The following is a 111,313-nucleotide window of genomic DNA, read 5'->3' on the forward strand; positions in this document are numbered from 1 at the left end:
CACCGAGCGTGGGACGCGGCCGCCCCGCCGGGAGGGCTCCGTGCCGGCCCCGCCTCCGGGGCCGCGTGGGGAGCCGGGCGCGCCGCCGGGAATGCGGGCAGCGGGATGTGCCGCCCGGCCGGGCCCCGAGCGCGGACCCCGGCTGGGCACCAGAGGCCAAGGGGGAGCCACAGAGTTACTTGAGGGGACCTGGGGCGGCGCCCGGGGCGAGGGCGGCTCCTGGGTACCGTGCGAGACCCGCGGGGGGCGGCTCTGCCCCGGGGGCAGCTGGCAGCGCCCTGCTGACGGGGCCGCAGCACGGACCCGCCCGTGCGGTGCCGCTCCCCGGCCGGCTGCTGCCTCTGCCCCGGCTCTCTCCGAGCCCGGCGCTGTCCCGCACTCTCGGCGCCGCTTCGGTCGGGCCGACCCCCTGCTCTCCTCAGGCCACTCCTGGCCTGGGACCCCAATCCCCTGGCAGGACTCTCGCCGCTGCTGCCGGTGGGAGTCGTCCCGAACGAACCAAGCACGGACCCCCGACCCTGCCGGGCTCAGCTTCTCCCGGACAACTGAGCTTTGTATGGAATCCCATTCAAACCACGCCGTAACCTTCCGCCACGGGGGAGGCGGGGGGGGGGGGGGGCAAAGTAGTCCCTCGCCACGATCCTCCCGGGTCCGAGTTCCCGGCGGGGCGGCGGAACCGGGGCCGAGCCGGGGGAGAGGCCGGGGAGGGGCTCCCCGGCGGGGGGTGCGGCCCCGCCTCCCGCCCGCTCGGCTCGGAGCAGAGGAGCTCGGAGCAGAGGTATCGCTGGGCGGAGAGATCGCGGAGCCCGCACACACACGGCCCGCGGTCCGCCTCCACCGCGCCCAGCGAACGGAAGCGCCGGGCCGCCGCGATGGACAGGCGGCGCCGGCCAATGGGCGGGCGGGATGGCCTCCCAAAATGTAGGTTTGGCCAATGGGAAGGGGCAGGAGCGGGGGGAGGCGGGGCTGGCCGCGGGCAGCAGCGCAGGTTGAGCGGAGTCCCAGCGCAGGGCTGGGATGAGCCTCAAAGTTCGGGGCGATCGCGGTGGGGGATGTAGCAGCGCCGCCACCGCCGCGCACCGGCCCGGCCCGCCCCGGCTCCCGCCCGCCCTTGGCGCCTCCCACAGCCCTCCCCCCCCCCCCCCCGCAGTTTTTAAACTCTGATCTTTCCCCCCCCCCCTTCCCTTCTTCTCCACACCCCCCCCTCCCCTTCTTCCCCTAAATGCCAGCCATGATCGAGAAGGGCCCGGAGGTCTCGGGGAAACGGCGGGGCAGGAACCAGAACGCCGCCGGGGCGAATAATAACAACAACGGCGGCAGCAAAAGTTTATCCGCCGCCCCCAACGGCAACAGCAGCGTGAACTCCTGGGAGGAGGGGAGCTCGGGGTCGTCCAGCGATGAGGAGCACGGTGAGGAGCGGGTGCGGGGTGCGTTTTTTGGGGGGGGTTGGGGGTTATAGGGGCCGCTCGGGCCCACGCGGGTAACGCTTCTCCCTCTGCCTCCCTCAGCTGGCGGCGGAATGAGGGTCGGGCCGCAGTACCAGGCGGTGGTCCCCGATTTCGACCCCGGTAAGTCTTAATTATGTTTTAAGGGGGGCAACTCCTCCCCCTCATCCTGTGCTTTGGACCCCCCCCCCCCCCCATCCCCGATGAGCAGGGGTACTTCCCCCCCCACCCCCCCAGGTTCCGCTCATCGGGTCCAAAAATAATCTCCCCTTAATTCCACTCTCAAGCACCCAGAGCAAGAACAAGGACCCCCCCTTCCTCCCCCTCCCCAGCGCACACGGTTGATAAAAGAAGTCTCGATGCTTTCCAGAGGGCGCTTTGCAGGCAGGGAGGAACAGGGAAGCTGGGAGGGCTGGAGGAGGCAGGAGATGGCAGTTGGGTGGGTTTTTTTTCTTCTTCTTCTTCTTCTTCTTTCTTTCTTTCTTTCTTTCTTTTTCCTTTTTTTCCCTTTTGTTCGTTTTTTTTGTTTGTGTTTCTTTCTTTTTTTGTTTGTTCCATCCTCTCATGAACTCGTGTTTCTGTGATCTCAGTAATAGGGGTGGAACTAGAAGACATCAAGTTATAATTATAATTTTTTTCGAAGGTATTTAGAAGTGACTTAGGTCTGTATTTTAATTTTTTCTCTTCCTAAGAAGCTCGCTGCTTCTGTCCTCAAAAAAAAAAAAAAACGTTCCAGCTATTCTGCTGCGGTTCTTTGTAAGCTAATTTAAAGTGGTATGGAAGCAAATTTTGAGCAAACAAAGGAATTGGGGCTGTGCTGAAAGGCAGGTGCTGGAAGCACGGTAGTACTGATGTATCTCGGTGTATAGAAAGACAGGCTGTTAACCTCTTTAGTTTTAAATCTAAGCTTTTTTTTTTTTTTTTTTTTTTTTTTGGTATTGTTCCTTTGTAAGTGGAGGTTGTAGCTAGTGAAAACCCTCCTTCTGTCTGGAGATCCTAGCGTTTGGAGTTGTTCCTTTGCCCAGCCCAAACTTAATTGAATCCTCTGCACCTCTCACACTAAAACAAAAAGAATGGTGTGGAAAGACACAGTGTCTCCTTATCGAATAATCCTGAGAGTTACTATTGTGTGGACTCAGGAAAAGGATTTATCTTGGGTCATCCTCAGACTGTGCACTAACGTTGGATGCCTTTTTTATTATTAAATATATATGTCCGTTCCTAACTGTTAAGATCTCAGGAGGGAGGGAGGGCGGGCAGAGGTTTTTTTTTCCATTAAGTTCAGTTACTTGTATTCATTTACAGAAGAATTTTTCCCCACTCCTTCCCCTGTTCGTTTTCTTGACAAAATAAGATACAAGGGAGGTCTATTTCTTGGTTGACCAGGAGGAAAAAGAGGGTGGACGGTGGGGGGGGGAGGAGGAGGAGGGGGAGGAAGGGGGAGCTGTTAGCTAGGCAGCAGTTGACACTGGTTTTCAATCTGTAGGTCAAACGCAGCATTTCTGTAGCACACAGCGTGCATCACACTGACTTATCAACCACGTATCACAACAATACTTGGGCTTTATGGTCACCCTGGTGAATTATGCTCTTTTGAGCAATTCATTTCTCTAACATAATAGGTGGAGGGGGGAAGAATACTGTGAGCTGCTTCCTCACTGTTGTGTACTCAGATGTACATTGTTCTGGTTTAAACTTACAGACATACAGTGACCTATACAAAGGTTATTACTTTCTGTGCTGTGGAGTGGAAGGGAGGGGGAAGTGTGTGGTATGAAGAAACAAATTTTTTTCTGAGTAATCTGTACCCTAAGATGGGATCATCAGGTGATTGTGTTTGAGTACACAGTGTAATACAGCTAGCTCATAGTAGGTTCACCCAAAGTAAATGATCAGTCTTCTGATGACCTGAATGGACATCAGATCCTCCTTTACTGGCCTCTGGGTTTTTTTTCCTGTTTCTGAAAAGTAAACCTTCTGGTTAAGAAGTTTGGGGTAAAGTTTTATCTCCCTGTGTATGGAAGAGTTTGTTTCCTGTCTTGTGGAATTACCTAGGAATCATTTTACAATGCCATGTTTTTCCCTCAATTTTGTCATCTCTTCTTAGTCCTAAAGGCTAAAAGCTACATTAAGTTAATTTGTTAAGTCTCTTTTGTTTCCCTCTTAAAGAAAGAAAACCCTAAATAAGCCTAACATGCTGCACTAATACCTTTTGACTAAAACTGTTAGTCTGGTAACTGTCTTGCTGGTAATGTCAAAAGTTAAATTTATGAAGTAGTGTTATCAGACTGTGCAGATGCTGTGTCTGTTTTTCACTAAAATTTTTAGTAACTGGTTAAACAAAAGATCCTAAAGCTTGAAAATTGCTCATTGTGGGGGCTTTCACCTTCAGGTTAACTGGCTGGGAAAATGCAAAGTGGTTGTGCTGCTTTGTCTGAGGGGAAAATAATCCAGACCAGGCCTTGTGTATATTTCTTTTCTTTAAACTTAATGTTCAATTATACCTGGGGTTTGGCTGAAGTATATCTATAACTGCTTATTCTTACATCAGCATTTTACGTGGCAGTTCCTCTGTCCCCATGCAGAGGGGCAGAGAAAGCATTTCATTTTGTTTCACTTCTCAGCCACATGTGAGCTGCTGCAAAGAGCAGTGAAATTAGGAAAGCTTTGAAAGATCTGAAATCCTTTTCTGTGCAGCTGTAGGAGAAAAGAGAGGTAGAACAAGGGAGTGGTGGGATGTTAATCTGGGTATCATGAGTTAAATAGTCAGAGAAGAGCAAAAAACTATTGCATGGTATGGCCTGTAAGTGAAGATAGTGTTCTTAGTGGTTAAGTTTAGGAAGTGAAGGGACTTAATTTCTTTTTGTTAGCATGGAGAAGGATAGAAAGTTCTTGTCCCTCTATTGCTTTACCCGGAGTATGAGGAAAAGGGTTGAGGGTTGTGCTGCTTTGTTTTTCCTTCATCCTTGAAAGAAAATGACAATTCCAGAAAACAGAAAACAACAAGTTCACATTCTGAATTAAAATATCTGGGTATAAGTTTATAATATTTGTTGTGGCTAAAACTTGCTGTGGCAGTGGCCAAGGAAGGGCCACTGATGTGATTCTTTGACTGTAAAAATGCTTGTGGCTGGAATCCTCTGTAGGAGGTTCTTACTCACAGCCCCTTTAGTAAGTCTCTTTACAGTGGCAAGGCCTATTCCATGAGCTAGCAGAGCCTGTAGGTTCTTTGCTCAAGTTAATGTTGCCATCCTTTTTACTTGTCCCAATTTCATGTTTTGGGAAAGTGTGTTCTAACTACATTGATCCCACTTCTTTTATTATCTCAAAAACTTAAAGCTCTATTGTTATTGTTATGGTACTTACACCTTTATTGTTATTTGTATAATAAGAGCAGCTTTACAGTAAAGGCAAGGCTTTTGCAGAGGCAATGTGTGTATTAAACAAGCCAACTCAACTTGGGAAAAGAGTAGGCAAAACTTCCTTGGGCTGAAAATCCCATGCCAGTGCCCACTAGACTCAGTAAAACTTGCACTTCAGTTATACTTCACTGTTTGGCCTTGAATTTACAGATGTGGTGTGAAAAACTGCTATTGTGTCTGCTATTTCTTCTCTTGTTAGAGCTCAGAATCAATTATTTGCCAGCCCAAAATTCTGTGTGTTAAACAAAGTCAGCATTCTTGTGAGTTCTGAAACAGACACGGAAGATTTCGAAGAGGCAAACTATTATGGTTCTTTTAATCCATACAAATGAAACCCACATGTCCTGTTAATGGAAAAACTCAGTGGAAGGAAACATTGCATATCCTAAAGCTAAATAAAAGTCTTTCGTATCGGGAAGCACTGATATTGTATTTGACTGTTTTATTTGTTGCTTATTAATTTATGCTATTGGAACACTGGAAATAGGAGGAAGAAAACATTAGTGAGTACTTTAACACAGCCAGTGAATTTCACTGATGATTAAAGCTTCCATAATTTTGAGGAGTGTTAAATAACTCCCTGAAGAGAGCAGTTGCTCCCAAATTTGTACTTGTATTGAAGGCAGATGAACTTTTTTTTTTGTCCTTTGTTGCATTGCAATTTTAGATTTCCCTATTTAAGTTGTAATGGCAGTAAAAATACAAGCCACATCTTGCATCTTTGGACATAGGTTGTGTTGGTCATCTTTGGAAAGCAGCTTCTGGGACTCTTTCCTGAAGAAATAGATGAGGAAAAGCAGGTTTCTTCATCACTGCATCCAGTGAGATGCTGACTCAACAGCATCTTGTGGAAATGGAAATTTGGGATATGTGTCAGCTGTGAGACTTCAATCCCTTGCTTGCAGTGTTGCTGTCTTCCCAGTTTTTTTGGTTTTGTTCTGTAAAAGTATAAATGGTTGAAGGAAATCCACCTGTAGTGCTTTCACCCTTGGTTCAGAAAAGCCTGCTGGAAGGTGCTCCCTGCCAGAATGTCACTAATCCTTGAGGAGCCTGTTCTCTGGTCCACACTGTTAGCTGCACTCCGTGTGCTCCTGCACAAACAGTTGGTATTCCCAGGCCTTCTTTCGTGACCAAGACTTGTTTCAGCACTGCCAAAAAATGAGGGGGGAAAAAAAAGGAAACCAGCAACTCTTTTCACTACAGTGAGAAACCTTGTCAGTGTAGTTGTGTCTAAGAGGAGTTTAAAAAAAAAACAACCAAGATAATCACTGCTGTTTCTTATCTGGAGTGCCTGATCACTGTGTGGAAGCGGTGGCATGGCCATGTCCTAGGGGAGGAAGCTAATACATCCATCCAATTCTGGCTGTTAAAATGTGCCTACTCTCTGCCTATTTAGGTTCAAAGGTTGAAAGTATAGTATTGGGACAGCCCCTGGGTGTCTGATTCTCCTAGAAGTGTTGTATTTCTCTGATTGTTGTAAAGGCCATATTTTATTAGGTTGTATCATCAGCTACTTCATGGGGTTCTGGGCAGAGGCACTTACTGACCTACACAATCAGGGCTGTAACCTTTTAACAAGAGGTTATTATGAGCCCCCTTATGACTTACACTTGACAAGTCCAACTCCCAGCCTGCTTTTTCTGGTTCTTTGCAGCTAGTCCTGTGCCTCACAGTCTTATGAGTACCCAATGGGTGTAGAGAAAATGGTGTTTTGCTGAACGGACTCATCAGAAAAGGGATGACCAAAAAAAAGTAAAAAAAAAAGTGCTTTTTAGGTGAGACTTTGGGATCTCCATCTAAGCAAGTGGAAAATTCAAAACCAAACTCCTGGAACTGGAAATACTGGTACCCTGGAAAGCTATCTCATCTCTTCAAATGACTATGCCTTAAACTCAACAGGCAGGAACTCACTCAGTGCAACAGTCCCTTTGGAAAAGAAGGAAGAGTTAATGGTGTTTGATCTAATCAGAAATACCAAACCATAATGTACTAATGCCCAGGGAGTTTGGATTGACAGAGGCTGCCTGGTGTCTTGGTAAACCACACATGCCTTGGGTCTTTCACTGTTGTTTGAGGAGATGTACATCATCGCCAATATGAGTGTGTCAGAATTAGGTGGTGGAAAATTTAGGTACTGCAGGTTTTCTCTTAAACTCTGGTGGAAGAAGAGTTTTTCCCCCTAGCTGTAGTCTGCTCAGTGCCATACTTCCTCACGGGATGTATTTGTCTTGCCCTCCTTCTCAGAGGTCACAGCCTCTGTGAATGTGCTGTAGTGCAGAGCAGATGAGAAGGTCCTCGACCTCCAGCTGCTCCACCAGAAACTGTTGCCGAACCCTTGGCTTTTCCTTTCAGCAATGTAGGAATTTAGCTACAGTTAAAGGGTCAGGCTGGTGTCCAACAGCCCTGGGGAAGAAGGGGGAAGGTGACTCCTGCCATCTTCTTACTGGGCTGGCAGCTCTGCTGGTGTGTGGGTGAGTCTCTCATCTTTTTCTGTCAGTGGTACATACTGCTGGTCCAATCTCCAGGGCAGGAAAGGCTATAGTCCTGCTACTACAGAGTGAAGCTGACTTGTAGATGCTGGCACTTCAGCTTATCCTCTGTTTTTAAAATCCACCCTGGAGAAAAAGATGAGTAGTTCTCAGGTTGGAAACTTTATTATCCATACCTCTGGCACCTCAGCAGGAGTGCAGCTGTTGATTTGGTGCTGTATTTTTTTTGCCTGTGGGCTGCTCACCTGAGGGGAGACTGTTTTTGAGTCTATCTACATTGCTCAATAGTCAGCTTTCACCCAGCCTGTTCATTCGTCCTGTGAGGGGGTGCAGAGGCTCCAGTGGTGAGCACAGCTCCCACTCACACATATTTCAAGGCATGGCTTTGGAGCTTTCTCATTATTCAAACATCACCGAGAACATCCTTCTCAAACCTTAATGCTGTTGTAAACAAACAAATCTCCATGTAGCCAAAGCCTGTGGCTTCCTTCCCTGACTGGCACATGCAGTGTTTGTATGTGGAGGTAATAGCTGTCTCATGTACTGACAAATGTATTAATGGCTGGACTGGAATTAATACTAGGTAGAGTGACTGCTTTGTTCTTCATAGCTGGTTCCTGCTGCTTAATGAGGTGCTCTTAAAACTCTTGTTTTCAGTCCTAGTTAGGTCTGTGACTTGGCCAAGTGAAGGCTTAGAGCTCCCTGTGATTAGTCATTATAATTAGCTCGGAAATCTTTGCCTCTGTGAGCAAGGCGCACTGTATAATGCGGCTTATAGTGGGCTCTAGCCCTGTCACATACCTTCAGAGTAGTATGGATGACAATGCTCTGCTGGACATATGTATGTATTTAACTGTGTTGTAACTTTAATATGCAATTCCTTAATAAGTGCCAGGAAGGTAAATCTGAAGTAACTGCCTCCTCAGAAGCTTCTGCTTCCCTTGGACAGGCACTTTCTGGTTGTGGCCAAGGCTTGCCTTACCCATACCAAGTGTAAGGTAAGATTGATACATGGTGACTAGAAGCTGAGTATAGAGAGCAAATAAAAAAAGAAAACTTTGGGGTAGTTAGAGTGTGCCCCTTTTCCTAGGAAGTCTGTACTTCTTTCTGCACTGGGTGACCTTGTGTTTTGAGGCTTAGACTTGGTGGTATTACAGGATGAGCAATCCCACATTAGGTGTTTAAACTTGAAAGAGCAGTTTGAAATTCAGTTCTTGAAAATACAAAGTTGATTTGTAAGCTAAACTTGATCTTAAAAAGCACTTTTTAAGGAATGTTTGATTAGGTGCCTCTTTCTTGAAAATTTCAAGCCTTGAATTTATCGTTCCATGTGCAAGTTTTGATAACTTTGTGCTTTCTGAAAGTGCAAGAGGATGTGTTCAGCCTTAGTGAAGGCAGTGAAAGTTTCTCCAGTATACTGGAGAATTGGGGTGCTTTTGTGCTCCTCACATTGTTTTGAAATGCAACTGGTTGTGATGAGCACTGGCTTCAAGTACTGTAGGTCAAACTCAGTAAATTTTCTGTACTTCTTATATAAGGTTTTGAGATAAAACCAGAGAGTTTAACCTACCTTTCCAAGTATCTTCAAAAATACAGCTTTATACAGCAGCTTGTTCTTTGAACTTCATAAAGGAAGTATTGGTAAATGTTGCCTCTCCTGAGGGTAGGAGGCTGCAGTAGTGTGATAAAATTGCAAAAATCCCCTCTCATGAGGCAGTTCTAGTCTATTCCTCCCCCTTCAGCCCTGTCCCTCTATTGTGCAGGTATGTCTAGGGGACATCAGTAGGGTCTCACAGGTACTCTGTGTGTGTGACTACATGTGTCTCTGGAAAAATATCCCTCTGCCCTCTTAGGGGCAGGAGTTTAAGGTTGTGAGTTTTCGTCCTTAAAGTTATTTAATCTTTCTTGCCCCCTCCCCTAACTCAGTGCTCTTCACCTGGACGGATTTTACAGATACTAACCTGAGAGAGTTTGCTTTTGCCATACAGTTGTCTAATGAGGGGAGTCTAACCACGTGGCAGTGTATTGCAGCTTTTCAGTTCTGTTCTCTGTTCGTATCAGGGATAACCTGCCATGATATCTTGTACGTGTACTTTCAGATGACTGGATGTTTTATCAGGTTGGGCTTTAGTTCATAGATGTTGATTTGAGAGCTTTTTATTGAAAATAATTAATTATTAGTGTACATGACCTTGAATTGGTGTCCTTCTAGACTTTGTAACCCTAATGTGAAAGCCCAGCATAACAAATGTGTAATTGTAGTTGTGGCTTCTGGGTTTAGAAATCCCTAAGGAATTGGTATAAACAAGGCTTGCATGCAGGGGTACAATGCCTGCTCGTCCCTGGAGAGGGTACAGGGAGATTCTAGTTCTACATGGGGCTTGGGGATGGATAAAGACTAAGAGGAACCTCTCTTGAGTAGGAAATCACCTTCTGTTCTGGAAGAACTGAATTGACAGGACTGGGAAAATCTGGTCTACATAACAACATTATTTTTGTAGCAATTCTTTATATGCAGCTTGCATTGAAATGCAAGGCATTTTTTCTCTTTCCTCTGACTTCCCACCTTTGGGTGTCTAAACTCATCCCCTGTTCTCATCAGTAACTGGTTTGTGTTGTGGCCTTGTGTAAATGATAATGGGGGGGATTTTTCTTCTCCCACCCTGTGTTAAGAGCCCACTGCCCCATGTAGCAGGTGCTGTTGGCTGGAGTTGTGCATAGTTCTGCATTTAGGTTGCTAACAGCTGTGTGAGAAGCTAAAAGTGTTGCATCTGTAACCCAAGCTTTTTTGTTCTAAAGAATGTAAAATGATCAGCGATACCAGTGTGCACATCTATTCCTTTGGCTGACGTCTCTCTATCCCTAGGAGGGAGCCTGGTGTAGGTGCTTCTGGGAGGAGTAAAGGACTGTGAAGGCAGGCAGGCATACCAGGTGTAGCATTTGTACTTTCTCAGTATTGTTTTCTGTCTGGGAATCTTAAAGATGTCCCTCCTGGGACCCTTGTGCTGATTTGTGCAGCTGCTGCCACACTGTTCATGACAGTAGCCATGGGAACACAAGTAGGATGATACAAGTTTAAAACTCTAACTTGTTGCTAGGCAGACCCAGCTCAATGTGTGGATTAAGTAGTCTTAACAACAACAAAAAAACCCACTCCAGATATTCTGCCACTTCTGTGGGGGAAGACAACTGGGCTCACCCCTAACTCTGGGTCTTTCTTTAGGCTGGCAGAAGGAAACCAGCCCCAGAAGAGTCTCCTGACACCAGGCAACCTTGGGGGAAACCCCTCTTGTACATCTGAATCAGGAGTAGGTGGTGGCTGGGGGGGCGGCAGTTTCGGCAGGTAGGTTTTGACACAACCTTTTGTGAAAAACCAAGTGCTGTGACGTAAAGCCATGTGCCTCCCAGTGCAAAATTCTTGTGCCACTCAGTCTAAAAGTTTTAGCTTTAAAATAGGTACTGCTACAAGTGACATACACTCTAAACAAAGGTCATGGGCTTAGAATATCACAAGATCACTTTTAAACTCTATTTGTAAAAGTTAAAATTATTACTAAGGCAAGGTAAATACCTTCAAAAAATTGCACTGCTTTTGCACACTGTTAGCATAGGTGTTCTATGTGCTGCATGAACTGGTGTAGACCTTTTAACTTGTTGATAAGTTTTTCTGTCCCAAGCTTGTGTTTTGGCATTTTATGTTCAAGAAACAAGGGCAGCCTGTTCCCTCGTGTTATTTTTGTTGTCAACGTCTGAAAAAGGATGTCTGGGATATTATGGGGACCCAAAGGGAACTGGAGACCCAAACTTTGAGGGAGCGATGGCCCCTGTATGCTGCTTGAGGGCTGAGCTCCAGCATGTCTTTGTCCCTGCAGCTGTTGGCTTCCTGTATCACAGCAGTAATTAGTAATGCTCTGGCCACTGGTTTAAATGGATCTTTTTTATTTTATAAACATTTGCTCTGCAGTAACTGTCATTCCTGTTGGAATAAGGCCATTTATAGAGATGCTCCCAATTACCACCTGCTCTTTTTCTTTCTTAGCAGAATACACTCTTACCTAATTTAACCTCCCACAGCAATTGCTTTGAAGTTGTTTTCTCTTTGCATCTTGGCTCACTGCTTTACCTTTTCCCTCTGACCACCCTAAAAAACTGCAGTTGTCCTTGTTTGTCCTTCCATAAATTACCTGCTTCTGGGGAGAAAGCCTACTTACTTGGTTTGCCCCAGACATTTTTGTAGTCAGCTCTTATAAGAAAAGTTTTCTTTCCTTTAGTGTGTCTTATCCCCTTTTTTTTTTTTTTTTTTGTTTCCTAAGTGCTATTTGTGGTTCTCCAGCTTTGATTAAAGTTTTAGTACAGTTTATAGATTCTGTCCACCCTCTTACTCTAACACAGCCTTGCTTGGATTTTTGTGCTCTTCTCTGTGCTCCTGAGTCCTCTTCCTTGGTACTTTGTTCATCCAGGAGAGACACCCATTTCTGAGCATCATTGTAGTTGTGTTGTTCCAAGTTCCCTCTCAGGCTGGAACAAAGTGGTCATATTTTTACTTTCTTAAAATTTTGCTCTCTAAGAGGGGAAAATATATCAGAAGTCTGTCCCTTAACCTCTTTTACAACTTGCATGCCTCTCTGGACATGATTTCTGCCTGCTTTTCAAGCATTTGTGCAGTAGTGATGTTTTTGCCTTTTCAGGCTCCTTAAGGCTTTTGTTTCATCACAGAAGAATTTCTGCCTCAGCTTCTCCTGTGGAAGGCAGTTGTTCTTGTCAGAGCGAATGCTCCCTCCCACTTTAGCTGGTGGAGTATCTGTCTCTGGCCAGTCATGTCAGTCTTGTGAACTGTTGCTGCTGTGAGCAAACAGGTGTGTGAGAAAGGTGAGAGAGCTGATCTTTCCTTCAGCCAGGGCTGCTCTGGGAACTGGCTGAGTGCTTGTCTGGAACCTTTAGCTGGCCCCTGCCTGCTGGGCACTGAGGCAGAATTGCTGAGAGTAGTTCTGAAGCCTGCCCTATGAACTTGGAGAGAGAGGGGACGTTTCCCTACCTGTTTTGTGAATAAAGCAAACCTTGAGGTTGCTGGCTGACTCAAATCTGCAAACACTGAGGACATGCAAGAGCTTTTCTCTTGACGTAGTCTTGGCCTCGTTCTCATCATTGCTTGTGTGAGGGGAGGCTCGGAGGGTACAGCTGGATCTCATCTGAAGTTCTCATCGCCTCTCTTCTCCTGTTTGGCTTTATGCAAGTATCGAATAACTTGGGAGAGAGACTTGCTGGTGGGAACTTGGTGATGGAAGGATGGTTTTTCAGAGCTGTCCTCTGGATTTCAGCCCAAGAGCTGAGTTGCTTGGCAAAGCATTTCTTCCTGTGTGTATTGGACCACTCTGAGAAGTGGGTCTGCTCTCTGGAAAACTGCTGCATTGTGCTCTAGCTCTTTCTATATTTTGGGTGGGTTTTTAGTTCTCTTGATTTGGTTTTTAAGATGATTCTCCTCCAAGATTTACCTGGGATTGTGCGTGCATGGGATCAGTTTATTTTCTTGGGTAGTTTCAGGTGAAACAGCAAGATATCCTCCACACAAGTCAGGTGCAGTTCTTGTGGTGCAAACAGGGCAGGCACAAATCCAGCCATTCTGCCAGTAGACTAAATATTGGCAAGGGTTTAGGAGTGTATTTGTAGATTTGGGTGAAAAATTGCTTTTTCTACTTGAGTAGATACAAAGATGATTTGAATTGGGAGGTCTTGCAGTTTTGGAGGTCTGGTGCAGCTGGTGACTGGGGAACATCCATGTGCTGGTACAGAGTGGAGATGGCAATCTGACTGACCACCACTGATTTGAAAGGATAGATGCAGACTGAGAAGACATTTGTAAATGCTAAAGCTGTATAAAGTGTGCTTGGAAGTAGTCATGTTAGCCAGATACATGTTGTTTATTGTACTCATCTTGCTGAAGTTATTTTGAAGGATGGAGGAAAAATAAAGACGGAACTTCTTGAACTGCTAATAATATTTTTAAAGAACATAAAAGCAAACAAATGAGCTTTTGGAGAGTTAGATGCAGTCCTTGTTGCTCAGACACTTGCTGGGAAGGGGACTGTTTGATGCCCTCTTACCTGAGCCCTTGTGAAAGAGGCTCTGGGAACCTACACTGGGCTCCTTTTGGAACCAGCCATCTCCAGCTCAGTTTGGTGGAATGCTGTTCTGTCTGGTTATCCAGCTCCCCACACTGTGGCCCCTGTGTTGCCCACAGAAATACCTCTGTAGCAGCAACCATGTCCTTTTGTTTCAGCTAGAGTGAAGGAAACCACTGGGTGCGGTAGCGTTGCTTGCAATATGATTTCAGTGTCTGCTGGGCAAGGGGGTAGGAGGAGATGTGATGGGGTTTCTGAGAGAGATGGATAGGAAAAATCATTTGTATATTATTATGGGCATGGGCTTAATTCATGCAGCCAGGGCTGGGACAAAGCTTGGATCAGGTGCATACCCAGGGGTTGCTGAAGTTGGATAGATGCCTGCTGAAATGTTTATCAAACATGAGAATAAAAGGAAAAAGGTTGTATTTAACATTTTTTTGATGATGCATTTTAAAAATAGCTTATGTTTCTACAGTCAGCAGCAGTTACAACCAGGGTTTGAAAAATGGACTTGGCACTTGCAAGCCACAGTGGGAAACACCTGTGCTGCAATATGCCCTGCAGCAGGAAGGGCTACCAGGGTCGGGTGCTGCTTGCTTACCCTGGTGCTTGTTGGCTCTTGCAGCAGGGCTCTCTTGTGTGCTAGGATTGTCTTGCACTCTTACTGCTGCTCTGTTCTTAGTCATTCATCAGTAGACATAATTTGGCTTGATATCTGTATTTCACTGCTGTAAAAGTGATTCTTAGCCTCTGGAGTAGAAAAGAATGAATCTAGTTACTCTTAGCTCAGTTTTATCCTGGTAAAACTATGGCATGCAGTTGAGGCAATGAAGCTGCATCCAAACTAAGGAAGACACTACTGCACTAATGTGCTAATTTTATACTCTTACTTGGCAGGTTGCCTTTGTAATCAAAGGGCTGGAAATTTTTCAGTTTGAACAAAATGTTCTAAGTAGCTGTGCTCTAGGTGGAAACAGATTTGATATGGGATACTGCCTTCAAAAGAAATCCACCTTTCCGTATCTTTCTGGACATAATCGTTCTAACTAAAATCCACTTTTGTGACTAAGTGAAGCCGTAGCCAAGATTTGAGCAAGGCTTACCTGTGGAGCTTTCTTTGCAGAGGTGTATTTCATCAATCTCTGCGTCTCATGGGAATGGAGGAAAGGGGATGTTTTCAGGAAGTACCTGGAAACTTTAGGAATGACAGTTGTAATGAATTTCAGCAAAACAATTCTATTCTGTGTGATTTTCTCCCTGTTTGAGTAACAACTATTGTATGGGCTTGGTGGGGAACTTGGTTAAAACAGAAGCATTTGTAAACAAGTTTGAAAGAGAACATCCTGGTGAGTTATACAGTACCTGACAGATAGAGATGGTGCAGTAGAGAGCAAATACCTGATTCTCATCAATAGTGTAAAAGTAATTAAAAGCATTTTTTGATGCCCTTGGGTTTTTTGCCCTTTGTTTTAGGGAATCGGTGACCACTGACTAGAGAACATATGTATCCAGATCTACTTTTTCCAATGAAAATGTCCACAGGAACAGAACAATCACAGCAGTCACAAATTCTAAAGTGGTTTGAAATGAAATGCTAACTCAAAAGCTATGTTTATGTTGCTGGAAAGCTTAAAACAAATGGCAGAATTGCTTTCAGGCTGTATGAAACATGTCTTTCTGTTGCCTTTGATATTTTTTTTTAAAGTAACTTTCAGTGTTTATGACTCTAATACAGAAATTTCAATACACTATTTTCTAATGAGCCTAAAATTTCTCCTCCTGCAATACTGTAATGAGAGCTGACTGCTAAACTTCACTGCTTTGAGTTTGAGATGAAACAAAACTCTGTGTGCCATATGTTAAAAGGACAAGATGACTTGACAACAACAATGTGTTTTATCTTTTGCATTTTGGCAAGATTTTGTAGTCCTGGAGGGCAACTGTAGGGAGAGAGAAATCGGTGGAGATTGAAGAATGATGCGAGAAGGACTTGTGAGGTCAGCAGAGCTGGAAGCTTAAGTGTCTAAGATGGGAGGTGGGTAATAGGAAGAAGGAAGAAAACTGAAATCAGCTGAAAAGTGACACTGGGCAAGATGTTAATTAAAAAAATCTTATGTTTTTAGTGTCCTTTTCTGAAGATACTTGTCTATTCTTTCTGTTGTTTTGTGATATGATAGGTTAAACACACAGTTTTCAGTTCAGGTTGAGGACAAATCCACTCTCCTAAACTTTGGAGAATGTGGTCTTGAATTGAATTCCTGACATTGGAAGAAAGCCAGGGCTAGGCTAGTGGGGAGGTGCTAGAAGGGGAGCTACATTCATGACAGTCTTAAATGAGCTGAAGGCCTGATGGCCTGACACCTCCACTCTGAGCTGAGCTGCTGCTTCTGCCTGCTGCCACTCTTCTTGTCTGTGTTAGAGGCTTATGTACGTGGCTGGGTACTGCTCTGGCATCCTGAGCAGATAGGCATCTTGCCTGGTGATGAGAGAGCCAGAGCAGGCCTGTCCTTCCTTTCTCTCCTTCCAGACAAGGAGACCTGTGGCTTTCTGTGCTCATGTGCCCTCTGCCAGACCTGCAGCTGCTCAGGCCATTCAGCTGGATGTCTTCTGTTTTACCCTTTCCAGAAGCAGTGTGCTTAGAAGTTGGGGACTTACATAGTGGGGTGTATGTTGTGTTTGGCACCTGCTGTTCTTGCTGTCACTTGTGATTTCCTGTGACCATCAGCAAAGTGTGATGTCCTCCACAGCACTATTTATGTGGCCCTGCTGTGCTGGGCTTGGTCACAGTGGAGCTCATGACTTGCCATAACCTGTGATAAAAGTGTGGGGGGGATTGCAACTGTGTGTTTATGCTGTCCTGCCAATATGTTTTACTCTGCTGTTGGTTGTCCTGCCTGTCCTTTGGAGCCAGGCAGCATCCCTTAGTACTGCTGTATGATTACCTGGATTGTGGCAGACTGCTGGAAGTGTGAGTGAGCCAAATGAACTGCTGGCTCTGGGGAATGTGCCCAATCCAGAGACAGGAAGAGCCAAACACTGTAAGTCACCATGCAAGCCAGCTCTTGGCACAACATTCAGCTGAGTAAAGTTGCAGGACATGTGCTTTAGAGTCTGGATTCAGCTCTGGCTGGATCTTCTAAAGTCTTGTAAACTTCTGTTAAGGCTTGAGTTTTACAGTAGAGGTCCTTTTCTTCCACCTCTGTGTTTTATTCCATGTAAGTTCTTGGCTAAATACTTGTTTGGATTAAGGAGCCCTTACAGCTTTCTCTCTTTCCACCTCTAACCTCCCGTCTTTACAGACATCTTGCTTCATCCCTGAGCAGCACAAAGCATCCTATCTTTTTTGGAGGTGGAAATCCACACTTCTGGACCTCTAAGAGTCTGGGACAGGCCTTGTCTAACTCAGATCTTGAGTCATGTCAGTTCATGTTCCTTGTGCTATTTAACTACTGCTGGAAAACAATCAGTCACTCATGCACTGTTCCCATGGCACATGTTCAGACCAGGACCCTCCTTTGCCGTTGGGGTGTCCCTGATGCAGCAAGTGGTCACTCTGGTGTTGAATTTCATCATGTGTGTTCAGTAAGAGCAGGCACTTAGTGCCATTGTTATACATGAGGTATACTTGTGTTGTACTTGGATCACAGTACAGTTACACCCTGTTGTTTCACAGGTGTGTTTGTGTCACAGCTGTAGGATGACAAAGCTTTCCTTGTTGAAACAGATGTTTAAGTGGCTGTTTAGCTTACATTGTAGTGAGCTACCTCCATGCAACTACAACTGAGTGGAGTAGAACTATGGACTAGCACTGAGGGAAGTAGTGGGAAGTAGTGGAAGCTGCCTCCAGAGGGCCATAAATAGTCTGGTCGTGGCCGAGCACAGCTAGAGTGTTAGTGAAGCGAGGGAGAGAATGAAGTAATGATCATGGACAGACCCTGGAATGAATTGGACAGGGGAAGCTGTCAGCACACCCAAAATGGCCCTTCTGTATAGACTTCTGACTAATTGGCAGTGATGGGGGGAAGCGCATGTAGGATGCTGGGATTTGACACAAGCCTCTGAAGGGCTCTTGGGCATATCTGACCACTGCCAGTAGCTTGACTGATAAGTGAAGCTGACTGATTGGTTCCTTCCAGGGTTTAGATGTGTAGGAACAAGAGGTGGGCAGTGGCAAGGGAAGAAAAATAACCTGTTCCCCTCTTTCAGTCATTTGGATTGTCAGAGTATGAGCTTTCGCAGGGATTGGGGAAAGTAAATACTCTTGCCTGCAGCATTTATATCTCTTGGTACTTACTTCAGTCCACACAGAGGAGCTTGGGACATTCGTGTGCCACAGGAAAAGTAGAAAATGTTCCCTTTCAGGACAGAACTTTCAGAGTACAGTTAATCTGGGTAGTTAGATGGGTAATTAGCACCTCTACTCTGCATGTGTATTCTCCACAGCTAAGCATTCATGAAGTTCTTAAGTTTTGCATTCTCTTAGCACCCAGCTGGGTCACCTTTCTTTGTACAATGGAGGCTGGACTTGAATGAATGAGAAATCAGTTGGGAGGTGAGCCAGTTTGGTATACAAGATAATGTGATGATGTTTCTTCCCCTTCCTTCTCCTTTTGGCCCAGTGGCTTCAAACCTTCTTCTGAAAAAATACCCTCATGTTGATTCTTCAAATGGGGCAACAGACAAGTTTCCCTTAATAAAAGAAGGTAAACTTTGTTTAGAGTACTCTGCCCTGCAGTAAAGAACACTGACATTTGAAGGTAAGAGGTGGTAGCAGGGAGAACACTCCAAAAAGAGCTTGGTTTCATTAAGCAAAGTCACCTGAAATCCTGACATGTGAGAATCATTGCCACTTGGTGGAAGTGATGACAGGTGTTTCACCATAGGAAACTCATTTCTTGACTTCAAGTGTGACCTTGGACAGAAAGCTGAACCTTTCATAGTTTTCTCCATTTTGTGGTAAATCTACCTGTATTGTTCAGTATGGGATAAGAGTGGAGTGGACAAATGTGTGTGAATGTAGAAACATCAGGGAAGAAAACAGCAGCCTGAGAAGAGTTTGCGCTTTATGAGGCAGGGCTGGAATTGCCCGTCTGATTTGGTGACAAGAAGATGGGAAGAGATGTCAGTGTTTGTGGTCTGTTGTATGAACACAACTGATGCATCTGAAGTCTGGTCCGACCACAACAGACTAATTCACGTTCTGGAGGTAGAACAGGAAGAAATGTAATCTGTCTTCCAAAAGTCAGAAGTGTTTCTGGCTGCAGGCTAACTAAGGTGCATTAACTATTCCACTGTGAATTCCTTGTGGAGACAGTGTGCTTCGTCTGGCTTTATTGCAAAGCAAAGCAGGTGCAGGCAGTGCTTGGCTTGCCTGGCTACCTTGGGGAGGAGCCTGCATTTGTGCACTGGGCAAGAGGGAGAGGTGTTTCTAACAGGGAAGGAAGAGGCTAAATTTACAGATTTCCCCTTCTTGGAAGGAAGAGAAATACATACGAAGTTAATGTGTGTTGGGCTTAGACTCTGTTGTGCCAGACCTGTTCTGTGCCTTATGAGCAGCATTGACACGTCTCAAAGTTTAACTCCTTCCCTCCTCCTGTAAGGGAATTATGTGGGATCAGATTCCCTGCACTGTCCAGTGCTGTTCGTGTATGGGCACATTTCTCTGGGCTACCTGAGCTTTGTCATTCATGGTGCTGCGTTTCTTGCTTTCTCATGAAAGAAAAACTGCTCCCAGGGACCACTGAAGTCCTGGGAATTCTGACTGCTTTGGTGTTGCCCCTCTTTTTGAATGTCGTTTCTGTGGGTGAAGCCTGGCATCATAGAGTAGCCATAGCCCTGGGGCCAGTGGGTTTCAATGATTCAGGAGAAACCCTCTTACCCCTTACACAAAGGTTTTGGAGGGTGTTTCTTGACAATTTGTGTTCTATGCTTTCTGTTTGTGAAATAGTCACAGAAAAGGGTTTCTGAAAATCTGGAGACTTGTACTCTGAAAATCTGTGAGGGGAATACAAGGTACCAGAGAAGGCAGGGAAACTCTGCAGGTAAGTGTTCTGGCAGGCTGGATTTTCAAGCAAGTGCGTGAAGCCTAGAATTTCCAGCACTCAAAGGCCTCATCTACTGCAAAAGCTGGAGAACGGAATGTCAAGTGATGCTAATAGAGGCATGTTCAGTTCTTCCAGATTTGTCTCTAGCTGCTTGCCTAAATAAACACCCTCTGCATCAGTCACACCATTCATTGTCTTACGCCTCTGAGCTATGCTGATTTTCCTCATGATGGTGTAGAATAGGAAATTAATTCAAAATTGTCATTGAGTAACAACTACAGAACTATCCCCTGTGAAGTGATGAGAGGACAGCTGGTCTACAGAGACACCACAGCATTTGTCACTTGGCCACGTGCACAGGGTGCTGAATGCCTGTCACATTCATCAGAAGTCCTTGGTAGTGGATCTCAGGTTTGTTCCAGCCCACTCTGCAAGGTGTGTCTGTTCAACACGCCTATTATTTGGAGACTTTAACAGAACTCGTGTTCAGTTGGCTCTTGGAAGGGAGAGATTAAAAGCAGGTCTTAAATGTGTCTGCTGTGGTCTGTGAAAACCGCGGTGTATTGGATAGTGAAATTATCTTCCCGGGTTCAGTTATAATGGAGCCTTAGGGCATCCTGAGGGGAATAAGCTCTTGTTACTCTGATGCAGAAGCATAATTTAAGGAGGCCCCTCTCAGGGTTCAAGGCCTCCTGATGACCTGCTTTACCATGAAGCGATTCTGTCGTGACATGGACAAGCAGGAGCTTCTCCAAGGCTATGACCAATTACACCAGGCTGTAGTTTGACGTGTGTTCTGACAGATGGGCACACAGGTGAGCCAAGAAGAGGGCAAGAGGTCAGAGTAGCTAGAACAGCCTCTCCTAGATCTTGCAGCCAAACAGACACTGTCCTAATCAGTACCTTGTGGGAATAGCTTGCAGAGAGAAGAGTGAAACAAACGCTAGCTCATCAACCTGCTTGCTAGTATGCACCCAAGGGTTCTGGCAAATGTATTTCTGTAGGGTGTATTGCCAGCTATGCAGGGCATTTCGTGTATCAGACAAATCGGTCTGTAGCTGTTCCTTGGTTATCATAAGACTTTTTGCAGGGTGTGTTTATCATGCTAACAAAAGTTATCCATCCATCTAGTAACAAAAAATCCCTGCTTCTTATTCCTGGAAACTTGCTTTTGAATTGTCAGAGTGTGAACACTGGTGGGCTAAGCAGCAAGTCTGAAGTGTGTTGTGCTGGCTTGGTCCCTGATTGGCACAGTATGTGCAAAGGATCCCGGATGGAGCCTCCGAGTGCAGGAGCAGTTGCTGGAAGTCTGGCTGCCTGCTGCTTGTGTCTTCTCAGCTCTGTGAAATTTTATGCTTTTAAGAGAATGATCTTTCTCTGTAATTGGTCTAGGGCCTTGGAAGAGAGAGGTTTGCAGCACCATGTTCTGCAGTAGAGATGGTTGCAGGGGAGCAGAGAGCAATGTTGCTGGTATTTTGAGAGCAATCCTTGAGGCACATCATTCTTATGAATACTGTGACTAATTCTATCATCATGCAAAAGTCTTTCCTCATGGATTTATCAATTACAGCTTTAAAAATGTTTGGAGTTACTGGCTGCGTGCAGGCTTGTGATGGTGGGATGCACTGTTAGTTTATATTTGAGGTAGAGGTATGGGTCATCTGCTGGCAATCAGAAATCTCTCCTGTAGGTTCTGTGTGACCAGCAAACCACACCCTTCTAAAGCAGAACCTGCTGGGAGGTGATTCAGTATAGCTGTACAAAGCACAGCTCTGCCAATATTGCAGGGTACATACTGGGAACACTCCAGGGATGCTTTTGTACTTTACTGCTATGGAGTGAATCCATGAACTTCAGAGTGTAAATGCCGTGACCCAGAGCCCAGCTAGGTCAGTGGAACAAGTCCCTGTGGGTTGGAGGACTGTAGGCTGGGCCTTGTATTGCCATTTATCATCTTTTCCAATTTATGATGTGAAAGAATTGTGTGTTTTTTTTCTTGTCCTATCACTTAAATGTAGCTAGTTTTAATCCATGGTATTGTCTTACCCTGTCACCTGTGATTCTCCACAATTCTAAGTTGGCAAGAGACTTGATTAAAGCTTAGTGATATGTTAAAATGATTTTTAGTAGTCTTAAGAGGTTTTATAAGAACAAAAAGATTCCTAGAACCCAAATGTCATGTCTTCATTTGTTTAGTTTTTTGCTTCAATAGCTGTCTCCAGTGATCTTTTTCAAGCAGTTCACCTGGTGTGGAGGTAAGATTGTTCTGAACTTTTTGGAATTGCTTCTGCCCAGTTGCCTCCCAAAGGTATTCTGCACTTGGAACCGGAGTGGCAGTGCCCAGTTGGAATAAACTGATGTGGCACATACAGAAGGATGGACTGGGGAGGAGAATTCTACGTGCAATTCCAAAGGCAGAGAGAGTCTCCTTTGTTATGACTGGTACCTTGCTCTTCTTTCTAGTTCATTACTTTATTACTTTTTTTGTCTGCATTAGTTTTTGAAATAGTGCTAGAAAAGGAGAGGTATAGATGCAGTTTCCTCTGTTTGGAAGTCTTAACAGAGATAGATCATTAGCTTCTCTGTAACTAACTTATCACCCTTAACTACTGCTCTTTGTTCCTGGGTTTTCTAGAAAATCTTGCTGACTTGCATCAAACCAGGAAGTTGGTAATGCTGTAAATAACTCGGTGGTTTAGTCTGATTTTTTTCCATCCAACACTTTACCAGAAAGAGTTAAAATTCCTTTTTATTGGCATCAGTCATCCTGAGCTAGGGCTAGACTTTCTCTTGGCATGTAATAATTTATCAAGTTTCATTATGGAGAAATATGGGATTTGAGGGAGAGTGGGATTGGTCCTGCCTTGTCCTTCTGTTGTATTTTGGCAGTATTTCCTCCAAAGATACCATATGTAAAGCCATTACAAAATGTCAGAGCATCCTTGGACTCAGTCTGAAGGTTGCTGTCTGTTTTAACCTGACTGTAGGAAAGGAAGGTTTAGTTCAGCAGCCCCTGAGGAGCACACCTGAAGGACACAGAGGATTTTGGCTTCTGGTGAAGTTCTGCTGCTGAATTGATAAAATCATACCAGTATAACCATGGAGCAACCTCCCTGCAGTGCAAGAGTGGGCATAATGTGATGTGACTCCTTTTTCACCAGTAACTGCTCAGTTTAACTTGCTCTCATCTCCTGTATCTGTACAGAGATTTGAGTTATGTCATAACTGTCCTAGCTTGGCTTAGCAGCTATAGGTAAGTTAACTGTACTCTGTCATGAGATTCCTGGGTGTAAGAACTTCATGAACTCCTGTTGGTAACTCAAAAGTATATGGGAATCATTGTCCTGCTATGTTCTTTTAGTAGTTTAGGTAAAGCTTGAGCTGTGTAGCACATCTCTGGCTACAGATCTGCACATGGTTCTAACCCTTTGTCTATACTAGAAAGCTTTTCTTGTGTGAGCTGAACTAGGCTGTGAATTCAATCTGTTTTAGTTAAGGCTTTATAACCCTTACAGAGGAAGCCCAGTCACTTTTGAATAGATTGTTTTTGCCTTCCTTCCTTTTCCTTTGGGGTCTCCTATTTAGAAGGGAGTTTTGTGAAACCTTAAATAATATTTGGGAAGCTGCAGACTTTCCTAGGTAGTCAAGGCTTCTCATTTCCTACCAGACTCCATTCTGGGGCTGTTAGCCCAAGGACACCTTTCTTTTGTCCAGCTGGAGTGAATGGTTTTTGGCTTTGCTTTGCCCCCTCTGGACAGGAGCCAATTTATGGTATCTGGGTTCCTGGAAAAGCCTTTGTCTGAAGCAAAAAGGACAAAGCTACCAAGAGACTTGCCCAGTTAACTGGTCTGGCACTGGTGTCTGTTCTTACTAGCACTGGAACCAGGTATGCAACTGCTGGTGGTGTCTGTATTGGAAAAATTAGACATAATTGGGGGTGTGACTGCAAAGCACAGTAGCTCTCCTGCAGGACTCCACCTTTTTGTTTTTTTCTTTCAAAATGTCAGAAAAGACATTTCTGTAGTAGAATTTACTGTGGAAGTTGTTCTTCAGCAGGCACAGTGATCTGCCTATGTCGGTGAGCTGTTAGCAGTGGGTGATTCATTCTTTGGATGTGATGGGTGCTATGGCCACGAGGAGGTAACAGGAATTGACTTCTGTGGTCTTCTCACTTTGAACTGCATTGTGATAAATTCCCCCAAGTTCAGTCTCTGCCTGGCTCATGGAAGTGCAGCAGTTCTTTTTGCCCTGGAATGTGGACTGCTGTCCTGATCATGGCCCTTAGGCTTTCTAGACCTCTGCATATACATCTGCAAAGTGCTGAGTACCCCAACCACGTTGACAGCAGGAGCAAATGGAGGCACTGAGGTAAAATGACTTACTTCTGCTTCGGGGAGCAAAACATGGTTTTCCAATTGCATCCTAGTTCCATGCTCAGTTACTTTCTGTGGTAGTCAGAAATAAATCCATTTTTATACAGCTTTTTCTTCAGAACTGAACTGCATAAGCATTCTAGCAGGTGATCTAAGCTTTTGTTGTAGTGCTACTTCAGAGGAGAAAACATGGGGCTTCTGGCCACAAAGAAACTTAGCAGGGTAGGTCTTCATGAATCAGTAATGAAATGCAGGGAGTCCCATTCCAAGGATCAGATCTTTTAGGTCTACAAGAATAAAATAATACCCTTGGGTTCATTGTTTATTTTAATAAATGAATAAAATGGTTTTATGGGTGTCCTGCGAACTCTGGGCTCAAAGTCAGAAGTTAGACTAACTCATATCTTCATAACTGGAAGCAAATGACACCTAGGACTGATTCATGAATGCTGGCATTGTGTTTCATGAAGGCCGGATAGTTCTCTAGGCAAGATTCAGTACATGAAACAACTCTTAATCTCAGTAGAAAAGTCAGGGATGTCATGTACTTGATGTGAGGACTTGACAGGGAAAAAGAGTAATTTATAAGCTCTTAGAGTCCGTTTTCCTCTCACCATGTCCGTTGTGGAAAAATCAGAAGAGATACTCTTGAGATATATTTAGGATTAAAAGTGAAAAGCTTTAAATGGAAATGACTGCTGCAATTAAGTTATTCAGAATGTTTTCTGTCACTAATGAATTTGAATGTATGTTTCATTTAAAAAAAGAAAATTGGTACGTATGAATTTAATTAGTGATAACATGGGATCAGATTTACTTTTTGTCTTTGATGTTTTCATGTCACAATGAAGGACACTTCCATGCAGACTGGGATGTTTTACATGTTTCTTTATGTTTGCATTATGACACTAGGTCTTTATTTATGTACCATTTCAGAGCCCCCAGGGTATTTAACCTTCTGTTTGAGTTAACAATATTGATACTTCCTATTTCTGACACTTTTCGTCCCTCCTTTGTCTCATTTTACAGATTCACTAACTGGCAACAAATACATTTATTCTTGCAGTGTGCTGTGATGTTCTAGTCTCACCTTTGAACAGTGACGAATGTACACTGTATTAAAGAGCTTTATTTGAAAGCATACCTAGTGGAAATTTATGTGCTAACTCAAATAAGCATGGCATGTTTCTCATTCCTAAATGAGACAATGAAGTTCCAAGTTCCTACAGCTGACTTCTTTGATAATTTCTAGGAAAGGTGGAAAGAAAAAAGTAGTTGTCACTCCCCATGTTTCCAAACTTGCAGAAATACTACACCTCTAGATGATGCATGAGGGGAACAGGACCGATTGTCTTTACATTATGACGTAAGGAGACAGCACATGTACAAACCAGTCCTTCTATCCTCTACATGTGTACATTGTTCTACCAGAATTTAGGTGGCTAGAGAAGTTCCCCTTTCAGTTCATGAGTGCTACTTTAGTGGCGGTGCTGAGAATGACACTGAAATCACCCAAACAAAAGAAATGGGCAGAACAAGAGAATCTCACAACGTTTTTTAACAGCAGCAGAAGTGGTAGGGATGCATGATAATTTCAAGAGTTTTATGCAGGAGAGCCAAGAAGCCTGGAAGATGGTTAGGATAACTAAATGGCAAAACCAAGGAGGATAATTGCTGCTTCTATTTAAATAAAAAAAAAAAAAGGTATTTCTTCCCCTTGTGGCAAGGTTTTTAGTGGTCAAAATTGATGGTTCTGTAGAAACAGCAGCGGAATTGCTTCTGAAAGCACAAAAAATCTGCTTTCCTAGTGGTATTGGTAGCATGTCCTTGGCTGATACAATTGAACTGAGTTCAGGAAGGTGCCAGCATCACAGGACAAAGTTGGACATGACTGATCATAAACTTGATGAGGGAGTAACTACTGACCACCCAACATGTGTGCACTCAGCAGTATTCTGTCAGGAGATGGCTGTAAGGGACAAATGCTTACATTTTGTTTCTACATACCATGCCTGGTGTGTTTCCTGTGCCTTTTGTGTATCCCCTGCTCCTGCAGGGACAATGTTTCCTTGCAGGGAGGTGAGCAGCAGAGCAAAGGCATAGTGCCCTTGCCTTACACAGTGTGAGCTGCAGGGCACTCGCTGATCCTGCTGCCACGTGACGTTCAGTTTTAGGGATTGAGAAGCAATGTGGAAGCTTGTTGTGAAAGCCTTCTTTTCAGTAGCATCAAACCAGCAAAGTGGGGCTTGGTAAAAAAACGTGTAGTTCCTCTGTTCCTGTAGACACTGGGGCTTCAGCAGGGCTCTGCTCTTGGTTAGGCTGCGAGGGAGGGGAGACTGCATCGTGAGTCAGTGTCAGACGGAAATAAGTTTTCAGCCTTACTGACTGCACAGAAAGAACTGTCCAAGGGCAGTAAGCCAGGGATGTGGAAACTGGTGCTCTGGTGTCATCTTTCCTAGAAATTGCTACAGAGTTCTCTAGTGGAACTAGCACTGATAGTTAAACAAACTGTGTAAAAGGGAATGTAGTTTTCTTGGTGTACTGCTCTAGTCAAGGGAGGAAGGACTCTCAAACAGAGTCCAGGAATCTTACTAGACATTGCTTAATTAACACCATTTTTTCTTGTGCAGGAATAACTTAAAACCTGCTCTCCCAGGATCTGTGCTAGTCTCATGTGACTCTTCTGCATACTGACTGGGTAGTTGCATAAGGAGCTGCTGAGGTTGTCAGGGGACATGCCAGGGTTCTGGGACTTGTTGAACTGTTCTTAGACTGATCATGTCTTTTGATGAACCTGTTCATACATATAGTTGAACTGTTGTGTCTAGGGGCGGGGGAGTGAGGTGTGGGGGGAAGAAGGAGAAACAGAGGCTTTTGGAGGGGACTCTGTTGGCAGATTTAGACCAAACTCAGCAGCAACAGACATCTAAACTCTCCTGCATGTAAGTTGATGCCTCTGGTTCAGGACAGCATCAGATGCAATGGGATTGTCCTGTTCTGTAAGTCTGGAACAGCTGGCAGTGGACTTGGAACACCTCTATGAGAAAGTGTTTTTTTTATGGAGTATTGTAAGCAGCTTTCTTCTGTCTTTCTCTGTGGGGGCAGGGAAACAAGCAAGGCCCAGCTGTCAGCAGTTTGGCAGTCTGAGGTACTGTGCTGAAGGTGGTTACAGGTCTAAGACTTGTTTGGACTGTTTTTCCAGAGGCTGTGTGAGTTGATCAAGCATGTGCCTTACCAGCTTGGATACCTGTGCTGGTACCTGTGATAATCATGACCTGGAGAAAAATATCCTGAATTCTTCTTTGTAAAGAAATGGGGGTTTTATGTCTCCCTGCCTTGTGCCAACAATCTTGCAAGCATTGCTGGTGTTCAGGCCTTGCTGGAGCAGAAACACTTGTGTTTGAGTCTTATGCTGGATATAGCAGAAAAAATATCTGGGTGCAAAGATCTAGCATTCAGCTGCTGAGAAAACTTAGACCATGTTCCTGCTGAATGATGGTGAAGACAGTATATGTCTTGGCCTTCAAGGAATCCCGTTTCCCTGCTGCTTCTGTGTCATGCACAGCAGCACCTGTTGTGTCTTCTGCAGGGAGCTCCCACAGCTATTGCAGGATAGTGGAGAGCTGTCTGTGGAGGTGTGGGAGGGTAAACATGTCAGTGTTGCAGCTGGATGCCCTCATGCAGGAGTGGAGGTGTAGGAAGTCTTAACAAGAGCACATTTGGAGTCTTGCATTTGGGCCCAGTACAACCAGCCAGTGCCTTCTGCAGGCATCACTTGGGTGGGATCTTAGGAACGAGTAAGATGTTCTTGTTGCTCTGCTCAGTAAATGTATGCTGCAGAAATCAGGCATAGGAAAAGAGCTTTAGTTGTTTTGCTTGGTGAAGCCGATTTACTCTTGTGTATTTTTGAGTGAAGCTTTGTATCTTTTACAGGCTGTGGGCTCTTCTTCCTTTGCTATTGTAAGTTCAGGCTAGGTATTAGTAATTATACCAAGAATCACTGCCAGAATCACGAATATCTGACTACAAATAGCTGTGTTGTTAGAAAGCCAGACCAATCGGAGCACGTCTTAAGGGAGCTGAGGGTCTCAGCAGGGTCCCTGGCCATGCTAACAAGTATTGGTTTAATGTGTGCAAAGCTCTTGCCGAGGGACTGTGTGTGTGCAAGGGGGGAGGTGGGACTGAAGGATTTTCTGAGGTAGAAGGAGGAGTAGAAGAGAGAAGTATGTGGAACTAACATACCCTGAATTATTTTGACACTTGTTCTTGCCTTTCAACATAGATATAACTGGACTTGTAGCAATTTGTATTTGAGTGGTGACACAGAGCAGAAGACTGAAGGCTTTAAAATGTGCAGGGTTGCAGCAGTACCTGCAGCTCCCGGTCACAGATCAGAGCTCAGTTGCACTAAGAATAGAGGTTGCTACAACCTGTTTCATGGTATCTGTCTTACAGTCTATTCTTTAAAGTATTTTATTGAAATAGCAGCCTGTGAAAATCCAGATGTCAGGGAAAATGGTCATCTTTCAGTAAAAGCAATAAATAGTGCTGGGAAAGTTACAGAGAAAATGCAGGCCAGAACAGAAGTGGACACAACTTTTCTGCTGAGGAAGATACAAGTGTCTCAAAAAGCTTGGCAGAGCCCCTTACTGCAGGTAAATGATATGTATTTGCTGGCCTGTCTTGTCTTGTAGTTTTGACCGTCTGTTTTCTTCTCTGGTGCCAGTATGTCTCAGCTTTTCTGTGCTCTGGCCTGCATATGCACCTGTATGACTGTTGTGTTCTCAAAGATGCTCAGCAGACTTTTTTTCCCTCATTTGAAGGCCCAGCAACCTTAGCATGGTTTAGCTTCTCAGTCTCTAGTAACTCTAAATACTGTCCCTCCCCTGAGGCTCTCTGTCCTCTTTATGTCCCTGCATGTTTTGTTTCGCTTGCTGCCTTGTTCTTGTTGCTGCGCTTTTTTTTTTTTTAACTTCTGCATTCATGTGTACAAGCCCCATTAAGCACTTCTGTACAAGCTGGGGGGAGCTGAGGTTGGGGTTTGAAGCAATCTGGTGTCAGAACGAGGAACTGCTTTGGGTTACTGATGCTCAGGAGGTGATAATACGGAGTTCCAGAGTGGCCAGGGTGGTAGCACTGGAGGTAGGAGGACAGGGACAATTGGTCAATGCCTCTTTAGGTGTCTGGAGCTCAGTGTGATGCCATGTGGATAGTCACTGGTTGCTTTTGTGGAGCTATCCAGTAGTCACTGTGTGAAGTTAATGAACTGGGAACCCACACTTGGAATTTGTTGAGAACAGTGTGGAGCAGCATAACTGATGTGCAGGGGGGCACATATTCCATCAAACAGCTGCTAGGGGATGGCCACTACTTTTTTGTTGTTTTTTCCGTTCTCTAATTTGTGGAAGGGTAAAACAAGACCTCTGGGCTCTTAGCACATGCAGGGACAATCGGGTTGCTTTTACAGTGATGATGGTTTTTGGAAGAACAGGAGAGAGGGGATATTTTGCCCTGGGCATAAATTATGCCTAAAAGATACTCCCCCATCCCACAAATTGGAGAAAACGAGAATTTTCAGCCTCAGTAAAGAGGCATTTATGTGCTGAATAGGATCCTACTTTTGGGATTGGAAAGACTAATGGCCCCGAACGCAGTAAAGATGAAGTTAATTTTGTAGCTGTGTGAGTGGAGGGCCGTGCCGCAGCGTGCGCCGTGCGAGGGACGTGCTCCGGCGCAGGTAAAGCCTTCCTCTGCCTCCTTCCCCTCCCGGGCCGGTGCCAAGCCGGGTTCCTCCCTCAGCTCTCCACCAAACCACACTCTGCTCCTTCCAGCAGCGTCCTGGCTCCTCGGTTTATCTGCACTGCCAGCCTGGCATTCGGCGAGCTTCTCCTTATCTGCTTAGCCTCACTGTCCCCTTTGTGCTTGCTTCCTCCTGGCGATGGCTGGGGAAAAGGGCAGGCTCTCCCCCTGTCTCCTGGCTGCCGAGGCTTTGCCAGCCCTCTCCCCTGTCTGCTGCTGCTTCTCGGCTCTTTGTGTGAGCTCTGCTCCTGATGCTCACTCACCACGTGGTGCTTGCGTTTGAGAGCCTGTAGGGCCCTGCGCCTGCAAACTTCTGTCCCCTTTGTTAAACAGGGTGGGGAAGGGGATCGTGCCGGATCGCTTTTCTCTGAAGCGGCTGAGCAGAAAGCCACGAGCTTTTCTGCAGGCTGCCCCGAGTGCTGTGGGCTTCTTCTCCGTGTTCACCTCCGGGCTTGTGTCCCGATTGATTTCTTTGTAAATATGCTGTGGTATGCAAATGCTGGCACTGCAGAAGGAGCGTTTGTAATCCTAAAGCAGAGGCGGCTCAGGAAAATCCAACGTCTTTGCAGAGCTCTGCCCCTGTTTTGTTCCTCTGGGCTGCAAGTGTACTTGCTGCTACTTAATGCCGTGAGCCTGTGTCTCCAGGGCTTGCTTCGATGTTTCCTGGCACCTTTTAGGATCAGCTAGGTTCAGCGTGAAGCAGGAATCTGCAGAGCGAGTGCAAGGCAGTGCTTGGTGTGCAGCAGTGATGAATTGCTTAGCCTCTCCTGTTATCATATGGTGTTCTTGTTCTGATTATTAATGTAGATGCAGGACAAACTAGTTCTGAGATTCTTTGAAGGTGGGAGAAGGAGAGAAACCAGATAAGTTGTTTTGGATAGTCTTTTAGTAAAAGTTGAATGTTAAAACCAGAATGCCATGATTGTTAACTACATTTTAAATATAGTCCTTACTGCGCCTCTGAGTTTGGCAGAAATGGGGGAAAAAACAAACTAACCTGTGAAATCTGTTGGAAAATTGTGATCCAGGAGCTGCCTGCATTTCAAGGGCATGTTAAATCTGACTTTGTGTTTTTGGGTATGAATATTATCCTTACAGCACCCTGTGGAGGTGGGCCCCATGCAGACAGAAGGAGAGGGACTGTCTGTACCTTGGGGAGCTTGTGGGCTAATGAATGCACCAGTCATCTCCAAGGAGAGCTGGAAGCAGACTGAGTTTTCAAGATCTGATTTGAAATATCACAAATGTGTTATTTGTGGGTTCCTATTTGATTTCAGCATTTCTGAGAGTGGGGTGATGAGGGAGGATGATCCACAGTTAGGGCTCTTACATGGGGCTGGGGAAACCTCACTCAGCCTCTGCGAGCCTGGCAGTCAGCGCTTCGTGTGCGTGTGTCGATAAAAGCTCTCATCTGCTGGTAGGGGTACTGTGAGGATAAGGACCTGGAAGAGTGTCATGGCTGGGGGTGAGAGGAGGATATGCAACTGTCACAGACGTTTAGAAGTCGGATTTGTGTGGGTTAAACTGGGCATGCTCGCAGCCTGTTGATTGCAGTTGCACACCACATCGTGCATGACTCAGTGCTGGGTGGGATTTGATATATAAGCTTCTTGTATGCTCGCGTTGGCCTAAGGACAGGTATCTGTGTCTGGAGGTGGCTGTGTTGGGAGAGGAAGCTGTGTCCCCTTTTTGAAGGCTGCGTTCTCCACAGCTCTGCCAGGCAGGCCACCTCTATAAAGTGGGCTTTGGGTGGAAATGGGTTGGTTTAGGTGACTTCAGCACAGAGGTGAGGCCTCTCCTGGACATGCTGGCAGGGTCTGATTCTGCTGCTCTTGGAGGGCACTACCCTCCATCAGGGAGGTGCCATTGGTAGTGCTTTCCTTGGATGTCGAGCCTATTCAAAGCACTCGGCTGAGTTTGGAAGATGTGTTTGCCACTGTTGTGTGATGTCTGTGATGGGCTTTTCTGCTTGTGGCCTTGAAAAGTGTTGGTGTTTGAACCAGGTTTTAAAGAATAATAATGTGACAAACCTTTACTGTCTTTGAGAGCTGACTGTGCTTGATTAACTCATTTGACTATGTAAAATTATTTGGTACTGCAAGAGCAAAGTAACATGGAATTTCTCAGTTGTCCTTTTGGGTGGACTCTTGTCTGGATGCAGATGTGTTTCCTTGCCCTTCACAGTACTGTCTTGCCAAGCAGTAACAAGTTTTCCCAGCAGCCTTAGTTCATAAGCCACTGAGCATAGCGGGTCATTAGTTTTTTAAAATTTATCTGATCTCTTGAGATGTGGAGTGAGAGGTGCCCACATCTCATTCTCTTTGGAGACTGGGTTCTAGTTAGTCAGATCTGTTCCTGACTGTCATCCTGGCAAGGTTTTTTGAAATGGAAAAAAATAAACCAGTCACTCTGTTCACCAGGAATCTACATTTTATGTCGGTGGTACTTTCTAGGCACTTGTTACTTCCACTTATCAGTTTAAGCTATCTCAGAAGAAGGCTGTTGTGAACTTTTGGTGGGTGGGAAGGGAAGAGGTATTGCTAAAAATACCAAAAAGTAATTTCTGCTTAGTGAACACACTTGAGACTGACTTTTAAAGTTTCTTCTTGCATTGCATTGGGCAATAGAAGCAGGCCAGCTGGTCCTTAATGTGTGGGAAACATGAGTAAAATGCTGCTTGTTTGGGTTGCCAGGGAATGGAAAAGGGTAGCTTGAGCTGAGGAGTGGGGACTTCTTGAATGGGTGATCTTAGCAGCATTGCTGTTTAACAGGAAAGGGAAGAGGGGGGAAATGCGAGGTCTGAGAAACCCTTCTGTTGGCTTCTTGCTCCTTGTGTCACTTTTCCCAAGGGAAGAAGCCTTGGGAAGCCAAGGGTGTCCTGTACCTGGGGGTTGGAGAAGAGTCACTCTGCACTTGTCACTCTCCAAATAAAACAACACTTGTGTATTCCCCATTTCAAATTATGCATCTTGTTATTTCTGTTTTTCACCTTATTTTTACTACTAACAGCTGGATTGTCCTTTTGTCAGAAAACAGTATGTGAATGGGAGGGAGTGTGGGCATCTGCTGAATGGAGGGAATGGGCAACGTGTTCAGTCTTGTGACAGGTGGCACTTGTTATGTGCTAATATTGAGGGGGAGAGTAGGGTGGAACAGCCCTTAAGTGTATCTGTACAGTAGTGGTCTCTAAACTGCCCTTACTGTTTGTACAGCAGTTGTCTTTGAATTTGGTATTGCCTTTCCAGATAAAGATCTTGATAGACAGAGTATTTTACATCAACTCAATGGTAATAATGAAAGGGCAAGTGTATTGTTAAAAGCTGTTTTGAAAGTATCTGAGAACAAAACACAGCACCTCATTATGGCATATTTTATAAATCCTGTGTTGTACCCTGCCTTTGAACACTGTGTACACTTCTGGTTGTGCCCCATTCCCTTCCCTCCCCCATGGGTACGTGCTGCTTAGAGCTGTAAGATAACTAAAGTACAGGATTTATTCTTGTTTCCCATCTCCATACAAGGGAGAAGCAGAAAAGGCTGGACTGTCTAGCTTGGAAAGCAGATAACTGAGAGTAGTTTAGTAGAAGATCTGTAAAACAACAAGAAACATGGAGGAGGTGAACAGGGCTCAGTTATTCTCTGCTTCTCATAAGGCAGGAAATGGGGCCACCAAATGAAATGACTGGGTAGCAGCTTCAGAGTAGAGAAGAGGGAGTGTGTGCATGGGCTTTCTTTGTTCTCCTTCAGACAACAAACATATAATTAAATTGAAGCACTCTGCCACAGGATGTTGTAGATGCCAAAATTACAAATGGGTTCAAAAAGGATTAGTCTATTTGATGGATTTTTTTTCTCTTCCCTCCTCCCATGAAGGGCCATTAAATCCAGTGATGCAGATACAGTACTAGGCTCAGGAAGTCTCTCTGCTGGTCCTGGTCTTGTTATTCCTAAGTGCTGCCTGTGAATAATGGGCAGGACTGGCCCAAGCAGCTGCTCTGTTCTTAAGGGAACACAGCAGAGGACCCTGTTCAGTGGGTGGGAAGAGCTGAGGGCAGGATTAGTAAAGAAAGGGGAGGCTGTGTGAATGTGGAGCTGTGCATGTAGGAATTGCTGATTGTCAAAGATCAGGGGGGGCAGCAGAATCAAGATCTGTGATGGAAAGAGAGGATGTGTTTGCCTTATCTTTGCTTCCTCATCAGTAGGTTGTTTGGCTTCAAATAGATTTAGCAGTGTCTAGATGTTTGTCAGCAGCACAAGACCTAGCACTTGAGGAAACTGCTGTGTTATTGTTCCTTTTCTGTACATTAAATTCTTAACTTGTGTGCATGTAGGCATTCCTGTGTAACTTTTTGGTTACCTGAATGAAACCAGAAGGGAAATAGCATGGAAGGGAAAAAAGGAAGGAAGGAAAGAAGCGTCGTCTTGTTGGGTCAGTGTTTGGGGAGAGCAGAAGCTAGCAGTAGTTTGCTTATTGTAGCTTGGTTCTCGGATCTGATTGTTTGCATACATTTACCTATTTTTAACAAACTTAAAATAATTCACTGTGTGGCTCTGTGGAGGTGCTTAATTTGTTTTTGTTTGTTTTTTGTTTTTTTTTTTTTTGGTAGGGTTTTGAGTGTGCAGGGATTCCCAAGGTTACTGGCAGGATATGGGTTCATGTGGCAGCTATGGGTTGTGGGGTGCTAGCCATAGAGTGTATGGGGCCAGTGAGGCCCCATGTGTGGTGCTTGCTTTTGTTGGAACTGATTGGTGGGATGGACTGGATCCAGTCCCATTCTGGTCCTGAAGGAGCTTTGGAGCTGCTCTGGCACTGAACTGCAGTGTGGGGAGGTGGGGGATGCTCCCTGGGATGTGGAGCAGGGAGAAGTGTGCTTGGGAGGGCAGGTGAGCCTCATCAGTTCAATGTGACACGTATGCTGCAGGCTTTGGCTTTGTTCTGGTTGCTGCTTTCTGGCTGTGCAGTCAGGATTGCTGTGGTATAGTTAGCAGCTGTCCTCCTTAAAAAAAAAAAAAAAAAAAAGTGGATGGTGTTTTAAAAAGGCTTGCAAGAGATCACTGATAAAATCTTGATCAAATGTGCATTTTCTCTTTCCTCTTAATTTTATACTTAACTCTCTCTTTAAACAAACCCCAGCCCTTTCACATTTCAGTACAAAACCCCAGCCATGTCTAGACAAAAGCCTGTTGTGATTAGCAGAGGTGTGCTGCTCAATGCTTAGCATGTGCAGGGGTATATTCATGTTCCTGATGGGGTAATGTGCTTCCTGCTTGTGTATGGATTGCAGGGCTTCTATCTGCAGAACTCTTTTAAGAGCTCAGGTTGGAATTGTATGGGTGTAGAAAATTTTACACACTTAAAGTGTGTATTGAAAGGCTGTTTGCCTGTATAGTTATTCAGACTTCATCTATGGCTGCACATTGGTGCCACCTGCTTGTGGGAGAGAATGAGCGGACTCCTATTATTCAAGGAAAAAAAATACAAGGCGAGGCCTCAACATCTGTTCTGGCTTTATTGTTCGGTCTGGCCTAGGCTGTGGGCAGAATGTAGGCCACAGCTTTTGCTTTACTGCTGGCTCTTAAACTGGAAAGGAATCTTCAATGTGTTCTTAAAAGGTTTAAAAATAATAATACAAAGATGCAAAGTTCAAACTTAGGATCAGTTGAACTTGATTCCTTTAGAGAAAAGGCAACTATTGCTATCTATGCTTTTTCTCATTTTCTCCTTCAATTCTTCTAATGGTAATAATTTTTATCACTGCAAAGTGACCTTTGTAATCATTGCTGGGTGATTAATCTTTAACTGGGTAATTTTTAAAGCAATATTTTGCACACAGTTGTAACATGTGATACTGTGGGGTTTTGTAGCACAGCACATGCAGTCATTTTGAGGCAATAAGGCCCTTCACCCTATGTTTCCAGTGCTGCTGCTCTGTACAGAAACCCAAATAGTCACTTTTGTTTCCCTAGGCAGATACAAAAATGCCCTCAGAACTTTATTTGCATATAGATTATAGTGCCAGCCGGGTGTAGTCATGTAGAGGAAGAGCTAACTGCTGCTTCATTTATAGCTTTTTAATTAAAAAAATGTTTCTCAGTTTTCAGGATTCCAGTTCTGTTTCATTTAATGCTGCTATAGTGTGTATAGTGATGGTATTTCTATGAGGTACCAGCTGCTGTGACTAGGCAGTCCTTGGAAAACACAAATGAAAGGGGATCACAAGCATTATCTGCTGACTCAGGGAGAAGTCACATGCAGAAGGAAGTGGAGATGAGAAGCAAAGTTCTTGAAATGTCTTTGAGTTGCTGCTTGGGACACCAGTGCCAGTAGTGGGGAAGGAAGGTGGAAAAAGCTTTCTTTCTGACTCTTTTGTTTGAATTCTCTTGAGTCACATAGGTGTTGTGCTATTGTATCACAGCTGTGCATTTACAATTACACTGTGAGCCTGAGTAATACCAATGAATCCTTAAGAGAGAAGATTTTTGTATTATGGGAGCCTGTGCCTCCCTTGTCTTATTTTGTTTAACAGCCATCATGGGTACTGTAAACTGGGAATTTTATACTATGCAATAAATTTAAATTCTGCATTGATAAAGAAAATGCAGGGTTGGGAATGGAAGCACTTGTTTAATCTCCCTTCACTAGAAGTAAATACATTAGACTTGATCCAAAACTGCTTTAAGAAGCACTTGGCAGCTAAGTTATATTATATGGCAGCTCCAGCTCTTCCAAACAATAAAAGCATCTATTCACCTTTAGATATTATACAATGCATGTTTTATATGTAATGCTCAGGGTTGCATATTAAAAGGAAGAGAAATTTCTTATACTTTTCTTAAAAATCTGCAATATGTGATATAAAAATGAGTTAGTACCAGTTGGGGAGGGGATCAGTAAGTGCTGTTAGTAAAGCAGTAGGTTTGGTAGGTGGGAATCTTGCCATCCTGTACCTTGGATATTTCAGTTGCTGTATAAACTTTATTAACTTAATGAAAGACATTGCTCAGATCTAGAAGTATTTTCTTACCTGTTGTTTTGCAAAAAATCAGTACCTGAAGAATTCCCTGTAATTTTATGGCAAGTGATTTTAAACTTTGGTTTAAGGTTCATGTTTGCTTTCCAGAGAAGCATGCATTTGTATCAAGCACCTGACTGTGGACCTACTATTCTGAGTTAGCTTTTGCCGTTTCTAAATAACAGAAGCAGCTGACTAGAGTGGGGTCCTACTCTTTATGGTGTGTGTTGCAGTGCTCTCACAGTCATGTTTTAGTGTGCTTTGCCTTGAAATCCAGAGGGTTTCAACAGCTCTGAAATGCCTTGTGCAAACAGCTACAGCAAAAACATCAGAGACTACTGAAAGGGTTATGGAGAAGGAAAAATGCTGGAGGCATCCTGCCCAAGCTTCACTTTGACTTGGGCAGGATGCAACTGGAAGCTAAATATGTCTTGACATCTGCAAGAGGTGAGTATAATTTCTCCAAGGGGTCAGTACAGGTGTCAAAAGGAAATGTAAAGCTCCTTAATGGCTCACAGCTGTGGCTGGATCATGCAGCATCCTTAGGGAGAGCTGTGAGGTGGAGCAGGTCCCTCAAGTGCAGGAACTCAAGTGGGAGCTTGCGCTGCTGCCTTGCACAGAGGCAAAATAACAGATGACAGAGTGATTGGTGGCTCTTTGAGAGGCCTCTGTTCCCACTGAGTTTATTCTGGCATGTTTCTTTTCTGACTTGGAGAAGAAAAATAAAGTATGATGTGTCAGGCTGGAGCTGCACAGTACTGCTGGGTTCCTGCTCACAGGCAGTGTTTTACCTTCCTGCATGCTCCTTGTGTATAAGGCCTATTCCACCCATGGTCCTTAAGACAGTTTAAACAGGAGCTCTGTTTGAGGGAGGTGTCCTGGCTGTCCCTGTTTCCTTACTCTTCCTTGTCTCTAAAGATATGTGGTAGAAAACCAGGAACTGGTATTCAGTTAAATCTAACAGCTTTTTTCTTGAATTACTTTTATTTTTTTTAAAGCTCAGGCAGATCCCCTGCTTTGGTTAGTCAAGGGGATGGTGGAAAGGGAAACAATGCTCTCTTTTGCAGTGGTGCTGTTGAAGCATTGTATTTCCTTCTGATGCAAATTACTCCATGGCTAACTTGAAATTGGGGAGGGGTCAGAAGGACAGGGAAGGTACTCTCTGACCTGTAGGGGGGACTTGATGAATGTACATTCATACAGTGACCTTTGGTAGTTCCTGTTTGGAGACATCCTTGTCTCCCTTTCCCTCTCAGGTGTCCTGGCTTGACAGCTCCTGGAGAGAGGTGAGGAGAGCCTTGGCTGCTGTAGATCAGGGTTTGAAGTCTTGCAGTGTGCTGCTCTTGCGTGTGGCAGGCCTGTGCATTAGCTCAGGGAGCCCCCAGGGATGGAGAGCCTCAGTCTGTGGGTAGAAGTGATAGGCAATTAAGTGGCTGTGTTATTTCTCTCCTGTGCAAATCAAGGTATTTCTATACAGTGGTTTTGAGATGTGTCCTGACAGCTTCAGAGGCGGAAAAAGCCCCCACAACATTTTATAATAATATTGATATATATATATATGTGTGTTCTGCCTGACTTCGTCTCCTCCCTTGCACAGTAGAACTTTTTGGGCTTGTGCAGTAAACCATATCTGTAAAATGGGACAAAATTTAAAAATAACATTTTCCTCTCTAAGTGAATTTTAAGCTGGATTCTCTCCTGAGTTTTAATGTATAGTTCATGGAGTAGGGGTATGTTCTAGTGGTAAGAAAAGAGAGAGATATGGTAGCTGCTGTGGAAAAAGCAACTGTGGCTAGTTGGGGCTGCACTTCTCTGCCTGGGTAGAAGCAATGGAAGTTTACATTCCCTGTGAATTCTGATAGTGGAACAAAATTTAGGGGGTGCTGCTTGTAGTAGGTCTTCCTCTTGGAGGAAGCATGATTCCTGACAGACTTGGGACAAATGGGAAAGCTAAGAGTGAGAAAGTGATTACAGAGTGTGTGTTCCTACAACAACTGTGATGCGGAACTAATGGCTGTGGCAGAGACTTTACAAATATCTGGTGGGTAGCTAGATGAAAGCGCAGGATTACCTGAAGTGTCAGATCTTCTTGTCTGCCACTCTACAGCTGCTCTAAACACAGGTTGCACTGGTTTAACTGCAGTTGCTTAAACAAGCAAACCTCATTGATCCTAAATTGATCGGTTCTCCTAAAAAAAGAGTAACCCTTGCCCTTCTTACGTGGCTATTTTTATATGAAATACGCAACAGATTAAATTGCATTATCTTTATAGCTTTAGCACTGAAGTGCAGAGTGTCAGAATTCATCCTGGTAGTCCTTGTTCAGAAGCATGGGACGGTGTTGGGTGAGCACTGCAGCTGTGCATGAAATGGTGCTGTAAAGGGATGTAACCTCTGCTCTGAGGTCCCTCTTGTGCTCTCGTGGCTGTTCTCTCAAGCAGTCATTTCAATTTCAATGTGCTTCCAAATTCTGAGCAGGCTCTTAAGCTTTTTGTTGGTACATCATGCAGTAAGAGTACTTACGCTGTGTATATTTGTGGTGGGGTCAGCACCGTACTTGGAAGAATGCCTGTCATGTCTGCCTTACATATGAGGGACAGTAAATGTGGGCTTGAGAAGGGGTGCTGGGGAGGATGTGGTGCTGGAAGGTGAAGGACCTGGCAAGCATATTTGAATGTAGGGAGGGAGTATCAGCCTTTATGGATGTTTGAGGAATTCCCCACCCCCATCTTTCTATGTGTGTTGGCCTTTATATACTTCTGCCCTTTGCAGAAAAGCATGAGTTTCAGCATAACTCTACTGTGTGCCTTGGACTGGCCTCTACAGCTGTCAAGCAATGAGGTCTGAGGGTGGATAGGTGTGGGCTTGAGTAGAGAGGTGGAATGGGGAATAAGTTGTGGGAGCACTGGAGGTGCTGTTTCACACATATATCACAAGCCCAGTGTAACTTGGCTGGTTGGTGCTACAGAGGGGCTGGAGAGAGAAAGACACTGGGCTGTGGGAACTGAGCAGAAGAGGGTCCTGAGGGTGGCATGAAGCCCAGCATCTGCAGGCACCTCTGCATGATGCCCAGGGAGGGCATGCATGGCTGGAAGGAGGCAGCTCCTAACCCAAGGCATTTTGTTGACCAGGGGAGTTCCTGGGTACCTGTTATGGAGCTGCAATGGAGCATGAGGTGCACATTTCATTACCCTGCTTTTGGGTGCCATGAGGTCCTGCAGTACCTTCCTGCACAGGTTATCACCTCCTAGGGCTGGCTCAGGAAGGGAGCCAGGGATTCCTGGAAGGGCTGTGGGGCTCCCTCTGCAATGCCCCAAAGCCTAGCTTGGGGTTTAACCATGGGACGTGAAACTTCACCCAGCTTACTGTGGGTGAGCTGAGCTAGTGGTGCACTGCTCCTGACAGGGGCAGCTGGGCTGGGATGTGCACCTGATGTGTCCCAGAGTGGAGGGTGTTCAGGCTGCTAAACTGGGAGAAAACTTTTTCCTTTTCCTGATTTAGGTGGGTTTTGCCAGTTCAGTAAGTGAGACTGTGCTAAAGGCAGGCTGTGACATTGCCTGTTGTTACACCTCACTTGGTTTTGGCAGTGTTTGGGCATCAGGCTCCTGAGCTGCGTTTGTATTCGGGGTGTGTTGGCATTTGGGTGGAAATGTTTAAATTCATGGAGACTGGACTGGTGATTTCTGTCTTTGAGTATTTTTATGGGATAAGAATGTGCTTTTCAGTGTAGGCTAAAGAGGAGAGAGACTTCTTACTTCTCTGTTCTTTGAACCCCATGTTAGACTTTAGTAGAACAGGCCATCCTGGATAAGGAGGGTGAAGGGAAACATTTGATAAAGGGAAGGTTTAGGGTTGACTCTTCCTTTGCCTTCTTTGCATTGCAGCTTAGACTTGAAATGAGGAAGAAGGTAAAATGTAATGCTAAATGTTTCAGGACCTGTAATTTTAATTTCAGACACTCTTTGTGTTCTGTGTCTGGTCTTCACCTCCCATCTCTTGCCAACAGTGGATGTTGTCTCTTATCACTCCTTTTTTTTGCCAAGTGTAGAAAGTAATGAACGTGCAGAGTGTGCAAAATACCTTGTATGCACAGTTGCTAACCTCCCTGAAACAATATAAAACCTTCCCAAAAACCCGAGTGAAAGATAATCATGGTGTCTATAATGAAAAAAACTTGCTAGTTCAGTGTAAATATGTTGCTGACAGGTGGTTATTTTTAATACATGCTGTGCTTTAAATTTAAGGTTAAAATACTTTTGTTATAAAATGACTGTTCTTAGCTGAGCAGATTTCAGGCTAAAAACAGTGGTGAAACAATGAGTGTTCATAGTACTGTAATGTAATTTTGTGTTACTAGATCTTTTCTGACCTGTTTTAATTGCATCATGAAGTGGCAGTAATATGTCTAATTGCACAGCACAGAGAAAATAGCATTGTGTTGAAATATTGCATAAAATTTGAGCGTTATGTGGCATTTTGTAGTGGAAATAGTACTGTAGGTACTCATTCATAACAAGATTTGCAAGTTTCTGTCTGCTAGGGCTGGTGGCTGGGCTGGCTGTGTGTGTGCTGACTCAAAGGAGGGAGTTTCTTTCTCTTCTTGTCCTCTTCCTCCTCCTTCTCTTTTGACTGCTTGTGACCGAACATCATCAGAATTGACAAGAGCTTGCTCTTGAAACATACCTTAGTTTGAAGTTGCTTTTTTGAACTATGTGCAGCTGTCGATCTTCACTTGAGACTTGCAGAGCTTTCCTGCCTGCCAGGTGTTAGTTAAGCTGGTTGAAAACAGACTTGTTTTCTGAGTGTGGGTGTGTGTCTCAGTGTGGGTGTGAATGCATTTGGATTTCCCTGGAGCAGTTGAGACTGGGACCTGATTGTAACCTGAGGGACCCAGTGTCACCTGGGTGGGCATTCTGACTGTGTGGGGGATGGAGGCACAGAAGGGCTGCTGGGATGGTGCAGGAGGCACTCAGAAGTGGTGTGGGAGGTTTTATGCATGTGCCTACCCTGAAGGGTTAATCTGTCTGCACAATGCAGTTTCATGATGTCCAGGGCTTGGAGCCTGCTGCCAGAGCCTAGCTCCTCCCTTTTTCATTTAATGATGGCTGGAAGAAAAATAATCAAGTGTGCTGGAAGAGAAACATTAATTAACTTTTAATTTAGATCTAACGTATGCTGCTTAGTGTACTGCAGGAGAGTGTGCAGTATCTGCCATGTTACATAGAGGGTGATGCATTGAAGAAACAAGGAAAAGCCTCGGGTCTGAATGGGAAGATGGGGTTTTTAACTCTGTGGCTGGGTTTTATATCTTGATTAAAAGTTGCAGATGTGTGATAAGTCACTTTTGTATCCATTTTGCATCTGAAATTACTTTCTCTGTAACTTGGTTTGTATCTGTTTTCTCTTAAGCCAAACTTGCAAGGCGAAGTCAGGAGAGAGAGAATCTCGGTATGCTGGTCTGGTCACCTAACCAGAATCTGTCTGAAGCAAAATGTAAGTCCCTTCAACTGCTTTTATTCCATTCTTTCCTTACATGTATCACTTCAAGAATGCAAAGTTACCACTTTTGGTAGAGAGGTTATGTCTGTGACCTTTTCATTATGAATTGAAATTAATTTGAAAAAAGAAAAGCCTACAAAGCAATCCCCAGATAATCTTTGTTCTCCACTGGGCAGCTGCTCAGTGTCAAATCCACAGGGGCCCTGAAAGCAAGAGAAATGTGACAAACATTATTCCGTGGTATGAATTCTTCAAGATACTCATCTGCAGGCCTACACAATTGGCTTTTTTTTGCTGTTGGTGCTGTAGAAGGTGACAGAAAGAACTGGGGAGAGCGAAATGAAAAGTGTTGGGGGGTGGGGAGGGGCAGGAAGTATTTGGTAATTAGTAGTACCTTTTCCTCCACAAAGACAAATCCACATCTGGAGCCCATGGAGGTTTTAAATGCCAGAACAATTGCAGTGCCTTGCAATTCCACGTGAGGGCAATTAACAGCGCTCTGTGTGTGTCTGGGAACAAGTCTCAGTGCTGCTGCCAGATGGCAGAACTAGTGTTTGAAAGGCTTGTCTAGCTACAGTTCTCCTCATGAATAAGTAGGACTCCTTGATTAAAGGGCTGCTGTTTGAATGCAGTAACTAAACCTAAGCGCTTTTGGGGGAGGGAGCTGAAAGGAGCTAATTTTGACTTTGTGCTTATACCTTGATTTTTTTATTTTTTTTTCTTTTTTTATCCTTTCTGATTCGGGGACCAAGAATGAGAATCATGCATTCCTGATCCTCTGCAGTTTTTGTGGTGGCACTGTTAAGTGAATAACTGATTTTCCAGTAGGCTCAAGGCCTGGGATGCATCATAAGGCACATGTGAAGATGTAGTGCCATTTGCAAATAAAGGCAGCAGAGATTGTGCACCAACTGGCTCTGTCACGAAAGGCCTGTGCTCTGCCCTGGGGCATTTGTTCCACTGAGCAAGTTGCCCCTTAAATTACAGAAGGATGATGGTACTGATCTGCAGATAAAAAGGGCTTTGCAAGGATCATGTTTGCCTTCTCTCCTTGTCTGCTCCCTGCTTGCTATTGGATGCTGAAATAAATAAAACTGATGAAGAGAAGAATGTATTTGAGTTATTTACAGCTAGAAACCTCTTAAAAGGTATAACAGCAAGAAATAGTTGCCACCACCAAAAGGAGTGACTGTTCATGAGCTGTCTGTGACACAGGATTCCTGTAGCTGCTGCTTAAGTCTGAATGTCTTTTGAGTCTCATCTCAAGTTTGGAACCTTTAACTCCTGCCTGATAGAAAACTGGTTTCTTGAAGAGGGAAGACAGAATGGAGGAGGAAAAGGAGGGAAGATATGTGGGATTGAGTAAAATAATCCTTAACTGAGTATTCTGTGGTAATTGGCATAAAAATATACTAATAAAGCATAGAGAAGATATAATATCTGCTAAGAAGATGACATGAACATAAGAGGTAATTAAAAAATAGTATGATATTGAGAAATAAAAACTAGGTGGCAGTTGTCTGTTAGTACACTAAAAAAGTTGGGGAAAATATACCTGAATATAACAGCAGGGCTAGAATGAATTTTTCAAAATGCTGAACATTTTAGTAAGTATATAAGACTCACCAGTGAGTTCACCTTCCAAAAGAGGCACAGCAAAAAACCAGTAAAATTCACGTGGAGTTTGGGGAAGTAAAGTATGAGGCTGTTGTACATGTTGTGCATGGCACCAAAAATACCTCCCAGGTGCCTGTTTGATACAGAGGGGTGGAGTTAAGAAATTAGGTATCTAGTAGTAGTAAAAAGCTGAAGGAGCATTGTTAGAGGTGGCTGAGGGGACCTTGGGGTGGCAGATGGGAAGAAGGCAGCTGTGCAGGGAATGAGAGAACAGGGTGGGGGCTGGTTGGTCATAGCTTTGTTTTGTGTCAATCTGAGCTGATAGTTTTGAACAGAATCAGATATTCCTGTCTCTGTCTTTCATTTCTTAAAAATGAACTGTGAAAAACAAATGCTGATGGAGGTAGGAGCTTTTAGGTAGAAACTAAAAATGGATTGATTGGTAGAAATAAGTTTATTGCTCTAATGTATTCAAGAGAGCTGTTAGGCACTGATTGCATGAGAGCCTGATTCAATCCTACTTCCTTGCAAAAGGGGGGAACTTCCTCCAAAACACCAGTGCTCCGCAATGGCTGTGGAGCACTTACTAAATGTATCACAAGCAGAGTTCCCTAATCTGCTTTATGGTTTATGATGAGGGAACATCAGGGGACAGGAGGTGTCTCCAGCTACTCTCAAGTTCACTGACAAGTCTTGGCATCGTTGATAGTGAATCCTAATTAAATGGCATCCATGGGGATGTGTGAGAGGACTGATGATGATCAGCATTTCCATCAGTGATGTGGGAGTTGATAGGGAATTGTGGATGAGCCGTAGACTGACAGGATGGTAAATAAAATTAATGCTACTGACAGTCTTGTAGAGTGCTTTGGGTCTTTTCCTTACTTGGACTGCTGCCAATGCAATGGGCTCTTAATGACCCAACTGCAGGGTTATGAATCTCCGTACTGAAATCTCTGGCTTTCTACATCAAGCCTGATGTTTGGAAAGAAATGGCTTAGAGAGCAATCTTGGGGAAACAGTGGGCAGGTAATTCAGCAAAGCTTCCCAGTGTCGTGCTTGACCCAGAAGATGATGTGGGTGTAAAGAGTGAGGTAGTCACTGGAACAGTTTGCTCCCTCTCCACCCAGCAGCATTCAGGGGAATGAACCTTGGCTTTAGTGTTTAAAAACTGAGAAAAGGATGGAGACAGGAGCTGCTGAAACAATTTGGAAACAGAAGCTGAAGCAAACCCCATCTGTTTAGCTTACTGAAAAGAGACTGAAAGGGGAACTATTGTCAATTATTCTCTCAAAGAGAAATTTTGACATAATAAGAGACACACATAATACAAATAGATGGCTACAAAATAAGCCCACACAGACTGAAGTGAAATGTCCAAGTATGTGGAGGCTTTTTTTTGAGATTGACTGCTGGAAGTTCTTCAGGGAAGCGATAGATTCTTGTATTTCTTGATGCCCTTTTAAATCATGGGTTTTTGTGATGTATTTTCCTTGGTGGGGAAGATCATTAATTGGCAATGTGAAATTGGAAGTGGAAGGAGCTGTGGTCTCCAGGAGGTTGGTGTAGTCCCTTGGGCTGTTCATCTGTGAGTCCCAGCTAACGCATCCATTTCAGTACTGCTCTTCAGGCTGAAGTGTGGGTGAATAAATCTTTCCAATCAGCAGCACATTGGTACCTGTGATTACTTTTGTTTGTACTCCAAAGCCTTTAATCCATCCTGTGCCTGAAAGTTACAGAACTCTTCTCTCTTCCTGTGGCTGGGGCTCAGCATGAACATGGAAGTAGCACATGTTAGCTCTTCCTCAGAGTGAACTGTAGCTCTCATGAGTGGGAGAGTTCTGTGCAATCAGTGGAACTTGTGCAACCTGCCCTTGTTAAAGGGGAATCTGTGCTACAAAACACTGAGCAGATCTGTGACAAGAGCAGTGCAGTGCACCTGAGGGGTTTGGCAGAGGGCTGGCCAAACTGTTGGAGGTTATGGGAAGGTCTCCTGTAAGCTGTTGAAATGAATCCCAGAAAGGCCAATGTGTCAGCCAAGACCTGGTGGATATCTGTGTACCTGATGCTCCAGGCTCACACAGTTAGTTAAAAGCTTGTTTGGGTCCCGTGCACTCTGTGTGCTAAAGAAATGTTTTAGTCACACTGGAGAAACCTTTTACCTGGATGTCATGAAGTGATGGATGTAACAGAGAGGATGAAAGCAAAAGTATGTGTTGCCACATTGCTGATTTCTTTTATCCTCTGCCTTGTTAACCATTAATTCTGGATACAAACCACTTACTGCCTTGCCCATATTAATACCAAAGTTGAAAGCTGCCAGCACGGTCCATATCTACTTCCATACTTCTTCCTTTTTAGGGGTCACTTGCATAGCAGTGCCACCATAGTAGTCACAAAGTTAGCCCAGAACTAGAGGTTTGTCCTATCTCTTTTGAAGATGAAATAAATGTCACTATGCAGTAACTGAACATTTGGACTTAAAATAACTGCTCCCTTCTAGTTCTGCTCCAAATTCCCTGTGCTGTGGCCGGGTCACACCTCACACAAAGAGCTTGCTCTCGAAGTGAGACTCCTGAGAGGCTCTGTGGACTTGGAGCCATGGAGGGCAGCTGTTCTGGCTGTGCTGGCTCTGTCACAGAGGGTGGGGAAGGACACAGGAAGAATGATGCCTTGAGCAAGGTGACATTGAGGAGCAGGAACAGCTAGGTGGAAGACAGGCATCTGCTCTCTCGGAGTGGCACGTGGTGAAGGAGGAGGGGAGATAGTGAAAAATGCATTGTAATGATGCTGTGGAAACCCTGCACAGGATTGAGCTGGGCCAGCATGAAGCTATTAATAAAACAGCAGTGTCTCTCTCTGTGCCAAGTGCGCCAGTGAGTGGAACCAAAAAAATGACTTTGGGTTGGTTTAGAAATGAGCAAGTGTTGGCATGCAGCAGCTGCCCAGGAGCGAGGCACAGACACCAGGCGAGAGGGTAGGATGTGATTATTGCTTTTATGCATCTGCAGTTCAGAGGTGAACTGCAAGAAGGAAAGATGTATTATTTTGCTAGTGATAAGCTCTGCTTTGAAAGTAATTTTTGGTCTTTCTTCTTGACAGAATGTGTGTGCTGCTAGATGGGAGTTTTGTTTTCTCGCTGGTATCTTGATGGATGTCTCCAGTGGATTTACAGTTTATGGGGTGTCACTGAGCAGGCAAATACTGTTTCTAATACCTGTGAGACACTGGATCATGGAGGGCAACTGAATCTTCTGGTCTTGCAGTGCTGCTTCTGTTTGACCTGATGGCTGATTGGCATTGCCAACTTCAACATCCACCAGTCCCTTCCTATGTTATCCTGTGGCATCTCTTTAGAGGCTGCAGCTGGCTCCCTGCTTTACATTTTTGCCTGCCTCGGTGCACATGGGGGGGAATTCAGACATCCTCCTTCTCTCTGTGGAGGGGAAACAGAAAGACTCAGGGGACATGGGGACAGAGAAATGCCAGAACTAGGTGAAACAGCTGAGTGCTCCAACATCTTCCTAATGTGTCTGGCCACACCCTGTGGCTGGGGGGAAAGGGAGCAGTCCCTAAATGTGCTGCAAAAACCTGATGCTGGGAAGGCAGTAATGTGCCAGCTGATGCTCTGATGGAGGAAGAAGTGCTGGTTGCTATGGTTACTAAAGATATTAACCCTGTGGTGTTTGGATGGGTAAGGTTTAGTTAACTGTGCTACAGGCTGGGTAACTGGGAGTGTGTGGTACTCCACCCTAAGAAGTTATGAGTTGGCATTCAGGATTTGAAAAGCCCATGTCCCAACCACATTTTAAAGTGTGCCCTGTTCCTTAGTGTGTAAGCAGCCTTCTTAGGGTGGAAGTGAGTTTTGGTAGCTCTTCTCTGTTGTGATGGTGAATGCCAGAATTTCTGAGGGCAGGTTGGAGGTTAAAGTGGCCAGAGTCTGTCTCTACTTTTAGTTCAAGGGTATACTAAAGATATATATATATATATATCTTTAAAGGTATATTTATCTTTGCATTAAATGGACTCTGGATTACTCTTTAGTTTTTCTTCTAAAGAGAATGATGAGAAAGCTTGGAAATTTATTTTGTCAAATATTCTCTAATTTAAAATGTCTATCAGAATAAAGAACATGAAAATGTCTTCTAAGGTTTCTTGCATGTGTCTGATCGTGATTTGTGTGGCTGGTCTCTGTTTTCAGCGTGTATATGAGCCATAGCTGTTTTAAGAAGAGCTTCTGCTTGGACATAGCCTTTTCCCATTGCCTTACTTACTTTGTCCTGTGTATTCTGTGAACATATGACTCTGTCAGTTATTGTCATTAGCTCTCATTTTATTTTCCATGGGGTGTAGTGTGCCCTAGCAATAAATAAATATGAGAAGAAAACCACAAATGGGAGAGTGTAGACTGGGGAAAGTGCTGATCTTAAAATCTTCCCTTTAGAAAATAAAGTCCCTATTTACAGGATGCATGTAAAATGGAAGGGAATATTGCTTCAGAGATATTTGAGAGCCACATCCTCCCCAGCACACAGGCACTCTTCCTCAGGCAGCAGCAGTAAGGCAGAGGATATAGTCTTGTATGTATCAGAAAAGCTGTTTTTAAGACCCTTCTCTCCTTCATGCCCTAAACAGGGTCCTGGAAACAGTGTTGTTTTATTGAAAAAATGTTGTTTTATTTTGGATCCACTCTCCCCCCATCTTCTATTGTGACCTGGTTTGTGACCCCATAAAAGATGTGTTGATGCTTAGTAAAAGTGCAGCCACTTTGGCCAGGCATGGGAGAGTAGGAACTGCTTAGGCTTTGCTACCAGAGGGAAAAAAAGTATTGTTGAACTCTTAGCTGAGCTTATACTTGGGGTTTTTTTTGTGGTTGGTTAAATGCTGTAGGAGGTTGTGAAGGAAGGTGCATATGTATTGTGCTTCTCCTGTTAGGGATTTTTTTGCTTGTTTGTGTCCAAGATTTTACTTGTTGAAGTGCTGGTTTCCTTTTTTTTTTCATAGTGGTAAAAGTATGAGCAGTGAAAAAAGAGCTGCTAGGTCTCTAAGGGAGGGACTTCAGGAATTGTGATTGTCTCCTGGAGGTACATGCTGACCTTTTGTTGCTGAAGTGAAGATAGCAAAAAAATCCAAACTTAGGTTTGTGCTGTTGGTGTATGCTCCTTACCTAGAAAGATCAGTTTGTTGTCTGTCCCAGTGGCAGCAAAAAGGATTAATGTTAAAGCAGAATTTGGTTTATGTTTATCCCTAATCCAAATTTCATATTATGCAGCGAACCTGGCAGCTGTGAAGCTTGGATGTAAATACAGTAGCTGAAGAATGTGTCTCCATGAATTCTGAAATGAAAGAATTAGTGTTTAATTTAAGATTCTGCTTAAATTTAGCTGTAGAAATAATAGTCATGGCCACTTTTGCCAGCAGCTGCAGTCGCTGCACTTCAGAAAATGCTCAAAAGACAGTGAAAGAATGCAATATATTGTTTTAATTAAGGAAACTTTTGATGCTTATAGTAGTGATATTATGAATAGCAAAAATAAGCTAACCAGCATTTAAAGGCTATGGGTATCCCTGAAATGGCTGAGTTGCCTCAAACTTAGCTGCAGTTTCCCCTTTGTTTGTCATCTGCTGTGCTAGTTGCTGTTGCAGCGCTGTGTGGAAGTCTCAGAGCAGTTCTTTCATCATTATTGCTGCAGGTTGATATTTCTGGATCCTGAATGCATATTTAAATTAAGATGATTTTTTAACCCTTTCACAGTAGTGGAGTAAGGAAAGCAATTTAGTTCGAGAGAACTAGGCTGTGTATTTGGATGGATTGTAACAAAGGTACACTGGATTGTGTTGGTGTGTTTTGTTATTTGGTTTGTTGTTTGTTTTTTTTTTCCCAAAGCCTGGGGGCGGGAAAAAAAAAAAAAAGCCTGAAGAAGAGAATGTGTTGGACAGGATCCAGGAAAAGGATGTCTTATCTAAAGTAGCTTTGCTATCCTGGAGGAATTTTTGCTGCTGGGAGGGGGGAGGTAGTCACCAGTTTCTTCATGTGCCTTGTTCTCTCCTGCCACCTGTTTGTTCCTCCTTTTCACTGCAGCGTGATCCAGGCCTTCTCCAAACGTGTCAAGATGACCCACTTTGAAAATGCTGGCTGCCTCTACTGTGGGACTGAACCCATGCTGGCGCTCAGAGAAGTTTCCTAAGAGAAGTTTAGAGACAGGATGACGTGGATGTAATGGAGTGATGATAGCTGTGTTAAGAGTTACCCTGGCAGTGAGCCTTGATCTGAAATACGTTTGGGAGCAGCCTTAGCCAGCCTGATTGGCGCTGTGCGAGTTGTAGGACCAGTATGACGAGAACTAGGAGGCTGCAGCTGCTTCACGCTGCTTGGCCCAGCCCTGGGACGGGCTGAGTGTGCTCCAGTCTTGCTGGGAATGCTAGGCTTGGGGCATTTCAGAGGACTAGATTGTTTTTTCTGGTCTCTTAGCTGTGAGCAAAAAATAGGAAGGGTCAGGGAACTGAGGGTAACTTTCTAAGTTCTTTTTCTTAAAATTTTTTCCTCAGAGCAAAGTTGGTCAGCAGGTATGTGTTTATAGGTATGTGATGGAAGCTGTGCACAGGCAGGGAGGAACTCTTGTGGGAGATGTTTCCGTGGAGGAATGCTTGAGGAGGTTGTAGCTGTAACAGCTTGCCATGATGAGTTTGTGTGCTGCCAAATGTGACCTTTACAGATCTGCTACTGCAGGAGGCAAAGCAGCCTGGTTTTCTCCAGGACATGTGCCAGAGCTTCCCTCATCATTGTGTTTGCTGTGGCATTATTTGCTCTAATTAGGAACCACTCCTACTGCTTAATTTTGCTGTACTCTTACTTTTGCACTCTGCATTAAGTTACTTCCCTGTTCATGTGCTTCTTGTGCAGGTTCAAATTGTGGTAGGGTTGTAGTGAATTTTCTAGCACTGCAAGGATTAGTGGTAATATGTGTATACATAATAACTTCTCAGTAAGGACTGGGTTTATAACTCCTGGCTAAAAGCCATGATAACCCACCACTGATATCCCAGGGTCTGTTTAGTAACATTGGTTTATCATAAGCTTTTCCATAGAGTGTCTTAGGGTTAGCCTTGAGGGCTGAGAGTCTGCATATAATCCAAGTTTCAGCATGTGCTGTGTGAATCTGTAACTTCATTTTTTTCTAAATTGACTTAATTTGACAGGATTTTAGTACCTTAATATCTGTCGACATGACACTGCTACTTTGGTTAGAGGGTGCTAATCCAAAATCTGGCTGTGGAACCTTGCTGTCTTTCTGCATGGACTTCTTGGAGAGGTCAGACACATCTTTGCAACTCTTCTGCTTCTAAGCCTATAGGAAGTAGATAAGTGCAAGAATGGATGCACTGAGTGTTAGTATCCCCCAAAGGCTGACCTGTCTGTAGTAGGGTGATCCACATCTGCTGAGGGCAGCCACTGTGTGACTCAGAATTATCTCCTTCCTCTTGCTGACTGCTGGCTTGCCTGATGCTTCCCTTCTGCCCAAGTGACATCTCTCAAGGAGGTACCCAGGGGACAAATCGATCATTTCTTTTGCTTTTGTGTCCAATATAAAGGGAGTCAGCGTGGCTTCTCCTTTCTTGTCACAGGCCTTATTATCAGTAACAATAATAATGAGCTATAATTGAACCTGATGGCTATTCTGCTCCCTCATACCCCTTGTGCGTGTGCCCTCATACTGCACAAAGACTCTGTGTTGTGAGGAAGTGGAGTTACACATGCTGTTTAGGAAGCCTGGCTCTGATACAGGGCTTTCATTACTCTGCATTCTTACAGCAACAGAGAGTATAATAGCACTGGTTTTTAGGAGCTTTCAAAATCTCTTTGAGGCTGGAAAATGGACCTTGTGGAAGGTTTCACTGTCTTTAGTGTTTTCAATCTGGATAGTCCTTGGTGGCTTCTGAAGCTGGTTGGCAGGTTACTCAATGAAGCTTTATGTTATTCTTGCTGATTGTTTTGCAGACCAAGAAATTCAATGTATAAAGCATGATGTGGATGAAGAACTGAGAAAATTCCTAGGCAGGGTACTGAAGCCTTGTATTGGATTGCTAGTAGCCTGACTCTGTGGTCTCCCATACTGATTCTGTCATTTGTGTGTGTCAAATTGGTGTGGTGGTGGTGTTGTTGGGGTTTTGTTTTTTTGTTTGTTTGGTGTTTGTTTTATTTTTATTTTTTATATATATTTTCTTTTTGTTCAAATTAGCAAATAAGGCTTTTGGAAAGCATTCACTAGATTGGGCATTCTCAAGAAGTGAGCATGATAATTTCTATTCAAAAATCTGCAAAGGAGATTTCTTCTAACCCAAGTTAGAATCCCCTGCACTGAACAATATGATGATTTTAAATCTTTTTTAAAATAATCTACCTCTTTAACTGTATTGATAACTGTACCTGTGATTGTATTGATAATGTTGCTACTTGAGTTGCTTGGGTGTGTTACTGCCTGTAGTTGAAGTGTATAATCCAAGGCTGTAATCTCCCAGTAAAAACCAAGCCATGGTTTGACAGCAGAATAAATCTTGCTTTAGGGCTTCTCAGACTGAATTGAGAGCACTGTACTGAATAATGCAAAGAGTTATTCTGCCATAAACTCTCTTTGTTGTTTAGGTGTTTGCTGTGTGCATTTATCGTGTCTGTAGCTTCTCTTTCTTTCTTGGAAGGTCATACATGGGAATGAGTATTTTCTCCCTGCCAGAAACTAATGTGTGATGGGTTTCTGTACTCACATAGGCTTTAAACCCAATATCAATTGCTCTGATAATTACATTTAGTACAGTCCAGTGTCTGTGTCTGGTTTAGGATCAGGCTTGCCATGCTAAATGGTAGCCATGCTCAGATTCCATATGGTCACAGTTTAGGTCCCATGGTTATCCCATTTGGCTCTTGCTGTTCTGTGCTAGATCCCAAAGACAATATTTCCTCTTTGTTACTGCCCTGCCAGATCTCTCTCATCCTTTTCTGTAGGACATCTGGCATCATCTAGGTTTGTGGTGCTTAGGGCTCTGCAGATTTTTAAATCTGTGCCATCCCTCCAGTAAAGTGGTGTTCAGTTTGCCATGGCAAACTATGCTATGGGTAACTAATTTGCTCTGCTAATTTGCAGAGCAGATTTCTGACTGAAGGTTGAATGTGATGGATGTATAAGAAGCAGTCTTTCTTCCCAGAGGATCCTCCATGGATGTCCTTACCATGGGTGCCCACATGGCCTTTCTGAAGGAGAACAGCAGCAGAGAGCATCATCCGTCTGGCTTTCCTTATGGCAGTCCTCATTAACACACTGCCCTGTGTATATGCACAGTGTGTAGAGACTTCATGGTGTGATGGTGTCAGGAGAGGGTGCGACTTCAGGAATGAACATATGTTGGTAAAGGCTTTAGAAGTTACATGTGTACTAACAAAAGGTCCTTTCCTGGTAAGGAGTTTAATGTAGTTTTGGCAAGCCACAAAAATTACACTAATTTGTCACTACACCAGTGTCTGTAGTACAGCCTTCTAGCTGGTGTAGCAAAATCTAAAGGCAGATGAGTGGTGTCTTTAACCATCACTGAGGTTTCAGGTTTGAACTTGTCCTTACATGCAGGCCATGCAAAGAACAGTATTAAAAATAATTAAAAAGGAGCTAGGAAATATGGTGCTTCTTTTTAGTTTATTAGTGTGCACTGCTTGAGGACTCATTGCCTTAGTGTGACAAAGGAAACTCTTGGTAGGTATTAGGGTTTTTGAAGGGATAAATCTCCCAGCAGTGGGGCTCTTCATTTTATTCCTTGATTTATTCTCTCTTAGGCTGCAGTTTCTGTGTTCCAGGTGTGGTTCTGTGAACAGCTTTTTCCTCACCAGTGCAAGTTTACATAAACCTGTTCCTACCCACCTGCTCATCCCTGCCACTGTGCTGTGCTGGGGCAAGGAATGAGTCACACTTTTGGCCTGAGCCTGTCTCATTCTTCACTGAAACTAGGAGGGCTCATCTCTTCTCAAACTTGTGCAACCTCCCAACAAAAAGGATTTGTATATGATACACAACTGTATAAAACTTGTATGAATAGCTTTCTGCTTTGGTGGTGGTCAGTGCCTTGAGTGGCTCCAGAGCTAGCAAAGGACAAGGGGACAGCCAGTGTGGGTAGGGCTGGTGACAAGATGGTCCAGGACTGCCCTTCCTAGGAGGCCAGAGCATCTCCATACTTTCAGGCACCACTCAGTGCTTGTTTGCCTTTAACTGCATGCTTAGGTGAGGAAACTGATGTGCTGGGAAAGAGTTTTCGGGTGGAACGGTTTGCCAGTCTGCTTCCCTGGCATTGCAGGCAGATGCTTGTGCTCACAAGTGCAAAGATGTGGATGGAGAAGATAGGGGTGCTTAGTTTGGTGCTGCTGCCACAGGAGATTTTAATGCAGTGGCACCCTATGGTGCTTGGTATGTGGACAAGAGATGATATGCAAATAAAATCTGAGCAACAGGGAGGTTGATAAACACTGTGGTGGAGTCCCATGACTCAGATTACTGTTCCCTGCTCTGCAGCATGTTTTCTCTTAGTCCTATTCAAGTAAGCTTCTCCAAGTAAGGGGTACATTTTCCTTTGCCTTGCAATTGCATCCAGACTTTATCCTCACCTGCTGCAGATGCAGTGGAGTTGAAGCCTGAATCCTCTTTAGCCTTCAGTTGCCTGAAGTGTTTTTTAAGCAGCCTTCGTGTCTGTGTAACTAGTGCTCTGTTCCTAGAAACAGTGTTAAAGGAGGCTGTGTGCCTGCCCAGATGGGTCAGCACAGGACACAAAACACACGTCTGTGCTCTGTCTTTCTGCTCTTCTGCTTGTTACACCACATCTTACCAAGAAGAGGAAATAGCTCATCCAAGGCATAAGAACCTTTTGAATAGGAACAGAGAATAATTAAGGTTAGAATGACCTCTAAGATCAGGTGGGGTTTAGTTTCCTTTAAGTGATTTTGTTCGGGATCTTTGCCTGCTTCCCCTACTTCCAGTTGCAGCTAACTTTAGGGAGACAGTGGAGCGGACTCGTGTGCTTTTGGCATCTTCCAGTCCCGAGCTGGAACCACGAGGTGGCAGGAGTGTTCCACCGGTGCTGCCAGGGCAGCGGGACAGCAATGCAGCTGCTCATTTTTATAGGCGAGGTGAAAACTGCTCCGTTGTTTGCGTACCATCGTAATTATGTTTTGGAATTTGGAAAAGTTTCACGTGTGTGTGTGTCTACATGTCCTTATTTTCTTTATATAGTATTGATTTATTTTGAATCTTGACTCTTTTTTTTTCTTTTCTTTTTTTTCCCCTATTCTCAAGGGAGATGGAGGGGAGGGAAAGATGTATAGCAACATCCAGAATTCCTTGCAGGTTCCAGCATTGATCAAACCCCGTGAAGCACATTACTGAAGCTGCAAAGGGTGCTGCTTTTGTCCTCATTTCACCTTATTCTGTCAGGGTATTGCATCACGTAATATGCAAAGTGTTCAGAGCTCCTGCAGTACCCTAGTAATAGGGGTGAACTGAGGTTGCAGCAACAGCTCTACCTCTGCATTCCTGTTGCTTTCTACAGGCTTTAGCACACTCGCTCATGCTGCAAACCTGCCTTGGGTCACTGAGTCTGCTGAACACAATGTGATCCTTACGGGGTCATTGAGAAGCAATTTGGGTGGGGGGAGAAATTCTTCAGAAGGACCCACTCAGAGATCCTAATGTGATCAAATGGTGATGAGGGGAATCATTATTTTCAGGCATTTCTCTTTTCAGAGTTCCACTTTCCTGAAATAAATGCTCATGTTTTACGTCTCAATTCACTGCTCAAGGATGTGGGACTGAAAATCAGCAATGCAGTTGTTTGCTCTTGTTCCTCCTTTCCTGTGTCAGCCAAGAGGGTCTCCTTTCTTTTGCCTCTGGTGAGGAATTTTTGCAGGGAAGTAGTTAGCAAAAGGCAAGTCTTTATGAGAAAGCTGGCTGGGAACAAGAACACAAAATTCAGGGGATTAAGAACACCATTTTTGTCAAATCCCCCTCTCTAGAGGGCAGGGGGGTAGAAGCATCTTTCTGTGCTTTCTTTGCCACTCCCTTCCCTTTCCCTTATCTCTTTGGCTGTCTTAGTGCTACACCCAGGGTCCTTCAGTCATTTCCTGTTCAGGAGATGTGTTTTAGCATCTGAGCACTCTGTACTCCTCTTTGCTGGTGACAGTGTGGATGTGAGGCTCTGTTCCCTTTACATCCCTGCTTCTTGTGCTACTCCTGCCTTCCTGAGCATGACTGGCTGTAGGAAGGGGCTCTTTGGGCCAGTGCTCCCTCCATATTGGGTGTGGGGTGGACAGAGCGATCCCGCTCACCCCAACACAGCTAAAATGCATGCAAGAGAAGAAATGTAGCCAAGTAGGTGAAGAAATACAGTGTACGGTTCTCTTCTCTGTCCCTCCCCCCATCTGGTTTCTAGTAGCAACAAGAGCCTTCACAGGAGCAATGCATCTCCTGTGTCACACAACTGTCTCTGTTCAAGTATCATTGTATTTTTGGCTGGTCTGTATGGAAATATCTTTCTGGCGTAGGGAAATGTATTGGATGGGAGGTGAGGATACTTTTATTTACCCTGTTTGGGGAAAAGTTATGCTGGTAGGAAGAGTGCTTGATGGTGTATTTTATGCTGGGGGAAACGGGCTGGGATTGCTCCTCTGCTCTTGCTTGTCCTCTTCTGGAAAGCAGCTCAGAGCTGTGCTGGCAAGCTATCTCTTCTGGTATAAGCAGGGCTCTGCTGCAGGCTCCTCTGGCTCTGACCTGTGGTGTCTAAACAGATTGCTGGGTTACACGCTGAGCGTGACTGCATGCCACTGAAATGCAGTGAGCAGAATTTCACGTGCCTGCTGCCCTGTGCTTGCTACATGTGCGGAGGAAAGGCAGAGATGGAAGAGGACACTTCTTTATCTGGTGTGGCATGTGAAGCATGGAGCTTATGGCAATTCCAGGCTCTACTGGTATGGGAGACTAAAGGGGCCGTGTGACTCAGCTGGTGCCATGCTTGCTCTTCCTTACTTACTTCATACAGAGGGGGAAGATAAAGAGCAATCGGAAGGATTGCTCAAGGGACTGTCATTCCTCTTGGATGGTGCAAGCATCAAAGTGAGTGAGCTCACAATTAGCTGAGTAATGACAAGCAGAAGGGGCTAGATTGGCAGTAAGCAGGCAGGAAATAAGCCAAGAGGAGAGTATGGTGGTGTACTCCTTGTCCATCTTTCACCCACAAACACTCTTTTAGTGTTTAGGAGTACTACTGCTGTGTGCTCATGGTCAGTTTACTGCCTTATTGCCTTTTTCTTCTTTTTCTTCCTCCACTGTAACAATGAGCTATAATACTGAGGCGTTACAGAACCTACCGTGACAGTAAAAGCATCTTTTCCTGAAAGCTTACTTTCATGGTGTCTAGTCACTCATAATCTACTGTTTGGCTCACTGGTGTATTGACTTGTTTGAAGAGAAATCCTGTTGATATGTAGGGACCTTGCTAATATTCTTGCTTAGCTAGGAGAGAAAATGCTATAATGATTTTTTGGGAGCAAGTATGTTTTCATTACTTAACAACATCAAGCATAAGAAAGATAATATGCTGGAAAGGAGAACAACCTCATCTCTTCTCTGTGTATATATTAAAGGATAAGATGCTGAAGTCAAATAAGGAGCTATAGATCTTTCCACAGTGAAAGCGCAGTAGTTAATGCAGTAGTACTTAGCATTCAGGAGCTTAATTCAGCCTTGGACTTGAGAGAATTCAGCTCCGTTCCCTCCTCCTTCCTTCACGTCCTCCTTAGATGAAATACATAACACTGCATGTGCAATACCTGTTTTTTAAGGAAGCAGAGAGCATTTAGCTAAACGACAGGGAAATGCTGCATGTATGGTTTCCTGGCAGCCTTTGTTCTTGATGTGGTTTTATAACTCTGGAAGCACCTGAAGTTGCTGTTCTGCCCCCCACCCTACTGATGTTCCCTGCCCCATTGGGCATGGGGAGGGAAGGGATGGTGTGTATATGAGGCAGTTCCCTTCTCTGTCCCTTTTTACCCTGTGTGTCTCTTGTGGATCATGTTCCCTGCTTGGGGATGTGGTTTTGCAAGTTTGTTTTGTATTTTTTTTTCCTTCGGCTAAGCTGCTTTTCAGGCTTCACACTAGGCATTGGTAACCCTCAGGAAACATCCTAAAAAATAAGCATCCTTAAAAATAATGTTCTATTAGGCAATGCAGCAAATTCAGCCTAGGAAGTTGGTCATTGTCCCAAGTATCTCCACTACCTTTGTAACTATTATTATGTTTCCCTTGTACAAGAAAAGGTTTTTTACAAGATGGGATGGTTTTCATTGCAGTTCAACATGGTTCTTAGAAATAATTTGTTTACTTAGAGAGACAGATGTGTTTGTGTGGTAGCAGTGCAAATGAATGGTTGTGGTTAGATCTTTTTTCAACAGGCTAAGAAAACTTTTCTGAATGGATCTAGAACATGGGGCCATGAACAGGTTTGTCAGCCTGTTGGGAGTTGTCATGTGTGCAGGTGGGAGCTTGGAAGGACAAGAACCTCATGGAATGTCCTTGCTAATGTGGAATTGTGCCTGTGTTTACAGCATGCTCTTCTCCTGCCACAATATATGGCTGAATTAATATTCTCATGGACTTTTGCAGGGCACTTAACAATGCTCTCTTTTGCAATACCTTTTTTTGTGAAAATTAACACAAAATTTTTGTATTTTTCCTTTCCAGATGAAGGTCTGTGATTACTATACTATCACATGTCATATTGGGTAGTCTAAAGATGGGATGTCTACTTTAACTACCTAGATCTAAATTCTTACTATTAGTGACAAGTTGAAAATAAGAGGCTGGTGCTCTCCTGCTATGTATTTTCTGATTTATCCTGTTTTCCAGTACCTTTTGAGCTTATAGCTTAGTTTAATAAGCTGGAGGAATAATTGAAGACTGTCCCAGGTTGAAGAAAAAGCTTTAAAGAATGCCATACTATTCCATAAGAGTGTTTATAAAGGTAGAAAATATGCAAGAAGCACATTTGAGAGCTGAAGTTAATAATGAGATCCAGCCTGTAGGAAATGTGGCTTTCTTAGCTGCAGAGCGCACAGAACCATTTCCTTGCTGCACATGCTCTCCATGAGTCTGGTGCTCAGCACTGGAATTTGCTTTCATCCCTCCCTGGGTATCTGTAGAAAAAGAAGAGGGAATGATTTTTGGGTTCACTGATATGTGACTCATTGTGAAGTCCAAATTTTGTAGAGGGATGAAAACTTTGTCTGTGTGTATCAGTTTTAGGTTAGGGTACTAGCATTGTTGTTTAGGATCATACAGACAACCAGTGCTTCTAGCATCTTCCACTCCACTAGGTGAAGCTGGAGTCTCACCTTTCAGATTAATTTTTTGTTTTCAAGGGTGTTATTATCATTACAGTGTGGTCAATAATGATCATGCATAAGGGCACAGACTTCAGAACACCAGCGGTGCTACTAACTTTGATCTGTTCTTCTCAAATGGGTGCTGTTGGATATAAAGTGGGCTCAGTCACTCTCAGTGAAAGACATTTGGGTTTAGTCACATCTGTACAAAATATAACTTCTCAGTGCACATTCACATTGTAAAGATTAAAAGCTCATGGGGCATAATACAAGCATATGGGGTTTGGTCCAAGACAAAAACTGCTGAGACCTAAAAATTGAAAAATTTACCAAGATACCTGCAGTGGTCATGTGACACTAGAATTCTGGCAGCATTGGAAGGTACGGATTGTGTCTGGGGATGTTTTTCCTTAAGAAAAAAAAAATGCTCTGAGGCTATTAAGAAAAATCACTACCAACCAATAAAAAACTTAAAATGAAATGAGCACACACCCCAAAAAGCAGGTGACAGTCATGTCTCCAGTTTCGATAAAGTACTATAGGCCATGTTTCAGAAGTACTGGAACTAGATTAGATATCATGGACCATTTAAGACTTGTTAAGGAAAAGACTTAGTTTTTCTTATGTTTCCTTCTGTTCCTGAATTGTTGGAAGCTGTTGCTGTTCATGAGAGTTCTTGTGGAGGGCTGAAGTCAGAGCTGCAGATCTGGGTTTTAGACTGGGAAAGGGAAGGGGAGATAATGAGGTCATTACATGAAATGCACTCACACCTTCTCTTTGTTTTTCAGTGGATGAATATATTGCCATTGCTAAAGAGAAACATGGATACAATATGGAGCAGGTAACAACCCTTTGAATACTTTATTTTAAAATATTTTCAGCAAGTATCCAGAAATTACTTCAAGCCACTGCCTAGAACTGCTTCTTTCTTTCTGTACGTTTTGTGTTTTCTCCTCTACTACTTTTCCCAAAACTGACTGTTCCTAATAATAGTAGCCTGTGCTCTGTGGATATGGAGTTCACCCCTAGTTTTACCTCAAGAGTCAAAAGAAGAAAAACAAAACAATTATAATTTCTAATGGAGTCTGGTCGTGAGTATTATGCTTCCTCTGGTGACTGCTTCTTGAGCACTTTCAGAACCCCTAAACAACATTAAAAAGATTGGCTTATCTTTGGACAGCTGCCTGATTGCAGTGCAGTTTCCAGCTGACTGCTCTGTCTCTGCTTCATGGATGTCATGGCAGTTATTAATGAGCTATTGAACCATCATGTGCTTTTCTGAGGCAAACCAATACCCACAGTTATTTACCTTAAAACTGTGCTGCAAATAATTTTGCGTTTCACAGATGAGCACCTTGGCTGTCAGTGCAGTAAACGGAGGATGACTTTGCCAGCGGCCACTGATCTTAGCCAGCACTTGTAACCTAGGGATGGAAGTCCTGGTCTGAGGACTCTCCTTTATCCCCTGTAGTGTAGGACTGTGTATTAATCTTTCCTGCGTTAACTGACAGTGATTTCAAAACTTGCTGGGGAGATGAGTAGATGTGTGCCTGGGAAACTTTCCTGAATTCTGTGGAGTTTCCTCATGCGCTAATACTTGCTCGGAAAGGGAAGGCAGGGAATCTCATGACTTACTGTATTGGCAAACCACATATTGTCTCTACAAGTACAAAATCTTGAAAGTTTATGAAATTGTTCAGACAGAGCCTGTGAGCATATAAACAGATGGTTGGGATGGGCAAGGGCTTCTATGTAAATGATTCTGCTGTCATCCTTGACTCAGACTTTCAGTGGTTGATACTCATGCTCGAAAAGACTTCTTGCTGAACAAGAGCATTGAAGCTGAGATAGCCAGCAAAATTTCCAGCAAAACTGGGAATAATTAGACATGATAATCGTAGTTTCTAAGAGCAGAAGACAGCAATAAAATTAATGTGAAGGCATCAAAAGACTATTTACTTAAAATGACAGTAAAGGTAGCTCTCTTCAGCTGATATTGGTATAACCTAGTATTGTTAACATATAGTATATGTTATTGTGGATAACATTTTCCAAGACAGATCTTGGAAATAGTCTTGGAATAGTAGAAATGGGTTTCATTATTTTAGTGGAGAAGTGTTGGGAAAGACTGATACTGAAGACTGATGAAGATGAAGCTTGCAATTTTTAAAGAACCCACTGAATTCTTGTGGTTTGAAAAACTTAGATTTAGCTAACAGAGATTTGCATTAATTTTCATGTTGAAAATATAGACCTCCCACTTATTCTTTGAAGTCTTTTCTCCATTTTTCTCTCCCTCTCTGTCCACAGAAGTTGCATGACTTGCCACATCAGAGTGTGAAGTGGCTGAGCGTCTTGTAAAAACGTCCCTGCTCCTAAAAATTTTCTGTAGCACTCTCACATCTCTCATCTGGAGTTAAACATGTTTCCCAGGTCCTGTGGGATTTCCTGGATAGCTGTGCTAGGCATTTTCAGGAAATAACTGGAGAGAATCTAGCTTGTATTGCTCTGGAAGGCACACATTCATTTTGTATTACAGGGACAAGTGTCAAGGCTTTCAAATCAGGATGATTATTTGTGTCACCAAGGGAAACTCTGTCTTCAGCAGGTATCACCAGAGTTGCTATTGGCTGGGTAACTGGACAAGCTGATACAGACTCCCTGGAAGGCAGTAAAAGCTCACTTTAGCAATTGGCCACTGTCTCTGGGCTTCACTGGCTGAAGCATCCCTTTCTGACACATGCATTCCCCTGACAGCCGGTCACTTTGCTCTTCTGTCCAGGTGGCTTGGCTAACAGTCATCATAGAGAGATTGCCTTTTCTCCACCTGTGCCCAGTGCCCAAAGCATCTCTTTAAAGGCTGAGATGTGCCAGTGTGCTGAAGGGAGTGGGAGCTGCTGGCAGGGTGCAGGGGCGTGTGCCGGCTGGTGCTCCTCTGCCCAGCACTGTTCCTGTCCAGCTGCCCAATCTGTGCCAGCCCAGCTCCCATCCCTGTCCTCACGTTCCCCTTGCCCATGGCTCAGTGCCCTGTTGTTGGCTCTGCTGCTGTTGGATGATGACTGGAGGCTCAGGACTGTGCTGGTGGGAGTCCCTGCAGCCTGGGCAGCCCCAGGGCACACAAAGGGCAGGTTCCCCGCAGGCCAGTGAGCTCTGGCAGGGCAGGTGCTTCAGCTGGTGGTGCAGACGGCTGCGGGTGCTTGCGCTGAGCTCTTAGTAGTCACTGACTTTTGGAAGCACCACAGTAAGGTCTGGCTGTGACCCAGGCTTTCCTGCCAGCCTTTGTCAGACACCCTGGGAAAAAGCTTGGGAAGGCCCTGTGCTCACCTGTGTATGAGTGCAGAGTTCTTTCAGGGCAACATAGATGGAAGAGGAGTACTGATCTCCTGTTAAAAAAGCCTGGAAGAAAAATAGTTTTGTTTACTTCTTGCTTTATATAAGCAGCTCTCCCCTCAGTCCTCACTAATATCTCAGTGCTATTTAATGTTACCCTGCCCTCCCAAAATGTCTCACTCCTTGTTAATCCCTTGCTTCCTCGTAGGGATATCAGGTAGATCTCATATTTGAAGCTGAAGGAGGTTGTCAGGGGAGAGAAAACTCAGTCCTTCATGACTACAAAATAGTTTCTTTGACCCCACCCTTGCCAGAATGGCTGTGTGGCTTCTATGACATCTCGAGTGCCTGTGCTGCAACTGAGATTACTATTTGTTCTGCATGGTGGCAGAAGGGAGAAGGTGTCCGGGCAGCACTGAGAGTCCAGTAGGATCTGGGCAAGATGTTGGATAATAACATTAACATTTGTATGCATCTCTCTGCAGAAATCCCATAAAAGAACTGCTTTTTTGCATAGGAAAGCATAATGGGGAATCCCTGATTTTGGAGGGATTTTGTAATGCTGGGCAACCAGGATGAAACTACTAGATGAGGGTAGCTGTGTCTGCGAAACCTGAGCTGAGTTTGCATATGATGAGTGGGTTACTCTTAGGTTTTACTTAGCATGTTAGGGATTGCTTTCACTTCACAGCAATTGTGAAAGGCTGGTTTTTAGCTCTGTAGAGTCAGGTTTTCCCAAAATGACTCGCAGTGGTTGCTGGCATGCCAGAGGTAGTGTTGTGTCATAACACACAATGGGCTGTGGACCCCTGGAAGAGGGGGGCTGCACACAAGTGTCTCGGAGACAGCACAAGGGGAATGGTTTGCAGGTGGTGAAGTGCAGCACAGGCACTTTGTCTTTGGAACTGAGAACCAGAAACTGACAGCAAAATAAGGCCTCCCTCAAGGGAACAAAAGAGCAGCCCCCAAAATGAGTGAAATTTATTCCTCCTTTGGGCCGGGGACTTTTTAGTAGCAAGTCAAGGTGGTGCACGTTCTCTGCCTTTCCTTCTTCCAGTTCTTGCTTCATTCTCTTTCCTTTTTTCCCTTCCCCCTCAGAAAGAACCCTGTAAACAATTGTAAAAAACCCAGTCAAGTAAACCATCCTTCTAATTGCCAGAAAATAGAGTCCAGCAATGGAAAGATGCTGCCTTTTGTCCAGTCTTCTTTAGGCAGACTTCCCAAGCCTTTGCTCAGCTTATCTGTGCATGCCATGATCAGTAAAGCTGAAATAATTTCTTAAGGTTCTTCTCCCACCTTCCTGTTGCTAATCTTTTATTATATGATGACCTGTGTGGTTTTGATAAACTTCGGGCTGGTCTTCACAGCTTAGCTGGGGGACAGATTCCTTGCAGGTTTCTTGCACTCAGAAAAGCATCTGATGTAGCTGAGAATTAAAATTATGTAAAATGTGTTGCCTGAGAAAAATGTTGTGGCTCTCCCTTTCCATTTTCCAATAATGTTTCTTTTGATTACAGTTGTCACCTTGGTGTCTGTATTATTTCTAGGCTCTTGGGATGCTGTTTTGGCACAAGCACAACATCGAGAAGTCTTTGGCAGATCTGCCAAACTTTACTCCATTCCCAGATGAGTGGACAGTGGAAGACAAGGTCTTGTTTGAACAGGCCTTCAGTTTCCATGGGAAAACCTTTCATAGGATTCAGCAGATGGTAAGTGGTGTCTCAGGAGTGGAAAAGCAGAACAGACTGTCGTCTTCAGTGCTGTTTGTGCTGAATGTGTGTCTAATGCTCTTGAGAGAGAACAGGCCAAAGGGGATGTTAGAGGGAAAATACTACCATGAATAGAAGGAAACAATATTATTCCCAGAGTCTCCGTAGAAGTGTTTTCCTCAAGTGTTTTACTGGTTCAGGATAAACTATGACTGTGTGATTTTTTTTATTTTTTTTTTAGTGGAAATTACAGTTTTCAGTCCCCTGTGTGCTATGGTAGTGTTTGTCTCAGCTGGAGTTCAGGCATGGTCTGTACACATATGCCCACACATATGCGGTAAAGATCATCTCTGTGTGAAGTTGATTTCCTTTCTTATAGCCTGATTTCTAGGAATTAATTTTATTAAATGATGAAGTCTGTGCTTAATGTGATTTGGGACTGTCAGTGGATGCTGTGGTGGAGGTTTTTATACATCCTTGGAAGCTTCAGTCCTTTGCTTTTTGTTGGTAATGATACTGTTCTAAACGTATGATTGAAAACTTCACGGATATGTTTCTGCCTGAAAGGGTAATGCTAGGGAATGTGCAATTTGCTTTTGAAAGAGGGAGAGGATGGGTGGTAAAAAAATTCTGTTAATTGTATCATGAGTGTCTTCAAGTGGTTTTTCACCTGGTTGGGAACTAGACTTTGTTCTTTGCTCCCCTTCAGTAAAGTAGCCTCTTGAGGGTTCCAGCAGGACCCAGTTCCACTGTCTGTGACCCTTTGAAGTGAGCCTTGGCTGTTGCAGTCTGTTCAGCCTCTTTAAAGCACATGTGACACAGGTCTGTGCTGCTGATCCCACTGAAAAGAGAAAGGTGGCTTGCCTTCCAGGGATGAAGGTCTGCTTTCAAAAGGGTGGCAGAAAGAGGCTTGTTTTCATCATGTCCTCCTTGGTGTTCCTTGTCCTTCACTGACATTTGTTTCCAAATGTTCTAGGAGTCCTAGGGTCTCCCATTCCCTTGTGTCAGGTGATGCAACTCTTCAAGAGTGAAGCTGCTTTATTCCTGTGTTCTTACATAGGAGGGAAAATAGGGCAGGGAAATGTCCTGGGAGAAAAAAGAGACCATAAAGCCCATCCTGTTGGTTGGTTAACTGCCAAAGCAAGAAATTCTCAATTTGGTTTATGTGCAGAAGCATGGCTCTCTGTCCCTGAGTGAAGTGCATTCCAAGCACATGCACTGTTCCCTAGGTAATGATATTTGTTTTACTGTTGCTCCCAGGAAAGCAATTCTGCATGAAAGGAATTAAATGGCACAAAGCTTTGTGTTTAGCAGGGGACAGGAATCAATGGCTCAGGAGCATGTTAGTTGTTAGTTTATAGATGCTGCCCCATTAGCACCTGTGCAGACTGGAACTGAGGGGAGCAGTCTCCAAAGCCAGAGAATGAAAGGCAAGTTACATTATCTACCAGAGCTGGTTCTGATATTTTGGCACTCTTAGCACAGGTTTATAGCCAAATGGATGTTTGTCATGAACAGCCTTGTCCCTGAGTTTGTTCTGTGGAACTCTTTTAAATTTCAGAACGCCAACCTGTTGCATGGCTGTTGGCAACACAACATTGACTTAGCACCTGTGCTTTGCCAGCACCAATGGATTTCTGCCTGTGTGCAGCTGTGGGCCAGAGTGGGAGTGCTGGTGTGATTTTTTATTAGAACCTGAAGTCAGTCTGCAGTTTGAGAACCAGGTTTGTCTCAGGTGAAGGCTTAAACTGCAGTGTTTGAGTGAAAGAGATCTGGCTCTTTCTCAGTTTTGTTTTCCTCCCCACCTGCTCTGCCCTTCAAACTGAATCAGACACTTAAGAAAAGCATGTTTTATTCATCAGAAAAGACTGGACTTTCACTTTTTAAAAGTCCTGTGTAAGAGCATCCATGTAGAGCACCTCAAAAATAGAGAATTAGTCTTAATGTAGTTTTATGCTTTTTTGGAGGCACACTTTTCTTTCCTAGCTACAGGGTAATGGCATTTGTGTAAGAGGACAAAAAAAAATAAAATTGTGTTTTCCTGTACCCTCAGTTCACCATATAGTAATATTTCACCTTTCGAAAACATCCTTTGTTGAGACCTTTGAATAGACTTTGTCAGGTGAATGGTGTGAATAAACCTATTTAACCAAACATCAAAGATATGCTTGGGATGTTTGCAATTCAGCAGTTTCTGTGCTTGTTTACATGTGTCTGTGTTGGGTTTTTGGTCTGTTCTGGCTTTAAAACTGTTATCTCAGTTTCGAGGCCTCATTTCAGATTTGCTCTTGCTGTGTTCCCCTATTCTGGAGGAAATCAGCTATTTGACTAGAGAGTGGAAGCTTGCTGAGATGCTCTTCAGAGATTTTGATGTCCCAAATAGTAGGCATTAATCTGAAACACTCCCCATAGATCATTTTTGGAAAGGTTGCAGAACTGCCTTGCTTGAGCCTTTGAGAGAATCCAATGTAAAGAGGTCAGATATTCCTTGGAAAAACAGACCAATTGTATGTCAACTTCTGGAGATGCTTTACTTATAAACATATAAAAGGATACATGTTTAATTTACAGCTTCCTGACAAATCAATAGCCAGCCTGGTGAAATTTTACTACTCCTGGAAGAAGACAAGGACTAAAACTAGTGTGATGGACCGTCATGCTCGTAAACAGAAAAGGGAACGTGAGGAAAGGTAGGTTTGCAAGCAGAAAGGCCATGTATGGCTGCACACTGATTTCTTTAGTCTATTCCAGAAATTCCTGTTAGCTTGTAAGGAACTAAATGTAGGATTTTCCCCAAAATGTTTCCTGGTACCACACCTTTCCCCACCCCTCTTTCCTTCTATGTTTTGGTTTGCTTAAAGCCAAAAGGCAGTTAGCTGTGCTCCCCTTTTTGACGCTCAAATTCCTGATTGCCCCCACTGGTTACAGTCCCACCATTCTTGAACTTTTTCTCTCAACCACTTGAGGGTTGGGAAATTGAAATTAAAGCTGTTTACAGTCTGATTGGCACTGTTGTCAGCAGAGCACAGGGAAACTTAGGATGAGCTCTCTGGCTGAACTGTTCCAGGGAGTGTTGGGTGCTTTGTCATTTGGGTGAGGCTGGTGGTGTTCAGGAGGTCATTAACTACTGAGCTTTATCGAATGAGCTTGACTCATGCATTTTCTGCAAGCTCACCTTCCTGGATACCCATGCAAGCCCTTGAAGATAGGTCAGCAGTGGCCTTGTGCGTATTGGTGTAAGTACCTGTACAGTTACTGTCACTTGGTGACTTCACCTAGTTCTGGAGCTGAAAGGGCTTCAGAAATGCAGAGGTTTCAAGTGACTGAGGGGAAAACAACTGCTCTGAACAATAGCAACTCCATCTGCTTGATGCAGGTGCCTTTTCGACCTGCTCTAAAATGCAATTAATGTCTTTGCAGACCAAACTTGAAGTGTGCCTGCCTTTGGAAGACTTCTAACATAATTGGGCAAATTTCTTCAAAGCCTTTGCCCTCAGAGGAATTGTTGCATTTCCCAGTGGGCTGTTTGCTGGCTCCACTGCATATGAGCAAGTCTTGTTTGGGAAGGGGGAAGAAATGTGTTTCTAGGGTTGAGCTGTGCTGCACCGATGACTCACTCAACCTCTCCCATCTCTCCATTAGGTCAGCAATACTTTCTTAACAGGCAGGGCCAGGGAGAATACTGACAACCAACTTGTCCAGTATTTGGTTTGCTTTCTTTGACCCGAGTACCTTTTTCCATTCTGTTCTTGTATCTTCTTTACAAAGGCTGTCTATTTTTTTGCTCCCCATTCTTGTTGTTGGGTTTTTTTGTTTGTTTAGTTTTTCAGTTTTCCTACTAAGTTATTGTGGGGGGGATGGGAATCTTTTATATGGAGTATGTGTTTGTCTTGTACTTTGTGGTTTAGGGTCTTCTATTACTTGTCTCTCTTCTTGTTCTGTGCTCACAAATGAAATTACTGGAATGTAGAAATACACCTCTCGGTATCTTTGCCTGTTTTGCTAGGAAAAGTAGCACCTCTACTACAGCATGTGCTGTAATTTTACAACTTTTGAGAAAGGCAGCTGGATTGGAAATGCTTAACTTGATTTACATCTGCAGGAAGTTAAGCACCAGGCCGTCAGCTTGATGTTTGATTTCTGTTCTTCCCCTCCATTATGTAAAATAGCCAAACCTCTACACCCTCAAAGGATATGTCAGTGCAGCCATGCAGGGTGTGGTATCCACTCTGGGTGAGTTTAGGGTGCCTGGATTTTCAGGTTGTACTGTGCCATTCAGTGTTGGCAGAACCTCACAAGTGTTGTTTGGTTATGGCAGTCAGTGTCTACAGCCGCAGAAAGGAAGGGGTGGGCTTTCATTTGGCTCGTGTCTAGGGAACTTGCTGGAATACAAGAGCAAACTATCAGCACAGCAAAGGCTGTTGTGAAAAGGCTAAAATCTGAACCTAGGTGAGAACACAAGGACGTTCTTTTGGAGATGGGGTTAAGAGAAGGGGCAGTCTGAGGCATCTCACTCAAAATACCTCTATATTCCCTTTGTGGCTAGGCAGGAAAATTCCCCAACCCTCAGATTGCTACAAACACAACTCTTGGTGCATTTGAGACCAGGTTTTCAGCAGTTGTTCTAAGTTGTATGTGAGGGGCTTTGTGTATGCAGCTCTGGGAGGGGATGCTTGGGAGTTGATTCCCTGGAATCATCATTACCCAAATTAAATGTCTGTTTTCAGCTGTTGAGACAGGTGGTATGGGAGAGCAGAAGTGGCTTGTACGACTGATTGCTCTTGTGGAGAAGGATGGCAGGCAGCTCGTTTCTCCTTTGTGATGTGGCTGCAGCAGGGAGATGGCCACATGAGTGTGGATGCCACAGCCAAGCTCACCAGCACATGCTGTGCCTGCTGGCTCCTGCTCCCTGTGAGCACAGCCCTGCCTTGCCCTGGAGCTGTGACATACCTGCACCAGCTGATGCTCCTCAGCACAGCCTATGAAGTTTGATATGACAAAATAGGTTTATTTTTTGATTAAAAAAAAAAAAAAAAAAAAAAAAAAAGCTTTGATTACATCAGCTTATTTCTTCTGTTTCTGGGCATCATTTCAAATGTTACAATTAACTTTGGTTGTGTACAGTACAAGAATTCTAAGTCATGAAAATACATTTGATTTAATGTCTGATTAAAATTTCACCTAAGCCAGACTGGACAGATGTGCCAAGGTCACTTTCACTATGGCCCCAATTTCATGCCTGTTATTACTCTGTAAGTGATAACGTCTTTCTCTCTTCCAGGGGAAAAAGAAATGTGAGGCTGTCACTGAAAAAAACCCATTTTTTTGTGCTTGTTCTTGAGGGAGTTCATCTTGTGCATGTCTGTTTTGCTAAATATTAAGGAGGTGTATGAAATCTATGTTTTAGCTACTTGCTGTATTTTTAAGTCTTTCTTCCTGTCTCAGTTTGCCTAAAGTAAAAATGCTTAGTGTCCCATGTTCTTTGAAAGATAACTTGTGGAATTAATTTCATGTCTCTTGTCTTCATCTGTGTAGATTTATTTTACTAAGTACACTGCTGAGAAGTATGCACTATCCTCAGAATTAAGAATTTATTGACTTAAACCAAAACCAAATAAAATCAACACCAACTCCCCAAAAAAACACATCCTGGGAATAAAACTAAGGAAGGCTGTTGGGCTTGCTGTGGCATTCATGCATTTGTTTTAGCATGCTCTTTATAGAAAAAGAGAGCCTCACAAACTAATACAGTACTGTTTGCTTTTGTCTTCCAGTGAGGATGAAATGGAGGAAGCAAATGGAAATAACGCTATTGACATTGAAGTTGAACAAAACAAGGAGAGCAAAAAGGAGGTATAATTCTGTTTCTTACTCCTGTACAAATGAAAGTGTTTGCTCACTAGATACTTTGTGTAGAGGCTGACAGTATCTTATTTTCTTTAGTACTTTGTATAGTTGTCATACAAGAAAAGAATTGTCTTCACAATTATTCTTAGATCAAGACAAGCATAGATAAATTATTTATTATGGATAGAGCTGGAAAAATTTAACACTTACCATCCCATGATAATGTACTATGTGATTGTTTCCAGACTCTTATCCCCTCTTTGGCTGTGTTAGCTTGAACCACCCTCGGTGGTTTAAATCAACCCACCTGCATGGAGATGGAGTAGAAGCACATCCCGCCGTGGAGATGGCTTGGTGGAGGGGAAATAAAGCCTCTTGTTCTAGGTAGACCAGACCTATTCTAGGTAGAAGTGTGTTTATGTACACATTTGACTCTAAGGGACGTTCCTGATGTATTGAAATCCCCAGCAGTACTTGTCGCTTCACTGGCACCAAGACTGCAGTATTGGTGAAGAGTAAAGGAGAAAGTTTTTGTGATCAGTTAATTTTGTCTGGCAGGGTGGCCTTCACCTGTTGTTATATCAGCTCAAAATGTAGTACTTGAGTCTCACTTCAAGTACTTCATTTTCAGTGGGCATACAGTTCTGCATGAAAAGAGCTACAAAAATAAAACAGTTCTGAAAACCCAGCCTTCCATGCCCTACAGGAAATCATATACTTCATCTCCATGTGTGTAACCTGCAGGTTACCTGTTACTAAATAAAAACACCTCGTTCAGCAGCAATGTGGGTAGTATGTATGAGTTACAGGAAGATGCTTCAGACCTTCTCTCCTTGAAGTTAGCTCCATTTCCTGATTTCTTCTAGCCTGATTTCTCTCCCAGTCTCTTTCTCCCAGTCTCTCTCTCCCAGTCATTCTATTTAATTTCTTATTTTTTTTTAAAGGTTGTATTTAGGGAAAACCCAGTAGAAGTGTTTAAAAACATGATCCCACGCAGTCAAAAAGAAGACCCAGAGTAACAGTCACTCAGACTGACTTTTGTCAGTCACTCTCAGTGAGATTCATTTCTCCAACAAATAATTTTGAATGGAAATAACTGAAAAATCACAACATTCCCATCTGTTCCTCACCCACATGAGGATGTTCTCTAGACTTTCCAGGAAAGTTTAGCTGTTGTTTCTACTGAGTGAACCATCACCTTTGATGTTTTCCTAGGGGCAGAGTGTGCCCTAGGGGTAGGGATGTGAAGCCATTTGTATTTATTCTTACAAGATACTGAGCTCTTGGAAGTCTCAGCAACACCCAGACAGGAAAGGCTGTCACTTGCCTAAGTTGCAGCTGTGTACTGCAGCTCTATAATGTTTGTAAATAATACTATTATTGAATTTCCCATTATTTTAATAAATTTACTGTTTAGATTTTTCTGTAAGCTCTTCAAGAGCTTGCCCCTGTAAAAGAGCTCTCTTCTACCCCCTTTATTATTTCTCCCTTCTCAGCCAGCGCTGACATGACCTGAACTTGCTGCAGAAGAGGGAAAAGTAGTTCTTCATCAACATGGCTGCATCTCTTGTAAGGCCAAACCAGCTCAGATGTCTGGTTTGGACAGTTACCATTAAGACATTTCTGCAGAAGGTCTTAGCATCAGGGGAGGCTTTGTGCTCTCCTTGTCACGCTGGTACAGGCCACGGCACTCCAACCAATCTGAAACTCAAGGGGCATATGCAGTCTGGCTATGTATGCCATGGCAGGCAGCCTTGTGGGCTCTTTTCAGGACAGGGATTGTGCTGGAGGGCAAAAGAGCCTTTATAGCCTGTTCAGAATCCAGCTGTGGCTGTTAAGTCTGAAGAGGAAGAGACTTGGGAGACTTCTGTCACCCTGTACAACTGCCTGAAAGGAGGTTGTAGCAAGGTGGAGGTCAGTCTCTGCTCCCAGACAGCCAGACACATGAGGAGAGAAAATGTCCTCAAGGAGGGTTAAGATTGGACACCAGGAAGAATTTTTTCACTGAAGGGGTGGATAAGAACTGGGATGGGCTTCCCAGGGGACATAGCAGAGTCACCATCCCTGGAGGTGTTCAAGAAATGACTGGACGTGGCAGTTAGTTGCTGTGGTTTAGTTGACAAGTGTTTGGTCAAAGGTTGGACTCCATGATCTTGGGGATCTTCTCCAACCTTACTGATTCAGTGATTCTGATTTTACAGTACCTGAACTCAGGGCTTATTGAAATGCCTTGAGAGAGAGAGAGAGAGAGATCAGGTAACCAGGTGGAGATAAGTTTGTTCTTGATCATTAGGCTTCTTCTAATGATGTGGTCAGACGTGCAGGAACTCTCACCATAAGGAACCTTCCTGTCCCAAATCTGCAGAGATGGTTTTTTCAGCTCTGAGACCTGTTGGTTGCTCTCTGACTTATGCAGTTATACTGGGATTTCACAGAGTATCTGAAATCTCTCATCTGTTTCTTCTTTTGAGGATCATTGGAGGGGGATTTTTTTTTTTCCAGTGCTAGTGCAACTGTTTGGATTTCCTTGCATAGTGACTCTGTAATACTGAGGTCAAGACCTAGACCTGCTTTCTTTGTATCTTCCTTGTTCCTGGAAGTGCCTCTTACTTCATCCTGTTTTTATGTAACTTGAGATAACTTCAGCTTCTATTTACACAGTGACATCTGAGGAAGGGAACTTTGTATTTTAACGGGTTTGTAAGACTGAAGTGCACTGGATAGCAGTTGAAATATCTAAATAAACAGGAGTGCTGCTAAATCCCTTCTAAATCCCTGCATTTTAATTCTCTCTGGTTTTCAAAAATTGATTAAATTCTAGAGAGAAATGTGTGTGGCCACAAAAGAAGAGTTTCCAGAACAGACTAGATGTTCCAATTTTTGCTGGGGCCTAAAGGCATTTGGAGCTGTCAAAAATTGTTCTGCTGGAGCTCTGCTTTTTGTCCGCAACACAAAAGAGCTTTGCATTTTTTGAACTGTGTAAAACAGTAATTTGAAACTGCTTTCATTTTTCCTTAATGTTGAGGCTTCTGGGATGTTTGCACTGCAGGCATTGCCTGTTGGTCAACAGACAGCCTGAACCTGTAGTGAGGCATTGCTGTGTGGTCCTGGGCAGCAGTGTACGTAGATGAAATATGAGTGGATCTGAAATGTCTATCCATGCTGAATTATTTACCTGGCTCAGTTATCCAAGTGCTCCCTTCTGAAGCAGAGAGCAGAGCTTACTTTACTTGTTCATTCCTAAGCCAGTCTGGTTTCTCCTGCTCAGCACTCCCATCTGCAAGGAGAAGTAGGGGTTACCTCTTGCCTCTGGGCTTGCCCTAGGCATTGTATCTCACGGAATGCTTTGCACCAGTGGGTGGAAGAAGGTTGAAAGCGGGCAACTGTCCACACTGCTGCTGCTGCTGTGGGGCTCTGGCCATTGTACCCATGAGGAGGGTGAAAACTTTTATGTGTGGCAGCTGTGTTGGAGTCCCTTGGGAGTCAGAACCTCATACTTACTTGGGGTTTGGTGCTCACCCTCATTTGGTTTCAAATGCAGGCATTCAGTGCTAATGAGCAAATGCCACAAACTGTGTAGAAACTGCATGTAGCTTCAAATTAGGAGGAAAACAATAGCACTAAGTGAAGCCAATGTCTTTAAGGCCCGAGGTGATCAAGTAGAGGTTTCAGATGTACTGCCTCCCCTCTCTGCTTTTTCTCTCCTTGCCACCCTTCTGTTGTGTGTTCTTGGCCAGGTTCCAAGAACCAGTCACTGGATAATAAATCTTAGGTATGAGTTGATTGTTGAGTATACCTTCTGGAAGAAATGGTTGTGCTATCTTAGAATCCGCTGTGCTCTTGAAGGATCTGTAGTAAGTGTCCTGGCTAATCTACCTGTCTTTACTTTAGACATAAGGGATAAAAATAGGAAGTGGTCTGTGAAATACTCCTTTTTCCAAAAAAGGGTTAAAGTTTATTTTAGGCAAAACTGCACCATTTTGATGGAACTGTTGCTACACAAGTGCTATGCAAGAAAACTTGGCTTCCAAGAAATAGTGTAACAATCTAAGAATTATCCTGTTGTCACCTCACTGCTTTAAATAAATTTGCCTTTAAATCTCACTTTGCCTTTAAAAAAATTTGGTTTATTCCTTCCTGTGTCTGTCAGGTAGTAAAACAATTCTCAGTAAACTGTTTCAGTTATGTTCTTTCTGTCTCCACACTTCACTTTGCTTCCTTCTGGTGTTCATTTAAACTGGTGTTCAAATTTGATGATGAAAACAAGAAGAGGGGTTTGGAAGCTTGAAAATAACCAGAACACTTAACAAATGCAAAATTGGGCATCTGTCTCCCAAAATGAGAATGGGCAGAGAAGGCAACCATAGTATCTCTGTGAACACTGAAAGCTGCTAAAGAAAGGGAGAAATTTATATAAAACAGTTTGTATGACATGCCACTTAAAGCAAAAGTGTCCTTCTGTCAGCATACATACTAGCATTGTTGTTCTCCAGCCTTTGATGGTGGCTAAAAGTCAAGAGTCACAGAATGGTTTGAGCTGGAAGGGATCTCTAAAGATACTTAGTTTTGTAAAATGACTGACTGCTGTTTGCCAGGTGCCGCCTGCTGAAAGTGTTCCTCAGGTGAAGAAGGAGAAGCACAGTACACAGGCCAAGAACAGAGCAAAGAGGAAACCTCCCAAAGGAATGTTCCTTTCCCAGGAAGATGTGGAGGCTGTTTCTGCAAATGCAACAGCTGCTACCACTGTACTCAGACAACTGGACATGGAATTAGTCTCAATCAAACGGCAGGTATGAATGGGATCGTACAGGAGTAACTGCTGGGTTTGCTGGTAGGGCTTGTTGCATTTTGCAAAGTTGGCAGGAGTTTGTAGCTTGGCAGTGATGATGCACAATGCTACATGCCTTAGTTGACAAGCTGCTGTCCCTGTGCTCTGAATGCAGCTCTGGGTTTACATCTCTTAGGTTTTAGTTCTGTGGGCAAGAACTTTCGACCTGAAGTAAAGCAAGGAAAAATTTATAGCAGAGACTTGAAAGGAACATTTGTTGGCACTTTAGCTTTTCTTGCAGTTCAGAATTCCTTCTGTTTTAACTTTAACTTTCCTCAGGTGACATTGGTTTCAGAGGTATTTGATTTCCATCTGCAGCAGCTGTTTCCTTTGCCTTTTCATGTGGTACTTAAAGAAGTGGCAGATATGTTCTGCCACTTGTGAGCTTGGTCTTTCCTAGATAGGTATCATACAAACTCCCTATGTACCTTTTGCTTCCCTGATGGGTCTGCCTTTTAAACAAATGTTTTTCAAATATTTGTGAGTAAATACAGATTTGCTACATGAGTTTGTTGCCTAGATCTGAGTATTTTGCTGTTTCTAAAGCAGAGCTCTGTCTGAAGCTCTTTATTAAACTTAATAGAATTTGTATTTTGGCCTGAAGCCTTTTTCTTGGCACTCTGGGACAAGCTGAACTCTTTAGCAGTCTTTGATTCATTACTTGCTGCAGATGGGCTTGGTCTTCCTATGCTGGGCTTTACACAGATCTGGAAGTTGGGGCAATTCTTGCTCCAGATAACTTGTAGACAGCAGAGAATAAATTAAATGAGATCTCCTGATTTGCCAGCTGCTCCTGCTGTACATTATTCCAATATAGCAAACTTCCTTTTTGGTAAAGGCAAGCTCTGAGAAAAACTGGAAGGCTGAGCTTGTGAGGTTCCTGCCAAGGCTGCTGGAAAAAGACTTGTCCAAAAATATTTTTTAATCCTTCTTAAAGGGATGAAACTTTCTTTTCAGATTCAGAATATCAAACAGACAAACAGCGCGCTCAAAGAAAAGCTTGAAGGTGGTATAGAACAATACAGACTTCCAGAGGTGAGATCATTTTCTGACCTTTAATTGTGAAGATAAATGCTAATGATACACTTTGACTAACAGTCAATTCCTTATTGCACTTTTGAGAGGTTTTTATAAGCTCAGGTACAAGTGAAAGTATATAAATGAAGTTACATAATTTTTTTGTTGTTCTCTAGGTCGTACAGAAATTTAATGCACGCTGGACCACAGATGAGCAGCTTCTTGCTGTACAAGGTATAGCACTACAAGTTTATTTGTACTTCAGTTGTTGATAGTCAAAACCCTGCTGCGTTTCAGAGCTGAGTTTCTCTTCAGTGGCTAAGGAATGAGGACTTTGTGTACTAATGTACTGAAGAATGTATTTGAAAAAGGAAAGAATATTCTCCCTTCCAGTCCCTGGGCAATAAAAATGACATTGTATGAATGGTTGCAAATAATGTCTGCTTGTCCAAACTTCCAGAAAGTGAAGCTCTGCTGGAGTCACTGCTGTGATCTTTGCCTGTGTAACTTTTCAAGTAGTACAGACAGATTTACATAGTACAGACAGATTTACATGGGTACATTTGACACTGCCCATCTCTTACGACACCTCGACTTTCTTCTCTTCTCCAGGGCTGATCTTAACTGTGTCTCTTGTCCAGTTTAGACTTTTTTTTAAATCCTGGATTAATCTCAAGGTTTGAGACCTTTACAGAAGTTCAGCTTTGGGTCTTTATGCTGTGACTGAAGCCTGATTTGTGGTCTTTGTGGAAATAACACACTGCTTTTGTTTTTCTTTTTGTTGCTTTAGCAATCAGGAAATATGGCCGAGACTTTCAGGCAATCTCTGATGTGATTGGAAACAAATCTGTGGTGCAAGTGAAAAACTTTTTTGTAAATTATCGACGTCGTTTCAACATAGATGAAGTCCTACAGGAGTGGGAGGCAGAGCATGGCAAAGAGGAGACAAATGGAACCAATAGCCAAAAGCCTGTAAAATCCCCTGATAATTCCACTAAAATGTCTGAAGAGGAAGATGAGGTAAATCCAATTTAAAAGTCACATAAAATCCCCAGTCTGAGCTCAGTTCAGATAGGTGTGTGTGTATTTATATAGTCTTTGCAAAAGCCATTTTTGTCAATCTTCAATCTGTACATATTTCATTTTACCTGGATATACAATTTCAGTACTGATTTGGGGAATTGGGAAATCCAGGCTTGTATGAAAGTGGAAGGAGAACAGTAAATTTGCAGTCTTCTGACAGTATGTGTATCTCATCTGAATATAAATGCTTTAATGCCTTGCTGCTGAAACCCCATGCATCTTTATCTCGCTTGGATGTTTTCCCTGCATGCAGTTCTCCCAGCTCTTCTAGGTTTGTGGGACCATAGAGTCTTCTGAGCCAAAGCTTGCTCTTTCATTTCTGGTGAATGTTTTGACTCAAATGAACGGAAGGAAGCTATAAGCAAGATGAGTGTGTGGAACTTCATTCTGGAATTACCTAAAAGCAAAGTTTCCTTAATTTTCAGCTGTTTCTATAAAGGCAAATTCTAGGAACAGCCTCTCCTCAGTGGAGGTTCACAGAGTTAACACTTCTCCAAAGGTCATGTAGGTTTGAAATTAACAAAGAGACTGTAGGATGTTGAAGTATGGAAGTTAGTTACAAAAATTTAGTATTAACACTAAAGATTAATATTTAGTCTTGCAGAAGAGAACCATGGTAGAGGTTTGTGTGTTAAAAAGTCTGATCAAGGACTCCCTTTGGCCTTATTTATAAGACAACTTAGTGAAAAAGCTGTGTGTTGCAAATGCAAGCACACTCAACAGCATAAGGCAAATCTTGGTTGTGCATGGAGTAAAGACTTCTCAGTGTGCTGTATATTTTTGTTGCTGTGATTAGGGCTGGATCACTTGGGCATTGTCCTTCAGACATTCAAAAAGCAGAACTTCACTGCTTCATGAAACCTAATTACATGCAATTCAAAGATGCTTATATTTGGGAACTGAGTCCAAAGGTATGACAGATGAACAAAACCAAATTCCGAAAACTCACCTTCACAGGCATGTGTGAGTGAAATTGTCCTGTTCTTCCAGAATTGAGAAGTGGAGCAAAGCAGCATTGGTGCTAGTACACAGCTACCAATTTGAAAGCTATGTGGCTCTTGTCTCTGTATTTTCCTGTGACTTGTAGAATTATATGTTGATAATGCAGAGCTTTTCTTCTCTGAGCCCTCTGAGATTCTTCCTAGCTTCAAGTACACCCTAGCTTCTGAAAGCTGAGGTCAAAAAAGGGGAGTCTCACTTGACATGAGTCAAAAATGGCTTCAGCAGGAGCTGGAGTGGGCTGATGTGGCTGGGTGTATGGATACTGGAACAGTGAAGATCCCAAATGAGTTAAGAGAGTGCAGGCCTGACAGCAAGGTCTGGTAAAATTTCTACTAGAGCAGTAGTTGTGATCCCCAGATTAGTGATAGAAAGTGTCCACTCTGGAGCAGACCAAGTGCTGAGTGGTGGGAATCAGACCAAAAGAAGCTGTGAATGTGGTGCTCCTGCCTTCAGAGGTGATGTAAGCACGGTGCTGACTGAGTGTCTGTCTCAGTGGTTCTGGGGCCAAAGTGAAATTTGAGTTATGATACAAGCGACCTGCATGGGCTGGGAGTGGGTTCCTGGGCCCTCCTTGTGCAGTGCTGCATGGCTGGTGCCTGCTCCTGAGGGTGCTTGCACAGGCAGTGTCTGGTCAAGTCAGGTGGACTCAGCAGTAGCCAGAAGACTTTGCTGGTCTACCACTGAAATCCCTCAGGTATGCCTTGGCTATCTAGGCCACCAGCTGAGATAAAGGTTCATCAGGCCTCTGAGGGCTTTTTGGGCTTTTCCATAGCAAGTGGCCATAGCTCCTTGTATTTGAAGGGGGGAGCTGAGGCTGCTGGTTATAAAGCAGCATCAACTCCAGTCTTAATTCCTGAATGTTTACATTCCCAGCAACAAATCCCAGTGTGTCTCAGAATAGGAAAAGCTGCTGGAATTCCTCCCATGTGCCAAGGTTGTTTGTTTTGTCACTGTCACTACCATGGATTTGGGCTGAAGTTTGGACATGCAAGAAAGCTGTGTGTATTCATTTTAAACTAAATATCTGCTTTTTCTCCCCACTTCCCTCCAGGCTACTTCTGTTCTTGATGTCAGATATGCATCTGCTTCGTGAGAAGGTGCTGTAGCCTAGAACAATTTGTGTTGACTACTGTGTTATCCAGGATATCAGGTATTAGCAAACCTCAGACAGCCATCTGCATCATATCTGTGGACAAGCAGCTATTACCAAAAAAAAGGCAAACGCTTCCAGTCCTGTGCTACATCTGCCTTAATCTCCCCTCATTCCTCCATACTGCCTCCACTTTCTTTCAAAAGCACCCAGGTAGCTCAGCTCTCCATTTCACCAACGTCATGCTTAAGCATGGGGACTTCTAGAACCAGTAACACCTGTCTATAAATTTTGACCAACCTGCAAAACAAGGAGCTCCTTAGCAGCCCCACAGTAACTACACATTAGGAGTTCTTATAGTACTTGGTCCGTAGGGTATAAGTATGTATTGCTGCATGGCCTTGTGGTCTCCGCTTCCTGTGTATTCTTACGATGACACTATGATTAGTGAGCTTTCTATAAAGGAGGGGCCTGTGTACATGCCAGCCGTGTCAGGTTTGTTCTGCAGTGACAGGACATGTTAGCAAGCAATCATGAATAATGCAAAGTGATAGGAAATATTATTTCTAAGGTTTGGTCAGTCCAAGGTTGTGGATGTAATTCATTACACTTCTGGTTTGTGCAATTCTTTCCACTGTATTTGTGTGTTCTTGCTTCATAGAAAGCTCCCTAACTGAGCATTTTATTCCTGTATATTTTAATGGCTTTTATTTAGTGCAAAAGGGAATACTTAACCTTAAACTGTTTGATACGCTATTTAACCCCTGGCATTCAGCATTTGCATTGTAACTTGTTAAGTGAGTGCTACACAACTTTCTTTTTCCTGATCCTCTGTGGGATTAAGTCAAAACAACTTTCTCTGGTGCCTCTCCTTTTGGGGAATATGTGCCTTTTTGCATTTGGCTACCATAGATCACTTTCTGTCCCAGTGTCTCATTCCTCTTCAGAGCGCTTTTGCCAAAGACATCAAACTGCTTCTCTCACTGGAAGTTTGGGTGAGGGTTGGAGCACAAAATTCAGCCTTCAAGAGTGTTTGGTTTCTTGGAAGTGTAATGGAGAAGAACCGGGTTAATTTTCCTTGGCCATTTTAACCCTTCTGAAGCACACATCGCTTTCATGTTCTGAACCAAGATATGCAATTTAAAATCTTAAGAGGTGCTTTTCCAAATACTTGGTGCATGCAGCTTTCAAATCCAGCCCTCTGCTCGGATGGCCCCTGCTCTGGCCTACCTAGCTGGCTTGAACTGGAACTGTTCACTGTTCCTGCAAGTCCCATGGGAGGACTTTGCACCTTGAACAGGGTGGTTGCTGACTGCCGAGCAGACAGTGTCCAGGGAAGCTGGAAGCAGCAGTATTACTTCTTGTACAGTGGAAAGCTGCAAAATAACACTAGTCACAAAGCATTTAAAAATGGTTAATTTAATGATGTTGGAAGAAACCACCAGGTGTCTTTGCAGGCGGAAAAAAGGACCTTTCTTGCTTCTTTTCCTCTACAGAGAATTCAAGCCAAGATGGCACACAGTGATGTACAGCACCAGCCTTTCTTACCACAACTTGAAATGAGCTAGCCCATGGCCTGGCCTGCAGCTGAGGTTGGTGGAGCTCAGCTGGTGCTGAGGTTTGGCTGCTGGGCTGTGCCGTGCTGTGTGCTGTGGTGGCTCTGCTCTCTGTACCCAAGTGGGGCAGGCTAATGCCAGCTGGGCAACAGAGCTGGCTCTGGCACCTCCTGCAGTGTGGTCAGAGCCCCAGGAAAGGCAGGGGACATGGCCTTCTGTAGCAGTGAGGTGTGGTCTTACCCTTGGGCTGTATGTGAGGAAAGTAACTCAATGTCAGAAACTGGGCAGCAACACACAGGCACAGCAGGTTGAGATTTCCTAGGGCAAGTTAGAGTGTGGAGCCCCAAAAGGGCCTGTTTTGGCAGCTGTTTCTGAGCAGTTCCATTCCAGTAGCTCAGAGAGATTCTCTGAGGTGATGGGAGGATGGAAGGGAGCTATTCCCTATCCTCTGTATTGCTCTTCGTGTCTCTGCAGCTGTTGCTGTGAACTGGCAGCTCTGGTGGCTCAAATGTTCCTTCAGACCTGTGTCAGTTGGAGCTGGGAAGGAGTGCTAGGTGTTAGCCAGTGTGAATTAGGAACAAAGACCGGGCAAATAGCACTGTGAATCCAGCTGACAGTTGTGGTGTAAAGCAATGCTGCTCTTTAGAAACACTCTAGTATTAGATATTAAACCTCCTGCTGGTACCAATGCATGGAGACAGGTCCTCACCCTGTGGGATTGGTGTGGGAGCTTGTGTCCCAGCTGGGGGAACTCATCAGGAGAGACTTCTGCTGGAGACTTAGGTACCTGTGAGGACTTCTTATTGGTTTTTGCCCTCAAATCTGTCCATCTTATCAGAAAAGTTGTGTTTTGGCTTCATCCCCATGGGGTAGGGGGAAACGTGTATAATTTGTGATATTAGGAAGAAAAAAGTTGTTTAATTACTTCTCAGTTGACTGCTATCTTATTGTAGTTGATACATGCAATATAATAGCACTGTATTTTAAACGTTTAGTTTTTTACCTTCTCTTGAACTATGTTTTTAAATGCGATAAAATCATTTTAGCTTTTGAAATGGTTTGACCTTGTTTAGGTGAAGACCCTGTTTTTCTTTTGTTAAATGGGTCAAGCATTAGATACATCAACTGGTTGCATTCTGACTAGAAGGGTCCACAAAGATAACTGCATAAGATAAGAATATTCACTTAAATTTTGTTTCTTAAACTATCGATGTGAATGTCATAATTATATATATTTTGTGGAAAATGGGAAATTATTTCTCCTAAGTATAAGTTATTGTGCAAAATATGGTATCGTTAAAGAAAATGATAGTTTAAGTTTTAGTTTTAGAAATCTTAAAGATATAAAAGTGTATTGCATATGCATAAACAAATTTCATTTGTTCTATTTAATTTTTATGTAGTTGTGTAAAGTGCTAGGTAACTTCTTTTTTCACTTATCCATTAAAACAACCTTGTTACTTGAATATTCGTGTTTAACTGGTTTGAAACAGTGATCAATTTTGTAATATAATCTTATAACCAAGGGAAAAAAATACACGCCTCAGTTGTGCTTAACAGTAAAGCAACAATGTACAATCAGATGCTTAAGACCGTAGTAGCCATACCTGGTAGTGCAACCACAATGGTTGTGTCTCGATATATTTAATACCAGTGGGGATAATGGTTTGTTAATATATTTTTACAAGTTTGCAACCAGGAAGACCCCATAAATATCCACTTGAACACTTTTTTAATAGTTAAAATAAGAGTGAAACTCTTACTCTCTTAAAGCAATGTCCTGACAAACATTTTTCTTTCCTGTACAAATACATCAGAAACATTATGTATTAAAATATGCTCATTGTCACTTTAAATTTCAGTTTTTATTCTATGAAATCGCTAATATGCTGTTGGTATTCTTGCACACCAAATATGAGCCAAACAGTGCATTACACTAACTTGATCACTGGATTTGTGAACAAAAATCTCCAAGTCAATAAAATGCAAAAATACCATAGGAGATTTTTTTTGATAATGCGTTTATTTTTCAAATTGGTATGAATTTGTGCATAGCCCATTCAGTGATGTGTGGGTTGATATTTTACAAAAAAAAAGAGAAAAATTATTTTATTAGCTTCAGCTTGTCTTCAGTAAGTCAAAATCTAGTGATCTTGTGCAATGCCCCTAAAGCAAATACTTTCTGCCACTCCCTGGATTAATGCAGCTTTTCCTGTTGATAGTAAAGCACAATTGCAGTGAAAGTTACAGTTCAGAAGATGGAAGGTCAGTATAGTCTATGCATGTTGTATAATAATGAGTGTTTACATTCATATTCTCCTAAAATAAAATTTATACTGGAGTGTATAGTATTCCATTATGTAGATTTTATCAATTTTGTTAACTGCTTATAGATTGCTTAAAAGAAGTTTTTTCAAGATTTTAAAAGATGTATAAGGTTAAGTTTGCAAATATAATGGAAATGCTGTATAGCTTTTGAAGTGATGAAATACTCGTTGGGATTTTAAAGAAAGTATGTTGTAATAATGCTGTTGTAAGTAATATTTTAAATGTCTTTTTTGCCTGTTTTCTATTATTCAGCACACTTACTGTGATGAATGTTCATAGCATTATAAAATTGCTTAGCCACTGAAAAGTAACATTTGGTTTTGGATTATTTTACTGTATGAGGAATTATAGTGGGGTAAATTCCTTTGTGAAATTCTACATAATTCATTTTTCTATGATTTCCAATGTTTGCTGACATCAAATAAAATTTTTTCAAGCCATTGATGTAATAAAATATGTAGTAAAATGTTATTGATGTAAAGTGTGGTTCTGATGTGTAACTGAACCCCTACCTTTCAGATTTTGGTCAGGAGGTGCAAAAGGGGATTTTACCTTCCTGACAGTGTCATCCCTAAGATAAGGAGGACCTGAAGAATAAACTGCTGCCTCTTTGTTTCATGTAAAAAGACTGTTCAAGTTAACAAGATTGTCATCTTTCAAATGAATGACACATTTAAAACACATAGGAAAAGGCAACACTTGCCCTCAAAGCTTAGCAATGTGCAGTATTGCTGTTGAAGATTCTCAGGAGGGCAGGAAATTTTGCACCCTGGAATTTTCAGGAAGATCATGTTTTCTGTCTCCCCATGATGCTGCTAAGCACTAAATGCAGAAGCACATTCAAGACTTGGTGGGGCTGTTTTGGGAAACTGCTTTGGGCAGGCAGGTCCCAGCAGTGCTCTGGGAGCCCAGGGTTAGCACAGGACAGGTGATGAGTTCTCTGCTTTGCTCGTGTGTGTTAAAGGCAGCAGAACTCCTACAGCAGGACACTGGTGGTTTCCAGCCCTGCAGCCTATGGAGGGCAGGAATTAGTCATGCATTTCTATATTGCAAAGCAAAGTGGTAGGGAGGGAAACTGATTTGGGGTTTTGGAAGAGCAGACAGCATTTTTGAGAGCTGAGAGTGTTTCCTTACTGGAAAGCATTCCTTGTAATTTTCCTGCTGGTGGAGAATACAGTACCAATATTGTAAGGTAGCAGTCTGCTTTTTTAGGGGAGTTCTTTGACTGGAAGCACTTAAACCTTCAATACAAACCAGCCTTTCTTGCCCCATGTGCCCCCCAACCCCAAAGTAAAAGAAAGAGAAACAACTAAAAAAGAAGGAAATTTCCTTTCAATCAGAGAGCGTAAAAAGGTGAGGAAATGGGAACTTCCCCTGCCTGAACATGTACTTTTCTGAGGAGTCTAGAAGCAAAGGTAAAGTAGTGTAAAGGCAGTGTTTTTGGAAACACAGGTGCTGTGTCTGTGCCTGGTAATGATATGTATTTGTAAATGGGAATGCAGTGTTGTATTAATGCTGTATTATTCCTGATATAGCTTGTCCTGCATAATCAAATTGGAATCTGAAGATGGTGGCACTGAGCACTTCTCCCTTAGAGTAGGAGCTGCCTTGCAGGATGGAGTTCAGGCTGAAAGGGAAGAGTTTGCTGTTGGTGCTACTAAGTGTGCCAAGATCTTAATATCCCCAAGTATCAGCTTTATGAAGTAACAGTATAAGCCTGGATTTAATTTCATAAACCATCTTCCAGTCTGAAAGATGGAGAGTGATGTTTGAGAGAGAAAACCAGGTCTCAAACCTATTATTCACCTCTAAAGCATGCTCTGGCTTATCCACCCAAATAGTCTTTGAAGTAGTAAGAGCAAATGTTATTTCTGGTCATGCTTTTAGTAAACAGTGAACAAAATGTATATGTACAAACAAAATCAAACAAAAACATTTCTGCAAAGGGCCTGCGGACAGTGGTAGAGAAATTGATTTATTTTACTGCAGAAGAACTAAGGATGAATCACTGTAAAATTTTATGGGAATGAAGGTTCTAAGGTTATCAAGAAGGGAATTCTTGAGGACAGTAGTGTAGAGACCTGAACTTTAATAGATGGAGAAATCACCTGGAAGTTTCCCCTACTGAAAGGGGAGAAGTTTGTATGGAAGAAGGCTGCAGCCTCGCCTAACAAGGGCAGCAAAGGGCGGGATTTTCCGATTTGGGTAAAAACATTGACCAGGTAAGGAGTTCACACAGGGCAGATCAGGAAATAGGAATCATGTCATGCTGACTTCTTGTTTGCACCTGGAGACAAGGGTGAGGGAGAGGTGCAGTGTTTGTTTTGATTCTGGATGGGTTCGTGAAGGTACTTGCAACAGGAGAAGGTGTGTGGAATAATGGAAATAAAATGTGAAAGGGGAGGTGCTTTTCCCTCTGCACACTTTGGGGGCACAGACCTAATTTGTCTGACATCTAGCATATGAGACTGTGGCTTAGCAAGACCTGGATAAGCTTTTGAAATGGAAGATGAGACTGTATGTGTGACAAAACTGAACTGATTTCTATTAGAAAAAGATGAATAGGAGATCTCAGCAGCTGCAGACTTCTTGATGCTGCCTTGTGTATTCAAGGTTTAGAATAAGACACAGTGGAAAAGTGAATTAATGAAATAGAAGAATGGGTGCAGTGGGTTTGCCAGAGATCCACGTGTGCCTGACTAGTCTATGGCAAGGTGCAGGATTCATCAGTGGATAAGGATATCACTGCCTGAGCTCGCTGTCCAGAATCCCTTAGAGAGAAATAAGCTTTTCTAGGGTATAATTAATTTAATCCTAAATTAGATGTTGAAAACTGATCTAATGTATTACATCCTGAAAGGGCTTATTCCCTTCCTTATTATAGATCAAGGTAGAGCCTAGGGCTCTGTCTCTGATGTGGGAGCTGGGCATTAACCACACTGGTGCCGTGGCTGCCTGGCCTTAACCCAAGAGGGGACGAGGACTTGGACCCCTCACTGCAGTGCTGGGCACTGTGCTTGGAAATGGACAAAGAAATGTTGATGCCTCATACTAATGCTTTGGAAAATTCCTCTGGGATATTGTGTTCTTGACCCAAGATACAGTGGGGAATCTGGGTTGGAAACTTCTGGAGCTTCTAGACAAGTATGTCCTCAAGATCCTGAATTTTCATTGGTTGTTGAAATTTGCCTCTGATTACAGAACAAGATCCCCAGTGGCTTAGAACGTTTTAAATGCTCTGTAAATGGATCTTTATTGTGTGGGGAACTCGACTGGGCCAAATTTCAATTCCTTTGAGCCCTGTATCCCACCTCTCTTGGAGGGACAGCTCAGGTAAGTGTCCTGTGAAGAAATGCCCCTAATGCTGAAAATGTTATAATAGTGTATTTTCTACCATATTTAGCCTTTTCAGTACAACTTTTGGGACAGCTTTTCTAATGCCAAAAGTAGCTTTGTGTCTCTTATCAATATGTTGTGCTGTTAATGCTCCCAAAAAATAAATTAAAACCAACTATTAATAAACCAAACCCAAAAGCAGTCAATTGGATGTTCTCCTTTAAGCTAATTCCCTTTTACTGCGTGACTGGCTCTCCTCTTTGTACAGTCAAGTCTCACTGACACAAATATTCTGAGAAGATAACTTTTAAGCTTAAACAAATTATCCTTTAAAAGTATTTGTATAGAGATTTCAGTTTCTGCAATTAATCATGGGAGGCCAGGGGTTCAGTGCCGTGCTTTACTCGGGAAGCAAACAATACCCTGTGCCTGTGCTCCTCTCGCTTTGACTTTCTGTGAGTGACCCAGAACCACAGTGGGATTTAGCAGCAGAAAAATAATTTAAGAGAACTGTTCCATGCACACAGGGAAGATAAACTAGTCAAGCAATTTGTTATGAACAATGCCTTTAGCCCAAGGCATGGATGGATAACTTCTCTTCCTCATGGTTTTATTTTAGTGCATTGTTAGCAGTGAGTGCTAGGATCTGCCAGGGCTCCAGAATTGTGGTTCAGCATTCAGTGTCAAGAAAAAAGATCATGATAAATATCAACTGACTTGCATCTTCTCTTGCCTCAAATGTACACTGCCTAGGGCCTCCAGAATGAAAAATACACTCTTCAGTCCTCTTCAGCCAGCTTGGCTCTCAAGGTGCAGAGAAAATCTCTTACAATAAGAGGAGAAAACTTGATTTTGTGTGTGTGTATGTGTGTATACGTATACACAAAAATAACCTATGGCTCCCTAACTTCTGCTGGATTTCTTAAGGTATTTTGTATTAATGCTTTAAGCCATAGGTCCCCCAAATGAGGGGGTGTAGTTCCTGCTGTAGACATTAAATAATAGGGAGCCTAATCCAAGCTTTGTTTGGTGCATTTACATAGTCTGCAGGGAGATAGTAGATAAGTATTGAACCAGGGGATAGTAAATAACTTCATAATGTTAGAGCAAATGCAGTTTTAAATGATTGCTTGTCAGCCTCTCGTTAGGTGTGGGCCAAGCAGAAACTTGACAAGGATGTGCCTTACTAATGAGGGGATGTGTTGGTGTGCTGTGAGGAGCAGCAAGCTTTCAGCAATGCCTGATGGACTCGAGAGAGATCCAGTTCCTCAAATGGCTTCCTTGTTAGTTGGTGGACCTGTTTGGAAGACACAGAGGAGGGAATTATGTTGCATTCATGAAGCATTTTCCTTTTCACTTGGTCCACTGGAGATGGTAATTTTGTGGATTGAACTGGCTAATCTCAAGGATTTCACTAGTAATTGTACTAACAAGAGGGCAGTGAATGTGGTCCAGTTTTCCATCCTTCTGCAGTGTTTTGCTTCTGTTATGAAAAAAAAGTTATCTGTAAAATGAAGCGAAGAGGGCGTTTGTGATTTTTGTTGCTGTTCTTGCATTTAAAGATTGCCATAAAGCAGTGGAATCATCTCTGTTTCTCTTGTAAAGGTGCATTTTTTCATTTAGTAACTCAGTTTTGTTTCTACAGTCTCCTGGGATGGAGAGGTCACAGTGCTGTATAAATGAAAGCTGAGTAATTGAGATGGTTTTCAATGTTTTTACATTTTACTAAAAAGTTAAACGTTTACTTAATGGCCTGTAAACCCTCAGGAGAATATGTCTTTGTTTAAAAATTCAGAACCTGCTAAAGGCTTCAAACAACTGCTAGTTGCTTGGGGGACTCACAGCATTGCTGTGAGTTGCTAATATGCTTATGGAGGTGAAGCAAAACTATAATTGCTGCTAATTTCTGCCAAACCTAAGGCAAGGTTAACTCACCCGTGAGCTGACATCTGCAGATGGGCAGTGTTAGGATGTGTCCTTCCCATGGATTAGTCAGTCCTAGAATAATGACCAGTTAGGGCTCGTATTGCCAGCCTGTGGGTGTTTGGGAGGTAAAACCTTTAGCTAATGTTTCACAGTAATAGAAGAGCAGTTATGTACCTAAGGAAGAGACATTTCCTAATCCTTGTGGTGCATGGCTACTAAAAGCCCCAGAATTGTCATTATAGGCAGAGTGATCAAGCAAGGTGATGTAAAAGAGGTTTGTGGTGGATCTTGTCTAATAGGGTTATTTTTGGCTGGTTTAAGACAAGCCCCATGAAAAGTCAATGCAGGTGGGATGGGCTTGATCTGCATGTCCCTCTTGGAGGACCATCACAGAGGCTGAGGTTGTGTAGCAAACTGGAGGGATGGGGCTTAGCTGGGTGCAAGAGGCTTCTGGAGAGATGTCAGCATGGACCTGCTCTCTGAAGGCTGAAGTTCTCTGACTCTAGAAGGATTTTGCCCTTGGTGTTGGCTTGCTCCTTGGCAATGATGGTATTTTTAGCAGGTTTTTCTGGAAACTCCTAACCAGGCATAATCAAAGCACAGAGTAAAGTTGGAGAGCACAAGAAGAATGTCTTGATATTATACACATCAACAAGATTGCTGGGCTGTGCTCCAGCTGCAGATTAGCGTGGGTGTCTAGAAATCAACAGAAGGTACCTGGAACCTACACCGGGAGCAATGGAAGCACCATCGTAGTCTGTGGGGGAGTTTGGGCTTGGGACTGCTGCCACGATCCTGTCTCTAAAGCCATTCCTGAGTAATGGATGAGAAATTTGGGTTGTTTTCCCTGCTGAGTCTGGCTGCACATCACAAGTTCCCTTTTTTCACAACAGCCTTTTATAACAGGTTGTTCTCCTAGAATAGCTGGAGCTTTGGAGAACTGTGTCCAAATTTCTTCAGTGTGTGACTATTTTGTTCTAAATGAGTTGTTTTGCAGGCAGACCCCAAAGGGCCACTTGCCTGGGTGGCTTTAGCTTGGCCCGGTTTATTTTTTGTATACTAATTATTCCTTTGAGATTCACTTTGTGATTTCTGTTCAGCTGTTTAGGTGTCTCGGATGAGAAGACAAAGTAACATGTCATTTAAGTAAATTAGTACGTGAAAACTGTGTCCTGAAGTGTCTGATTAATGCTCGCAGAAGCCTTTGGAAGCCATGTGTTTGTGGCTGGGAGCTGGGCAATGTGTGCAGGCTGCTGTCTTAAATAGCACCAGCAGCAGAAGCCAGGGGAGAAACTGTCAACCCTACAGGAGGAAGGGGCATGGATGTGTCCTTGCATTTCCTCTGCACTCCTTCCTGGCCCCCCTTATGAGGAGGCCTTTCATGTGGGAAGCTTTGCTTAAATCTGCATTACTCTGGCCATTCAAAGCTACTGAAATCTACTGGCAAAAAATCCACCTCTTGTGCAGTGGTGAGGCTGAGGCTGCAGAAGGGCCATGGCAGGAATGGTGAGGGGCTGGAGGGACATGGTGTGAGTTCTTGGGAGACTGAAAGGAGACACTGAGTGTAGGCTGTGCCCCTGGAGCAGGGAGAGGCTTGGAGCCCTGCAGTGCAGAATTCATTTTTGCAGGAGATGGTTTTTTTGGCCAGGGAGGGTGAACAGGTGGATGCTTCAGCCGAGGTTGTGTGGTAGGGCTAGAAATCAGCTCTTGACAAAGTCCTGGAAACAAGGTGGCAAAGGGAATTAATCATTAGCAGACCTGAGTGACAGATGTGCCGCATTCCTTATTGCTGTGAAACTTCAAATTTGGTTATCTTTGTACAGAAACTCTTTCTCAACAGCCTGTGTTCAATGCAGGAGTGCCAGGTGGCACCTCCAGCCTGTACTTTGCCAGAGTCTGCAAAGCTCTGAGGAGACAGGGATGGGGAAGGTGTTCCCCGTGGCCCTGAAAAGTGATTACTCTTGTCAGATGACAGCCCAAGCAATACCTATTCCAAAGAACTGGGGACTGCTTCAAAAAATTACAAATCACTAATGATTTATTTGGGGGATTTCTCTGGAAAAAAAGTCTGGATGAATATAATTTGAAGGGGAGGCATAAGCTGTGCTGGGATGCATGAAGGACCCACATGTCTAGTGATAAATGATCAAGTGGGATGATGTCTTGTAGATTTTGAAGGCTGGAAGCCAAGGAGTGGGTTTTCAAACAGGCTGCCTTCAGATGTAATGTGGTAGGTTGCAGGTGTTGGATGCCAGCCTGACCTGCCCAGCTGAGGCAGAGGGTCCCACAAAGCAGGTGCCCATTTGCCCAGGACCACAGAGGGGGCAGATGGTGCATGTGGAGCCTGTGTTTTGCATTTGGTACCTGAGTGAGGAGTGCTCTCCCATGTCCAGTACTGCTTTTACCTTAAAGGCTTCATCCAGCCTGCCAGGCCAAGTAGTGCTGTTCTCTTTGGGAGGAGATGTCTCAGGAGGACAAGCCATCTGTACAGGCAACTCTGGGAGCTTGCCCTAATTATACCTTTCTCCCCTTTCCTCTCCCACACACTTCAGCAGCTCCCATTAGGTAAGGAATGTCAATTTATTCATAATAACATCCGCTTGATGTGACTGTTTCCACGGCCTTTATCATATCTCTGCACTTCCAGAACATCAGCTCTGTCACACCTGTAATTTATTCTCGAGCTGTAACGTAGCTCTTGGAATGATGCCCAGGTTTGACTTCAAGCAACGATGAATTCACAAGGTCCCTAAGCAAATGGCTTCAATTTTAAGTTACCTTTGCTGCCTTAATTTGCCCAGCCTATTTTTTGTTTTATACTTGGCATATCTCATTGCATCACGTTCTGCTGGGTTAAAAACACTATGACAGCCACTTTTTCCTAGCCTGCTATTTGTAAATGAGGGGGCAGCTACGCCTCAGCCTTATTTTGGATAAACCAAGTAGTAGGAGTTTGCTACTGCCCTCATTGAAAGGAGGACTTCACAGAATTTAAATGCCCTCCACGCAAACTCATGGTATTTGGCACTGGTGACTGGCAGAGGTGACTCTCCCTTCTCCTGTGTTTCCTGGAATAAATTATCAGACAGGTAGGTTACAGCCAGTTACCTGTTTCCTGTTTCATGGCTGTGCTGAAGATGCTCTGGAAGTCAAGAAATCCATTCAACCCAATCCAAGGTTTCTTCTTTCCAAAAGGTGATTTCCTGTCTTTGTGTTTGTCCTCATGCATTGGTCACCACTTGCTTGGGAAATAATTGTGTGGCTGCTTTGCCTCTTTGAGGAGCCCAGCCAGAGCCCACCTCCCTTGTGACGGAGAATGCTGAGCGCAGAAAGTGATTAAATGTTTGCCTAGCAAGTTGAGCAGCGTGTTTAGCTGCCTGGAGGGAAAACAGGCTTGTGGGACTTGAGCTAAGCTCATTCATTTTCTGATCCCTGAACTAATCTAAATGAAAAAATGAAATGCAAAATGAGAGCTGTTCTGCAGTCTCTGCAACTCTGCCTCTAATTGGCAAAGTCCAGGCAAGGCCCCAGGTGTCCCTGAGAAAAAAACAACGTGGTTTCCTCAGGAGGCCTGGGGGGCACCAGGATCTCAAGGCCATGGGGCAAGGAGCTGGATGGAGGCTCCTCTGGGAGGGGCATGGGTTGGCTCCAGTGGAATAGAGAGCCAGGAGTGCCACCTCCCTCCTGCAGCAAGGAGCTTTCTAGATGTCACCTTTCACTGACCTGCAGGTCACAGCAGATCACATGTCTGCATTCCCTGTGGTGCTCTCCTGTGCCACCTCTCTGCTGCCATAGGGAGAGGTGAGGAAATGCTTTGCCAACGGGGGAGCTTCACTGGCAGGGCAGGCAGGTCTGCTTCCATGTTTAACTTGTCATCTTGCTGCTTCTCCCCTGTTTATATCTGGTATTCACATGTTGCCAGTTCAATCAAAAAAAAAGGGGGAGATGAGTTATTCACACCCAGGAAAAGGGAGCATGGACCCTTGCTTCTGGGATCTTGACAGCAAATACTGAGCATGGCCAGGGATCAATTAGTAAGAGCCCCTGGGGCAGCTCCTGTTGGGCAGGAAATGCCAGCCCCAGATGTGCCCTGTTAAGGACATTTGTCAGTGTGTGGGAGCTGACAGCACAAAACCAAGCATGGTGCTAAACTGCTCACAAATCTTACTCCAGCCATGAGGTCTGTTGGGTTCCAGCTCAAGCCAAGCACCTCCAAGTGAAATGGGAAAAGGGCACTGGGATGTTCTGTTCCGCTTGGGAGTGGTTCTGGGTTGAGCCTTTCTAAAGGTGATTTTCCACTCAGAGATGATGGTACTCAAATCTCCTCCTGTTGGAGAGGATTGCCTTGCACCTAAGTCGAGGAAAGCATCTCCAGCATCTGAAATAATGGGAAAGCTCTGGGATCTGTGGAAGAGGCTAAAGGAAGGACAAAGGCAACTACTGAAATTGCCTCCCACTAATGCAGTGGCAGCAGTGTTTCACCCACTCAGTTAGGAGGAACAAATATGGAGATACTTGATAGTGACCAAGTGGGATTTATCGGAGTCAGCCAGCTGCCGTTCATCAGCAATGGAGGAAAATTATGTGCTGCACCGGGAGAGGAATTTGCAAACCCCAGTACAAAATGAGTAATAAGGGTAAATCAATTGGAGATGCACTGTGCTTTTCCTGGGAACGGCAGAGTGAGCAGCACAGCGTTTAGTTCAATTGGGAGCATTAGATAAAATGCTGCATTTCATATGTAGGCATTTACTGGTATTTCTTTATTTTTAGAAACACTGTTGGCTTTTGTAACCATGCTTCATTTTGGTATGGCAGCAGTATTACTGGGAAGAGAAATAGTGGTGCAGATACTGAGTTTCTCCTTGAGTGCTGTCCCCCTGTTTCTCCAGGTCTTGGGGAGAACTGGAGCCAAAGACCTGCCCAATTTACTGCAGCACAGTTGGGTTACCCAAGGACGAGCTGCTGCTGCCATGGTGGGAGCCTCCTGCACATGCCTTTGAGCAGTCACTTTAGGGACATGCCCCCCTTGCCCTGTAAGCCCCCAGGCCTCTGCTTCCTACAGGGAAATATCAGGTTCACCTTTTCCCCAAGCCTGTCTCTTCAGCTTCAGCCAGAGTTTCTCCCTGTGGCTCCTGTGACAAGCCCACAAGCGTTAGAGCTCTCACAAATTTGCCACCCTGGGGGCTGTGCAAACTTCAGCAGCTTGCAGGGTCACAGGGAGCATTCTCCAAGCAGGAAAACCTCTCCAATGCTGTATTACAGCTGCCTTTAGAGTGGGTTGGAAAAGTTAAGCCTTCCATGTTGTTTTCCAGGTGTCACTGGTGTCCTTTCCCTGTGACCCCCAGCGTTGGCCACCACAGTACAGAAAGGAGACCTGGCACAGGGAAGGTGGCCTTCCTTTCCTGTGCTTGTAGGAGATGGATTAAAATGATGCTTGGGTTTGTTTTTTTCCTCTAACAGAGAACTGTAATTAAATGTCTCTTTCCTTAATGCCTCCTATGGTAATTTGAGACAACTTATTAAAGGCTCGATGGCTGTTCCTGCTGCAGAGCGCTGCTGCCTCCTGCCCAGCACCCCGAGCAAGGTCAGGGGTCTGTTTTGTGAGATGCTGCACTGATACACAGTGAAATGTGACTCTTGCTTTAATAACCTACTTCTCAGTAGGTAGCTGGGACCTGTGAACTCCCAAAGGAGGCCTTTATTGTGTTTTTTTTTAAGAGATGTTCCCTGAAATAGAGGAATGAGATGAATACCATATTTCTCTGTTACTGTTTGTAAAGAGGAAGGGAAAGCCATTGAAAATATTACTCATGGTTTTCCCAGTCGATGCTCAGGCATGTTGATGGGATGGACCAAAAGAGAAGCTTTCTTCAGTGAAACAGTGCTGCTCAGTAGGAAATTTCCTATATGAAAACCTCCCCAAGTAAGGGCAGGAACACAGAGATTAAGTGTCAACGTGAAGCTTCAGTTGTGGAAAGGAAAATAAATGACAGCTCTGAGGAGAAAATGAGATGTAATTCAGCATGCTTTAGCATGCATACTCTGCTAGGACTTCCAGCACTCAATCAGACTTCTTATCCTTTGAAAAAATAAAAACCTGCAGTCAATTAAAAATCAAATTGTCCCATGTGGATGAGTTCAAGTGACTAGGCTGTTTTTTTAAAATGTTTACTTCATGCGCTTACACTAATTGAAATGCTAGTTATATTGAATGAGTCTTTAAAAATGCCCTGGCCTCACTATATCCCAGCAAATGTCACAGGGAAAAGCATATTTAATTATAGCCTGCTTCAGGAAAAAAAAAAAAATCAAGATTAAATTAATACTAATGTCTGTTTGAAAAATATAATAAATGTTAGACTAGGTGAGGAAGCATGAACAATCATCTGCAGCTTTGCAGGATACTGCTTTTGCAAATTCATGGAAAATTAAAACCCATTAGCATCTTGAGTCCTTTGCAGAGGAATTTGAGCAGAAGTTGTAGCTGTTCTCCTGCCCTGCTGATGGTGCCCTGGGCAGCAATGCCTGCCCTGGGCCTGGTTACCTGAGCCTTCCTCCTGACCAGGTGGGAGGAAGGTTGGATGCTGTGCTCTTATCCTCTGGGAAGCAGGGACTTGGTGGAGGTGGGTGCTGAGCTAGGGCTCACAGCCTGGAGCAGCATCAAGGAGTCCGTGTGGGACAGGGGATGCAGGGGGGTTTAAATCTCTGTGAGAGGGGAGGCTGCAGGTTACGTGTGGCCCTCGGCCATCAGGAACACAAATTTGTTCCCTTTACAAGCGCCAAAGCAATAAAACATACTGGAAGAGCCATCCCAGAATGCCTGCCAGCCTTCAGATGAGTTTATACAGAAGCTGATGTGTTGCCAAAGTGGGAGGACTTTTACTGCCATTAGCAGATGTTGGTGGCTGCCACTCTAAAAATCAGCTCAGCTGTAAATCAGTTTTTCTACCTCTGCAGGATTATTTTTTCTTTCTGTAGTTTTCACTGTTCTCAGAGCAGTATCAAATTCTTCATCACACTCTCCCTCCTCCATTCTTTCTTGTGCCTCTGCCAAAAATTCTAGGTTTCCCATCATGAACATCAAACTTGCAGCAGACCCTGAAGTCGTGGTGCTCTGGATGCAGAGGAGCCACTGGAGAGCCAGAGGAGCTGCAGGGCCAGTGCTGGATCCCCTGGGACCAGCCTGCTTCCCCTGGGACCAGCCTGCTTCCCCTGCAGGGAGCTGTCAGGAGGCTCAGCCACAGCAGGGTGAGGGTGCCAGCTGTGGGTGACAGCCTCTCCACACAGGCAGTGAGTGTAGGAGGAGAGGGGACGCTGCCTGACTGGAGTAATGGCTTGGATGCATCTCGCAGTGTATGAGATAAATCTAAAAAAATCCTCCTGCCAGCTGAAGAAAGGCATCATCTGCTTTGTCCCTGGCTGCAGACTCAAGCTGTTCCCAAAACTGCCCTGGCTGGGTTGCTCTGGGACAGTTCAGCCCCACTGTTTGGAGGGACAGAAGGACAGTCTTGCATTGAACAAGCAATTCAGCAGGGCTGCTCTCAGTGCTGGCCTCCTCACCCCTGTGCACCCCCAGTGTCCCTGTGCCAGCCCCTTCCAGGTGCCACGGGCCTGGCCAGCCTCCCTGCCCAACCCAGACAACCAGAGCTGCCATCTCCCTTTTCCCTGGATGAACCTGAGGAGGGTTTCCCATTCTCTTATTGGTCTGGCCCCTCTAGCAATCCCTTTAGAGGAGGGTGGAATTGCCCACCAGCACAAAGAATAATACATAATACATTTATGTGCTGGTCTGGGACAGCAGGCATTGCTTCCCATGAGGTAGATAAGCCGGAGATCCCAGACTGAGCCAAATCGCTTTGGGCTCAGGGGATTTTATTCACAATAATTTTCCCCCCCCGGAACAATTTAACTTGTAACAGATGAGCTGGGGTTTGTTTATCTGTTGTTTCCATAGTTGTTATGCTGTGACTGGCAGATAGACTTTAGACACATGGTTACTGCTTTGTAATCTTTAATCACGCTATTTTGGGATTTTAAGGACAATGATCCAAAATCAATATATATATATTTTCCCAGAATAAGCAAGCCTTTGCCAGCCTTGGCCTGTGAATCTGGCTTCCTCCAGTATGTTCAGAAACACTGTCTTAGGGTTTTTTTTATTCTGTCTCTTTTTCATTTTACTTTAGAGGTGTCTCTTTCTGCATTGCCTTCACCTACTACTGGGAATTGGGCTTTTATTTTGTTTTTGTTCCTTTCTTTAGTTCTGCTTCTCTTTATTTTTTCTCTGCAAGCTCCTGTACTATGAAAAAAAAATTTCCTTCAGTTAGATGAGATGAATCCCATCCTGGTTTCAGATGATGGTGACCAACTCATGTGTAGACCATGTCACCCATGTGACCAACTCATGTTTACCTGTGTTGTAAAGCCTCCCTTTTGATTTGATGGAGAAAAATATCCTCTCCTAGGACACAAGTCATGCCCTCCTAAGTTAGATCTCCGAGCTAGGTGAGCTGAACTGCATGCCAAAGGTGCCTGTTCTCCTCTGTGAACACATGGGGGATGCTGCACAGTCAGTGCAGACTCAGTTTTCCATCCAGGCTGGGGCAGAGGAGTCCAGGTGCTGAAGCTTAAGATGTTTTCAGCTCTGGGATAGAAACTTGCTACTTGAAACAAACTGCTCGACATTTTGTTTTCCTCAGACCTCTAGCTTGCCTCTACCTATGACAGAAATGATTTCCTGCTGTGCTAGCTGAGTTCAGCAATGTGCTTGATTACATTTTCTTTCCAGCCCTTGTACTGAACCTCTACCCACTCCCAGAGCTATCCAGGTTATAAGAGACCCTCACACTGGTGTTTTACTCACTGAGAGCCTTGACTTCTGGAGAGATCCCTGCAGGTGGTTTCCCATCTCACCTCTGTACTGGAGCCACCTGCTCCTGGTGGGGCTGGACCTTTGGGGCTGCTTCCAAGGTGTGTTTCTGTGGGGCTGCACTGTGCTCTTGTCAGTGCAGCAGAGCTGCAGAAGCCCACGTGTACTTTCACACTGGATGGAAAACCCTTTCTGCAAAGACACTGGGCTTTGCAAATCTTGTCTTGGGTCTTGCAATTCTGGCTCTGCACCCTCCCCTGGTGTTGGGATGTGCTCACTCAGTCCACCATGGGTTTCTGGCCAGGATTTGCAGCTGTGATCCTCAGCAACAGTGAATCCTTACTGAGCTCTTTTTAGCAGGGGCTTTTCCAGTTTGGTGTCTCTGACAGCCCTTATAACCTACCATTAAACTAGGCATTTCAGTATACTGAGTTAGATGTAAATCTCCCATCTTAGACCTCAGAAGTTTCTGTCTTTATATGATAGTGATATCCCTCCAAAATTTTTTTGTGAGACTGCAGTGTTCTCTTTCTTTTTGAGTGTCACCTAATTACCAGCTCTTCTCACTTAGCTGTAGACTATTGAGCAAGACTAATCTTTTTGACTGTGAAAAATTATATTTGTTTTAGAGCCATGCTTTGCTTGTCTCCCTTTTGAGCATGTCTTCATAAAAATAAAATCTTGTATATGCTTCTGTTGATGGTATTTCTGGTGCTGGGCACCTTCCTGTCTCTTATTTTCCAAATTCCTACAGGCAAGACACAAGTGTTATAATCCATTATTTAATTTCATATCTCATTTCTCCTTCACTCCTGTCAGTTTTATCCACTTGATGCCCTGTGCTCTCGAAGCTCCATGAGTCCATGGGTAATTTCCCTGCAGTAAAGACAAGGAAAAAGTTTTTTTTGAGGGAAAACAGTGGTTTTAGTATGTCCCAATACCTTGGCCTTTCCTAGAGCATTGAATCTTTCAGCCATAATACATCAGTGATGGAAATCCTGCCTGCACACGTGGTGTGGCTTTCCCCTGTCTGGTCCCACACTGCAGCATGGGATTAACTAATGCAGCACCATCTTTGGGAGAGCAGGTGAGGCTGTGACATCCTGAGATATTTGAGTGCTTGAGATGACCAGAAGATTGCTCTTGACCCAGGAACCTCAGACCCAGCTCGGTGTGTCCAGAAATAGAGGCATGCCGCTGGTTTGAAACACCCATTCTTACCTGGCCTGCTGCAAACAATAAACCCTGTGTGGCTGGTGTGTGTCCTTCCTCCTGAATGATTGCTGAGAGCTGCCCAGATGGAAACAGTCATTCAAGCCTGCAGCTGGATCCTCTGCTATACAAAATCCTGAAATGACAAATCAAGCTTTCAGAAACAGGTACAGTGTAAGTCCAGAGCTGCCACAGAGCGTTTTGTGTACATGCTGTTCCCCTGCCTGATCGCCCTTCGTGGGTTATGATGCTTTTTCTTCCCCTCCCCTATTATGTGCAGTGAAAAAATGGCTTATTCTGAGCATTTGAACTGATAGTTGCAGCCCTCCTAATCCACAGGAAAGAGAGGCTGTAATATTTATTAGTCTGTCAATAAGAATTGCCTGAAGAGGGAAAAAAGGAGGTCTGAAATACAAACACAGAAAACAAACAACATATATATAGCTGACACATATTCCTCACGAATGAGCAAAGAGGAAGCAAACTGGTGTGTCCATGGTGTAGAAATAAGCTGCTACAGTGAAAGCAAGAGGAACATTATCACCTAAACCCTCACAAAAACTGCAAATCAACGTTATTCTGAGCTGAGCCACTATAAAAGAGGCACCTCTGCATTCCATTTCTAAATTAATTTGAGTAAAAGCAAAAACCCCAACCAACCCCAACCCACACATGCCAAAACCCTGACAAATATCCAGCCAGCTCCTGTTCCTGTTGCAGTGGGGATCGTTGCTAATTTTTCTGTAGAATGACTTGGTGCCAGACTGTTATCCTGATGCTTTTTACTTGGGCTGGAAATGTCCTGCAGCTCCTTACTTCCCCTCTCCAGGAGCAAGGAGGAGTACTCCCCCCTTCCCTCCCCATGCCATGGTTGATTGTTTAACATCCTGGGAAATGGAACAGAAGGCATCAGGTAAAGGGGAAATAGGTAAAGGGAAATTTCATGTGATGCCAGAGACAAGGTCATGGATGCATCAGGGGCCAGGCATTTCTGTATGTTTATTAGCAACAGATTTGGTTTGTTGGTGGCTGCATGTTGGATTAATGCTGAGTCCTGCACTGCATATGCAGCATGGATAAGGCGAGGGGTTTCTGGTGAACATTTAATGAAATAATTTCTTGCACTAAGCTGAATCTGAAGGGTATTTTCTCACAGTGTCATAGTGAAACAATGGGAATGAAGGATGTAGGTACCCAATCACTGTGAATGTCATTTGACTTTGAGCATGTTTTGACTCTGAGCAAGTGCTGCAAGCAGAGCGTGGGGTGATGATGTGAGCAGAGATGCCAGATCAGCAGGGGAGAGCTGTGGGTCCAAACACAGCTGGACAGAGGGGTGCACAATGTGCCCCCACCAGGGACTCACAGATCTGACATCAAAGCTCAGGCTTTGCCCCAGTGATCCAGCCAAAGGCTGTCCACTGCCACCATGGACACCTGTGGGCAGTCTCCAAATCTAACTTCACCCAGACAGTGTGTGACTGGGGACTGGAGAGTAAAAAGCTGTGGGGGGAAATGGAGTGCAGAGACTGGGGACCAGTCTGGGGAGCTTGATCTTTGTCTGAGAGAGAGCACAGAGTTGGGAGCTTCAAATGTCAGAGGCTGAACCCACTGGCTTTGGTAGGAACTGTGAGTGGGGTCATGATCAAGGAGAGAGGAGGAAGAAAACAGCAGGAAAAGGTCAGGGTTAGGGGAGGAATGAAAGTGATAAAAGGAGAAAACACTGCATAGAGAGCAAAGCAGAAGGAAGATCCTGCCTGTCCACAGCCCTTCTGGTGCAGCTCCTCCCCTGGCTGTGGCCACGCTCTCAGCTCAGCGTGCCAGGATGGGGTGGCTGTGGAGCTGCCTTCGCTCAGCAGTGACAGCTGAGTGCTGTTGGCCACATGAGAAAACACAGCATTTCTTGAGTGGTAAAATAGGAAATTAGAATGTTACATGGGTTTTAGGTGTTTTTTGGAGTCAAGTTCCAGTCCTAGCCTGGAGACCTTGGGTCTGGCAGGTGGCTGGTTCCTCCTGACAGCGTCATGCTCAGAACAGCATCTCCGGCTCCTGCAAGAACACAGCTCCAGGTCTAACTCCCTAAATTGACCTGCTGCTTGTAATTTGAACATCCCAAGTTGAGATTCCATTAGGCAGGTGTATTGGGTCTGACTGAGGTAAAGCTCACAGCCCTTACAGTGCTGTGCTTTGCATTGGTAGCTGGATGGGTGTCGGTAACAGAGCAGGGTTTTGGCCACTGCTGAGCAGCAGTGTCCCTCTGACATTCCTTCCCCCACCAAAGGGGATGGGAGTGGGCAAGGTCCTGGGAGGGGACACAGCCAGGCCAGCTGACCCAAATTAGCCAAAGGGATACTCCATACCCTATGATATCAGCTCAGATACATTAGCTTAGGGAGAGAGGAGGAGGGAGGGCATTCATGAGTTTTCAATATTTCCCTTCTGGGGGAGCTGTTATGTGTGCTGAAGCCCTGCTTCCCAGGAAGTGCCCAAACATTGCTGCAGCTGGGAAGTGAAGACTGACCTTTTTGTCTTTAGCTCTTGCACATGCAGGTCCCCACTTGTTTCTTTCTTCTTGCTGTAGTAAAACTTTATGGCCTGGACTGAGCAGTGGGGGGAGCAGTGCACAGGGCTCCACAGGTCCTGAGCACATCAGGCCAGCTGGAGGCACTGAGGTGTCCTGTCTGTAGCTCCTGGACAGCTTGGCAGCGTGCAGTGCAGCCTCATGTCACACAGTGATCCACAGCCTGTGCTATTGCCTGGGTCTGGTCTTCACAGGGAATGAAAAATGGGTCCTTTGAGGGAACTTCTCCCCTATTTCATCCAGCCCATCTTTGGTGGATACATTCACATAGTGAATGTACCTTCTCTGCCCATAGAACAAATAGAGTTCTATAGGTACAGCTATAGCAGGTGTACCTGCTCTTATGAAGAAGGAGTGTGGGACAGGGTCTCTGTCTGGTTTTACAAGAGCATGAAGTCACTTTTACACAGTAAAGGCAGTTGTGTGCAAACAGCCAGTGCCACCTCTGCACCTATAGTGGCACATCATTGGGGTACTCTTGGCTTATTTGGGTTCTCCAACCACTGCCCGCAGTGAGAGAGAATGCAGATGGTAGGTAGGAAAGGAAAATGAGATTCTTATTATCTGTGAGCCTGAAATGCATAATAAGAGTACTGGGTTCTCCCTCCTGCCCCATGTCCCCATATCTACACTCAGTTTTAGCTAAGCCACTGCTTGGTTTTGTGTATTTGTAGAGTATTTGTAACTTCTGCAGTGCTCTTTTCCTCTGCATGTGTAGCAGAAGTTGTAAGTGATTTGAAGCAGGGTAGCCCACGAGTGAAACTCCAGAGCTTGAGCTGACTACATTTCATTTGGGTTTCTTTCGCTTCTCAGCTCTGGACCAGCAGCCAACTGTGACTCAGGTTCCAGATAAGCAGCTACAGACAACCAGCCATGGCAGGAGCCTCCCCTGCCTGCCTGCTGCAGCTCTCGGAACAGATGGTCCCAACAAACACATTTAATAACTTCACATCTTTAGGGTGCAGTGATCCAAGGCACTCTCAATTCGGGCCAGGAAGGAATCCCTTGTCTTCCATTACTGTCTGCAACCCTGGAGATGACTCTGGATGTTTTTAGCTTGGAGGGTTGTGTTGCTGCACTGTGTGTGATACCATGTAACTCACAAGTAGGAATTAACCTGAGCTGCCTAATGCATTCGCTGAAATAATTAGTTTCCTTAGTTTTTAAGCTATTATGCTGACAGCTTGTAGAGGGAAGTTTCAATTCTGCTCTAGCTAACCAGTAAAAGTTTCATTTTGTTCATCCTGAAGTTGGGGGACAATTCTGTTTTCTTTCATAGAAGATTTATTTCCTCATTTTTAGGTATACTCACAGGAAATTAAAAAAAAAAAAAAACCAACATAGAAAAAGGTGGCAGACCTGTTTTCTGCTGAGATTTGGGTAGTTCTGGGAAGTAGTAAGGGAGGGGGATGACAAGAAAGGCAGTGGCAGGGGTGAGGGTGGAGAGGTCATGGAGTAGTGGGACAGAGCTGGAAAACAGCCTGGTCAGGAGGAGGTGGCAAAAGAGAAGTGTGACATATCCTAAGGGTCACCATATGATATTTAGAAAGTGAAGAATGTATTTAAGCAGCTTGCAGGGCAAAAAGCAAGCAGGTAAAGCTGCCTGAGGACAGCCTGAAAAACAACCATCCTACTCCCCTATTTTTGCAAAAGGGGAACAATGTGTATGCTGAAGCCCCGCAGGCTGGAAAGGTGGCATGTTATGTTTAAGACCAGAGGTAACTTCATTAGAGCTGTTATATTTAGCCTGTCTTATAAAGACTGTTATTTCTATGGAATATTACATAGAAACTGTTACTATGTACAACACAGTAGAAAAATGTGGTTTCTGTCCCACAGAGCTCACAATCTGCCTCTGCAAATTAACTTTGCTGACAAAGGTTAAATGGGAAGAGGTAGAATGTTTGAATCTGTGAATTATCACGTGGATGGTGAGCTCAGAGAGGGGAGTGGGTCTAGCTGAGAGACCATCTCCTGTCCTGGTGCACCTCTGAGGTGGTGCAGGCTCCCAAGGAGCAGAGCTGGACCAAGGCCAGGCAGTGGGTGACAGTTTTACACAGAAACAGAGGAGATTTGGGGTAAGGATGAAAGTGACCAGCTCTGCTCCAGCTTTGATGACATTTTCAGATATTGACTGAGATTAAATTCCAGCCTGCCTGGATGTTACAGGTGTTACCAGTGGCAAACATGAGAACAGGGCCCTCAGAGAGAATGTAGCATCTCTACCCTCAGAGGTGTAGAAAGCTCAGCTGAACAACCTACCCTGTCTGACCCTGCCAGGGCGTTCAGGGAGGTCAGAGGGTTAATGCTGAGAACCATTGCCTTTGAAACTGGCACTGAAACTTGTAGCTCAGCTCTCTGCTCCCCAGGGAAGGCATGCAGCTGCTGCTTCCCCTCACACCTCTGCCCTGCACCCCAGGGATGCCCCAGAGCCCCCTCCCACCTGCCTGGCCTACACCCAAACACCAGGTCATCTCTCCCCAGAGATGGCCTGAAGGTGTTGGAGGGCCAAGCTTCAGGCTCAGGATGGGACAGAGTCAGCCCTCAGTGAGCTGCCCACCTGAGGAGGTGGAGGCACTGAAGCATCCATCCATCCATCCATCCATCCATCCATCCATCCTCCATCCATCCATCCATCCATCCATCCATCCATCCATCCATCCATCCATCCTCCATCCATCCATCCATCCATCCATCCATCCATCCATCCATCCACATAAGCGGGTGTGAAACAGGAGCTCTGTGGCAGAGAAGAGCCTGATGGAGCCCTCTGGGCTCTCCCCATCCAGAGATGGGGCTTTGCTGGTGGAAACCACAAGCCCTTTGGAGGTTGTCTGCAGGAGCAGTGCTCTGGGCAGGGCCCATGTGCAGGGCTCAGGTGCTCACTTTCCACCCACCTGTGGTTTTGGACTCGAGATGCCTCTGGGCTTCATGCAGAGAGCCAGTGCTGGGGAAACCCCCTGTGGTGGGACTTGGCTGTGGGTGACTTGCTTTTGAAAAGCAAGCAAGCATCACCTGGAGGAGTGCCAGACAGCTGTGAGCTGAAGCAGCACCCAGCTCTGCTCACAGGAGGAAGGCTGAGTGCCTTCTCAGTCTTCCTCATGTCCTGCAGGAGCTGCACCGGAGTCCCACCAGACCCTGTGAGGGGTGTGCAGGCCCTGTGGTGTTTATTAAGGGGGGGCTTTTGGGAAACCCTCAACACTGATAGCATCGGGGGCCATGCTTTAGGTAGGCAGAAGTTGCTGCCATCACTCAGCTCAGACAGAGGTGAGCTGGAAGAGGCATCGTTTTGGCAGCACATCGCTGCTCAGTCCAGGCAGTGGGTGGGCAGGAGCCATTCAAGGTGGCAGGTGATGGCAAGGAGCAAAGAAAAACTGCAGGGAAATTGTTAACCTTGGCTATAAATACTCTTAAATAACCATAAACTGCATGCAGTGGTAGCTTAAGGTGATGCAAACAAATGGTCACTCACCCAAGTCCTGACCAGAGCTCCTAAACCACAATTAACATAAATATGCTCTACTTCATGAAGCCAAGAGTTTTATTCTATTGTTTTCTATTCTGATTGATATTACAGTGCTAAAATGTGTCTCAGCACAGCCAGTGCTAGACAGAGCAGCTGCCTGGTTATGTGTCCCCAGCAGAACCTGAATGCTGGAGAGGAAAACTCCTCCGCTGGCAGCACACCTGTCCATGAGGCGGTTTCACACTGTGCTTGCTGAAAGGAAGAGATCTGGAGAATTGCTTGCACTTTGTTTTCCATCTGGGCCATCCTGGTACTGCAAAACCTAATGAGAGGTGAGCCAGAGGAGGAAGGCTGATTAGGAGAGGCTCAGGGATTTATTCCTTGAGGGAGTGGGGCTGTACACCTGGTGTCAGAGCAGCAGCACATTAAGCTGCCTCTAGTGATACGTGTATCCAGCAGTGGGAGATGCCAGGGATTTCTTAGCTGGTAGCTTCAAGTTCTGAGTGACTGGTTTTGTTACCCCTCTCAAAAATATTTTTTTTTTCCCAAGCCTCCCCTAAAAGCAATCAGGTTTTGGTCACTGGGAGCTGGAACATCCTACAGATAAAACAATTCTCTGCTTGCTTCAGCTTAACTTTGAGTTTGCTATTTCCCTGCTGTAGACTCTGCTCACATAAACAGTAAGAAGGTAGTTCTTTGAGGCATGGATGTTAAACAGAAACCTCCTCAGATTCAGATTCCTACTGTGCATTTATGCAGCCTATGACCAGGTTTGCAATATGAGTGGGGAACCTGCTTGGCATCTTTTGTGCCAAGAAGCACCTTTACTGAGAGGAACCTTCTTCAGCTGATTTCCAGCAAGTATCTGAGGGCACCCAGATTTGAGGAAGTCTTGATTTATGTGTGTTGACGCTTGGTTAGCTGGCAGCTCCAGGTTCTGTGTGGAGAAGCACCTCATCCTGAAAACGATTGTTTTAATTTCATTCTAAAGGTAGAGGATATTAGAACCCAAAGTCTTAATGGCTCATGATAAAATATGGAATAGCAACTACCCATTACATTTGTTATTGTCTCTTTCTTCCGTAAATCAATATAATTGAATTTCTCCTAACTTCCCCAGTGCTGCGCGCAGCCGTGTGCAATCACAGGGGACATTGCACGAAGATGAATAAGCACAATGCCGTTCTAAATGAGCAAAGCACCCAGTAGCCTCTCTCTGAGATTTGTTTTGCAGCACACTCACGTTCTCCCGAGCCGGCCCGACTCTGTCCTAGGGGGAAGGTTCCTTTCCCTGCAGCAGCTGGGACTTTCTGCAATATTTAGAAGTAACTTATGGAATTCTCATTGCCAGGAATGTCTCAGTCTCAAGAGTGGATGAGAGCCTCTGCTGAAAAGGTTTTTCACTGTCGGTGAAGATTCCCAAGTGAAGCTTGTCTCTGCCTCAGTTTCCCGAGTTGTGTGACTTCACCAGGACCTGGTTTCTCATCTGACTTTCTTAATTTCTTTCCCTTCACTCAGGTTTCCTTGTTTTTTAAAATTAATGCTGTGGAAAACTCAGGTTCTAAGGTCCTTTCTGCTGTTCCTGCTACACAGCTGGCACATCTGCCCACCCCCTCCCCTCTCCCTGCCTGTCCTCAGGGCAGAGCCGTGTGATGGCTCTTGCAGCGCTTCCCGTCCCTGCCTGTCACAGAGCTCATCAGAGGGGTGGCTGCTAGCCCGTCTTACAGAGAGGGGAAACCTGGAGCCAGGTGCCTTGTACAGGATCATCAGGAGGCAAAGGTGGTGCTGGAAGCAGAGCTCCTGTTTCCTGAGCTGTAGGTCTGTGCTCTCACCTCTGCCGCTCCTCGCTCGGGTGCCTGGTACCCACCTCAGTGCAGGGCTGGAGGCAGGGATGCTGCAGAAGCTCACCCTGAGCACGGCTCCTCCAGGCCCTTGCTGCAGAACCCGGCTGCCTCCTCTATCCCAGGGAGATGCCAGGTTTTGCACATCTGTAATTGCCCCAAGGCTCCCAGGGGGACCCCAGGAGGAAGCAAACAGCATCTTGAATGCTGGGGATTCCCCAAAGGGTGTCCAGAGCTATGAGCTAAAATGCTGGGGTTTCACTTTCCATACTGTCTTCACTGCAAAGCCGATGGGCTGTGCCTGTCCCTCCTGATCCTGCCAGCAGCCAGCTCAATTCTTCCCATCTGGACAACACACATCTCCTTTAACAGCGGCACTTGGGACACTGAACCAGCTTTCCATCCTGAGCTGGTGTGTACTGAGATGCAGAGCAAATCCGCTCGGATTTGGAGCACTGGTCTGTGCTCAGGCACTGCAAACCCTTCAGAGCAGCTCTGACATGCAGCTTGTCACTGAGCCTCATCTTTAATCCCAGCAGGACAGAGGTGGGACCCCTGCACTTGTGCATGACCAGTGATGCTGCTGCCTCCAGATACTGCTGCATATCGAAATGGACACGTCCTGGAGCTGGAATGGATTACAGCCAGTGCCTGGGAAGAGGGGCTGCCCGGGGCCCTGCTCCCCACCCCATGCAGAAGGGCTTTACTCCCTCAGCAGCCCAGGGTGAGGGACACAGGCTCTCTTCCAGGCTGGCTGCAAAGCAGGCTAGTACACTTATCAGTCACCAAGCTCCTCCCCCATCTCCAAGAAACCCCCTAAAAATCCCAAACCACCATAAAAATGTGTTGGCAGAATGGGAGCGAGTCATGCATTGCTATTTGGAAAACACGATCTTGTTTTCAAAATAGATTAATGATGGGTTTGGTGCCGGGGAGTCTGCCCTCCCCAGCCCCCCCTTGGAAAAGCATTGCAGGCAGGTCTGCAGTCCAGCAGCAGAACTTCCTAAAAAACAAATACAAGACTGGCTAATAATAACAGTGCCACTGCTAGTACTACTAATAGTGTGCTTCTGGCTGGCAAGGTCTGTGCCTTTACAGACTGCTCTGAATGAGAGGAGCCAGGGATGGGGAGGTGACAAGCCCAATTAACTGGGACCCACCCTGGCAGGGGCAGTGGTGTCACCTGATGGAAACTTAATGGTGAGGTTAAATGTCTGCCTCACAGATCCAACACAGTTCGTGCTGCTCTGAGCAGGAGCTAATTTGTCAATTTTTGAGGCTTTTCCCACTTGTCTTACTGGAGGCCAGGCTCTGGCCTTACCCCCACAGAGCCAGACCAGCTGGAAGTGTTATGAGATCCAGCAGGTAACGGAGATGAAGTGATGGAAAAAGCCACTTGGATATGCCCTAAGCAGCCTTTTTCCTATCAGGGCTTGTCTGGGGTAAGGGGAGCAGAGGAGATGTTGGGTACATTTATCTGACAGAAATTCTCTTTTGCAGATGACCAGGACCTGCACCTAGACAATTTTACCTGGTGATAGTCTGGTCTGGTTGTCCTGGTAAAACCCCACCAGTGCTGCTCTACCCAAATCACAGAATTATGGAATGGCTTGGTTTGGAAGGGACCTTAAAGACCACCTTCTACTAGACCAGGTTGCTCAAAGCCCCATCTAACATCTCCAGGGATGGGGCAGCCACAGCTTCTCTGGGTAACCTGTGCGAGTGCCTCACAGTAAAGAATTTCCTCCTAACATCTCATCTAAATCTCTCCCCTTTTACTTTGGAGCATTTTATTCTGGCACAACTAATTGTGGCGTGATCTGGCCAGCCTGAGCACAAGTGCTGCTCAGAAGGATTGATGTTCTGCCTGGCCATGAAGGATTTCAGCGGCGCTTCTTGGGGACGCAGGGCAGAGCGGGGCTGGGGGATTGCAGTCACATGCTGCTACTGCAGGGCTGGAGGAGAATTAGTAAAATTTGCTGCAGGATTCCCACACCCTTGCAGCAGAGACTGGCACTGCATCCCGAGGGCCTCTGATTCAGCTCTTTCTCCCCTTGGTCTCGACTGCTAGCACTGTTTTTTATCAGATGCTACGGACTATAAAGTGATTTTCCTAAAAGCCGCTATTCAGAGCAATTCCCTCCCCCATCCCCGATGCTATTATTTAATGAAATCAATACACAGCCTTGTTACATGTTATGTTGTTTGTAAGCTATAAGCTTTCAAGCTAGGAATTAGAACAACATTATTCAAAGCCTTTTCAATTTGCTGTGCCTGCCAACTTATATGTTGATTGTGGCATTTTGTCCAAATAGCATCAACTTGCTAAATGGTAGTAAGAAGTTTAGGTGTGTTAACAAGAAGGATTGGAGCCTGTCATCAGGATTCACCTGCATGACAGCAGAGATGTGACTTCATATACTTTGTTTTTCCTACCTGTTCCTCAGTTTGCTCGCATGCATGCAAGGCACAAGCTCCTTCCAGGCACTGTCAGCCCACACCATGTGCTGACTGCTAAAATGAGAGCCAAGGTGTGAGCCTGCAGAGGCTCTGGAAGTTGCACCCAGGCTGTGCCAAATCTCCCTGAGCTCTGTGCTGTGCCAAAGGATCATGATGGAGGTTGTAACACTGTCAGTCTGTCCTTGCCCAGAGGAACCCACCTGGGTCCCTGAAGCAAGGCTGGGCTAATGCTGCTGCTGAAAAAGCCCCTCAGCTTCCCCTTTCTGAGCTTTTTTTTAATCTGTAATTTTACAGTTGCATTAGCGCAGAGTCCGGAATTGAACTTCTCTCCCTTCTCATAGGCAGGAGGTAGGGGGACAAATATTATTGATGGAATGGCCTCAGCTCCCCCATGAAGTTCCCTGCTCATTCAAGTGGCTGCAGCCACGCTGGCTCTTGAGTGCTTCCAGCAGTGCCCCACAGACCCAGCAGCAGCGCTGCAGCTCTCAGTGCCAACATGATATCTTCATTCAAAGCTTTCCCTTTTGAAACAAAGCCTCTGTAGTGAGATAAGATCTGAGGAGATGCTGTCGGGTTAGGGGCTCAGGGAGGTGATGAGTGAATGAATTGCAGCATACAGCCCCCAGCTCCCACAGATCCTTTGGATTTGTTTATGCAAAACGTATTTTCTACATGAGAAGGTAGCAGCACATCCCCCCCTTCCTGGGCAGACCCGAAATGGTGTGTGTAAGTGATGGTGGGAGAAAGTGGGGCCAGGGAAGGGGGACAGAGGAGACAGATGCTACCAGGGATGCAATGGTCTGTCCTGCTGTTTTGCCAGCACCGTTATGTTGGTTGGATCAGTGGCTTTTCACTCTTCTGTTGCCAGAGAATATCTGTGCTGGCAAATGTCCCAGTGCTGATGCAGTTGTATCACTCGAAAAGGACTTTGTTGGCATTGTTTGCTATCTCTTAAGAGCCAGTCTGAGATATTCCAGCTGAAGGAGGTTGCAATAAGCTGCATTTCCTTAAGGGTGTTTGCTGAGAGGTGTGACCCGTATCTGGGGAAGGTGGGGGTGCTTGGCAAGGAAAAGATATCCTTGTGAAAACATCAATCAACCAACCACTTGCAAATTCATATGCATTTCTGCTACTGAAAAAAAAAAAGAGGAAACAAACCTCAGGGTTTTGGGGTGCTCTCCTGCATGCTTTTTGAACCTCTGCCCTTACTGTGAGAGCCAGAAAATTGAAAGCAGGAAAAGGGGAGCAGTTTCATATTTGATATGAGGTTCATATGAGAACCACTAAGCCACAGAGACCAAGGGCTTTACCAGAGGAGTTCTAGGAGGTCCTGTGGTGGTGGTTTGATGCCTGAATGGACCACCCCAGGCTTTGCAGGATGTTACTACTGGTCTATCAGTGAATGGGAGTCCCTGGTTGTGAATTGTCCCCCTGGTGCTAGTGGGCCAGCCCAGAGCAGCCCACAGAGGTGAATTCATGCCCACAGAGAGGTGTCCCATTTGAGGTCTGTGATGCACACTTTGCCCTGCTCTTGTTCAGCACCCTGTAGAAGGTCCAGGTGACACATGTCCTGCTGCTCTGCCCTCAGCTCTCACAGAGGACCAGAAGTTGCACAAAAGATGTTTGTGACTCAGGCTAAATGGCTACTATGCAAGGGATACTATGTGCTCATATTATCACTCTGTCCCCTTCAGATTTTTAACTCGTTTGACCAAATGAGACAAAATTTCAAGGATCTCAGAAATACTGAGCTCCCTAAGCTCCATGAATATGAAGACCTGTTACCACTCCTAACACAGGAAAAGAACAGCAACTCATCTTTCTCTGTGTGTCTGGTAAGAATTGAGCTTCACCTTTAAGATGTTTGTAAGAAACAAAACTTTTGGCTGTACACAGTATTATTTGTTTCTTTGATTGATTGCACTTGTCTGTTTTACTGTATGAAGATCCCCAGCAGAGCCCCATGACACTGAGACTCAGGGTTTATTCAAAGCCCAGGGGCAGGACAGCCTTTCCATCTGTGCTGGACCTTGTTGTGCTTTGGGAGGAGAGGGACGAAGAGGGGTGCAGCTGCTCTTCAGGTGTCCCCTATGGACAAACCTTGTAACACAGCCTGGAGATGCTGGCCTGCACTGATGGCCTGGAACAGGAACAGTCAGGTGAAACAGACCAAGACAGCCCTGGCATTCATCAGGGTGGTTTGGCTGTCTGTGCCAAAACCCAGCGCAGTGAGTTTAGAGAGACCCCTGACCTGACCTGGACCTGGACCTGTCAGTTTGTTTGGTGTGTAAGTCTGTTGGGAAGAAAGGTAACAATAACCTGAATATGCCTGGAGAAGTCAAACTTGGATGATGATGGATTGGTAGAAAGCAGGCTGATGATGGGCTGTAATTTCTCTCTTGAATTTTGGAAGGATAAGTGGGTGAGGGAGCTTTAGACACCGCTCATGGCAAGGCACCAGAATACCTGAGGATTGTGTTCAAAGCCTGATTTTGTGCTGCTGCTGTAAACCAGTGCGGGAACTGACGTGTTTTTGCTGGTGCTGGTGGTGCTCAGCAGGTATTTCAGGGCAGTGATATGAGAGTGGGGCAGGGCAGCAT

At 44.4% G+C, this 111,313-nt stretch overlaps 1 protein-coding gene across 2 annotated transcripts; it reads left to right on the top strand.

Annotated features, from left to right (window-relative positions):
• The first annotated feature begins 209 nt into the window (after positions 1-209).
• Positions 210-83,490, top strand: RCOR1 (REST corepressor 1). 2 transcript variants are annotated; one of them, XM_086894521.1, is made up of 13 exons: positions 210-554; positions 1,230-1,409; positions 1,509-1,568; positions 42,117-42,200; positions 60,018-60,070; positions 64,107-64,268; positions 66,840-66,958; positions 70,043-70,121; positions 74,711-74,905; positions 75,901-75,978; positions 76,137-76,194; positions 76,751-76,980; positions 79,097-83,490. In XM_086894521.1, exons 2-13 carry the CDS (start codon positions 1,232-1,234, stop codon positions 79,136-79,138), a joined length of 1,338 nt encoding a protein of 445 aa, XP_086750647.1. In that variant the 5' UTR covers positions 210-554; positions 1,230-1,231; the 3' UTR covers positions 79,139-83,490. The 2 variants fall into 2 exon arrangements, with proteins under 2 accessions (XP_086750647.1, XP_086750648.1); XM_086894522.1 differs by lacking the exon at positions 210-554 and adding an exon at positions 726-921.
• Positions 83,491-111,313: the final 27,823 nt, after the last annotated feature.

Source organism: Cyanistes caeruleus, chromosome 6 (assembly GCF_971803275.1).
Source record: "Cyanistes caeruleus chromosome 6, bCyaCae1.hap1.1, whole genome shotgun sequence".
NCBI lineage: Eukaryota > Metazoa > Chordata > Aves > Passeriformes > Paridae > Cyanistes > Cyanistes caeruleus.

Coding starts and splice junctions, on each gene's coding strand:
- RCOR1 (XM_086894522.1), top strand. CDS start 873: ATGGACAGGCGGCGCCGGCCAATGGGCGGGCGGGATGGCCTCCCAAAA. Junction 60,071..64,106: donor ATGGATACAATATGGAGCAG/GTAACAACCCTT, acceptor TATTATTTCTAG/GCTCTTGGGATGCTGTTTTG. Junction 64,269..66,839: donor TTCATAGGATTCAGCAGATG/GTAAGTGGTGTC, acceptor TTTAATTTACAG/CTTCCTGACAAATCAATAGC.